Source organism: Vanellus vanellus (genome assembly GCF_965231255.1).
Source record: "Vanellus vanellus genome assembly, chromosome: 5".
Lineage (NCBI taxonomy): Eukaryota > Metazoa > Chordata > Aves > Charadriiformes > Charadriidae > Vanellus > Vanellus vanellus.
In genome coordinates, this window is record NC_138910.1 from 49,559,633 (window position 1) to 49,662,301 (window position 102,669).

General features: G+C 44.1%; 1 protein-coding gene across 1 annotated transcript; it reads right to left on the reverse strand.

The window, feature by feature from the left end:
• Window positions 1-4,624: 4,624 nt before the first annotated feature.
• Window positions 4,625-77,241, reverse strand: LAMC1 (laminin subunit gamma 1; the record flags this gene model as incomplete). The annotated part of the gene is made up of 28 exons (XM_082483620.1): window positions 4,625-7,677; window positions 10,055-10,154; window positions 10,677-10,835; window positions 11,068-11,267; window positions 11,623-11,737; window positions 12,157-12,306; window positions 12,877-13,021; window positions 13,216-13,353; window positions 13,763-13,842; window positions 14,265-14,470; window positions 18,169-18,325; window positions 18,486-18,664; window positions 19,394-19,536; window positions 19,991-20,144; window positions 20,474-20,719; window positions 22,111-22,299; window positions 22,391-22,612; window positions 24,253-24,365; window positions 24,635-24,824; window positions 24,915-25,037; window positions 25,885-26,021; window positions 26,126-26,224; window positions 26,325-26,442; window positions 28,566-28,754; window positions 29,891-30,057; window positions 31,215-31,345; window positions 33,264-33,568; window positions 76,836-77,241. 28 exons carry the CDS (start codon window positions 77,239-77,241, stop codon window positions 7,421-7,423), a joined length of 4,818 nt encoding a protein of 1,605 aa, XP_082339746.1. The 3' UTR covers window positions 4,625-7,420.
• Window positions 77,242-102,669: the final 25,428 nt, after the last annotated feature.

A 102,669-nucleotide genomic window follows, 5' to 3' on the forward strand; every position in this document is an offset into this window, starting at 1 on the left:
CACCAACAACCTTTAGATGAAATTAAGACGTCCATCAAATTTGCCCCCAGTCCCAGATGCAGTTGCCTTTCAGGTCAAGTTCAGCATTAGGGACCAAAACTCAACCCAACATACAATGGTGCTGACATGCTGCTCGTTTCAGAGCTAACAGACACAGGGTGATTAACATTTAGGTGCCCATCTGAACCTCTTAAGCTGCCCGACAGCCTCCAGACGCTCCTGCACCTGGAGCTGACTCAGAGGGCTTTCCTCCATGGCTTCTGGTGAGCTCATGGGCGCAAACAGTCTGAATTCACCGTATCTTTGCACCTCCCTTTGCCAAGCTTACCTGCTTCTGCTTGATTGAGTCAATCTTCTATAAATAGGCTGTTTCCTTTTAATTTCACAGGCTAGATCTTAATACAGTTCATGATAAGGAACCCAGCTTCATGAACGCACTGGTGGCATGTTGAGATTTGGCACTCAAGGTTGTCTTTTCTGATTTATTTTGTTTTTTAATTATTAGTATCTTTTTTAAGAAGCAAGACAAAACCACTTACGGTGTTCCCACCTGTTTGGCAGTTCTTAGGGTCTGCTTATTGCTCTAACAAATCACATTTAATCCTTTCTGCTTTGAAGTACATCACTTGCCCCAGACACCTCTGCTGCGTCCTTCCTACCCACTGACATCCCTCTGCTCAGGAAACTTGTCTCCTCCAGCAGTGTTGTCAGTACAGCGGTTTCCTTGGACCTTGTCCAGCCCATGTCCTTGGCTGACTTCTCTCTTGGAAGACCAGCTCTCACCATCTGGAAGCCATCCCTTATCTGCTTCTTCCATGTTATCCCTTCTCTCTCACCATTATCACCCCACCTCTTACTTCACTTCTGCAAACAAAGCACTGACACAGCTCGCTTTCCAGTCATTTCTGCATATTTACTTAGGTTACTCTTACCTCGTCATCCTCCACCAACCTTCAAGATCACCTCTGAAAACTATGTGAATGCACGCACGGCGCTGCCCAAAAATATTTTTTCTGGGGCCCTGATTTTCTAAACACAGCAGATCTGGAACAAACTGATGGCCACCACTCTCACTGATGGCCACCACCCTCCAGGAAACAAATGTTACCCATCACAACCCATTGCTATAGCAACACCATTTAGAAGAGGTCATATAAACCTGGTTAACAGAAACGTTACCTTTCAGAGTGAGCGAAAGTGTAAGCAATGGGAGGCATGAAGAATAGTGGCACTCATCAGATGTTGCAATGAAACAGCACTTCTTTACTGGACAACCTGGGTCTGCCCATCCCTTTAAATCTGCAACATAATAGGTGTCCTTCTGAAGATGTCCTATGCTCATTCTTCATAACGGGGTTAAGGCTGCTACAGCAAGGAGACCGCTCCAGCGGCTGGCAAGTTTGAGGACATGGCCATGGCAGAATCAACCATTTCAAAGATAGTCTGGATCCACATAATGAACTGAATGTTGCTGATGGCAAGTGATGGATGTGTGAAAGCCCCAAAGCAGTAGTTTTATTGATGTAACCAAGAAATAAAACTCATTTTGGCAGCTTATAGCAGATAAGTGACACCAGGATGTTGTACATGTCCTTGCAGCCCAGCTCATCCCTGGCACCCCCAAGTCTCCCACCACAAGGGACCTTCTGAGCTGCAACGTCTTCCTGCAACTCCAGTCCTGGGCTGCTTCTGCGGGCAGTCACACTTCTCCTTTGGGGTTTGTTGAGAAGTAGCTTATCTCGAGCTATTTTCTGTCTGCTCACCCGCTATCCTTCCCGCTGCCGCCACACACACACACACCCACTCTGAGTCAGCCTCTTGGAGCTGGAGTTTCTCCTCAAGTCTGGCAGTAGACCTTTATCCTGCCTCCTGGGACTCCCTCAGTGCGGAAAATCAGGGCTCCTGCCGCACCGGCATCATCAAAGGCAGCAGCAATGAAGACTGGACTTCGGTCTCTCCTTTCAACCAGATGGGTGCGTGCCTTGGGCTTCTCAAGGCAGGCTTAGGGCCAGCACGCTGAGCCGCCTTCCCTGTGCCAGGGCAGAGGTGTTTCCCCAGATATGGCACTATTCCCAGACAGAGAATCTGTTTTATAACTCAGGATTTAAAGCACGGGATTATTGGTTGATCCTTTAAAAAAAAAAAAAAATTATATATATATATATATATATATATGTACACATGCACACCCTCCTTGCTCAGGAACTCATGGGCTTCCTTCAGGAGATGTTGCCTTCTGGCACGTTTTGGTTTTACGGCTGTTTTTGGTGGGTCTAGAGGCACAGTTAGACAGCTGGGGTCAGCCCTTGCTGAGGGGTGGCAAAATTCCTTGTGTCAGCCAGGGCCACCAGGAGGAGAGGACATCATTCAGGCAGGGGCTCTTGCCGGGATGAGTAGAGGAGGCAGGGGAGCAGGCAAGCAGTGGGACATCGGGGACCAGGGGGGAGCACAGCCCTGCCCGGGTCACAGCGGTGGCGGTGAGCAAGCAGGGCAGGGCAGGGCCAGGCAGCAGCGGCGGCACAGCAAGGAAGTGCCATCATGTCTGGCCTTGCCTCGCCTGTGCCCTGCCCATACCAGCAAGGGGGTGAGACAGACAGACAGACGGAGATGACGGAAGAAGGCAGTGCCATCCCACCACCTTCCCCTCTCTGCTTCTGGGCTTTGCTGGGGACCTCGGTGGGATTTTATTTATTTATTTATTTATTACACAGCATTCCTGATTTTTCTCAGATGGGGGCACATGGAAGGTATTGGTCCAGCAGCTAACTAGAAAGACTAACTAACCATAATGTGGTCCAAGATGTCAAAGTTGCAGATTGGGAGCACAAGACACCGCCAGCTCAGCATGACAGATATATGTCCTCTTCTCCTTCCTCAGATCCACACAGACATGCTAGAGCTGCCTCCTCCAAGCAGCTGCTCACAGTTCTTATTAACTCCTCACAATACCTCGTCCTCCCCAGACGTGAGCCAGAACCTGGCTCAGCAGCCCCATGAAGTCAGGTCCTCTGAACTTCAGCCTTCCCAGAGCAGCCCATGAAGACCCCAAGCCACCCTCCTCAAACATCTCTCCCACTTTGCTGGGAAAAGCACCCCGACTATTTTTACCCAGCTGCAAAGACCCCCAACTGATAACCACTCTGTCTAAGTCCTTCCCATTGCCAGCTGCTCCTCAGGCCTCCCTTGCCTGCTGCCAACCTCCTGCGTCTCCAGAGAGCACATGAGAGATGGTGGAGCTTGAACTTGGACAGTGAGAAATGCCACTGGAAACCAGAGGAGAAAAAAAGCGCCCGGGGCATGGCTTGGTCACTCCTCAGCAAGGTCTCTCCTCGTCCACCTTGAGGTCCAGCTCAGCCCACGCTGAGCAGAAACACCCCCCTGATATGTTCTGACTAGACTTCAAAACATCAATAAAAACACTTCAGCAAGCTGGAAGCAGTTCTTTTGCTCCCTTGGGTCTGCTCCTCCCTGCAGCAGATTGTGGCACATGTTACCCTCAAACAACTCTGGTTTCAGACTGGTGTGACACAAGAATTTCAGAGACTCAGCATAGATCTACAGAAGCCTACAGCTTCACCTTTATTTGGTATTTCACCCAGGCTTCACAGGACAAGCACTGATGCTGTGTGACCCAAAGGTAAAATAAAGGGTGCATATTCGCTTCCTAAGCCAAATGTTTTAGCCCGAAAATGAGAAGAGGCTCCATGTCAAGCTCTAGCCCATGTAAGGTCAGCACCTTCCCACCACCCAATTCTCTGCTCTCTGCTACCTACAGTCCAGCTGCAACATCAGACAGATTTTACCAGCCAGGATTTGCTCAACAGTAGTGTTGGCCATAAAAAAAAAAAAAGGGTATTTTAGAAAACAGATGCATTAGTGGCAATTATAGTTGAAGAACAAAAAGCTGAAGCTAGACAAACTGAAATAAAAAAAATAATGAACTTACCAATTGAGAAGGGATTAGCTCTGATGCAAGTTAATGAGACGTGCATTTCTCTGCTGAGAAAAAATAAAAGAAATCCAGTCTGCAGCTGTAAGACAGGTGTGATTGCAGAAATGCCTAGTCTGTTATCACAGTAATCTGTCCTGACATTAAAAATTTGCTTAATTCAGGAATAAAATTTATCCTGGGCTCTGGCAAGTACGACCCACAGAACAACACAGAGTACACAGATTCATGGCAGTTCCCAGTAATTTCAGCTTCTTTATTTAGGGTTTTTGTTTTTCTTCCCAGAAGCCCCATCCTTTTCCACGTGTTCAGCTGAAAGCAGAAAAGATTTTACCCTTATGTTGCAAAGAAACAGCCCCCCAATCCTTCAAGGCTTTCCAGGACAACACAGTTCCAACAGCATCAGCATCAACAACATAATCTTACTTTTTAAGGCCTGGAAAACCAACAGCATGAAGCTCATTGTAGCCATGGCAATGGAGCAGTAGACATGAGGAAAAACCAAAATCACAATGGCCATCTGCAGCCCACCACGTGAATTTCCAAACCTTCCCTTTCTACCACCTCAATCCAGCTCATCTGATTAATTAAGCAAGAGGTGAATCTTACACTGAGACACATCCCCATGAACACTCCCCCTCGCCCCAAAGCAATATGCAAAAGAAAGCCAAGGTATAAGGGGTTACAAATATTCAGACTTTATTATAAATAAGAAATACTGTTTTATACATAAAAACTGCAAGTGTTGCATTTTGTTCACTGCCCCAGACAGCAAGACCACAGATTAAGGCAAAAAGCTGGAGTGAAGGCACGTACTGAGGGGGCCACAGTCAGGAATAAGGTGATGAAGGGACTGTCACGCATTACCCGTGACATCCAGCACTCCACCAGCACCTGGTGCATCATCACATTACGTAAAGGAAATAACTGGACTTATACAATGAATAATGGCTGTAATGCAGTAGTGATTAAGAGATCGCTTATAAAGATTTTTTTTTTATTTAAAAATAAAATTCTGTTAAAAACAGCTTAAGAAAAAAAAAAAAGAGCGAGAAGAAAGCAGGAAACCTTAGGCCTGAGGTCAGCCAGGGCATGCGTGCATCTTCGCATCTGCTCTTCTCACAGCCTTGGCAGAGAGGTGACGCGGTTACAGCCAGCCATCTGACCAGAGCAGCCGGCCAAGACACTGACCTCAAAGTCCCACACACGTGGGTGAGCACAGGTAAGCTCTCCTCCAGGTACTAGGTAAGTTTGCAGGCATTGGGAAATCCCAAGCTGGTAAATTGTAAGGATCTCTAAGAGAAGGGGAACAAGAGCTATGCGGGGTTTGCTGGGAACACCCCCTGCCCAGCAGCACTGCTCCCATGGGTGCACCAAGCCTCCCGCCTCACACAGTGGTATCAAGATGTCCCCAAATCCAGCTCTCTGACCACCTCAACGCTGGGTCCGGCCTCCCGACAGCGCTACAGCTCCACACAGCCCAGCTGCAAAGCCACAGACCCTTCCCTCCTCCTGGCACAACGTCCCCAGGGACAAGGGCCACAAAACGGGGTACCGTCAACACCACGCATTGGGGCTGGCTTTGGAGGGAGGGATAGAAAGCATCCACCCAACGGGCAAAGTGGTTATTGCTGATGCCCATACAGGTGCCGAGGATACAGGAGAGGGAAGAAAGCAGGAGCTCAGGTAGGACATCTACCAATCTCTAAGGGGATAATATGGAGAGAAGTGATATATGGTGCAAGCACCCTGATGGCTATAGGGGAAAGCACATAGAGGAGGCCAGGCTGTGCCACTCTGGAAATATGGCTGAGTATATTTACACACACATACGCACACACAAGAGACTTCCTCACACTATAATCATGATAAAAAAAAAACGGAAAAAAAATCACATTCACACAAAAAATATAAATTTGAAATAATTAATAGCACCAGTGTGTGTCAGATAATAATTTCTTCCCCGCTACGCAAACGTACGAAGTTGCATAGTGTTTAAGGATAGATATATACTGGATCTCCAGGAGAGGGCGGGGGGGATGCCAGGCTGGAGGCAAGGAGGAAGCCACAGAGGATGCTCTCATCTCAGAGGAGGGCCGGAGGAGGAGCGAGGGGCTCCCTGCCACTCCCACCCAGCACCAGCAAGCAGCTGGGAGGCACTACCAGGGAAGGGAGCCTGCCGGGGAGGTGGCAGTCACGGTGTGAAAGGCAGAACTGCCACCTGAGCCTGGCCTGAAGTCCCTGTGCGGTGGTGACTTTACTATGACTAGGAGATTGGTAGGGAAAAAAAAAAAAAATAAAAAAGGAGGGCACCAGTAAACTCCAGCTCTTTCTGCCAGCTTAAAAACAGGCAAAAGGCGAGAGCAATGCCAGGAGATATAAAAATGCCACTGTCCTTAAGGAAAAAGACCGGGAGAAAGACCTTTACATTTCCACTTGCATTTCCCCTTCCTTCCCCATCCAAAGACACTGAGCATGAAGGCCAGTGCAGGTGTCAGAGCTCTTTGGATGGCAGCTCTTCCCTTCAGCAAGACTTCTGCTGCTTGAACAAACTAATCTGCCAATCAGACATTCATAGCCTAAAAAAAAAAAAAAAAATATTCTCTGGCAATTCGATAGCAACACCTACAGATGGGAACACAGCTCATGGCTTCAACACTCCCCAGCCTGGACTACCCAAGCAGGTAGTCTGCTTACAGACCGGACCCAAAACTTCTCCACAGACCAGGAGCGGGGCTGGCAAGACCTACCACTCCACCAGTATCCCATCTTCCCACAGAGCTCCTCTCAGAGGCTGCGTTTTTCTCAGAGCAATGCATCATCACAGAAAGCATTTCAGAAAGAGGCTTCAGCTATTTTGTCAAAGGCTACCAATGCTGTCGATTGGCCACTAGTTAATGATAAAAAAAAAAAAAAAAAAAAATTCACAGGGTTAGAATTGGGAAGAGGGATCTGAATGAGTGCAGCTATACTGGCCATTACAGTAATACTTTGGTAGCCATCCCCTTCCTTCATAGGGACAGAGAGCTCTGGGGCCAAGGATTTTACAGTTGAGGGGAGAAAAGATGAGAAAGGTAGGGTTAGTTTTGCCTTGCTGTATACAGCTCACATGGTTATTTCTGAACCACAGTATAAAGAGTCCAGAGCATCTCTCATCCTTGCACTAATCAAAGGGAAACTGTGTCTGAGAGAGGGGCAAAGGCGGAGTGCTCAGGAAGACAGTTTATATAAAAAAAACCCTTTGATGCCCAAAGACGGATATTTAATTTGCTTCTTTAAAAAAAAACAAAACAAAACAAAAAACCAACAACCAAAAAAACCTTTCATCTTATCCTGATTTGAAAAGAAAACAGTGGCTGTGAGCAGCAAAGAGTTGGGGATTTGAAGAAGGTAATGTGTGTTAAGGCACTCCATAGCCAAACCACCGCTCCACGGCTCACCAGGGGAATACTCCCCACCCCCAGCGCACCCTTAGGGTTTCTCAATGGACGGGGTGTTAAAACAGCCAGACGGCAAGGTCTTCTTGATGTCTTCCAGGTTGCTAATGTCCTTCAGGATCTCTTCAATGTCCCTGTTGTAGGCCTGTATCGCATCATCTTGCTTCCTGGCTTCTCTCTCAAGGAAAGAAACTTTCTGGTCCAGGTTGCTATCTTTCATCTGTTTTTTGGTACTGTTCAGGGTACCCTCAATCTCATTCAGTTTGTTCAAGTCCACTGTCTCCAGTTGCCCTGAAAAGCCAAAAGTAAACAGCAAAGCCCATTAAAAAAAAAATACTCTGACACACTGTTTTTGGGTGCTTACGCAGCTGAGCCCATATGCAGACAGAGATCTCTATTAGGCCATCTCTGCATTAGACGCAGCATTTAAAACAGGACCAACCAAACGAGTTATACCTTCACTGCCTCAACAACAGTCCTCAGCTCACAGAAAAGTGCACAACAAGCTTTGAAGCCACCCCAGGGGAAAAAAAAAAAACCAAAAACAAAACCAAAACCCCAAAAAACAAGACCCTTGCTGAAAACACGCAAACCTCATTTCTAGAAGCAAATGGACCCATTTGATTCGTGGCACAGCACCATCAGGGTAGCCAGCACACCAAGCCAGCTGCCAGCACTGCAACGTCAGGCAGCAGGAAACACAGAATCACAGAATGGTCAGGGCTGGAAGGGACCTCTGGAGATCATCTAGTCCAACCCCCCTGCCAGAGCAGGGTCACCTACAGCAGGTTGTACAGGACAGCATCCGGGCCATGTTTTGAGTGTCTCCAGAGTAGGAGACCCCACAACCTCTCTGGGCAGCCTGTTCCAGTGCTCTGCCACCCTCAAAGAAGTTCCTCCTCATGTTCAGATGGAACTTCCTACATTCAAGTTTGTGCCTGTTACCTCTTGTCCTATCACTGGGCACCACTGAAAAAACACTATTCCCATCCCCCTGGCACCCTCCCTTTAAGTATTTGTAAGCATTAATAAGATCCCCCCTCAGTCTTCTTTGCTCTAGACTAAAAAGACCCAAGTCCCTCAGTCTTTCCTCATAAGAGAGATGTTCCAATCCCCTAATCATTTTTGTAGCCCTTTGCTGGACTGTCTCCGGCAGATCCCTGTCCTTCTTGAACCAAGGAGCCCAGAACTGGACACAGTACTCCAGATGCGGCCTCACCGGTGCAGAGTAGAAGGGAAGGATGACCTCCCTCAACCTGCTGGCCACACTCTTCTTGATGCACCCCAGGATGCCATTGGCCTTCTTGGCCACAAGGGCACATTGCTGGCTCATGGTCATCTTGTTGTCCACCAGGACTCCCAGGTCCCTTTCCACAGAGCTGCTCTCCAGCAGGTCAGTCCCCAACCTGTACTGATGCATGGGGTTATTCCTCCCCAGATGCAGTGCCCTACACTTGCCCTTGTTGAATTTCATAAGGTTTCTCTCTGCCCAACTCTCCAGCCTGTCCAGGTCACGCTGTATGGTGGCACAGCCTTCCGGCATGTCAGCCACCCCTCCCAGTTTTGCGTCATCAGCAAGTTTGCTGATGGTACACTCTATCCCTTCATCCAGGTCACTGATGAATATATTGAACAGGACTGGACCCAGTACTGACCCCTGAGGGACACCACTCGTTACTGACCTCCAATTAGACTCTGCACCACTAACCACAACTCTCTGAGCTCTATCTGCCAGCCACTGTTCAAGCCACCCCACTGTCCATTCATCTAACCTACACTTCCTAAGCTTGCCTCTAAGGATGATGTGGGAGACAGTGTTGAAAGCCTTGCTGAAGTCAAGGTAGACAACATCCATTGCCCTCCCCTCATCCACCCATCCAGTCACCCCATCATAGAAGGCTATCAGATTAGTCAGACATGACTTCTCCTTGGTGAATCCATGTTGACTACCTCTGATAACCTTCTTTTCTTCCAGATGCTTTAAGATGACACCCAGAACAAGCTGTTCCATCATCCTTCCAGGGATGGAGGTGAGGCTGACTGGCCTGTTGTTTCCCAGGTCATCCTTTTTGAAGACTGGAGTGACACTGGCTTTCCTCCAGTCCTCAGGGACCTCACTTGTTCTTCAGGACCTTTCAAAGATGGAGAGCACCCCAGCAATGAATTCCCCCAGCTCCCTCAGCACTCACGGGTGCATCCCATCAGGCCCCATGGACTTGTGGATATCCAGTTTACCTAACTGATCTCTAACTTGCTCCTCATCAACCAAGGGAAAGTCTTGCTTCCTCCAGACTTTCTCTGTTACCCGCAAAGCCTGGAACTCCCGAGGACTGGCCCGAGCAGTGAAGACAGAAGCAAAGACGACATTCAGCCTGTCACCATGGTACCTGTCTCATTCAACAGCGGGCCCACACTTCCCTAGTTTTCCTTTTGTCTCCTGTATACTTAAAGAAGCCCTTCCTATTGGCCTTGACATCCCTCACCAGGTTCAATTCCAAGGCTGCCTTGGCTTTCCTTGTTTCATCCTTGCACACCCTGACAGCACTCTTATACTCGTCCCAAATGGTCAGCCCCTTCTTCCACCTATTGTAAACTCCCTTCTTCCACCTGAGCTTTTTCAGGGAGCTGAAACACTCAAAGGCATAAGGCACATTAAAGACAGTCTTACCTAATTGATCCAGCAGGTTGTTAATGACGGCAAGCAAGCTGTTCACAGAGTTCTTCACTTTTCTTGCATTGTCTTCTGCCTCCTGGGCAGCCTGCGAGGCCTGCATGGTATAAAAAAAATGAGAGCTCAACAAAGCTATAGGGATTACGAAACTGCCTCCTCTCCTTTTCACATCTGCCCCAGCAGTTAGTCACACTCATCCCTAGCACCTCTCTCCAGGATAACACCCCCGAAGATCTTTATCACAGCACTGGCAAAGACTGACAGTCTTCAAATAATCAGTTTTCTGATTATTTCAGGATGGAGATCCCCAATAGCCAAGCACGATTTTGCATGAAAAGTCAGTACAGAGTCAATAGGGTTGCAGCCAGGTTTCAGTTAAAATAAAAGGGAAGTGTTGCATTAAGAAAACCGGCTCTCAAATTCCAGCGGGGAACCTATGCTAATGCCTCCTTTGGGAGTCTCATGTTTTCAGTCCCACTTAAAACTTGGAAGAGATTGAATACTGGCTGGACCCAGTGCTGTCTTTGCAGGAGGACAGCAGAGAAAAAAGCTTGCACTGCCAGGACAGCAGGGAGAAGGCACCTTCTTGCCACTGCTGCCACCTGCCAGTATTTCTTACCATGCCTGCCATCATCATATCCTGTTCAGCATCATCCTGCTTCCGTTTCAGTTCTTTTTCTGCATCCTGTAGTTGCTTCATCATGTCATCCACTTCTCTGGCCAGCCCCGTCACATCAGCAAAAGTCTTGTCAGCTTCAGCTTTGGTAGCAGCTGCGCTCTACAGCCAACAAGAGGAATAGTATGGAAAAAAGGTGGTGAAGGTGCAGAACTTCCTTCAATCCTTTTCATCAAAATGTACCGATTTCCTATCATGCCACGTTTTGCATTCCCTGGTGGGGAATACAGCAGGAAGCATGTGGGGTTCACCATGAAATACTGGAACAGAGGAGTTTACACAGTTACACACCAATATCTCAGGGAGGGTGGCTTCAGAACCGCAAAGGACTCACCTTCTGAACAGAACCAGCGATTTTCTCAGCATCATCTGCTTTAGTCTTGGCTTCACGTGCATCAGCAGCAGCATTGCCAAGTGCCAGCTCCGCCTGGCGTGTCTTATTGTTGGCTTCAGCAATAGTCTGGGTAATGGCAGGAATCTTTTTCAGCGCCTCCTCTGCTGCTGTCTTGTTATCATTCACTCGCTTATCAAAATCTAAGAAAGGGAAAAACAGATTCTTATGTCTTGCTGCAGAAGAGCCTTGGGATGCTTCTTTGACCAAGCTACCCAGGCTTTGCCACCTTGACATTCTGGGGCGTGGGCAGTATATGCTTGCAGCTCTCCCTATTACAAATCTTCTGACACTAAATAAGGAACTTATACAAATGTTTTCAGTGACTAGAAATCTCCTTTTGTTTTTTTTCTTTGAAGAAAAAAATAGCCAAAAGAACCCACCCAACACTTAGGTACCGGCAATAACATGACCAGTTTAACCAAGATACCCTACAGCCAAGTGACTTGTCACACAGGAATTGAAGGATTCACCGCAAGCGTGGTTTTTTTTTTTTACCTTTCAGGTTGCTGAGAATGGTATTAGCCTCCTGTAGTGTCCCATTGCCCTTCCGAGCAGCTTCTTCAGCCAGGGCTTTCGCTGCATCTGCTCGAGCCAAGAGCTGGTCTGCAGTCTAAAGAGACATGACATGCATCCACATATTCTTACCTTTCGAAGGATAACCATCTAGGTGTATCAAAAAGCATTGGTCAGCCTGAAACACCAACACTATACAGAACAGCGTTCATCCCTGAGTGGCAATGCTTCCTCCAAAACCAGGTGAATTTTGGTACTTTTGGAATACTGTTCTGAATACAAAGATGACACCACACCTGGCAAACATCCCCTATTCTCCCATGTAGCCTCAGTGCCATTGCTTTTACCAGCTTTTTGCATATCCTTTCCAGGACCATTCTTCAGTATTCTTGCAAGTAACAAACAGCGCTAAGATAAGACTGAATAAGACCAAATCTATCATATGTGGCCAGCTACTTGTTTTCCTTTGTTTTTTTTTTTTCCAGGGAACAAAAGCCTGCACAAAACAGAACTGACCTGCTGCTCTGTCTTCCCTTTCTCCAAGAGATTCTTTACTTCTAGCTCCTTTCCTTTCATGTCTTCTCTCAAGTCCTCATAATCTTTTAGCTTCCTGGCAATTAGCTGATCTAACTCCTCCGCTTCCTTCTTGATCTTATTTGCTTCATTCTGCAGATGGAAATCAGAAACAAATGCAGATTCCTGAATGTTAAAGAATTTCTGAACAGGTGGCAAAACACAGTGTAGTTTTTAACAGTCAAACAGGCAGAAGCTATGATGGGTTCCCACCTCTTACAACTACAGTTGTAACACTGCCTTCAAAGCTCTGAATACCATGAGGGTCAGTATAATGAAGGACGAGGTTGCAAACAGTTCCACGTGCAAGAAAATCTACTGCACTACAGTGAGCACAGGAGAGGGAGCAGCTCTGCAGGCTTCAGAGTGAACTGAAATTTCTGCACTTCTCTGTTCAAGGCAAGATGTTTGGCAGATATTTCACTGTTTTTTGGTCCTTCAAAGATTGGAGGAGGTGGGGGTTTACATATTTAGTTTCCTGCATAAAAGCTGAAATGTGCAAGTCTGGATTATGCCTAAGATGGACAAAAATTCCACAGACTGTTCTTATGCAGAGAAACCTTAGCAGAGCACATACAAGGTATGTCAGCAACCTATCACACTGCTATAATGCTTATCCTCATTGACCTTTAGAAAACTGCGCATGATGCTTCTGGCACATACCTCTAGCCCCGTGGAATCCACGATAGGCAGACTGGTGAGATTAGCATAGATCTGTAGGGCTTTGTTTCCAGCTTCCTCTGCCTCTGCAAGCACCTTGTTGGCTTGTTTCTCTAGGTCTCGAGAAATGTTCCTTGCTTGATTATACCTGAAAATCCCCAAGGATCCAGTTACGCTACGGGTTTTTTTTGTAGAACTGAACTTATTAAGAGAGTAGAGAGGTTAAGAAATTGAAAGACAACTCCCATAAAACCCAAAGCATACAATGCTACACAACGTGACTTAGTTTTAAGCACTGCTCTAAAGCCAGGAAATAAAAACAATTTTCTGTTACTGACTCACTTCTGGTTGAGCTCATCAATGTCATTTGCAGTTTGGTTTTCTCCAGCTAGGGTCTTCAGCAGCAGTTGATATGCTTCTGTGGAAGTATCATTTGCTGCCTTGGCTATGCGAACAATCTCATCAGCTTCTTTTTTGTGTCTGGACAAGATTACAGAAGAAAAATAACACCATTAGAATTGTTAGCCAGTGGTTTCTATTCTCAGTTCCAGACTTTATTCTCTTACTTTTTCCTTCCTTCACCCAGATTTTGCATATGGAAGATGCTGAAACATTGGCAATGGAAGATACTGTTTGAGACCATCTCTACAGCCAAAGCGTCACTCCAGCAGTGCCCATGAGATCAGCTGCGACAGTTGTACATGTCCCTTACTTACATATCTAGTGTTTGCCCTCAGTGATACATAGGCATGCACACCCACAGTGCCAGTCTCTTGCTCAGCAAAGGGCGTACGTTTTATATCAAGCAAATTACATTTTGCTTCTCCCTTGTAGGGAAGAGCAGGTCCCTAATGCGGGCCCATGAAGAGCGTGTCTTGCCACAGCATACCTTTCAGCCAGCTTACGGGCCTCTTCTGCCAATAGAGTCATGTTGTTCGGGTCCCCACTTGACTCTGGAGGTGTAATGGACTGGAATAAAAGAAAGAAAGAAAAAAATCTTAAAGGTCTTTTTTCATCTTTTATTCATCTTTGCTTTAAATATTTATTGTCATGATCTAAATGCTTAGAGACGTGTCTAACCTACTTCTGACTTTGCTATATTTTTTTCTTAAGCCCATGCAGTTTCCACCACTGGTTATCCCTTAAAAACAAAGGTTCTGATATTTATTTAGGGATTCTTACATTGGTTTCTTTGAGCAAGGGCTAAGACACAATCTATGACAGATACTAGTGATCTTCCTTCATTTATTTCCCATGATCTTGGGTAGGGTAGAAGGCATTTCCATAGCAAATTTGCCATATGAAAGAGAGAACAAGCAGAGAAACACACCAGAGGGCACAGAAAGGAAAGGCCGTCTCCTAACCATATGGGATCTTGGCAGCACACTCACCACATTGTCAGCTGCCATCTTTGCCTTCTCAAGCATATCAGAAGCTAAGCTGATCAGGTCCTCGGTGTCCTCCACCCGCACCCGGGCTTGCTCCGCCAGGTTCTCTGTCTCCCGCACTGTGCCCTGGATGTTCCTCAACCTGTTGAGCTGACTCGCTAGTGTGCTGTTTATGTCTTTGAGACGATCCATGAGTCCCTGATCTACATCTGAAACACATGATATGAGAGGAAGCAAAATTAATTACAGCAGGAAGAGAAGCTGGAGCAGCAGCTTACCACTGCAGGGAACAAGTTGGTAGGATAATCCCCTATTGAAAGGGGACCAGCAAAGCCATTTCATAAGTCAGCTTGAGATCAAAGTCATCATCAGAATGTGCACCAAATATGAGAAATGAGAAGTCATTAACTACTAATATGACAATCCTGCTGGGTGTTGGAACTGATTCGGATGGGGGATTTTGTGTTCAGAATCATGTTTCACCTCTAACTTTAAAAAACACAGCAGAGCTGCTCCTCTGAAACATCTGCTTTCTGAATTCTCTTTAGCTTAACTCCTAGAAGGTAAGCAGAGATGAAGGAACAGTGTGGCTGTATTTTTGCCTCAGTCTTCACTGGCAAGGACTGCAGCCACACTGCCCATGACGCAGAACGCAAAGACGAGGAGAACCGCCCACTGGAGGTGAAGATCAAGTGCGAGACCACCTGAGGAATCTGAAGGTGCACAAGTCCATGGGACCTGATGAGATACATCCACGGGTCCTGAGAGAACTGGCAGATCAAGTTGCTAAGCCAGTAGCCATCACATCTGAGAAGTCCTGGCAGTCTGGCAAGGTTCCTGCTGACTGGAAAAGGGGAAACACAACCTCTATTTTCAAAAAAGAAAATAAAGAAGACCCAGGGAACTACAGGCCAGCCAGTCTCACCTCTGTGCCTGGCAAGATCATGGAGCAGATCCTCCTGGAAACTATGCTGAGGCACACAGAAAACAAGGAGGTGATTGGTGACAGCCATCATGGCTTCACCAAGGGCAAGTCATGCCTGACAAATTTGGTGGCCTTCTGCGAAGGGGCTGCAGCAGCAGTGGACAAGGGAAGATCAACTGATGTCATCTACCTGGACTTGTGCAAAGTGTTTGACGCTGTCCCACATGATATCCTGGTCTCTAAATTGAAGAGAAATGGATTCGACAAATGGACCACTCAGTGGATAAAGAACTGGCTGGACGGTCGCACTCAAAGAGCTGCGGTCAACAGCTCGATGTCCAAGTGGAGAGCAGTGACAAGTGGCGTTCCTCAGGGGTTGGTACTGGGACCTGTACTGTTCAACGTCTTTGTTGGCAACACAGACAGTGGGGTCAAGTGCACCCTCAGCAAGTTTGCCAATGACACCAAGCTGTTTGGCGAGGTAGACACAGTGGAGGGGAAGGATGCCATGCTGGACAGGCTGGAGAGGTGGGCCCAAGCCAACCTCATGCAGTTCAACAAGGCCAAGTGCAAGGTCTTACATCTGGGTTAGGGCAATCCCAAGCACAAATACAGGCTCGGCATGGAATGGCTGGAGAGCAGAGAAGGACCTGGGGGTGCTGATTGACGAGAAGCTCAACATGAGCCAGCAATGTGCGATTGCAGCCCAGAAGGCCAACTGTATCCTGGGCTGCATCTAAAGAAGTGTGGCCAGCAGGTCAAAGGAGGTGATTCTGCCCCTCTACTCCACTCTCGTGAGACCCCAGCTGGGGTACTGCATCCTGCTCTGGAGTCTCCAACATAAGAAGGACATGGACCTGCTGGAGCATGTCCAGAGGAGATCCACGAGGATGATCTGAGGGCTAGAGCACCTCTCCTATGAGGAGAGGCTGAAAGAGTCGGGGCTGTTCAGCCTGGAGAAGAGAAGGCTCTGGGGAGATCTTATTGCAGCCTTTCAGTACCTAAAGGGGGCCTACAGGAGAGGTGGGACAACTTTTTACTAGGGCACGTAGCGATAGGATGAGGGGGAATGGCTTTAAACTGGAAGAGGGCAGGTTTAGATTAAACATTAGGAAGAAGTTTTTCACTTTGAGGGTGTAAGGCACTGGAACAGGTTGCCCAGAGGTTGTTGAGGCCCCATCCCTGGAGGTGTTGAAGGCCAGGCCGGACGTGGCCTTGGGCAACCTGGTCTAGTGGGAGGTGTCCCTGCCTATGGCAGGGGGGTTGGAACTCTGTGATCTTCAAGGTCCTTTCCAACCTAAACCATTCTATGATTCTCTGATTCTGTATGTTATTGCCCACTTTGGGCAATGGTGGCTACTCCCAAGCCAGACAGTCTCCATATGCAACAGCTAGAAAGTGTGCAGAATAGTAAATCTACCCCAAACTCCTCCCCAAACCAAAGGGATGACAAAAGCTAGCAGGATAGAGCCTTGGTTCTCCAATCTGTAGGACCTATGAGCCCCCTTAAACTTCCCCAAATCTCTAGACCACCAGGTAACTCTTGCAGCACATCTTAAGCATTGAACATGAACATTTGACACATTTAAAAAACATACTACAAACTACTACAAGTAGAAAACCACAAATGGTACAGGTGTGTACAGATGTTGCAAGGGTAGTTTTTGTTGCATTTAACTTGCCTCTTAGTCAGGGAAGAGCGACAAAGCTGGTGAAGGGTCTAAAGCACAAATCTTATGAGGAGCAGCTGAAGGAACTGGAGTTGTTTAGTCTAGAGAAAAGGAGGCTGAGGGGAGACCTTATCACTCTCTACAACTACCTGAAAGGAGGTTGTAGAGAAGTAAGGGTCAGTCACTTCTCCCTAGTAGCAAGTGATAGGATGAGAGGAAACAGCCTCAAGTTGCACCAGGGAAAGTTTAGATTAGATATTAGGAAAAGTTTCTTCACCAAAAGGGTTACCAAGCTGGAACAGCCTGCCCAGGGAAGTGGAGGAGTCACCATCCCTGGAGGTATTTAAAAAGATGTGTAGATGTGGTGCTTAGGGACATGGTTTAGTGGTGCACTTGGCAATGTTCGGTTGACTTGATGATCTTAAGGGTCTTTTCCAACTTAAATGATTCCATGGTTCTAAGAGGTGGAAAGAAAGACGAAAAATACCACCACAAAACTCAAGCCATTCCCTCACCTTTCTCAAATCCTCACCCTCCTACCCCTCCACATGGGACTATTATCTCAGCACAGATGCCAAGCAGGCAGCATAAAGCTACCTCAGCAAAAACTGAGAAGAGCTTCAGTGATCATTCCCACTGGCCGGAATCCTCCTAAGCAAGTGCATTAGATGTGCGTCAGCTTTTTCAAAAAAAAAAAAAAAAAAAAAAAAAAAAAAAGTGAGTGTCACATTGCTTAACTTCCCGCTCACAGATATTCAATGGTAGAGGTGACAGTACAAGAATCATTTTGAAGCAGAGTTTAACAGGAAAAATAGCTACAGACCACCACAACAGCACATTTCAGAACATCATACACTTTATGGCGGGATAATTAAGCTTGCCAGGGGGATTTTGAAGCCTTCGTTCTGATCGCTGATAATATCCAAGCAAGAACTGCTTTATCCAGATGTCTGAGCAAATTTATAAGCATAATAAATACATATATTGGAAAGTCTTCTGCTTGTTTAACAAATAAGTAGAAACCTCATTTGCATCCGGAGAAGAGGGTAACATAAAACACATATCTGTACATAGCTGGAGGCAGATCTTTACTTTGCATGTACAACAGAGACCACTGGGAGAACAACAGGGATAAAAGCACAGCTACCATTGTTTTGCTAATAATGTACACTGCCTCAGTGCTATCTGAAATAGCTGTCTGTCCTGATGCACAGCACAGGCTTCAAATAAAACATGCTGTGTTCAAAGGGAACAGGAACATCAAGCAAAGAGCTCATTTCACATTGGTCCATGCCTGATCAGGTCAACTCACCTTTGCTGTTTTGCGCTTCCTGGAGCAACTCCATAACGTCTCTTTCTGCCTGCTTCAACCTCTCTTCAAAGGCTTGATCAGTAACAGTTTCTTCTCCTGTACCCAGATTTGCTATAAGATTTTCCAGCTCCTGCAACCTCTCTCGTTGCTCCGCTACCTATACGAGAGGGACAGAGCACAGCTACAACACAGAGCAAAGCACCTTGTACCTCTCTTCTTTCAGCAAGCACCAGCCAACCACGGGCATAAAAGCCGCTCCACAAGTGGGCACGTGCCACCGTCTCCAGTGGTACCAACAGTGGCGTTTGTGGCCTTACCTTATCTTTCACTAATCTGTAACAGGCCGGACACTCTTGGCAGCCTGGCCACGAGCGGTTGTAGAAATAGTTCTCTTCACACTGGTCGCAGCGGCTCCCCACGAAGCCTTCCTTGCACTCGCAGCGACCATTCTCCCGGCACTGCAAGGAGCGCGAACCCTCAGGATCACAGTCGCAGGCTGCGGTAAAGTTAAACCTCAGTCAGACTGGAGAAGAGGCAGAAACACCCTAAGACCCACAGGGCGAGAGCATACCCTCTATACCCTAAAACATCTGCAAGAGCAGAAGGACACAAACCCACAGCTGGAGCCCTGCTCCTGATCAGGGAGCTTCTACACAGAGCAGGGCACTCTGTCTAGCTGGACGCAACATTCATTGCATGTGTTCACAGTGTTGCTATTGCCTCTCCTACAAAGCATTATAATTTTCTACCCCATTTCATTGTAACCAACTGCAGTTAGTTTTTCTGCTCTTTACAGGCAGGGATATTGAGGAGGAAAGTTTGGATCATCCTGGTTTTCAATCATGTTTACAAGATCTGTTGCTCCTCAAGACAGAATCTGCATATTCAGGCCATCTGCAGAGTGGCCGTGCAGAGATTTGACATTAGGAAACAGGACTGTTGCAGGACAAGACTCAGAGAATGTATTTACACCAGAGATAAGTGGGTAGCTAACAAGCTGGAGTTCTTACTACCCCCAATTAAAAAAATAATAAAAGAAAAAGGGCATAAGCTATTGTACAGAGATCAAATTTCACCATACTAGATGGAGACATAAAAGTGCCAACTTCTGCTGTGATGAAAAGCAAAGTGAGAAAGTACCTTCCCAGAGACAGGAGGAAAGCAAAGGCAAGGCTGGCTGTGCAACATCTTTCCCATCTGCCTCGCTCCAGCCTCTCAGACTTACGTTTACAACCTTCAGAGCCAAAGCCAAAGTGGTTGACCTCACATCTATCACAACGTTGGCCAGCGACGCCAGGCTGGCACTCGCACTGCCCGTTTTGGATGTCACACTGGCCGTTGGTGGAGCCCAGCGCGTGGCAGTTACACCTGGGGGAGGCAGACACATGTCAGGCAGTGACAGAGAGTGGAGGCACGGGTGAAGTGCCTCTCTGAAGGAGCCCTAGCAAGCACAGCTCAATGTTTCCAATGTTTCGCTTTTCTTGCTGTGCAGATGCAAGAGGCAAGGCACTGAGCCTTTAACCCGTGCAAGGTCACTTGGTGCCTGCACTAAAAAAAGGAACCCACAAGCCCCTGCCACCAAAGAACACGCAGTCATGTGGCACTTTTCTATTTAAAACCCTGATTTAAAGCTATTTATGAAGCTATTTATAAGTCAGGCTTTTTGTACAGCCTTTGTAGCTGCTCCTTGACTGCCGCTCTTCCCCACCCACAGCAGCATTGAGACACACCAGTTACTTGCAACAAGCAGAACATTCCTGCACAAGGTAAGCACAAAACACCCAAAACTAGGCTCTTTGCCCCGAGCCAAGGTGAACGTCACCTTTCACAGCCACGTCCACTCTGGAGGTTGAAGAACCCAGGCTCACAGGCACTGCAGTCCCTTCCAGTGACATGAGACAGGCACTCACACTGCCCGGTCACTTGATTGCAACTTGTCTGCTGATTCACAGTGCCATAGGGATTGCAGTGACAAGCTGCAAAAACGAAAGGGATGGGAAAATACGCAGAAAGTTAGAAGTCCCATGTGGTGTTGGTACTCTGCTAGCCAGTCCCCTAAACGGGCCTGGATCCAAAACACACAGCAGCCCAGCCCCTGCATCGCACAATGCTTTTGCTTTGATGGCAGTAAGCACCCACAAACACAAGCATTTTAGCAAGCTGAAACCACCAAACCAGGATAAAGCCACGCATCGCTGCTGACTGGCACGAACAACAGCCTGATGTTGTGTCCTAACAACACATCAGGAAACAGAAGCTCTTGGGGACAAAACCATTTTTAAATGCAAGAGGAACCAGTTCTCACCTCTGCACTTGTCGGCAGGATCGGGGGCCAGGGGGTTCCCGAAGAAGCCATCTTTGCACCGATCGCAGTAGAAACCAGCAGTGTTGTAGATGCACTTGAGGCACTCGCCCGTCTGGCGGTCGCAGTTCCCCACGGCATTGGGATCGATGTTGTCATTGCACTGGCAGAGGCGGCAAGGCCTCACAGCACCATTTTCACCCAGTGGGTCTCCAAAATAGGCATCGTCACACAGCTCGCACCTCTTACCTGGGACATGACAGAAACATATGTGTTGCAGCAGAAATCCCTTGGCTGCCACCTCACCCTTTGCAGCCCCTTCTGAAAAGTAAACTCTCCAGCCTCCTCCCCTTTCATCCTTCTGTTGAGGCAAGAAGCCACACGAGTCCTTGCCCATCTCTAAATTTAAGCCGCTTTTCCACTGGAACTTTGTATTATGAATTATTTCAGCTCCTCTTTTACCTCTTATCCCTTAAGCCAAACGTATTTGTTGTAATCTGTTGTTAATTTAAGAGTCCAAGCAGGTAGAGCTCTGTGGGGTATCACTGCTCCAGGAAGTACTACTGCCAATGAGATCTGCCAAACCTCCAGGGGCAGCCACTGAAGCATCCAACTCAGCAGCTCCCTACACTTACTGCAGATCTGACCTCCCCAGCCAGCTATAAGCTCCATTTCTTCAGCAGTTCTTGCCCATGCAAACCCTCTTGTCCATCACCTTTCCCCTCACATCCCAAGAAGGCAGAGGGAGACAGGAGGAATTCCTGTGTGACCACATAGCTACAAGTAAAGATGAGCGTGTACTGAAATCTGAGCTGCAGGGAAGCTGGAGCCCTGGACTCCACTTTGGTTCACGAAGGAATGGCACCCATGGGAACCATGCCGAGCTGCCTCGATGCTTGGTCAGGAGCTTTTCTAAACATTTCAAGCCTTTACAGATATTCTGTACTTTGGACTCTGCCATGCCAAGCACAAAATCAGAAGCACGGAGGGTGCCAACCATCCTAAGGCTTCCTTGCTGTTTGCAGGCAGAACAAAAGGCTCTGCCTAAGGACTCAGGTACATGCTTGGACTTCACGGTTTACCACCAAGAAGAAAAGATATGTACCTGTTTACATATTTCTCTTTAAAACTGCTGAGCATAAATTTGGCCTTGCATTTTTTGGGCAGTTTGTGAGTCACTGCAGTCTTCCTGCTTCTCCTAAGGAGGGCACTGCCCCTCCCCTGCAAGTATCCCGCAGTGCCTCTCTGGCTGGCAAACTGCATCTTCTAATTTTATTTCAGTCTGACCTGCCTTCCTGGATCTTTTAAATCTACCCTATTTTCTGCCCAACACTGTACAATTAACAGAACTCTATTAGAAGCTAGCACGGCTCACCTATGTAGCATAGAAACATTCAGACTTTGTACAGATTAAGCCTTTGTTTCTCTTTTGTTCTCAAGAGACAGGCACAAAGAATATGGGTAACCCTGAGCCTCATACAGGACAGAAAAAAGGGCTAAGGAAAGGAGAAGCATTTGAACCAGAAGACACCGCAGCTTTCAGCACTGCTCAGTGCAGGTCAGAGCCCCAGAACTGGCAGGAGACACATTTCCACAGGCACATGGGCTGTACAAAGAAGACTTTTCATGTAGGAACACACCTGTAGTTCCAGCCTGGCAGCTGGTACACACAACCTCCTTGGTGCGGGGCACGATGGCACAGCTCGAGCTGCCTGGGCATGGGCAGGGCTGGCAGTCTGAGGCTGTGCCTGCTGTCGCATCTCCGTAATACCCATCGCTGCACTTCTCACAGTGAGACCCCGCTGTGTTATCCCTGCAATTACACACGCCTGGAATAGAGAGGGACATGTTTTTTCCTTCATCATCCAATGCAGAAAGAACCACTCTCTTGCTGCTCCCTGTATTATCAGCCTCTCTTACCTGTCTCGGGCTCGCATGTCTCACTGTGCCCATTACAAGCGCAAGGCACACAGGGGCTGTAGGGCCCAAGGCTTGGTGTCTCTCGCCGGTATCCAGAGGAGCAGCGCTCACAGAACTGCCCCTCATATCCCACAGGACAGGAGCAACTCTCCACCCAGGCCACAGGCACGCCAGGTCCAGGGCGAGCGCTTGTGATGGTAACATCATCCAGGTGGCCGGCACCTAGAAAGCACCAAGAGGGGAAACGCTTTGTAACCATACAGGCTCTCATCACCGCTTCACTAAACACACATCTGAATGGTACGAGAGACAGACAAGTGGATGCTCGCAGCTGGTAAGGTGAATCAAGAAGCAAAACCCTCCAGGAAGGTTTAGACAGACAAGAAAACATGCAATATAGCTCACAAAGGGCACGTGCAGGGCAGGAAAGTTGAGAATAACAATACATAGGAGGATGCTGAGAACAGCATGTGAGCAAGTACAGACAGTTAAAATAAGTTATATTTTGCATGCATGTGGTTTCCATTTCCAAATCAAATACCAAAATCAATTCCTGTCTTTCTAGAGAGGACAGACCATCTCTTTAATATAGTGTCTCTAACACAGCATCAGCAAACCGTCCCTCAGGGCAAACTCCTCAGCTGTCTCTCTCAGGCCATTCCTTTGTCTGGCATTTGAAAGCTCCCTCCTCTCCATCCAGACCTTCCCTGGAGCAGAACTGAGTCCAGACACAACACAGCTGGTTTTTAACTTATAGTAGTGCGTTTGTACCACCACAGCAGCTCCAGAGCACTGAGCAGAGCCTCAGTTCCTGCATATTATCTGAAGGGGGCCTACAAGAAAGCTGGAGAGGGACTTTTTACAAGGGCGCATATTGATAAGACTAAGGGTAATGGCTTCAAACTAGAAGAGGGTAGATTTAGATTAGGTATCAGGAAGAAGTTTTTCCACTATGAAGGTGGTGAGGTACTGGAACAGGTTTCCCAGAGAAGTTGTAGATGCCCCATCCCTGGAGGTATTCAAGGCCAGGCTGGGTGGGGCTTTCAGCAACTTGGTCTAGTGGGAGGTGTCCCTGCCTACAGCAGGGGGGCTGGAACTAGATGATCTTTAAGGTCCCTTCCAACCTAAACCATTCTATGATTCTACCATATTAGCAGCGGCTACAACACTCAGGGGATGGCTTGCTCCATACCTTTCCTCCCCTCCATTTCTCAACCCCACATTCCTCTTCACGAGCCGCCTCTACTGAAAACACTCACAGCTTTCCCAGCTTCCCCAAATGCAAATTCATCCTTTGCATCTTGCTGCAAAAATTCTTCTTCACATGACAATACCCAATATACACCCAATATTTTTGCTCCTAACTCGTGCCCAATTTTTATAAACCCTCATTACAGGGAACTTTCACTCAAGTTCAGCACAGGCAGTGCTTCTGAGTCCTCGTCCTTCCCATTTGTCATGCCAAGGCAAGACCAGGAAACAGGGAGGATGTAACCATTCCCAGTGTAGCAGAAACTGAAGCCAGAACTGGTAAACTCCCTTGCATCTCTCCTACCATGTCCTTCAGGACTCTGTGCTATGTATTTCTCCCAATCTGGAAGACATTGGCTGTGTAACACAGCAACCCCCCCATGTTTAGAAGCAAAGAATCAGCAGGTGATGGGTGCTCAGACTCTCAAAGGCAGCACCTTTTTCCCCCCAGCTCCTCTCCAGGAGGTCCAGGAGAAGCTGTTACACAGGAAGATCAGGTTAAAAAGCAATCAGCACAGGCTTTCCCAAATAACCTGCCACAGCTATTTATGACCAGGCCCTACAATAAAGCAACCCAAGCACTCGATGAACGGGTCTTCCCAGCGACTTACTTCTCTCACTGTACGTCCCGCGGATCTTGATGGAAGTCAAGTTGTGGAGAAGCTTCTGGAAGTCAAATGCTGTAAGAGCAGGCCTCCATGGGTAATCTGTAGCCTCGTGAAGCCTATGGAGAAAAGCCATACATCATCAGCAAAGCTTTCAGATGCTAACAGCTGTGCTGTTTTAATGCACCCTTTCCAACAGCGGTATGTTATTGCAACATACTTCGCATATACTTATGCAACGCTGCTAGACAGTGAGCTTCAAATTAACCTGATAAGACTGTTCTTCTGAGCTAAAATTAATGCTGTTTGTTTTCTCAAGAGAGTAGAGGCCAGGGGCACTGTAGGCTAGGTCCCAGCTGCTCCCACCATGCCTGGACAGTCCTCTCACCTGAAGGTGTAGGTCAGTGCGTTCTCGTTGGGGTAGGGGTTGCCCTGAGCAATGAGTGGCACTGACACTCTCATCCCAGACCCTTCCAGCACGAGGTCCTCTGCGGAGAGGCGTGTGTCCCGTCTGTCCACACGGAAGGAGAAGGTCAGGTTTTGCCCGTAACTCAAAACCTGGTTGCCCAAGAACTTGCCTGAAAGGAGAGAACAACATCCTTACAGTTAGGGGACAGAACAGAAAGGGCAAAAGCAGCACAGAAAGCCTTGCTTCTCAAATGACCTACGTGGTGCAACAAAATACATGGGGAAGTAGCTGTCTGAGATAACAGAGATATCCTGGGTCTCTGCACTCCACTGGAGTAATACTTCTGAGCCATCACGCTGCTCAGCACGCCACTCGTCCTCTCCTGAAAAATCAAACATGCAAGAATTAACACCCTTTGAAGACATAGCTTTGCACACAGTTCTCATGTCATACTGCACACTGTGCATATGTAACTAATCTATAGCCTGTACACTGGCACTAACAGACTTTAGAAAGTAGCTGTGCAGAAGAACACAGACAGCAATATCATCTTTCCAGTTTAAGCCCCTAACTTGAGTGCTGACTTGAACCCTATGACAACTACTTGTTCAAAATCTTCTTTTCTAAATAGCTTAAGCAGGGATGGGAAAATCTGCAGTCCTTTACAATTTGATGTGAGTTTCAGCCTCTGTACAAACTGTTCTCCAGTGGAATTTTTATTAAAAAGATGTTCTTTTCAGACTATGCAACATGAAAACATGCATACGCAGGAAACTGACTGTACAAAAAAACATTTCTCCAGAGCTTACAGACACATCAGAAACACAACCGTGTTTTATTCGGAGCCATGTAAACCCCAAATCTGAAGTGATTATAATCTTTTCAGTCAGAAACTCCCCATTTGGTTCTAAAATTAAGAAAATGCCCCCTTTGCCAGCACCTCTCTCAAGCTACAAAAAGTTTACATTTACAATTCCTGCTTGCACCTGCATAGTGTAAGTTAGCACTAGGTGCCCAAGGCCAGAGCTGTGAATTCATTCCTCCCTAGCTAAAAACTGAGAAACTCCCAGTAACTTCAGCAGTAACTCAACACTTCTAAAGAAGGGATCCTGGACCTGCCTGCCCAAGGTTTGAGATCTTGCATAGGGAAGAAGGAGCAGGGGTTTTTTAATCACTGCTGACTTGAGGCTACAGCCCAACCTGAGATACAAAGGAAGGATCAATTTTACCAAACTCAAAGCTGGAGGTGATGCTGTAGACACTGTAGCCGACGGCACTGGTGCAGACTGAAGAGTGTCCAAAACAGAAGCAGGGGGTACAGCCCCTTGTATTGGAGGAATCCAGATGGAAAAATCCAGGTTTGCATCTGAAGATGTGAAGGAAAGAGAATTAATTTCCCAGCTGCTTACCTCAGGCCACCACTCAGATGTTTCTCATTCTTGAAACAAAGCCACGGGAAGAGAAACTCACCTCTCACAGTGGAAGCCTTCAACATTGTCCTTGCATGTACATCGTCCTGTCTCAACGTTGCATTCCCCTGTGCTGCCAGCCAGATTGCAAGAACATGGCCTAAAAGAGCCAGGGGAGAGGATAACTCATTAAGAGCCACACAGAGAAAGCTTTAAAAAGGCACCTAGTTTTTCTTCTAGAGAGCAGCAGTCCCCCTTACCTGCACCCAGCTTCAGAGAGGGAGTGGAAACCTGGCTGGCACCGGTCACACTTCTCACCCATCACACCGGGTTTGCAGCTGCACTGGCCGTAGCTGTCACACTGTGTGCTAAGGGAGCCTGCGGGAAGAGCAGGAACAGGCACCTCAGCAGACCGACCCAGCTCTATTAGCCTGCAATTTTTTCGACTTTGCAAAACAGGCAAGAGATATGGGAAAAGAAAGCGCAAAGCATAGCTTCAAGCAGATGAGTAACAGCTTACCTAAAGACTGCCTCTAGTTCACCGGGATTTTTCCCCTAGCAGCTCTAGAGAGATGAATCATTATCTACCCTTCCAAACTATATTCAGCTTTAAGTATTCCTACCAACCAGCGTTTTTATATACAAATATAATTTTAACTTCAAATTGGATTCTTGTCCTTATTCCCATTTTGTCCTCAATGTTACTTTTGCATGCCTCTAATTCCATGCCTGTTTTATCCTGCAATGCACCGTTTCCAAGATTTTATTCCCTGAATCCCTTGTGTTCTCCCTAATAACCATGTCCCCTTTGCCAGGGGATATCCTGACCTCTCCTTTTCATGCTCCAATTTCCTCACTTGATTCCCAAGGTGGATTTAAAGACTAAACCGCCTCCTCGGAGCAAAGCTGCATGTGCCACTATTAACCCTAACAAACTCTTCAGCAATGCTCTCGTTTATGGAAGGACATCTTCCTCAGTACTGCTCTGTTCAAGCAGACTTGCATAAAAAGTAGCAGCAGGTTTCTTTATGCCACAGCAGACAAAATGCTTTCTCCCAAGCACCAGTGTAGCTTACAGCCTAAGAGTTGTCAGTGCAGTAAGAGTTAACTTCCAGGAGAAAAGTATTTTAATATACAGAAATAGTTGCTTCTTTCCACTTCAATCCACACCAGAAGATTATAGCAAAATGAAGAGTTATAAGTGATTAGGCTGGACAGGACAGAAGAACTCACAAAACCTTTACCATATACAGCCAAAGTTTAAATCCCCTTCGCAGTCCCACTTATGATTATTTAGGAAAAAAACAGTACTTGGGATAAAAAATAGCAATCTAAACCCCTCCAGGGGCTTCAGATATGCCCAGTGTGCCACAAGATAAAAGTTGATGGTCAAGTCATAGAGCCCTTTGAAATTTGTCCTTAAAGACCTGAGAAGTCACCTCCCTGCTTCTTCTTGACCGTCTAAGCTGACATCAACCCTCAACCCTCTTAAAATAAGGTCTGACACAAGGACCCAGCTGACACCAACCCTCACCCCTCTCAAAATAAGGTCCGGCACGAGGACCTGGAAGAACAGATGGAGGAAGAAAGAGGCCTTTCTTGGTCAAAAATTTCACAACTGCACAACTCTCTGACCAAATTAGATAGGAGATGTACCCTGGCAGACCTCTCGCAGGCTGCTTTTAGGGCATGCTGCAAGCAATTACTTATTCCAGCTACTCTATTTTGGAACCTCACATCATATCTTACTATCTGTTACCCTTTTGTCTCCTTCCCTCTTATTTGCTGTGAGCTGGTGTAGTTATGGGATCACTCCATACAGGTCAAGTGGCTCCCTTGACAACAAAAGATTTTTTCTCCTGCCAGATTTTTTTCCTTTTTTTGGGGTGGGGTGGGGGAAGTGTGTGTTTTGTGGTTTTGGGGTTTTTTGTGTGTGTGGTTTTTTTTTTTTTGAGTATAACTACATTTTTAAAGTTTACTTTGTTTTTTCTCACCCTCACCCCCTTTTGTGTTAAAGGTTTCACTGGTTTGTATTTATAGTGCTTGGATACTCAGTAGGAGAAACTGATGCAGCTAAAGTTCACTATAATTCTTCAGTATGAACAACTTCCAGAAATATCCGCTCACATCATCTTGTTTATTAAGAATTTAAATGAGTTCTTTAGTGCTGGGAGTGTCCAGGGTAACACATACGCATTGGGAAAAAAAAAGATAATAAAAAACTAAAATAAAATCTATTTCAGGTCACATTTGAAGGAGTAAATGCTGCAGAGGTGAAACATCTGCTCCTGCCACCCCAACCCCAAATTGGATCCAAGAATAATTTAAACTGAAATACAGCCCAATAAACATTTCCTATATGGGGAAAAAATACAAAGAAAAGAAAAACGAAACCAACCCACCTCTCTTTACCCTGTAGTTTGTAATTAGCTGCATAACTGAAAGATCTAGCTTTTGTGCATGGAAGTTTGCAAGCAGAAACGTTTGCTGCCACTACTTACCAACAGGGTTGCAGCTGCAGGGCAGGCATCCCTCCTCGCTCTCCAGGCGATAGAAGCTGTCCCTGCACCTTTCACAGTGAGCACCATCGGTGTTATCCGAGCAGCCCATGCAGTGGCCCCCGTGGCCTGTCGAGCGGTACAGCTCAGGGTCGAAGTAGCACTCCTGCGACCTCCCATTGCAGTCACAAGCTGCAAAGAGAAGGGTACCACCAGTGAACAGCATGTGCAGCCATCTGACCTGACGGTCACAAAACCTCCTAAGCAAAGATCCACATTAAGTTGTAGGGGAGCTGGAGTAGGAGCCTTTAACCATGCCAAGACCCACCCACAGACCCACTAAGGCATTTGTGCATCAATGAGAAGAAAAAGGAGGACAGATGTTTTTGTAGTGGTTGAACGTGGGGAGGGGGAAGCAAGGCTGTAATGAAGAAACAGGCTCCTCAGGACCATTCTCATCTATATCCAGAAGAAAACCAGCCTTTTCTACCCCACTCCCTTCCACACTGGGGCTGCCATTTGCAGCTGAAATGCCACCCTCCCACACAGCAACTCCAATCTTGGCCATACAAACAAGCATGAGAAGATAACAGCACCAGCTGACTCCCTGCTGTAAGGAGAGTTTCTCCCCGGGTACAGACAGATTACAAATCCCCTGTGTCTAGGGAGCAGCAGACCTGAGTTTCACCAGCCTCTCAAGCCACAGGTCTTGACCAAACAGCTGGGACCGATCAACACACAGGTCAGACAGGAAGAAAGCTTTTCTGTCTAAAATGCTTCCCCATAAAGTAAACCACCAGGAGCTGTGGTCTGCGATACAAAACCAAGAAAAATAGACTGGTGTTCAGTCACACAGATCCATATTTGTGGCCCAGAACTGTTGCAACAGCCTCGAAATTGGATGAAATAGTCAACAAGTAACTGTAAAAACCAATAACCCAAATAAAAGAGGAAGTCAGCTGATGCTAAATGAGGAGCTTTTCAAAGAGCAATTATACTCCAGCATACTTAATACAGATTTTTTTCTATGGGTCCCATAAAGTTCAAGCCTGTACATTTTTGCAGCACACCTCTTTCCTAAAGGTCACTCCCATCGTTCTCCAGAAAGGAGATGCCCCTTTCTAGTGATCTACCAGGAAGCTCCCACAGGATAGGAGTGGAATGACCAGGAGTCCCATGAAATGCCTGCTGAAAAACACCATAACTGTGCTTAACACTGGCTAACTGCAACTGAGACAACTTAAAACCACACAGGACCAGTTTCTCGATGCCAGAGGGAGGGGACCCAACCCACAAGAGGTTTTCCCATCAAGTGTGGCCACACATACGCAAGCATTCGTTGGCACTCTCTGCTGTTGCTCTCCTCCACGGACGGTCATTGAAGAAAGGAAGACACTTTTCACAGTCGACCCCAAAGGTGTTGTGTTTGCAGTTGCAGACCAGCTTCCCAAGCTCATTCTTCACACACTCACTTGCATGCCCGTTACATTTGCATCTGGTTAACGAGAGACAAGGAACAACTATTCAAACTCCAGGGATCCAGGTGACTCACAGAGCAATCCCGAAAACAAAGCCCAGATCTGAAAATCTGAGATAAGACAAATTCAAAGACAGATGGTCACAACAAAATTGAAAACACAACTGCTGTTGTTCAGCCTGGAGAAGAGGAGGCTCCAGGGAGACCTTACTGAGGACTTTCAATATCTAAAGTGGGTTTACAAGAAAGACGGAGAGAGAATTTTTACCAAGGCCTGTAGTGACAGGACAAGGGGGAATGATTTTAAACTGAAAGAGGGTAGGTTTAGATTGGACATAAGGAAGGAACGTTTCAAAATAAGAGTGGTGAGTCACTGGCACAGGTTGCCCAGAGAAACTATGGATGCCCCATCACTGGAAGCATTCAAGGTCAGGCTGAATGCGTGCTACTGCTATGTCACTAAGAAATTACATACCACAGAGGTGACTAATACAGAAGCTCAGGGACCACAACAGACTGGTGGTACAGCAAATACAAATCGTGATGCTGTCAAACACCAGTCTCAGGACTGCTTTCTGCGAAGAGTCCAAAACACTACACTGGTCTCAGCTCTGTTTACAAAAACATTTTATCGCCAACAATTTAAGATTTAAGCATTCTGTAATACACTTTGGCAAAAAGAATGGACAACCATGGTATTGTACAATGCTTCAGCTCTTCATAGGAAATAGCTGCCAAAATATATGCGAAGCAGAGATACTGAGATTTTCTATTTACTGTTATTCTAGGCTACAGATATAGTCAGAGAACAATTAATAACACGTTAAAAAACACACAAAGTCAGCATAGGAAAAATAATGTGGGTTTTTTTTCCCCTAGTTTTACATTTTTGTCACTCTTTTCACGCTCCACCCTCCCAAATCACTTACCATTTGACCTAATCAAGGAAAAAAAAAAAAAATTCCGTCTCTGTCTGCCCTGAAATTATAGCCACAAGAGATTATACACAGTATTTGCAAGCTTCATAAAATTCATTCTACTGCATTTTTGGTTTAGGACAGTCAATAATGACCGGAGCCTAATGGTACCATGTGAGTATAATCAAAATCTTTAAAGCACTCCAGTAATCCTGACCAAAAGCTTTAAATAAGTACAGAGGTTTATTGTCTACTTACCTACCACCCACAGCAAAATCAGAAATCGCATAATAATAAGACTTGAGAACTTTTGGATCATTGAAAACTTCATCTCCAAATGTGTTCAGACGATTGAGGGTCACTCTAATATCTGTAGCTGTCACCCATTCCTAGAGCAGACAAAAATCTCATCAGATTAAACATCAAACATCCCCCTTGACAGCATACAAGTGCTGCGTCATTAGCAGTTGTATTTACAGAGTCATTCATCAATCACCAAGTTCCTTCCTCATCCTTTTCTCCTCTACACCTCTGAAGCTCACACATCCCTGCCCAAGAGGCCTTACAGCACATCCTCTTGATTCGAATGTGTTTTCTGGACCCTGCTCCTCGCTGGCTATCCTTTCCCATGCCTCTTCGCATCTTGACTGCTCTCAGCTGGGAAGCAGTGGGTAACCTCTCCAGCAAAAAGTGCAGTGCAGTTATGCGAGCTTGCTAATTGTGCTTATCTATCTGACTGCAGTTTTCCTGCAAAGCTATACAGCACCATGAAAAGCTTTAGGGTACACTTGTCTGCAGACATATCCCACCAGATGAAAAGACACAGACAGACAAATGAATGAGGCTAGGGGGAGGCAGAGGAAGAAAAACAGACAGGCAGATCTGACTTACAACACAAGAGCTTTTCATAATATTTACACAGCATCTTCAACACACTACCCTACCCTTCTCCAGCAACAGCCAGCAAGCGTAGCCTGTCCCCAAATTTCACATCACCTTCAGCCAGTGACTGTCGTTAGTACCTCCTTGTTTTTATCACAGCTTTCGCAATACCCTTTTCCTTTCAACACCATAAAAACAGGAAAAACATCCTTGTATGTACAACTGCACTGCAGCAGCGTTGCTGCTTAGCCAGTACAATAAGAAGATTTGCTGAATTACAAACACTGGCATAAACACATGGAAATGCTGAGCACAAAATACACATTTACTGCAGTTGCGAAAAGCAACACCAGAGGTTTGTACCTATTTTAGGAAACAGGCAGTCAGGTCTCTATTCCTTACATAGAGAAGTTTATCAGAAAATTATACACCATATCACCCACTTGAAATCTTTCTGTTTACCTTAACGATTAGACCCTGTTCTCTGCAAGGGCTAGCTACAGCAACAAGGTGGCAAAACTGGTTCTCTTCCATTTCAGGAGTTTACTCCCTTTCCCAATAGTCTTTATTTTCATTTGCAGAAGGAAGCCCCACCAGATTCTGCTTTCCTGCCCGCTGGCTGGGGATTATTTCTCAGTCTGCTCTTGCTACTCTAAGAGGAACAGGAAGAAGTGGCTATTATAGCTCCGAAAGGAAGGAGATGAGCCCTGACAGAGCAAATCCCATAGCTCCTTGTTGCAATATAAGCTGGAGAAGTTATCAAGCAGCATACAGAAAGTGACAAGTAAACTGGATAAACTGGTGCTCCCAGTACATCCCTAACCACTGCTTAACTGGTGTTGTGATTGGTAACAAAAAACAAACCCAACCAAACCCAGTCCCCAAGCCACTTGTAAAAGCAACCAAATACTGTGGATAAAATCAAGCTCTCTCACCCAACACACATGTAAAAGAACAGGTTAGGGTTTCCAATAACCCTTCATTTGTTTAAAAGAATCTCACATTTCTTAAATTTTTCTCCTCAAAATATAAATACAGGTGCCTTAAATGTTCATTTGACTTAGGCTTTACCTTCCTCTGCCCTTATAACTGAAACAACAGCAAAATATCCACCACTGCTTTGTAAGCAAGCAGAGATTTGCATCCATCCTCTAAAGATTTCCATGATGCCTAATAACCAATCATCCCTCATGCCATGGATTTTGCTTTTTGCGCCATAAACTTCCTAACAATAGAGTCGAGAGTTGAACTCTTCCTTCAAAAGTGTTTCTTTGGATTGTCTGTCCCAACTTACCTATGCAAGGGCCTTTCAGTATGAACAAGGGCTGTTGTGCAGCCCGCAGTCAGTACAAAGTCACCATCCACAACAACTAAACAGAAAGACTCAACTTAGACCACCCGATTGACTTAGTCCTGCTCACATACCTGTAGCACAGGGCTGTTGTCAAAGTTATAGGCACTGGGACGCCCCTCCAGTGTTGAGAATGCCACATTGCCCCCAGTGAGAGGGGAGATGTCACTGAACTCATCCGTGCAGAGCGCCTGCTGCTCATCCTCCCCAGTCCGAATAAAGCCTCGATTTACTTTGTGATATGTGCTCTCACAGGAGCCACTGTAATACTGGTAGGGCACCCATGGGCCATCTTCTCTCGTGCGTTTGTAGATTGCAAAGCTCTCCGGCCGACTGGTGTGAAACTTCAGACGCACGTACGTGATATCAAAGGCCTTTCCTGCAGATGAGAGAAGACAGACATGAGAAGATTCAAACAACTTAAACCAGAAAGAATGGCAAGAGCTGTACTGCAGTTCTCCCATTAGAAGAAACATCTCTTCTAGTACCATCCAGTAGGATGAACAGTGTCCAGTAACACCAGAAATATCTCCTCCAGTCCTCTGTACTGTATCTCCTAGCAACAAGGTGAAGGAACTAAAAGCAGAATTCAAGGCGTAAACTGAGTAGATAAATAAACAGACCTACAGACTTCTGTGCAACCAAACACACATCTCACAAGCTGCAATTCTCTTCTGCAGACATCACCAACAGTGCCCTTACCTCAGATAATGTATTACAAAGCCACAAACAATTTGCGTGCCTCTAAGGCCAGGTCCAAATTAGCCATGCCACTTGGTAATATTTCTTCCAAATATATGTATGGAAGAAATATCATTAAGCAGAGAGGAAAGAGTCACACTGTAGAGCCTGTTTCGTACTTCTGCCTCCTCCCTAAACAGACAATATCCCAAACTCTTGAACTACTGAATACACCCTCTCCTACTCATTCCCTGGGAAAGACAAAACAAGGCTTAAGTATCCCAGGCCATATGATTAAAGTCACCAAGACACCTTCCAGCTCAAAGTGCAATGATTTACAAGCTAGCCATGTTCTCCCTCTCCTAGGAGGATAAATGTAAACCCACCTCCCTGCCCTCTATTCATCTCTTAACAGGTATGTGGCAATCAGATCATTTGCTCTCATGCATTTTTCTCCAGTGACTTGAGCATCTACCCCCGTGCACGTAAACCAACCACCCAGGGATTCACCCCCCTGAGAAAACTCATTAGGGGAAAAGGACTGTAGCATACTTCAGCCACCTTCCTCCACCATCCCCACTGGCCAAGAGGCACATTCCCAGGAGGACACGTACAGCTGCGCACCAGCTGTTCTTCCTCCACCTCAGTGAGCAGTCTGTGTATGATCAGGACACCCTGGTGCACGTAGGGAACTTGCTAAAACAACGTGAGGTTTGTCTGGAACAAAATCTCATGCATTCAGTCTCTGCCACGCTCTTTTACACTCCCACCACCTCCAAGATAAACACTACTTTAAGCAGAGGTTGCAGCCATCACTGGTCCCCTCGTTGACAAAAAAAAAAAAAAAAAAAAAAAAAAAAAAAAAACACACCACTCTAGTAGAAGAGTTTCAACTGATTGAGAAACAGGTTTTCTCTGCCTGCAGAAGTCACATGGATTTAACCTCAACTTGTAAAATGAATTAACTCCCCCGTGTTAAATTTTAACGCAAGGCCTTGCACCTGCTGAAGAGTGGCTCACTTCATAAGTTAAAGCAGACCAGAGAGCACCAGGCAACAAGAACAGCATGCCTCTCAAAGCACACACACAAAACCTGATTGCAATGAATCAGGTTCAAGTCACAAACCATGGTTCTTGCTCGCAGGCCACCCACCAGTTTGATTAGGACCACCCTGCATTAGACACGTCACACCCAGAGCCCAGCCAATGCCAGGGGGGAACCTTTGTCCTTTCTGGCTGCTGGAAACACTGAAGTAGCAGGAGAAGCATGACAAAGGGTCCAGAAATCAACATATCAGGAAAAAAAAAAAAAAGTAAAAATCAAGACATACAGCACCTGAAAAACTTACATCTGCATGTCCCAAGGATAAAAGACGACCAATCTTGTCTTTAAAGCCAAAGAAATCTGCTGATACCCCAACCTACCAAAAAAGTACTATCTGTACGTGACATGCAAGACAGCTGGGGCACTGTACAGATACAAACCCCCCAAGACTTCCCACAAAATACCCTTTACCATTACATCATGTGTGAGGTTACACATGACCTGAACACAAGACTGGAAGCCAGACATTCACAATCTGCTGCTCTTACTCAATACTAGCTCACTTTTGGTTTGGGGTCAAGTTAGTTAACAAGATCTTCTTACATATAGAAGACAAGCGACAAGCAATCACATTATTAATACCAAACTGCTTCCACAAGGGCTAGAAACTCCAAAGGATCAGCACTTGACATTGTAACACAGCTTAGGCTTACCCTCCCCTTGCTGCCAAATACAAGAAGTGATTAATCCTGTTACCGTTTATTTGTAAGAATTTTTCATATGAATCTCAATGCAAGGCAAGAAGCAGACATCAGGAATACAAATCAGTCCCTCCCAGGTTTCTCATTTCTCCTGCTACATGGTCTCTTCTCAAGAAGAGAGCTCTTCACTGAAGGCAAAGTATGCTTCAGAGGTGACAAGCACACAGAAACTCAAGGTGAGCGCATCAGATGCAAACCAATAGACCAGACGTGCACAAATATCTTTTTCAGGCCCACAGTAAACAAACCCAAGATACATTCCCCATCTTTTCCAGATAAAGGCCAGGAGCCCCAGAAGAAAACGCCTCTTCGTTCTTCTGCAGGAATACCCTAGTATATGTGTTGACCTGCAACTTGCCAGCCTGAGAACTTCACCAACACCTTGGATGGGCAGCAACTAAAACCAGACCTACTATCATGGTTTTATCTCTAATAAAACTGTCACTATAAGCTTCATGAGAAAGTTTTCTTTGAGCTCCCACACTGAATGAAACAAAACATGAGGCTGAAAGTCACTGCCCTGGTGATGAAAATTGCCCAAAGAAATCTCACCAGCGAAAATAGTGAAGACATCAGGCAAGAGGAGCCATTCCACGATTCAAGGGGGGGGGAGGGGGGAGTCAGAGACAACAGCATGAAGATCATTCAATTAAATTGTGTCAACTGAATTGTCAAGAATGCCCTCCTACTTTGACTTGGGGTGGTTAGTTTTCTTCTACTAGTACTGCCTACCTCTAGCATGAAGCAAAACTCATGCATTCAGGCTTTATCAAGATGATTTTGGGGAGGAAATGCTTTGAAAGAATCCTGGGAATGAAGAGGGGGCCGGGTGTGTGCTCTCACTCCACAAACACATGACTTTCTGCTCTAGCAGAAGGGCCAGGTCACAGCCTGCACGTCCTGAAAAAGAACTCTTTTTTTTTTTTTTTCCCTCTCCACTATAACTGGATTATGGTCCCCGCTTCCTGACAAGGTCTCCTACAGCTCCTTGCAGAAATTCCAGCTCAGCTAATGGCACAACACATGCACACTGCACTCTGGGCAGTGCAAAAACATTTTCCATAGAAATCCCATGTGCTAAATGGAAAGGAGCCTCCCTTTTTCATCTTCAGTTTTACACCGTGGGCCAAAGGAAAAACAGTCAACCCCCCCCCCGACCGAGCAACCCAGATGAAAAAGGCATTTATATCAGCTGGCAGTGTAACTACTTGAGAAGTTCTGTTAATGGCATTAAACAGGAATGCAGTTAATGCACACAGAGCGGCTGTGCGCTAGCACCGTATCAGCTTGCCGTGGGTAAATACTACTGGAACAATAGTTCACCCAAGACCAGCTGACAGAGTGTTGAAATGCATTTCCCCCCTGTTCATAATGAACGCAAAAGCTGTGCTTAGCTGCCTGGCAGCTAGCACAGCTCTTCAAGGTTGCAGAGCCTTTTTCTAGCAAAGATAAGCTGCCTAGGTTGCTTTAAAGTCTTTCAGGGCTAAATAAATATATACTGCTATTACGCTGAGAAATGGCGATAGCAATAACTAGGTGAAAGACAGTTTTAAGTGTTTAATATGGAAGACAAAAAGTCATTGTTCTCCTGTTCCTAGAAGCTGGTAATTATTTTGATCTCCATTTGGCTCAGAAGTGTCTGATACTATCAAGTATTGGATAATATTTCCCTCTGTGTACTGAGAAGTGGCAGATCTATTTTGCAGGAAAAACTCCAGATGTTTGTTATAAGAGTTTGTTAGTAGGAAGACAACATGCAGTAATTCGTGACCATGTGCTCAGCACTTCAGGAGTGCAACCTGACATCTCTTTAAAGCATCCAGAGCTCAAAATCATGAGCTCCACATTTCTGAGGCATGAAGCTGTTCACCAGCAAGGTGAGAAAATAACCAACTCCTTTTGATAATTCAAGGTGATGTAGAAAACCATTTAATATCATTCTCTAAAGAAAGTAAGCACACATATAAGCCTGCAAGACAATATTGCAATTACAGTTTAAACCAAGCAGGCAAGTCTGGGTGCCTGCAGAGGCGGCAGCAGTGGCACTGGAAATGTTCAGCGTTGTTTGATGCAGGGGATGCTCTTCCCTCAACAACCTGCTCACGTTGTTGTGCTGACCACTGCTGCCAGATGCCATCAGCAATTAAAGCCCTTCCTCAGCAGGGTTATCACCCAATTCTGTATCCTAAAGGTCCACCAGGAAACACACCATGCTAAAAACCATAAAGATAGACTGGAAAAATGTAATCAAATGCTATTTAGATCTTTAGAAACTCCTCCCTTTCCCCCCCAAGTTAGGAATTTGTCCCTACACACAAAAGGCCTCCTTGTATTCGGACCCCTCAGAATGGATGGATAATTTACATCAGGAAAACGACCCGCCAGCTGGCACGCCAACTACAAGCGCCGAATTGTGAGCAGATGCCTGGATGAGATAAACCCAGATGACACTTGCCTCCTTCATTATTGATTTTCTCACATCCCCTGCATGCGGGAAGAAACCACACTACCTCTTCTGCACTCTGCAATCCCTGAGTGCATCCTCCCAGCACTGAGCTTTAAAATATGGCTGCTGAGTTTTGCTGCCCAGGAAAAAAAATCCACCTGAGAAGATTGCACTGGGCAAAGAACCAAGCTTTTGCAGCTTTGTTTTCAGCAAAATTCACTGAGCAGTAATGAAACAGTTAAAACTTTTTCTGTTTCTCTTTTGGTTGGCTCCTGTTCAAGGCAGCTTTTTTTTTTCCACACAGGTACCTGCTGACAACCTATTTCTAAGTAAAGGTTGAAAGAATTGAAAACAAATACCAGCATACTTATTACTTTTTGATTGGATTTCATTTCCATTCTGCAGTGACAGGACACAGAGCAAACAACTACCACTGGCATTTCATTTTGCTCTCATCTGACCTGTTTCTCCATCATGCCCAGGAAGAAAGGCCAGCTTTCCCAGTTCACTGGACTAGAATGTGGCCCATACCATTCACCCATCTTGTCCTTACTCCTACCTAAACTCCACCGTTCTTGAACCATCAACTCTCCCCACTGCCCAGCGCAATGCTGGACCAGCTATAAGCAGACAGACTTACTCCACTGCTTCAAGACACAAATGCTCATCTGCTCCTCTCTGACAAATGCCAGCCATAGCAGGAGGCAGCATCTTCCACTTCCACACTACCACCATGTGCAAAGGGTAGCACAGATACTGGAACCTCCCACAAGCAGCAAATTGCAAGGAAGAGAAACACTGATGTCAGTAGACAGAGGCCAGCAAGTTCGCAAGATCTTGTCAAATGTTGATCACGGCTTCCCTCCTGGAGCACAGGGGCTGCAGATGAGAGGGGAATATTTAAGAACAGCAAGTTCTCCCATTCCATGGAACGCAACTGGATTTTCCAGCATGCAGACAGGCAACAAGGGCAGGACAGTGCGTATAAGGAGGGGAGGAGCGTGAAAAATATCCTGAGCAACTCGCTTTTTTGGAATAAAAAAGTTTTATTAAACAACAGTCCAACACCTGCAAGACACATAAGCAGTAAGTTATGTTGCTTGCACCACATGCGCATGAAAAAGCCAAACTTACGACAGAAAGGAAGAAATTATTGTTGTTCTAGAGCAAATGTTCTTTATAACTACACCCTAGCTTTTCTGGGAAAATTTGTGGAGGAGGAGGAGGAGAGCACTGGTATTACAAAAGCAAATGGAATATCCAGGATTTCCATTTTCTAATAATCTTCACTGGGAAAATAACTCCACACAGGAGCATGGATGACAGCTCTCAAATGCTGAGTGGTGGCCCTTATGGGAACACAAAGTAGTAATAATAATCCTTAGGTTTATTTTCTTGTCCTCACCTAAAGAGCCTGGAGATTTAGGCGTGTATGTCATGAACAAGAAGTGTCTGAAGGATTTTAACACGGTCTCATCACAAACCACGCTCCACCATACCAAAGATTTTGCCATGCAGAGTTCCACCACAGACAGACACAAGGGTTTTAAGAAAGCGCGACAGATACAAACACAGATTGCTTTTTCTGGGGGACAGCAGCAAGACAGGGATGGAGAAAGGAAACAGGTTTGGGACACTGGGGGAATGAGCACAGCCTTGAGCGTGCTGGAACGAAGGCAAACTCCCACCACCCCATTAGATCATGCATTCTTCCAGCCCTCCCGAACAAAGGCACCATTGACTTGTGAGTGTGGGCGGCTCCGGACAGCGAAAGGCTGCCCAGTAAATTATTGCATGATAATCCAACATTGATAAGTCATCGAGGCTGCTTGTTCTAGTCATGTTTCCAAAGGGGGGAGGAAGAGATACTTATTTCCCCCTGCATGGGCTGAAGGCAGCCTCTTAAGAAGGGCATTTTTTCATTTGATTGCTCCTAAATCAGTGTAAAAGTCAGAAAACATTGTCTAATAATTCAGTACAGCTTTCTGCCTTATTTGTACAGCTTTGATGCAAAGATGTTAAATCCGTTTCCCAAAACAGCCAGCTGTGTTTATTCACTAGGGACTGGAAAGATCCCATGTACAACACAAAAGTCCTATCTGCACAGGAAGCCTCAAAGTCCTTTTTCAGCACAAACGATAAAAGCTCATTTTAAAAAGGCACTTTACACTTGGCAAGCACAGTCAGATCGCAGATGATCAAGGATGCCATGGGCCATTTTGGGGAGGGCTCCGTTTCATTCTTATATCCAGACTGCAAAGCTACCTCCTGCTACCAGTGTTGGCACCAAGATGAGCAGGATCTGGGTTACGGTGGCTTGGGATGCTTGGAATGTTCATCTGTTTGTATCAAGCATCCAGAAACTGCTCCATGGCCTGTACACAATGAGTATGGGTGAAACCAAGTCACTCCCCCAACTGGAGAGGCACAAAAAAAGTGTGGGTTTGCTCTCTCAAAATGGGGATTTTACCCAAGAACAGAAGAAAAAAAAATACTGGTCTAAAGAGTTTACTTATCCAGAAAAGACAAAAAAGCTGTCTTTTGCCCTTTATTCTCAGAAGTGTGCACAGCAATTACCCAGAAATCATCATTTCATCACAGAGATAGTCCATAATGACATCACCAACAGTGACTTCAGTAATGACAGCCCTTTAAAAGTGGCAATTTCCACTCATTCCAAATCACTGTGAGACCTTGGTTCCCCAGCAACATTACATTTTCCCAAGAGTTTCCCTCACACTGGAGATACAGCTATCATCCAGTAAAAACCAAAGCAAGCAACCACCACAGCCCCCAGAAGATCAGAGCTGGTGGCAACAGCAGGCCAGGAGATTCACCAAAAAGCTTTCAACTGAATTGTACAATGTGGTATTTCTCATCCTTGGCAACATGGCAAGACATGTCTTATGACTGTTTCTTGTGCAAGACCACATCTCCAAAGGAATCACAACAAAGCAACAAGTCTTAACCTCCTTCAAGTCATTCTCATAGCATTCAACTTAAAGTGACAGAACAAAGCGCAAATCACACTACATTTTAATTTCCCCTCAGATATTTTAATTTGACAGTAGGAGGTGTAGGAAGGAATATTCCTGATGTTCAGCTTCAACTGTCCAACTGTATCTTTTCAGAAGTGATGATGTGGGGATGGAAGAATGACTGGGGGGGGGGGGGGGGGAAGACTAAAAATTACTTTCAAACTCCAAAGCCAAAGTTTAAATACTCAAACAAAAATGAAGTTGCAGCTTCTTTAAATACGGTGTTGGGCCAACGGGCAAACACATCACTTCTAGTAATAAGAAAATAAATTTATTGGATTGTAGTGCAGTATCTTGCAAACAAATTTAAATATCAGAAAATCTGGTGAGAAGTACAAAGCCATTTATTTAAAGGACAACTAGATTTTACTAACTTGTGACCAAAAAAAAGAAAAAAATTCATATACAAAGCACTTTGCAAATGGCATAGTTAGTGCAGGAATGTTAACAGACTTTCCTGAGGTCTGTTTTCCTTCTGCGTGCCCTCCCAGGAGCCTCACCCTCCAGCAGCTCAATGCCCTTCGCTTGCACGCTTGCAACCAGCACACCTAAAGTCAAAGCATATCCAATGCTTCAGTTTAAGTTCAGCAAACCCAAATGACCAGAGTCAAAAACATCCTGGCCAAAGGCAGCATGAAAGTTATTTTGGATGTCTGCATGTGTGGGTGAGACGCCAGACACCCCTTGCTCCAGCCCCAACACTCCTTGAAGGGAGGTACACCAGTTCCCACTGGAGTGCTACCTCTCAACCCAGTTAACGGCTCCATTGCTCATGTTAATCAGCCGCTAGTTTTTATTAAATAATATTTTGAAGCCTTTTCCCCTGCCTGTTGAAAGGCAGTGCTTTTCCCACTTGCCCCCCTTCTCCTCATATGTGCTCATAGCCTGCAACAGCTCTAACACCTGGCTTCGCTCCTATCTGAACTAGATATCAAAACCACACAGCTCGCATTGTTGAGCCTAATTAAGAACAAATTAAGTGACAGAACTATATATGAGCGTTCTGAGCAGCAGCAAGTTCAGCAGCTCTGGGAGCAAGACAACCTTCCAGTTTAGCTCCCACACTGTTGGCTGTACAGCCATGGGGAGGCCAGAAATGTTCCTTACACAAAACACTGAATTCTCTGGAATTTTGATGGTTTAATCTCCCTCCCGCCCCTGCCCTTCCACCTCCCACTCACCAGCCATAGATTTTTTTTCAGACACAGGCCATAATTAACACCACAGCTATTTGGAAATAATACTGTTGCTATTAGCATCCATCACCTGGCCCCGATGTAGACAAGACAGCTTTCTTTTCTTGAGTATTTAAGGAGTTTAGCATTCTTCAATAAACATTTAAGAAAAATAACTTTTAGCACATTTGAATTGCACTGCTTAATGTTGCACAGAGTTTACACATCTCCTGCCTCCCCACGTCCCACTGAGAAATATCCCCCTCCTCCCAACAGACCCCTGCTATGGATTTTAAACAGCAGTTTACATGCCTTCATGCTATCTTTTAATGCATTTTCAGTCAATTACAGGCTTATGCACAAGCTACCGTTATTTATGAAACACAAATTACAGCAATATCCATACGGACCATTTTCAACCACCCACCCACACAACAGTTTTACTTTCTCAGCCTATTAAGCCAGGGAAGGAATTGGGATAAACAGACTCGACAAAACCATCGCTGGAGTGAGGCCATTTCCAAAACAAAGCTTGCCACTGAGTTATGTTTCAAATATGTTTTGGAAAGTCAGAAGCAAAGCTCTTCCAAATTTCTCCTGAAGCAGAGAGGGAATTGCACTCCAGTTCTCAACTCACAAGTAACAGCCAGCATGTGCCTTCAACTATGCCTCTGGAGAATAAACTGTACAAACTGCAAACACTCATGGAAGTTGCAAAGGTGTATTAAACACACAATCGCGCAAGTTCATGTTCATCCACATGTTCTGTCAGGACACACATGAAGGACAAGGAAATACTAAATGCAGTGACTATTTCTAAGGAAAGAGAGCTTAGCAGAAAACCACACGTACTTGAGAAGGTAGCATGGCTTAGTGTGACCGGTCTCACACAGAAGTGACTCTGTAAGATTATTTTGGAACACCACGAACAAAGAAAATGAAACTGGATGCTCTCTGCTGACCCTTCAAAGATAATGCTAACTCCAGGCTTCTCAATAGTTCCAGCTGCAAAACGTGAAGCCCTTGGTTTAATTCACAGACTAGAACAGAGCCAAATCTGCTTTATATCAGGCTCTAAAACATCTCAATGTATCCATACCAAACCTAGATTGGAGAGTTATCTGTAGATCAAAACTCCTTCCACCCAGGCATGGAGAAAACGCGGGAAAAGAAAAAAAAAAAACAAAAAACATGCACAGTCTTTCCTCACCATTTTGTATAAGAGGTAGATTTCCACACTGAGATAGCATTACTTTGCTGCTCCTTAGTAAAGGAAAGATTTAAAAGAAGGTACCAACATAGTTGCTGAAGTGGGACCAAACGCCAACTGGGACACTGCTGAGATAGTGTAACATCAAATGAGCTTCCTACAAAGCATGTTTTCCTACAACAGCCCCAGTGGAAACAAAAAAATTAAATGCTAACATGCTTAAAAGACCTTCCACAGGGACTTCTAATTTGTTGATCTTATCTACCAGTCTTGAAACACAAGCCATACAGTATGGTATAAGGCTACATGTTAGCGCCTAGTTCCCAGTAGCAGGAATGCAGCTGAACCCTAATAATTCTGGGTGTGCAATTAATTCACCTTGTCAGCAGTAGAGACACAAAGCAGTTGTGCTGTGAAGAACAGACTGAGTCTGACGGAAAAGAAAAAAAAAATTACGCAAAGAAATACATTTTATTCCCAGATGGTCAGAGTTCATGGTGCTCAAGAACTCAGACCTGCATTTAAGTTAAAAAAAAGCGTGGATTAGGAACAGCTGCAGAAACACTTACAGAGCAAAGCCCAGACAAGGCAACATAAAACCCACGCACTCCACAAAAAGTAGGATCATCAGTCTGTTGCAGAGGACATTTCCAGTGAGGTCACTGTGGAATAGGACCCCTGCAAGCAGCCTTTTAGCAAGCGTCTAAGAAACATCTTGCACATCAGAAGACAAACCTCCTGTCCCCAAGCTCCACGTTGAGAGGCACATGCTATGACTTCTCAGATCACACCACATCCTTCCCAGTCGCACACAGGTTCTTTGGCAGCATCAGAATAGCTCAAGATTACCTTAACTAACAGCACTGCCTAAAAGAGGGTGATTGCACAGAAAATTAGTTTAACCATTTGCACTGAATGCCAAATGAGATTTTCTTCAGGCACGCTACACTGCTGTGAAGCCTAAATGAACTCTACCGGAAGGTATTTTTCTCAGGAGAGATGATTAAAAATCCATTTTCCAATTAGTACTGCTAAGGCAGACACATTCCTTTAAAAATGTTGAATACGTAGTTGGTGAAAAAGCCTTTTCTGAAGTTAGAAGATAACTCTCATACCTCAATTAGTACCATAAACTAACACACATTAAAACTTCCAAGTAATTTGTTGACCATGAAGTAGGAGTCAAGCTACCTCTCCCTCCCTCTATTTTCAGGGTCTTTAGTATGTATACTGACTCTTTTGACAGTATTTTTTGGGGGGAACAGAGAAGTAACAGCCACTTAAACCCATCTGTAAAGCTGCTGCCTTTGTGAAGTCTCAAACAATACAGCACTCTCAAGCCTTTGCTTTCAAAAATCCTTATGTTTAGTTACTATGTTACGAGTTACTAAAATGTCAAGGTGCCTGTAAAAGACCAAAATTTGAACAAAGTGTGGACAGCTCAAGGAAAACCAAAGCTGCTTCAGATGGAAAATAGAATCATTTGAGAACAGAATCATTTGAGAAACCCAAATAGCTAAGATTGGTATGGTGGATATTGCAGAAGGTGGGTATGCAGCCCACCTTCATCAAAACACTATAAAGCCATTGAACTCTGCTCTCCTGAACTCATCCAGGAGAATATGCTTCTCTCCTCAGCCCTCTTAAAAACTGTCATCACTCCTTCCTGAACAAGGATCCAGCTAAAGCAATCCATACATTTATCATATCAGGAAAGATTTGTATAACCCAGTGCAAAAGAAATGGGAGAAAAACCCAAAAGATATCAAATGCTTTCTTGATGGCCCAGTCAGATAATTATTTTTAAATTACCATTTCCCAGCAAACTTCTGATATCAAATGAACGCATTAGTCCTTATCTTTCAAGCAATTAACAAGTCCAGTCATAAGTAAGAAACAATTCTAAACCCTCAATAGCAGCACACATCAGCCATAGTAGACAGCAGCTATCTTCTGGCACAAGGTCTTCATGACAGGTCTCTGCTTCAAAGACATAAAAGTTAGAGACAAACCATTTTACCAAAGGAGATTCAGCAGTCACATGAGCCTCTGAAAGGAGAAAATAAGTCAAAGCCAGGATCTGTCCATATTAAGGAAATGCTGCAAATGTATTGGAGCAGTGGGGGAAGGCTCTTCACTCAACACAAACGGAATCAGAGTTTCAGAGTTGGAAGGGACCTCTAGAGATCTAGTCCAACATATAAAACCACAACACTGCCTTCTACATTCAAACCCACTCGAACTTTTCCTCATAGAACTTCATGCTAAATTAAAAGCGGAAAGCCTTCGTCTATAGTTTTAGTTTGAAAGTAAGAGTTGCTAGAGATTAAAAGCTTACCAAGGACTTAATCACTGGTCTTAAATGCAAGGTGTTTTTTTACCATAAAGCAGCACACAAACACAAGAGAAGCAGAACGACAAGTAACAGCTGTCAAGATCTGCTCTGGTAAAGTGAGAAATTTGAAGTCACTTCACCTACAATTACATGCAATTCCTGATATTGCTAAAATAGGAGGGGTGGGACAGAAGGAGCAGTCTGAGCAGAGGAATTAATAACATATGGCTTCCTATATATGAGCCTCGTCGTTGAGTTTCAGAAGGGAAGTCTTGCATCTTCTCAATTCCACAACAGGGATATCTTCAGAGTCACATCTGACCGTGGAAGCCAAAAACTGTGAGAGACAAAGATATGTGTTTGAATCCTGGTTCTCTTTGGTTGACCTTTTCCATAACACTAACAAGAACTGTCATTATTGTGGAGAGCTTCTTCCTTCTACCCATCCAAGCAGAAGAGCAAAGGGTTCAGAAACTATGTGGGACATGACGGGGCACAGACCAAATTCTTAGATGCGTTTTACTTCCACGGGGCAATGCATTCCAGCAAGAGAAATATAATTGACTTTTGTTTGCAAAGAGGAAATGAACAGCCAGGCCTTCCTGAGTCATTGCAAAAAACTCCATGAGCCTCTCATGACACTGTCAGAAAAAAGCTTTAACAACAGACCAATATCAGATATAACAGTCTCCCTCTGGATGAGCAAGTGGACAGTGACAACCTTCTTGTATGTGTCACTCCTCCAAAGACTTGGAGAGTGGTTTTAGCAAGTGATTTCATTATCGATTTCTACTCCCAAAAAAGAACACTTGAAGTACTTCGAACACATGGACAACTTGCGCACACTCAGGTATCCTTTCACCAAGGTCTGATGACCCTATATTTTGCTGTAGACTATTTGCATTATTATAAAAATCTTATTTTATCTGAAAAAGCCCTTTTATGAAGTATATATTCTATTTCCTTTAGTCAGGAAAAAGTAATTTTTAAACTTACTCAACATTTCCACTACCAGCACGCTAACTCAGATACTTGCTGAATTTTCTTAACACAAGAAAAAAAATGCTCAAGTACACACAGTATACTTTAATTTCAGGTGTCCATATACAAGTCGATACAAAGAAAAGCACTGCTATATAAAAAAAAAAAGCTATCAGCCCATGATTAGATACACTAGATTTCACACAGATGACAAGAACAGAGCCTTAAATTAATACCAACAATAATGTAATCACTTCCAGATGACACTGGTATACTTCTGCAAGCAGTTATTTGAACTTTTTATCTCAATTACTCTTTGCAAAGTTAAGGATAGCAGTAAAGTTAGTTTTCAGTTGATTAAAAAACAAAGTACATTTCTTTTAACAGGTGTATTAAGAAATCCAGATCTGTGCTGCTGATTTCTGAAACACAGTGACGACAGTAGAGAAGTAGTACAATCCTGGACAAGAAGTTGATAGTGCTGACAACTTGGGCAGGGGGATTTTCCTGGAATAGCTGATTTTGCTGAGAATCATGGAGCAGCTTTTCCTGTACTCTGAAGTCCAGTATTACTCTGGTAAAATGCTGCTAGAGTAAGCAGAGCTTACTTTGGATAAGACCTGGGAAAAGACCTTCAGGATGTTTTAGGATGCATTCATGCTTAGCATCTACTTCTCACTTCAGCTGCAAGAGTGCTATTTCCTTCCTCCTCCCAATCTTCCTTTATCTAGACCCCTTAAGTACTTTACTTATCTAAGAAGGTAAGTAAATGTGAGCAGGGAAAAAAAAAACCAAAAAAAACCCACACACACCAAAAAAAAAACAAATCACCCCACAAAACACCGAAGTTGGAGAGAGTGCAGCTAAATCTTGTACACATCAAAGTATTTTTTTATTCATGCAAAGGTCACTGCTGAAGAAACAATCACTACACAGATCAGATACTGCTTCATCTTCTCAAGTGTTACCGAGTTGATTACTTAACCAGGTCTGGTTACTTTTTATTTTAATTTATGTTGTAGAAAGAGAGGGCAGCTGGACAGACCGACCTTTTAAGGGCGTTTCAATCTCCCTGGAACATTAAGAACACAAATTATTCAGCGCTTCGTTAACCAAGTGACCAGATAGTAATGGCCTTCAAATTTAAACCACATTGCCTAACATGAGCATATCCTCCCTCAGAATTGCGGGTTAAAGAGTAATCTATTTTCCCCCAGCTCATGGGAAAACAAAGCCAGGCTGTTCCCAGCCTTTTCATGGACATACCAATAAGCTTTGAAAATAAGATGAACTACAGTGGGTAAAGCTGAGAGCACAAAGATGCAGAAGAAAATCATTGTGCTGTCTAGCTGTAGTCATATACTAAATCACAATTCAGAAAAATATCTTTTTTGTAATCAGTTCTTCTCAAGATTCAGTTGCTTCCCTCCAAATACAAAGCACTTAAATATTCCAGGGTCCCTCTGACAAACTTTTTTACGCCTTAAGAAGGTGGATTTACTCACGTATTTACTAAGCAAAGTTTCCCTAAATATTTCTATCTCTATAGCAAACAAGCAGGAAGCTGTGCCAAGTCTATTTGTACAGGATTGTCTCCACATAGTGTTTAAGTGAGCACTGAAAAAAAAAAAAACCAAAAACTAACCCCAAAAAAAAACAACAAACCCCAAAACATTAAGTCCTGGTTATGAGATCTTCAATCTCCACTCCAGGCCTGGGTGGATGCTCAGTGCCAACACACAAAGCTTACAGCTCTCCCATTTCCCGCACTGCTTTTAAACCACTTAAAAAGCAGCTAATTCACCCAGCTCCCACTTCCAAATCTAACAATGAAGTACCACAACAGCTTCTGGGATAATCTCTCAAATCCTGATACCCACCATTAACTGCAAATCTTAAAAGTGTATTCAAACAAAACATCATTCAGAAAAAAGGAACAACAACAACAAAAAAACAACCAAAACCCAAAACTTTAAAACCTATGTAAAAGAAGATAAGATAGCAAAAGCTTGGTAACAAACCTGTAGGCAAAGAGCTGGTTTAATCCTTGGTGTAATCTATTTCTTTGTCTAAATGGGGGGGAGGGGGGGGAAATTAAACACTTCCCAGCTGAAGTCAAGGTATTAAGAGATTTTTCAAGAAATCCATCTTTCTGTAGTGATTCTGTACGTGTGTCATCTTCAACAGCATGGATGCTACTTCATGTTTCAATTCCAACTTAAAATTAAACTCCAAGTTTCTTCTACAAAACAAGACACCAGCACACCCTTTATGTGTTGACTCCCCAAGCTGCATAACTATGAACATCATCAGCATTATTTCCACTAACTGCCCAAATGCTGAAAAAAAGAGAGAAAAGCATTAATACTCACACTGCAACTCAAGTCCTCTGGCACTACCGCAGACCAGAGGACAGGTGATCATCTCACACAAGTACCTGCACAGCTTTGAGGATGCTAGGTTAGGGTTTTTTTGTTACATGCAAGTGTTTATTCTTATGAAAACTGCTCAGATAAGGCAACACCATTGCTCAAGACAGTCACCATTCTCCCTCTCCTCAAGGGAAAGCATTAATACAGGAAGACTACATTAACAAAATCCAGTGTGGCGTAAAGGGGGAAGCATGTGTCCTGCATCCAGCTGAGCACACAAGCCTGGAGAAGCACTGTGCTCTACTACAAGGATTGCCAGATCCACACAAACCAGATACGCCACATCTGCTCCCTTTCGATTGCTCAGAGTCTGGACAGCCCATCTGAGCACAAACTGTACTAACATTTTTGGTTTTCCTCCTGTTTATCGCTTAAAACTTGCAGCTGCAGCGGGAAGCCTCTCCTCATTGCAGAAGCCCCACCGGGCCACAAGCTGCAGAACAGCACACAGAGTAAGTCCAGCTCCTCCACCCTGCAACGCTTTGGACATCTATCTACATGTCAGAGCTCCAAACTGATGGCTGACCCCACTTCACTGAGCCATGAGGTCCAAAGGTTCCCACACAAGGGTCCAGAACCCATCCTAGCAGCAGGGGAACCACGTTTCACTGGCCAACTATCAAGTGCAATCAGCAACAGATAAATCACCTGTGCTTCAAAAGAGCCTGTTCAAGGATTAAACGAAACAGATGTCAGCACAAAGGACATGCCGCATCCCTCTCCTGCCCACAAGAAGCACCTGCTGCTTCTCTTTTCCTCTTGCTCCAGCTTGCGGGTCCTCACCAAACATGCAGAGCTCTGCAGCCATTTCAGGCTGAGGAGCAAGGGAAAGAAGATGGCCAGCATGGTAGACAAAGTACGGTCCAGGCTTGCACGTTGCTGAGATCGGTGCCAGGATGGCAGAGAAATTTCTGTCCTTGCCCTTGATGATTAATGGCCAAGTCCTTTGATCAATAAGAGGTTGTATAGGATGGAAAAGTTGACCTTCACCCCCCCCCCCCCCCCCCCCAAAAAAAAACCATAAATGGAAATTATTTTTTTTATTCATTTGAGCACTTAATATTTAAAAATTTATTAGGGCATTATCCAGCAGTAAATTAAAGTATTGTGTTGCTGGCTTAATAGAGTTCTTCAGTGTTCTAAAATATTTGGCTCCTTTTAGTAAGTATTGAGGTTACCACTCAACCCATCCCAATTTCAGAAAAGGGCAGGAAGGGGTTTTGAGACTGCATAGACATAGTACCTAAAAAAAAAAAAAAAAAAAACCAAAAACAAAACAAAAAAAAAAAACAATCCAGAGAGCTTTAACTGTTATTCAGCATAAGTCAGCAGAGCTTAAATGATCTACAGCAGTGGCTCATGCTGAATGAGATTATTTTGCACCAGGTGCTCCTGCTAAGTGCTACTAGAGCCCAGTAACCTCAGCAGTGGGGATGCAGTGATACCCAACTTCACTACGGTATTCCCAAAACCAATCTGCAGCAGCACTGTCTACAGTGAAGGATGCCATTTCCTACACCAACTCTTCCATCTCAAGTCTTTCAATATCTAAAATTTTTCTTCCCCTTCTGCAACTTCCTGAAGTTTAATCCATGCTGTCAGCCCCCTCATTTCTCCAGTAACTTCTTAAATTCAATCGCCAATTCCAACCAGCAGACATGTCTCAGGAGTCACTGAGTTCACACAAGGTTTGCAGAGCAGTCACAGTGATAACAATGTAATAGCCATTGGACATCCCCATTCCCACTTGCTTCTATCTTCCATTACTAAAACAAGAGCTGAGATGCAATTAATCCCACCTGCCAGTGGAAACACACCCAATAACACATGGCTAAGTGTTTTTCCCCGTTAATTCAGATTGCATCAATATAAGTGAATAGCTCAAACATTTCCCCTTCATCATGCAATACTAAATGCATCCATGGGGGTTTCATCTGCTGTGGTGCTACTGAATAACCTGATCTTGCTGCAGTCTTTTGAAATTCCTCTGAAACCACCTAACCAACTTCATGAGCACTAACTTCAGTAGCTGTGTCATCTGAAAATATTACCTCTTCACTTTTTAAACAGATGAAAAACCACAGATGCCAACAGAGCTTCTTGAGAAATCCTATTTCTAACCTCTGATGAAAAGTGACTGCACTTGTTTTTCCCCTCCTCACCGCAAGCAAATCCTGCGGAGTAAAAGCTTTCCACTGCTCCCCAACATGCAAACCAGAGCAGATCAAGCATTATGTTTATATGTATTTACACATTCTTTTTACAGAAGTCACTGGAATTAATGAGATAAGTTATTTCATCTGTCCGCAGAGGGTGAGGGCAGGGGAGAAAACACTGTAAATTTGGAAATAAGCACCATCTGTTCCTCCTGACTGTCCCTGTCCACCCTTCCAGCTCGGATAAGCTCTTTGAACCAGGCTTCAGCAATGCAGAGTGGAGAGTTGCCTTCAGCATCACCCTCACCTTCACACACACGCAAAATAATGGCTTGTTTGGCCAATAATCCACACGCGACGCACTGGGAATGAAAGCGCCATACACATCCCATCTGCAGAGGTCACTGAACAAAATGGGCACACACAGCAGCTGTCTGATTTCCAGCCCCAAATACACCATGTTTATGAGCCCAAGATGCTGCAATCTCTGTGCAGTTCTCGCACATCCCAATGACTGTTCCTTGTCACACAGCTGGTGGGATTTCAGCTTTTTTGATTGCTTGACCTGATGCAGAACTGCAAGTACTCCGTGGGAAACACTCACTCATACTCAAAAATCAGCCACAGAAACCTCAGCTGCATGTTAGTTCTATTCTTGGTTTTCAATATGTTGACATCCTGAACTGTGGAAGATTAAAACAAATAAATCCACCAGTCTTCAGATTTTGAATATAACCAGAAACTGTACCTATTAGATCAGTAGGGAAGAAGATAAAAAAGGATATGTCAATTTATGTAAGAATCCACAGGCACCTGGCACACACATGTAACCTCTCCAGCCTACTCTTCTTGAGATATTTCTACTACAGCTTCTGCTTTACAAAACAGAAGACCCCCAATTCAGAGATCAGCTTGCCACTGACAGTAGTGAAAACCAACCCAGGGAAGACTTGGTGGGGAGAGGGCTTCATGATTGTCTGCAGGGGAAATTTCTTTTGAGATTTTTTTCCTACCTACCTCATTTTACTATCAACCATGTTAAAGCTTCAAAGCTCTAAAGAAAGACTTGTAAGTAAAGCTTTTTAGGCACCACAGAGCAGCTCAGGACCTTTCTGAGCTCCTGTAGCAGGATGCAATAGCTGTTCCATCACACTAACCCACAAAAGAGGTCAACTCCACATATTCTTAAACTCATCTTGCACGTTAGTCTCTACATGTCAGAAGCAGTCCCTTGCTCTAGGGTCCAACCACCACTGGCATCTTTCAGATTTCAGTTTTAACAACCCATTGAGGAGAACAGGCCAGTTCACACCTTTGTTATCGCTACTGCAACTGAGGCTTCCAGAGCACCCAAAGAGAGGGACACTTCGTTTCTTAACATGGCTTTGTAATCTTGTCAGTTAAGTGTTTGCTCCTTGAAAGAAAGAATAAAGTTCTGCAGAAAATAAATTAACAAAAATGTCTACAGGCAGAGAAGCATCAAGTGCACAGACCTTCAATGCAAGTACATCTCACCAAGAGGAACAGCAGGGGCAACAGGACATCCCTTGATCCTACACAGCATGCTCTTTGCCCAACCACTGAGATGTTCCCAAGTTGCCAGCTACAGAAAATGAGTGCACTACCAAGCCGATTCTTCTTTCCAGTCACTTAGTGTTTTTTCTTAAGTCAATATATCCACATTAAATGGATGCAAGCACCCAAAACAGTGTATTGTGAGAAGTCACCTTGTAACTGATGCATAAGAACAAAGGAGTCAGCAGTCTGCTTTGACATCACTACCTGGAAAAATCAAGATTGTTATGAGCAAGAAACTGTACAAATCCTGAGGAACACAACCACACAAGGAGAAGTCCTCAACATAAACACAAATGCAGTGCATTACTGTATCACTGCATGAAGAAACGTCATGACAAGGACTTGGAAGTTTTCAAAACCAGACTGGAAAAAGCCCTGAGTAACCTGGTCTGAATTCAGCATTGATCCTGCTCCAAGCAAGAGCCTGGACTAGAGGACCTCCTGAGGTCCCTTCCAACCTCACTTCTATGAACAGAAGCAGAATGAGATTAAGGTCCAAGCTGTAGACAAATAAACTCAGACACCTAAATATACATGACTGACCTGCCATGATAGTCTATAGCACCCAAGTCAAAGCAGTCACGAGACTTTGGAGAGCAATTACACTAACACAGACACCAAGACAGTCAGGTGACGAGCTCTCAAGATTCACTGTCCAAAAGCTACACCTAAGCTCCACATGGACACCCACCATTGGGAGGGGGTCCAGCCCAAGCAAAATAGCCAGAGCATATTATAGCTGGAGACCCACATGCTTTGTGGCCACAGCCTTTGATACAGAAGACCGACTTCTTGGTACACACAGGTGTCCAAAAGGCTTACAAGCACACAGAGAGGTTTCCTCAGTTGGACTGTTTTCCTTCATAGCATAGACTTGTCCAAGTCTGATTTTTACACAAATTATTCCAAATGAACAGGACTCCTGCTGAGCACCACAGGTGTAAACAGATGATGCAGTCCTCTGCGTTGGCTCCATGTCCCTCAACTAAGCTCTGCTGTACAAAACTAGATGCACAGAAAGACTGTGTATGGCAGAGGCGAAGGCACCATCAGCTAACCTTGGCCCCTGGAGGGAATGAACACAGCAGCATCTCTGGTACATGATCCTCTCTGCAAACAGCATGAAGTTTTCTGTAGGGAAGTTACTAAGAAATCAGAAACCCTTGAAACTATGAAAGCCGGGGGGAGGGAGGGAAGTGTTGTGTGCATGATATCTGTATTTTCTAAAATAAGTATACTTTCAAAAAATTTTGAAGGACTTAAAAATTTCAATAATATTCCTCCACCCACACAAACAGAAGCAGAAAGCAAGCCTGCTCTGTACCAATACCACAGGACAAGAAGCATGCAGCACCCTAATTCTGCCCGAAACAGTTCAATGAATCCACAGCCAAGGAAACATTTGGTTACAAGAGAAGAGACATACCTACCAGACATACACGCCACCATACCCCACAAGCAGTAGCAAGAGAACTCAGGAAGGAGTGCATTTAAAGGCTTTATTAATAGAGCCAAGGGGAAGACAGTTCTGTTTCATAGCAACATCCAAGGTTTTGCAGTCTGTTTCTGTTCTTTTTTTGGGACAGAAACAAAACGTCCCTGACATTTTTCAGGAAAAAAAATTGTAATGAGTTGTCAGAGTTGGAGATCACCACCTTGCCATAGGGGACTGGCTAGCACCCTTCCAGGGGCATCACCCCATGAGTAGGCTGGGTAGAAATGCAAAACATTTCACGCTTGAGAAAAACAATTTGGCATTTTCCCTACCAGTTCATTTTGGATCAAGAACTTGGAACCCTGTTTCTGCAACCCAGGCCTGTGCTTTAAAAAAAATAAAGAAAAACGTTATCTGGCTACAGTGTCCAGATCAGCTTCTCTTCATAAAGCCTTAAAGCCAGAAGTGTTCCTGGTGATATACTGTTTTAAGCTAGAATGCTTATTTTGGCAAAATTTCATTTAGCTGAGAGTACTCTGCTCTTCTCAAGAGGTTAGGAAGGAAGCATCTAGCTGAGTGCCCCCAGCTATCTCTGCTCTCTGGAAAAAAAAAAAAAAAAAAGTTTCAGAGCAAACAGTGCTACAAATGAAGCTGCATGCACCATCTTCAAAGGAATAAAGAAATATTCACTCAAAGCCCACACCATGGCAGCAGCCATGAGTGTCAAAAGTCTCCTGAGGCAGCTCCTCCTGGCACAAGCCAGCGCAGCAGGAGCGCATTGCTCTGCAGCAGCTTCAGGGTGGCATCCCCCAACAGAAGGATGTGGGCTTTTCTTTCCTAACACAGAGCTGCCTGCCACTCCCAGCTCCACCAAGACATCACTAACTTCTCCTCGCCAACGCTGACCAAGCATATCAGGTCAAAGACCATTCCGATGTCGAGTTAATAGACAGTCCTAAAGGCATCCCTCCATCCAGCTTCTGCTAGGAGCTAAAACCCAAACCCAGAGCAACCTGTAGTGATGGAAAGATTTTTTTTCCAAACATTCACATGCACACAAGAACATCTCCAGGTTTCAGGTAGATCCAGGGAGGGCAGAAAGGAAAAGGGCACTGCAGAGCTGCGATGCTCCGTGGAATGACCAGCCAGGAATTGCCACCACCTTGGTGTTCCCCAAACCCCAGTGGGATTCCTGGTTCCTCAGGCCACAGGAAAAAACCACTGTATTCACAAAGGGACCAGCACAGCTGCACCTGCTGGGCACAGTCCCCAGACAGGGTCCCCTGTCTGTGCTTCCAGAACTAAACATACGAGCCCCATTTCTTTGCAAGGCAGATAAAACCAGGTGACAACAGTGCAGCCAACACATCTGTCGATTTAATCTTCTACTTCTCTGTCCAGCCATTAAATTTCTTCAGAGCAGGGACAGGCAATGAATTTGTAGGTCAATCCTAATGCATACATATAAAAGACCTATTTTTATAGTTACCTTCAAAAAGGCGTCTATAGACTACTGCTTATTATATTCTGTTCCCTGTCACGCAACCTTTGGTTGTGCCACATTAAACCAGCAGGCAGGACAGTCTCAATTATCCTTATAACTTTATTAATATCACAGTTTTCTAATCCACCACAGAGTTTTGAAACATTTTAATTCATCTCAAAGGCAGCAAGTCCCCATCAGAAAGGCTGCTGACAACCAGCACCTAGCAATTTTTAACTCTGCAAACCCTCATTTCAAGGGGCTGTGCTGTATTTTGGATATAAAATGTCAGGGGAAAAAAAATAGGCACAGGAACTAATACCATTTTTGGTTGGTTTTCAGATGGTGTTTTGTCTTTTTTTTTTTTTTTATGGGCTGTTGCTCAAAGACAGAGGAGGAGAGGTTTTCCTCCAATACTTCCAAACTGATGTATTTTCAAAAAAAAAAAAAAGAGACAAATCAAATGCTCCACAGAGAAGGACAGGCAAGAACCCTGCAGATGACTGCAAAAGTGCTTTACACGTAAGGAGCAGGACAAATATTTGAAAGCAAGGCTGAGTAAACAGGAAAGCCGTAGTCCCCAGAAACAATAGGATCAGCCAGGTTCCTTTTCTGGGTTTTACCACCAATTGTTTCCTTGTGCTTTTGGATAGAAGTTTAATGTCTATGTACTTAAAAAAATCCTCTTGAGAAGCATAGTAGCTCCAACAGTGCGATGGAGTATCACAGATGAACTGGGCTGGAGAGCAGACCCTTGGAGCACTTACCCTGCAAGCCTCTGACCACTGTAACCCACCAGGCAACATAAGACAGACAGACAGCAAGACAAACAGAGCTATTCCATAGAGAGGAACTCGTGAAGAGGTATTCCAGCTAACACAGGCCAGCACTTCTTATGTCATTATAAATAAAGTGAACCTAATTTGGGGGGTTTGGGTGTTTTTTGTTCAGGTGTGTATCACACTGCTGGCAGCAGCCAAAAGATGACACCTTGGGAAAGCCCAGGAACAGGCAAAGTGTAGAAGAAACTTCTTGCAATGCACTTGTACTTCCAATATCATGCAACTTGGGCACCATACACTCATAGCACAGACCTGCCTTGAGGTTTCAGGCTGGTCTGGTACCATTTCCATCCTTTTTGCATGCATGACAAATCCATGTGAATATCTTTGAAAAGATCTCATGCTCGAGCATCCCAGGGTGCTCAAGTCTGGACCACGTGCTACCTCTGACATGCACCAGCTGGAAGCACTAACCCAGCCATCCTCCAGCCATTGGGTGCACTGCACAGCCTCCGCAGTGGTCAGAACTCGCCATAATCTATAGACCTAGTGGGTTACATACTTTGTTGCAGGGAGCACTCCCTCTAGTCAGCACCATTTGATATGGGGGAAAAACACCAATAAACAAGAGAAAGGCATGAAGAGCAGCTTGGCTTTTCCTACTGCTTTTGCAAGAGAAGCCACACGATTTGACATGGTGGTGAAGGTCCAGGCACAAGCAGCCAGATGAAGATCACCAATCTCTGGATCTGCCTCTGTCTTTTTTCTTTTTTTAAATTAAAAGGTTGACTAGCTATAATACCATAGGAAAAAACATTTTTTAAAAGTGTGATTATTTTTTTAAATGCAAAATAATTACATGCAAAATGCTCGGGGGATAGGGGGGTGGAACAGAAAAACCCCTGGCTATCTTTGACAGATTTTCATTACTTTCTACAATTTCACACCCCACACAGTTGTGCCTCTATTGCACACGACAAGCAAAGAACAACTGTGTGGAGATTCCCAAGCTGGTACAAAGCCACAAGCAGGAAGCAGCTCTGAAATACAGGGGTTTGGAAGAAAACAATGAGAAACCACAAAGAGGAAAGGGAGCCTCACACACGAGAGGCAAGACAAACGTGACACTGAAAAACAAGTAGCTGCGACAGCTCAACCACTTCAAGTCTTGATTTCTTCCATGACAGTGGAAAAGGCAGTGAAGGATTCAGGTGAGGTGTCTAAAGAACAAGTCTTATGAGGACCGGCTGAGGGAACTGGGGTTGTTTAGTCTGAAGAAAAGGAGGCTGAAGGGAGACCTTATCGCTCTCTACAACTAGCTGAAAGGAGGTTGTAGAGAGGTGGGTGGGGTTCAACCTCTTCTCCCAAGTAGCAAGTGATAGGACAAGAGGAAACGGCCTCAGGTTACGCCAGGGGAAGGTTTAGATTAGATGCTGGGAAAAATTTCTTCAGAAAGTGTTATCAAACATTGGAACAGCCTGCCCAGGGAAGTAGTGGAGCCACCATCCCTGGAGGTATTTAGAAGACCTGTAGATGTGATGCTTAGGGACATGGTTTAGTGGTGGTTTTGGCAGGGTTAGGTTGATGGTTGGACTCGATCTTAAAGGTCCCTTCCAAGCTAGACAATTCTATGATTCTATGATACAAAAGCAATGGAAGCAAAAAAGAAGACAAAATTTAAAAAGAAAAAAGAATAAAACTAAGAACCTCTTTTCTCCCAGCAGATAAGTAGCTAAAGCTTTCTGTACTAACCTGACAAGAAAGTTCCCAGGGAAAAAGCAAGCTGCCAGCTATATTCCCAAATTTAGCATAGAAATATTGTGACCTATGACAGTGAATATTTCATAACTTACAACCACAAGGATAAATAGAAACTTTTTAAAAAAGGCTTATAGAAGCATGCTACTCATGTGAACTCCAAAAAAAGCCTTAGAGCACAACAGCGTTTTCTCACACACAAAAAAAAATAATTCTATAGTCTCCATTATTTTTTTTAAAGGAAGTTGAAAACTACTACTGTTCTTCAACTAAAAGCCTCCAGAAATATTAAAATAATTTGCCAACATATACAATTCATTTCTGAAGATGGAAAGTAAATGCATGCACTCATTCTGAACACAATTTAGCTATGCATCATATTAAGTCAGGGAGGGGTGCTCCCCACCATGCTCCAGCCCCAGCACTGCCACATACCTACCATGTCCAAGAAAACAACAAATTTTTGCACATTTGGAGTAAAGGCACAACCAGTAAGTGACATGAAGTAAACCAGCTATTTTTACAATTATTTTTTTTTATATATATACACTTTTCAGGATCTCTTTATATTACTACAGCCATCTGTTGCACAAGTCACAAAGCTGCATGGAGACATCCCAATGACGTATGATCTGATTTGGGGATTGTTCCAAGTCTGGATGAGGAAGCACCATTAATTATTCCTTATCAAAATACACATTCCCCTGTTGGGCTGGGTCTTGAAGAATAGATGATCCTACTGAATCAGAGGGAATCCTAATCACGTGAGGAGGAGAAGAAGGAAAAAAAAAATAAAACTGTGCAGCGCAAAGGAAAGGAAAAGGGAGTAACCCCTACATTGCGAAAACCTGAACTTCAGCAAAACCCTCCCTTATTCCTACTATTTTAGGAATGCTAAAAGAGAAAAAAAAAATTATACCCCCACAGGTTTTTACCTTTCCCTTACATTTGTCTTACGTCCCAGTTTCCCACAGAACTGCAATTCCACACAAGTTACAGATGACTTTCACAGCTGCACAAGAGACAGTTGGATACAGAATAATACCTGACAAGCGTTGCGCAGGCTTGAGATAAACCTGTGTATCTGCTAACACAAACAGCAGCAGAGCAATAAAATCTGTGTGGTCACTGTTAGATTTCCATGATGACAAAACACAGATACCAACAGCTGACTGCTACTATAAAGAAACCAACTTGAGATGGGAGACTCGGGGAAATCGCTCTCCATCATTTCATGCACTATTTACATTTGGAAGCTCGTCCCTGCAACCATGCTGGCCAGAGATGCTCATGGTTTAGGTTTGTATTTGGGGACACAGCTCCATAGTTACAGAACCCCACCAAATAAAGGTCCTGTGTGCCTTTGCCTTCTCTTCCGAAAAGCCTGCCTTTGGTTTGGGGCAAGGTTGGCAAAGTTAGGGGTCCTAAAAAAAATCATTCCAGTTTTACAGTGGTTAAAATTACTGGGGAGGGAAACTGCAGAAACTTATTTGCTGCATTGGTACAGATCAGTACAGTGTCACTATTTCCTCTGTATCACCACTTGTGCTTTATTCCCTTACATACCTGGGCTTGCCTGCGCAGCAACAGGACAAGGAAAAAAAGATCTTTAGTACAAGAAAAGAGTTGTACCAAAAAGCAAATGGTCTATTAGATATTATTTCAGGTTCTTTCACCGACTAGCTTTGCACTTGGCGCCTCTTAACTACAGAAGCCAACAATTCTTCAGAAATCCCAAGCTTAGTCTATTATTTGCAATAATTGCACTACCTAGTAGATGGCAGCACGCTAAAAAACTTATTTATCCAAAAGGCAGTCTCTTCTTCGCTCAGAGAATCAGCTCCTCAGTGCAGGGTCAAGAGGACATCAGAGAGCAACCCCTTCCAAAACCTGGTGCTTCTTAAAATACAAGGCATGCTTTGGCTTCCAGCAAACCTGTCAACACCAACACAATAGCCCTGCCCTAAGCACTTCTATTTTTAACATTTTCCATCCACGCAAACAACAACTATTTAATAAATCTAAAGGAAGCATAACTAAAAGAGTTGAACTAAAAGAGCTTTTTCATGACCAGCCTGACTAATATGAGCACAAGCTATAACCTTAGGCAGCCCAAATGCATTGCAGGGATTACTGAATTACCAACGTATACCTGCCTCAGAGACAGGAGAGATGCCAAAAGCTGATGCCCGATCACCTGGGAGCACGAAAGCACATGAGAGTTGAATCTGATGCAAAGATGAAATCACGATACACTGTGATGGAGTACACGTCATCTGGCATGGCTGCCGTGGAGAATAAGTGCTATGAAGGACAAAAGTGACCTTAAATAGCTCATTATTCATTAGATGTATCTGATCCCTTTAATTTTCTTCAGGGTGCCTAGGATTGTGCTGTAAATCTGAGCACTCACAGAGGGCCTTAAAAAACCCCTGGACTATGTACACGTGTGCACACTATCTTTAGCGAACAAGCCTTTGCTTGCCTTGCTGGCAGGATTCAGCTTGTGTTCAAGCTGAAGACACCCTGCTCCAAAACAGTCACAAACTTGCTGCACTGGAAGGAAACTATGCATTTAGCATCAAAAATAAAATTACCTGGAGGTTTTTCAGCCTCTCTCCCAGCAGGATGGAAGGGCTGAGCACTCCAAAAGCCCCAGCAGGACTCTGCAGCTTATGTACCCCAGTGACTTCAAGCTACTTTTGAAACCAAGCCCATTTTGGACAGCTTTCAAGCATTACCTGGGCAGGAGGGAGTTGACTATTTACTGCCTTTCCCCCAAATGGGAGAGAGAAGGGAGAAAAAAGGGGGGAAAAAAAAAAAAAAAAAAAAAAAAAAAGGATGAAATTGCACTACAAAACCATGCCTGCACTTGCAAAGGAGCTTTCAGTGATCTGACAGAAGAGCATCCGTCCCTCGTGGTCTGCTTTAAGGCATCACTACCCTATACATACCTTGCAGGTATTACCTGTATAATTACCTCCGTGCATGCTTCGCCCAAGCACCCCCAAAACTTGAACACCCTGCTAATGACCACCATACCTCTTCCCAGCACATCAGAGGCAGCTCCAGGCCAGCAGATGGGCTGGATCCTTCCAGCAAGAGCAGCCTGGGCAGGAACTGCTGCATACCCATGCAAAAATGCATCGCTCTAGGGCTTTTCTTGCTCATCTTTATCTCTGTGTAGGCAGGACACATACTGTAGGGAGACCTCTGTAAGAAAAGCCCTCAGGTACGCTAAACTCGTTTTCCATTCCTCCAGGCACCCACAGATTAAGTAAGTAGGTGAAAGTTGCATTAAAAAAAAAAAAAAAAAAAACCACACACGCAACAAAACTCTCCTTAGGACTAACGAATACAGTTCATTTGCAGGACCAAAGAGCGCTTTTTTTTGTCCCCACAACCAGAAGGCATAACCATTTTTATATCTATATTCTACAAAGATTTATCACCATTCATTGGTTGACTGTGCTGGAAGAGCAGCTCTCCAGCTCTATACAGGTGGCAGATGACTTGCAGGAAAACTTCCTCCTAGGAGACGCGTATGCCAACTTTTCATCTCTTAGGAGGCTTTTTAACAAAAGAAATGCTGATGCAACATCAGCCTGGCCAACCTGACATGTAGAGAACAGTAATTCTGCAGGAGCTGCTCTAGTAATTAACCCAAATAACTGAGACACTTCAGCCTCTTTCTCTGCTTCAGCCGTATGTTTAACTCTTAGATATGCAATAAATATCAGTGGCACAAGAGTCCTTTATAGGCCCTATCTCATCCATCACTATGGGAACTCCAAGCCCATAAAGAGAAAAGCAAGTCATTATGGTGTTATTAATTCTAAAATGAGTAAGCCTATAAATTTAATTGCATTGGGGTGCACCATCTCAGTCTTCAGCATGATTTATGAAAATTAGATTTAATTTTACATTGATTTTTTAAATAATTCTTTGTGATGAAAAGTTTTAAAAAAAAAAGACAAAAAAGTGGGACTGTTTATCAAGTGATTTTCCACTGCAGATCAATCTGTTGCCCTTGAATCTGCTTCCAGGATAGTCAAGCAGCTGCTTAAATATCAGTTTGCCCACTTATTTTAATGGGTAATTAATTTTTAAAAAATACCAAACAAGTCTCATTATTCCTGTTTATGCAAAGTCAGCTAAAACAAGCTAGGACAGCTGAAATCTCCAAATAAAGGTGTTTTGTATAAAGTGAAAATCTACAATAATTCAGTATTTTAACTGAAACACATACATGAATGTCTTCTCTGTGAAAATCCTTCCCCAGAAATGCTCTCTAATCTCTCGATCTTTTTCTCAGGTTTCTTACTTCAACTAATGAGCTGCAACCATGTGCAAGGCACTAAAGTGGAAAATTCAGATAGCTCATTTCCTTCCTTTTACAAAAATCTAAGCTTTCAAAGCTTGCAGTAGCTTCCCATAATCTGAAGTTCTCACTTCGAGTTTACCTTATCACAAAGGTCCTTCTAAAAAAAGTTTTAGGTTATTTTCAAAATTGGCAGCAACTGGTGTAAGTCTGTCCTCCATCCCTGGGCTGTGCATCCCTGGTGCCTCCTTTCCACCAACCAGCACTTACACAGCCCCAGGCACACCCCACTATCACCAAGGCCACCAAAAGGTTATCTTTCCATCAAACTAGCTGCTGGGACTTAATCAAGCAAGCTGATACAACCAGCTGAGGGCTGCATGATTCCTTGCCCCCAGCTGTGGTGAAGTGAGCAGGGCTGAGAGAAGCCCATGTGCTTTGAGAGACCATGAAGCCACACCTTCATTCCTTGCCTCCTAAATTTTAAGCACCCCACTGAGCGGCAAAACAGCTATTCTGCAAGGACACTGTGCAATTCACAGACACAAAACGCTTCTGCCGTGTAATCTGTTGTCACAGCAACTGAACACAAAACACAAGACTGTCAGCATGAAAGCCTTGGGGCTGGGTGAAGAGGAAAGAGGGGAAGCAGCAGATGCACAAGATAAAAACGATACAGAGATACACAGCGAGTATTTGAGCACCTCCTGACTACTTTCTGTTAGTCAAGCCCAGTACGGAAAGCCCAAGCTTCCTACAGCTCATCTTTCTGGCTTATACTTTGTTTTATTGAATCATAGAACAGTTTGGGTTGGAAGGCCTTTAAAGGTCATCTAGTCCAAACCCTCTGCAATGAGCAGGGACATCTCCAACTAAATCAGGTTGCTCAGAGCCCCGTCCAACCTGACCTTGAATGTTTCCAGGGATGGGGCATCTACCACCTCTCTGGGAAACCTGTTCCAGTGTTTCACCACCCTCATCATAACGAATTTCTTCCTTATATCTAGTCTAAGTCTTCCGTGCTTCAGTTTAAAACCATTACCCCTTGTCCTATCACTACAGGCCCAATTAAAAAGTCTGTCTTTCTTATAAGCCCCCTTTAAGTAGAGAGGAAGAGGTTCGATGATGATTTGGTTGTTTTACCTTGGTAACATTCTTCAAAGAAACAAAGTGGCATGTGTCCTTTCAGCACCTTAGATGGAAGATGCTCCAGGAGTGCCTTAGCAATTATTTATTAATCACTTTTTAATTGCTGATTCAGAATGACCAATAATGTTTTCCAACAGGATAAGAATCCCCCACTTCAAAAAAACTTTAAACATGCCTTTCTCAAGAATGCAAAGGAAAAAAAAAAAAGCACACAGAGCCAGGAGTTACACGCTCTTTTAACTAAAAATGAATGTTTATACTTTAAAGCAAGCCTCTGCTATTAGAACTTTATTAATTAACCATTAACTCTACAATATGCACTCCACAATATGCAAAACCATCATCATTAGTCCTGGATGCTCTTGTCTTTCCCATCTCATCTCAGAAAGCAGATGCAAGAATAAAGAAGTAGTCTTAGCATCTACCTCAAGAAGCAGGACAGTCAAAAAAACACCACGGATTTTTTTTTTTTTTTTTTTTTTTTTTTAATTAAAGTACAGTCAGGCTGTCCTTATTTTAGCCCTGGCAAGACACTTTGTAGTACCACCTGAAGCAACTGCCATTTCTTTACCAAGAGTAGCCAAGTATCACGTAACTTGATGAGTAACTGCTACATATAAAACACCTTTCACAGCCTCCACCCCTACCTTCCAACCAAAACCTTTTGTAGTCCATTAACTTTCCACTGAGTTACCTGTGCTGAAAACTGGCTTTAAAATGTCAGCAGGAGGAAAGCAAAAGCTGATAGATTTCAACTGTATGTTTGAAGATAAGCTTCCCTTAAGCAGCCAGCACAGCTACCTGAACAAAGCAAGTATTTCTGCAGACCACATACTGCTATGGGAGCACACGCTCCATTTGCATTTTGGACCAATACCAGCAAATTTCTTAAGCAAGTCTGGACACGCATCACTCCTCAGAGGGGGGTGATAAAGTTTTCCTGCGTTACACTAATTACGCACAGAGAGCAGAGACACAAACCAAACACTCCACACTTTCACATCCTCCACGGGTCCAATGGCAACACCAACTCATTTTCTTGATTTTCCTTCCAGCCAGTCTCTTGTGGTTTCCCCAAAGCCATGAGTGGCTTTCTGCGGCGGGACCAGAGGAAGCAGCGGGGATGCTGAGCACATGGGGATGCCAGGACCAAGCAGCTGCGTGCCCACAGGAAGGACAAAAGCCAGCAGAGCTGCTAGCACTGTTGTGAATTTCAAAGGCTCGTGCAATTTAGCTAGGCACAGTTTAAAAACTTTCTGGTATACAGTGCTAATGATGCAGATTAACAACTCCAAACTCTATTCCTTTTGCTAAACTACCTCTCTTCCCACAATGCCTCTCTATACCCTGGTATAAGCACTCAATACCACTCCCACCGATGGGATTACCCTTTCAAAACACGTTTCATTCCCTCCCACTGTTTTCAAGTTAATGTCAACTTTTTAGGCGTGGGAGCAATAAAATAAGTTTTTAAAAAAGCAGCATTTGGGGGACAGAAAGGCTGGCAGACAGGGTCCCTCCCATCTGCCAGAGCAGCATGTTAATTTTCTACCATGCAGTTCACAAAAGAAAATGCCACAGCCCTGGAGTAGCAAAACAGACCAAACAGATGACATGAAAAAAGGTGATTAATTCACAGACAAATTAATGAGGAGACATATTTGGTACGAGCTTTTGCAACAGGAAGAAATGAGATTCCTATAAACATTTGTAGCCTCTTCTGTGTAATAGCTAGTGACACTGTCCAGGCAAAGATCAATGTCAGCAGCCCAGACGATAGCACTATTGTAACTGTGCATCCAAATCCTTGCTTAATTAATCATTAATTTGGTGAGTAAGGAAGTACTAAGAGACCAGAGCCGACTACTTCAAGTGCACCAGAAAACCAGTCCAGTTCCTTTCCTGACACAAATAGGAGTTTTACAAGGGCTGTAACCAAAGCTCTCAACCTCTGCTGATGACAGCAGTACTCATGAGCAGCCATGTACAGCTGCATCACAACTGCTCCAGGCGATTTCCAGACACCATAGGTAGGTGCTATGAATTAGGAGTAAAACACGATTTGTCACCAAAAAAAAATCCAGGATTGTTACTGCCATGTTTTGCTTAAAATTGTAGAGAATCAAAGCACAGAAAGGCAACAAACTCAACTTTGAGAATGTTCTGATGTCCTTCCTCAGTGCTACCCATGTACTTTCAGTCACAAACGCATTTTCCTAGAGATTTCTAAATACATTGGTAGGTACCAAATTAAAGGTCTTTTAAGAGTGCCTCTTGGATTATTTTTCATTAAATTGTGTGCTCAGTACTCAACTGAAGACCAGCAGCAGTTTGCCAGGGAACAGAGAGAACCAGCCTGGGGTCCAAGGGGTGCCCCAAGTTCAGGATTTACAGCCTTTACAGCATCTTCCAAGCAGTTATGGGCTATCTTGTGAAGGAGACCCTACATCTTACAAAGAAAGGAAGTAGTGAAAAATAAGGCTACAAGGAAATCTGGGGCAGAGAAAATACACCTTAAGTTGACCAAAACCCATAACTGCTATTCCTGCCTGCTCAACAGGGACAGGCAAGCAATACGGTCTCATCCTGTAGACTTGCAGCCAGATGCTCACTTATCATCTACGTTAGTGACTTCTAGCCACTTTTTTTTTTTTTTTTTTTTTCTCCACCCAATAGCCTTGACTCTCTGATTTAAAGAAGTTTAATTCTGGAAAAGTCAAAAGGCATTGGTTATTCCGGCCTTCTTGGGATACTGACAGACAAGAATAACTAAGGTCACTTGCAAGACAACTGTGGTTTCAGAGCCACAGTGCTGTCAGTCAATTGTTTCCTGGAGGTATTTACCATTATTTGAAATGTCAGTTCTTTACGAAAGCCACAAGCTCCCTTCCTAACCAGAAGTCAGGGACTCTGGCACTGCAACCACCTACTTGCAGTGTTTTCAGACAAATTGTCAAAAAGAAACAGAGAGCACTAAATACACTTTCCCATAACAGTTACGATACAAGTCAAAAAGGCCCTTATTTCCTAAGAGTGCTATGAAGCTCTTGGAGGAGCTCATCTCTATCGTTACTTCTGAAATAATCCATGCTTTGTTCCACAAGAACTTAGGTTTAGCCACCCAGACGGTGGATGGCTCCACTCACTCCCTGCAACTGGGGACCGCCAGTGGGAGGGAGGAAAGCCACCGGCTGTGAGAAAGAGGTAGCGCTCACATACAGATGTATGCAGAGTCACTCTGCTTAGAAAGCAGAAGAGCGCTGACTCGTGTAATGCCAGTAATTTAATCAGTTAACTCATGCCTGCAGAGCATGGATGGAGGGGACCGAAGAGCCATCCCAGTCCTGAGCACCCCTCCCAGCTCTGCTGGCAATCCCAGCGGAGGGGAGGGAGCGTGCTGGGAGGCAAAGTAGGGAGAAAACTAGATTTCATTAAATAGACACCACACGACAATGGGAAGCAAGTTCACGTTTCACCCTGGCAGCAGCACCAGCCCTTGCAGCAGCCACTGCATCGCTGCAGCCCCAAACCTCTTTACTCCATGCTTTGTACACTTTCTTCATAACCCTGCTGGGAATCAGCAGAAAAAAACATTAGTTTTTAATGACAAAATAATGGCCTCAACTCAGGAAAACTTGTAACTGTCCTTCAATAGCAGGCTTCCTCCCATCCCAAATCCTAATGTGCACAAGAGGGGAAACTACAGAATAATACTAAGCATTTAACAATTTTGAATTTGCATTGTACCTCTCATCTGAGTATCGCTGCAGTCTGACCAAAATTAAGACCACCAGTGTCTTATCTGAAGACATGTATAAAGCAGCCAGCATAGGAGGGCAGCAGCAACGCTAGCCACACGGGCCAAGAGGCTATTGCTGGGACCAGAAGCACAGGGAGATCTCAGCTGAACAACCCCATCCCAGGGAGGGGGAAACCTTCCCAAATTGCACAGCCCAGGAACATCTCAGTACCAGGGAAATGGGAGTAGAAGGTAGGTGAAGCCCACACAGGCTGCAAGGAGATTCAGAACAGAGAAGAAAGGGAGAGGGGCCAGAAAACACAAGTAAAGCAAGTAGGTCTGCAAGCTTAGAGCAATCACGGCCTTAAGCATCAGCTTCTTAACTAGTTCATCGAGCAGCTGATGAAAAACTACTTGTCCAACATTACTCCAGCCAGGATACGAGACCCACGAGACCTGTGAAGGCAGCTAGCGAAAGCAGAGAAAGTGACGGCTGGAAGGAAGGCACCAGCTGCTGTAACAAAACAAAGGTAGATTGCTGGGCCAACCCCTGCACCCCAACCACCACAGCCAGGAGGCAGGGCAGAGGGATACACACCAGATCCCCACAAATAAACCACATTTTTTCAGAAGCTGGGAGGCAAGGGCAGCAGGCAAGGCAGCCTCTCCACAGCTGCTCCCCAGGGACCAGCTCCGCAAGCTGCCGGGAAGAAAATCCCACTGCAAAATCCCACCGGATGGGAGCATGTAAAGACCTGCAGATGAAAGGACTATAAATAATCATCATAATCAGAAGCGGACCACAAAAGTCCTAGGATGAGAACATCATCTTTTGACTTGGTCAAAGAATCCCACTTAACACTGTGATACCAAGAAGCATCTGATGGGAGTTTTTCCAGAAGGGACTGATTTTTCGTTCCACTAATCACAGCAAGAGAAACTCACAATGAAAACTGCACCTTTCAGAGCACATAGCTTATACTCCACAACCTTTTAAGTACAGCATAAGAAAGTACAACAAAAACTGCTGGCTTATCCCTCTTGAAGTGGTTCAATGCAACCATTTGCTTAAGGATTCTATGAGATGCATTCAAAGAAGGTTAGAAAGATTCATTTTCCTGAAACAAAATATGCAGGGAAGAATTTTTTTTTTTAATCTGTTCAGGATCCTTGCTATTCCCCCCCCCCCACAAAAAAAACCAAACCAGCCCAAGCACAACGTGCTGTATGAACACCAGCTAACCCAGGCAGGAATGAGGTCTTTTTTGATGCCAAGTAGGTTGAACTATAAAGCAGACCTTGAAAAGTAACTTGCAAAATGAAAGCAGCATGCTCAGAACTGGGCTGGTGCCAACCTCAAACTCCCCAGTGCTTCCTCAGCCATGGAGCACCCGAGGGAAAAAGTGTCTTGGGCAACCCACTGGCAAGTCAAGCACTACTACATGCAGTCAGCCACTGCCTGCTTGAACATATGCGTGCTGGGGAAGAACCCCTGTTATCAAGCAGGTTTTGATGTTTGGTAGGTTTCAGGGGGTTTTGGTGGTTGTTTTTTGGTTTAAGAGACTCCTCAGACATAGCTGATCTTTTGGTTACAAAGGGTTAAGAGCAACGCAGGGGCCAAATTTTACTCCTTTCTACTGCAGCCCATTGGTAGGTCCCAGCTGCCACACCATAAGCCATTTAGCAACTCTGCACCCCCATCTTCCCAGGTCAGCATCTCAAGCGCCCCGGGATGAATTAGAGGATTACCCCACTGCCATGGGGCTAGTAACCTGTAAAACATGGACCCACTACAAAGGCAAGTCAGATAAGCAAGTCTCTCTCCCTCTCTCAAAGTCTGCAACAGAGACGAGATCGTTACAGCAAGCTGACCCGAGAACACACAAACTCTGGGTCTTTGCAAGATCTCAACACACCACCTCTACAAAAGCCTTAAAAATCTTCTCCTTCCCCCACAAAACCAAGAAACCCCCAAAAATGACTGTGCAAATAAGCCCTCAAGCTATTTGGAAGTCTACCTCCCATGTACAAGATGGTACTAGCTTACCTACCAGGGGAAAAAAATCCAATAATAGTTTTTGGATACTATTTCTAAAAGAGGAAATTTTGAAATTCTCCAGTACTGAACACAGCTGTGTTGTGTCAGAACTGTAGGCATGATTACCACTGGAAACAGCTCTTTGATGACTATCACACTGGAATATCTAAAACAAGTAGAAGCATGGAAACAAGAAGTGCTTTGCCACCCAGTTTCAAAACAAAATGCTGAAGATCACTGAATAATATATAAGGGATTGGTCAGGGTGGGGGGAGTTTATGGTGAGTGATCTCTCAAATAGGGCTGGACTGGTAGAAAAGAGATTGAAGACTGAGGCTGATTTTTTTTTAATTTAAAAAAAAAAAAAAAACCACCTTGCCACTCCTGTTCCTTTTTACAGTTGATGGTTTTCACTGTTTTTGATGCTTCTACATCAGAAGAACTGAGAAATCATTACATTTTACCTCAAAAGTACCTAACAGACCCCACAAAGGCAAACAGCAGCTTGCACCTCCAGCCTGGCAGGCTACAAAAGGCAGCCTCTCAGCTCAATATTCCTGGTTCCATTTGACAACTGTACATGTCTACTAGTAGCAGCTCTCTAATCTCATGGCACAGTTGCTTTGTTAGCAGCTGACCTGAAGCTCTCGTCCATGCTGACATTGCCAACATCACCATCCTACCAGCACACTGCTAAAAACCCTACGTTACTCAAGGGATGCTACAGACCACGAGAGCAATACCAAGCACACCCTTTGCAAATGGCTTGGCATTAAGAGCTTGTCCTAATATTACAGAGTTTTAAACACAGTTAGTGATGCCAGAGGTCCTCAACACAAGCATCCACATTTATCCCTCACTTAAGACCTGTAAAGCTTGATTACACACACACAGGGCTACTCTGTACTAGGGGAGGGGAGGAACCCAATATACTTGTGTTTGTGCCACAGGACAACAGACCCAGCAAGGTTTCTGCAATTTATTGGTAAACTATGAAACTCATCTTATTTTTCTGATCAAAACACACTGTGGTAGCCACCAATAAGCAAGATTTCATGGTAAAGAGATCTGTGAAAGCAGGCTGAAGCAGTTCTTCTCGGGCAGGAGCTTATGAGGGGCCGCAGCCCCAGGCTGAGCTTTTGAAGGTTATTACGAACCAGAGACAGTGATGTTGGATGCAACTAGTTCAGTTTAAAATGCCAGACCTCATATCCCAGCTAATCCACAGGTAGAAAACAGAGCCAGACAGTGAGCACAAAATCACTCAGCACGGCGTCACCAGTGGTAGTAAGTGATGAATTAGGGCTCCGAGGACACAAGCAGGAGGTCTCAGTCTGACAAGGGTTGTATGATTAAGGGTAACGCTCACAAAATTATGGCAAACAACAGAACCAAGTTTCCCATCCCATCCATCTGTGCTGGAAATTATTTTCTCTACGTGTTGTTTGCAGAGCAATCCCATTTTTCATTTCCGTGGGAAGCAGCAGCCTGGGATTTTCACTTGCAGACTCAAGAGAGGCCAGGAGAGGCTCACGAAGCCTTGGGCTACAAGAGAAACGCTACTTGATGATACCGAGTAAGCCAGAAATTTTTCAGCAAGCTAACGATTCTGAGCAGCAAACAACAGTTTCCAAGTATTAAACCTACAATAGCAGCTATTTGACTGTGTCAAAACCTGCGATTAATCCTTCTAGCAACTCAGGGCAAGCACCACAAATAGCAGCTGTTTTTGCAGCAGAATACCACACAATCCCAGCTCTCTCCATCCCCCAAAATAAGTGCTCTGCCATGTATAGTATTCCCAAAGGCGTCACGCAGCAGCGTTGGTGTCTCAAGAAACACACATGATGGCGGAATTGGAGAAAACCTGGGAATTTAAAGGGTATGCGGGAAGCGATAAAGAGCTTTAAAGCAACTTTATATAACTGCACTGAACAACTGCTGGCCATTAAAAGCCCTGATCTCTTAACTACTCATGTTGAAACCTGCAAAGTGTAAATCAAGCCTTTGCAAGACCAACTAAAATAGAGTCCCCCCAGGGCTCCACAAATACCACGGCAAAGCCACTGCGGCGTGGGGCCGGCTCTTCCCAGCCCCAGCTCAACACGTCTGCAAGGGCTTCCCGACACACCCTGTAACACCAGCCTAAGTGCCGGAAACACTCTCTCCCAACACATTAATTACCATTTCTCCGTTTTTAAATTGCAGCTACACTATGCAAAACTTCACGTGCGCACGTCCTGCTTGTTCGCTGTTGGTTTCACAGTGGTTCCCTAGGAAGGCAATGAACCGCAGCCTCGTAAAGTTTTAATAGGATAACCAGCAAACTAACAGCATCACTCTGCTGCACTAAATTAAACAAAGCAACTGATTGCATCCCAGCGGCATAAACTACGTACTTAATTTAAGGCACATTTTATAGCCCTCCCTTTAAAAAAAACAAGCTGCTTTTTTGTACTAAAGGAAAAAAAAAAAAAAAAAAACAAAAAAACCCCACCTCTTCTGCTACAAAAAAACGGCAAATCAAGCCAAAGCTGAACATAAGAACTGGCATCTTGCCTGGGTTTCCTTGTAAATGCCTTCAAATGGCAGTCATAACCCAAACTACGCTTCGCGGACAAAGTATATATAACCAAGCATGATCGTTCTCCTCAAAGCCAAATAAAGGACTGAGCGGTTAGAAAAGGGGGAGGTGAAGGAGACGGGCAATCCATGTCTAACAACCAGCAGCTTTTACAAGTTTTTCTTTATTTTATACATACAAGATACCATCCAGCTTGGTGACACAGGTTTCTAAGCTGGTCAACAGTAAGGATTTCAGAAGAATTCAAGAGCGGGATCGCTCAGTTCTAACCACAGTCCATGCCCACAAACACAGCTGACATTTTTAATGAAGGCAACCAGCAATTTAATTTTTCTTCTTGGAAGGCAGACTAGCAGAGAGCTGCTTTCCAGCACTGAATGCCAGCTCCCCTTCTCAGGCAATGACAGAAGAGGCGGGAATCAGTCTTTCCTGTCTACCAGATAGTCCTGAACTCAGAGCTGAAGCCACCAGCGTCATCGGTCAAGCGCATCTCCTGGGCACCATCCCTGCTGAGATGCAGCAGACAGGGAAAGCCAGACCAGACTGCTCCTAGTTCACAGGCTTGTTGATAAAAGCGTGGCTGCTCTCAGCAGAGACCGGGCCACTACAGAGCCACGAAACAGCCACCAGCGTGCTGAGGACGCTGCCTCTTTGTCCGAGGAACAAAACACCGGGATCACGATAGCTGAAATCAAGCAGATCCAGGCAGAGAATAAAAGTGGTGGGGGAATAATGAGACGTGACTGTAGCAGGGACGGTTGGGAAGGGAACAGGGAGGCACACGTGAAAATGTATAAAAAAAACAGGTGTAGAAACAACAGAAAGCACACAGAAATTAGAGCTGCAGAAGGAAGAAGTGAGAATCTGCTCTGAAAAAAGATACACCTGAAAAAATACAAGCCTTTGCCTAGCAACACTGCCCAGCACCAACAACACTCCGTGCACCTCCACGCTATTTCTTTTCCCCTTCTTCTAGTGTTCAAAGGAGCATCTTTAATACACAGCTTTGTTTTGGCACATCAGGGGTCTAAATAGCAAAGCCACGCTAAAACGTATGCATACAAAGTGCTGGGGAGACGCCAGAACTATCCCAATGCTCCCAGCAGAAGCAAACAGCACAGACTGTAAAAATAACGTGACGCTCTGGCTTCAAAAAAAGCAGACAACTAACTACATACCATAATGCCTCAGCTTCCATCTTCTATTTAAAAGTTGGCACTGCTGCCACGAAGTCCCTTATTACTGGAATATACGGGAACATGGGGGGAGGGCAGCGTTGGGAGAAAAAAGATTGGTTGAGTCAAGTCTAAATTAGAAATAATTCAACCCGAGGAACTGGAAAATGGGGGAAGCAAAGGGATACTTCTAAGAAAAGTGGAAGAAAGGACACAGTGGTGCTCCCCTTTCCTCTCATGCACCAACTTAATTACACAAACACCACCCTGTGAATGTGTTCAACTCCCCCTTCTGATTTACAGCTGCAAACTCTGGTCTCCGAGCCTCTTGGGGGGAGGTCTCTTACTTAGGGAGTCTTAATACCCTCTCATACAAAGAGAAACAACTTTTATAACTCCTGATGCTCCTTGTGCAGGGATTGGTAATTACCCCAATTCTCCTCTCCCCAGGGAGCACCCTAGCTTCTGGGCACAGACTTCCTTTCCAAACACTCCTGGAATCTGAGCCTTTAACTTAGTAATAGTGAGCCATGCTGTATTTTCCTGTATCAAGCCCTTCGATAGCATCTCGTTTCAAAACTAAAGATTTTTAAACATGTTCGGAACTGTAACTTGTAAGAAGATTCAAAGGAATCCCTGCAGTCCACTCTCACATGTTGGCAACAGACCTGCAGTTCTTATTGACCTTTTGCAGGCTCCTCCAAAACATTACACTGATCTACATGGACTGAACGTTGCTGGATGTTAATCAAGACATCCCAAACTGCCAAAATCTCAATGCAGGGCAGCATTTGCACGCTGGAAGCCTGGAGCCGACGCTGTCAGTCCTGAGCGGGTGCAAAGCAGCGCTAACCATTCAGGATACCCATGCTTTTACAAATAAAGGCAACTGCAGCATCAAACAAGGATACGGGTTTGAGCACACAGCCTAAGCCTCGAAAATCATCAGAACTAACTGCATAAAAGGGCTCTGTGTCCCAGAATGCATTTGTGTCCTACAGAGTACACAAATACTTGTCAAGCTCTTTGCCTCTTCTCTCTTACTGATGTCAATAATTAAGTGTCCCACAGACCGTGGTGTGCTCTGGGGAACAGCCTGGGGGCACACAGAATCCAAATGTGGCACCCAACCGCTCACACAAACAAAGACGGCTTGAAGTATTCACAAGAGCACAGCAATGCAGCGCTGCAGAGAAGCTTGGAGCATTTGAGAATAAAATGGCGCCTTCTAGTAGGGGACAGTTCTTCAATGTGCAAGGAACTCAGGAATGTGTACAAAGGCATAAAGGAATATTTACTGCTTGCACAGAACATACACAGATAGCTTAACGCTTTGCTATTATTCTTCTTAAAACTAAGTCCCACCACCACCATGCCCATAACAAGCTTCCTATTCTTAAAAGGCTTTACATTACAAATACCCCACCAAAAAACCTAACTGGAAAAAAAGAAACAAAAACCACACTCAAATATCTGAAAGTCAGTCACTCAGCTTCTTCTTAAAAAGTTGTACTCTAGTCTAAAAATATGCCAGAGCAAACTCACAAACCTACAAGTGCCTGCAAACAAACCTGAAACCCAAGTGATTGATGTTGTAACGCTACACTATTTTTAAAGATGCAGTTGTTTTCAAAGAAACATGCACATTTCTTCTAAGCCCAGGACACAGCATACTGTTTGATCCAGTATGTCAGAAAAACTTTTTTTTTTTCCCAAAATCACCCATACACATACAGGTGCACAGACTGAAGGGCAGCAATAATACAGACACGCCTCAACTAAGTTTTACCTTGAGAATGAAGAACTAGGATGTTCTATTAAAGAATAAGTTGAGATCAAATATTAGCTTACTTTTTTTTCCAGGTGTCCTGAATAAAAATCCCCAATGTACCAAAAAAAAAAAAAAAAAAAAAAAAAAAAAAGGAAGAAGATAAAGAGGCCTTAGTAACTACCTCCCCTTATCCGAACAATTATGTATGGTTATGTGGTATATTTATTTCAAAGCTCCTATCACAAAGGAACACTTTTTTAGGGTGGTGAGACACTCCTGGCTGCTGGGGCAGGTGGACGCAGCCAGCAGGTGACCCCTGGTACAGGACTCAGCACCATCATCTTCATCTCACGAACGCAGCCAGGAGCTTTCATACAACCCAGCCTCAGGTTGTGAAACCCAAGATCCGGCTCCCCCGCCCTTAATGCAACTTTTTTTTTTTTCCCCTCTGAAATACACCAAACGCACAATGCATTATTGATGCTAAAACTTAAGGTTCAACAGTAGCTCTTGAACAGAAACTGAATGGTTATGCTGAGGCCTTTTTTATTTTTTACTTTATTTATTGATACAAAGATATAAGCTGTGGTTTTAACTTTCTGTGGGCTGGCTTGTCTTCCAAACCAATTACCCTTTCTCCATGTCGAGACAGCTTAAATAACTGAATGAACAGAGGAAAAGAAAATCTTGCCTACAAACCAAAACGACAGCTAAAATACTTTATCCCAAGGGAACCTCTAGGAATACCAATTAACCAGAAAATTCTCCTTCTTTTTTTTTTTTTGATTTGACGTTACAGGTTCTGCAGTAATGCCGACTGCTCTCTGACAAACCTAACCCGCACCGTATTTAGTATTTAAAAGGCAACGCTGCCCCGGTATAAGAGAATACAGAGCAGATGTGCCCACGCGCGCACACCTTTTCCCGCAGCGCTTGCCACTTTTCAAACCAGCCTCTCCCACCTGAATCCCAGGCCTGTTGCTGCCTGGAAGACTCCAGGATCTGAACTTCCTGGTGCACGGGGGCGAAACACGCTCACCGCACTGCACCCCGGAGCAAACTCTGCCTCTGGCAGCCCGGCCTTGCTCGTCTCGCAAATGGACAGCACAACCAACGCAGACTGTGGCGAAGCAACCCTTTGCCGTGCTCATGTTCGCTCTGCCTCTGTGCAGAAGGCTGAAATCCAAGTCCATAAAGCCCTGGTTTGCAGCTACGATTAGCCCTAAAGAAAACACCAGCAGGCGAGGAGTGAAGAGCCCATCCCCTGTCCTGCAGGACCAAACGCGCGGCTGAGAAGACCCCAGTCACAACCGCGACTTGGCGTTTACGTGAGAGGAACAGCATCCATCCGGCGTCCACCCACCAAAAAACCCGCTTCGACCACTAACTACCCCCGGGGCCTAGTTACGGCCGCCTATTAATTAAGCCGAGCCCCAGCAAGGACTCCACGAGCCTCGCGGCGGGTCGCTCCCTCAGCCCGCCCCTCCCGGGCCTTCCCGCTGCCGCTGGCTTTGGCGCCCTTTTCCCTCAGGGCGGCGAGGGCGGAGGGGGGGGGGTGGTGTTGGCCCCTTACCCAGGTGGAGGGTGAGGTTGACGGCGGCGGGGTGTTGCACGCCGGCCAGCATGGTGCGGCTCTGCCACCAGGTGGCGTCGGCCGGGCTGTTGTAGTCGGTGAGGAAGGCGGCGCCGTGGCTCAGGTGGGGCTGGGCAGCGTCGCAGAGGTGGCAGGACTGGGTGACGCCGGTGACGCCGGTCTGCACGCAGTACTCCTCGGCCGGCGTCCCGCACGTGTGGGTGGCCAGCACCGTGGCGTTGAAAGCGGCGTTGACGAACTCCGGCATGCAGCGCTGCGGGCGGCCGCTCCGCTCCTCCGTGCACTCGTCCATGGCGCCGCCGCACCGCCCGGGCAACCGCAACCACAACCACACCACCACCGCCAGCCACAGCGCCCGCGCCCGGCGCTCGCCGCCGCCCCCCATGGCGCTCGGCCGGCGGCGGAGGGGCTGGCCGAGCGGCGCGGAGCCGGCGGAGGGGCTGGCTGGCTAACTCGCTCGCTCGCTGGCTGCCGCCGCTCCGCGCCTGGCCGTAGGCTGGGATGGGATGGGCCCGGCCCGGGCGAGGCGGGGCGGGGCTGCGGGCGCGGGGCAGGCCGGGAGCGGAGTCCCGCCGGCGGAGCGGGCCCGGCAGCCTCCTCCTCCTCCCGGAATGTGGCAGCTTAAAGGGGCGATGGCTGCGGTGGGGCCCTCCCCGAGGGGTAATGCTGGTTTCCCGCCCCGCGCCTGTCTGCGCTGCCGCCTCTCGCACCGCAGCGGGCGCCTGGGCTGGCGGTGGTCCCACGGCGGGGGCGACACCCCTGCGACAAAGGGGGATGGGGGGGGAATGACCCTCGCAGCACCCACCGGCGGCGTTGCCTGTGGCGGCCGAAGTGCCCCCCCCCGCCCGGCCCTCAATCGCCACCTCCGCCCGCCCCTCAATCGCCACCTCCGCCCTGTCAGAACCCAACAGGAGCCAGCCGTTTCTTTCCTTTAAAGACTTTTCATAGGGAAAAAAAAAAAAGAAAAAATCAAATTTCTCAAGAAAAGCGAGAAAATTGATTGTGCTTCGCCGAGGGGGCCGTGCTGAAGCCAGTTGGTCTTGTGCTGTTGAAGGGCGCAGGCCTGAAAGTGGGTCTGAGGGGGACCCGTGTTTCCACCTCTGCTTCTTTAATTTTTAATGAACTTGTAGCTATTTTCGTATCTAAATCTAGATCTCTGTGCTGCTTACAGGCACTGGCTCTGTCAGACGTGGCCAAAGACCGGGTTATGAATTTGAGCTATCACCAGAAGATATCTCTGTACCTTTTCAGGCTGAGGAGCTCTGTAAAGATTAAAATCCAGGAATCACGTAAAGCCAAAACTGCTTTTATAGGAGAAAGTGCCTCCAGAAGCCTGCTCAGGAAACAGGAAACTACTCGTCATGATAGAAATTGATAGGAGAGTCAAGAGAAGGCTTTGTAAACTCGGTTGTATTCTGAGAAAGCCTGAGTGCAGCGTGTGGCCATAACAGCAGAAAAAAAGTATAGTCTGTTCTGGGAAAAAGATGCACTTTCTTGTTTTGAAATAAACACACGTATCCGATAGAAGCTGACCCTTTGCTTCTTGCATTAAGAGCCTGTGTCATGCAAGGTGCGCACAACACTTACTCGTAAACAAGCCTAGAAATTATCCTGCTGATGGTAGATGTTATTAATCTTGGTACTACACATTGGTGCAGTGATTAATCTTTTTGCCTCCCCAACAGAGTATGCACCTGGCCGCGATGAGATAGCCTCTGTGCCAAGAGTCCCCTGGACACCCCAGCGCCAGCAGAGGGGACGTGGGTGCATTACAGAGTCATCACTGCTTCCCTATTGTTCGGGCTTCGATTACACATCTCCAGCAGAAAGTTTGATTTCAGTTGCTTCCTCCCCTTTTCCTCAGTTTCTGAAAGTGACAGCCGCTGTGAAAGCAATGCTGAGCTGGTGCCATCAAAGCAGAAGGTCTGGAAACAGCACGCTGATGGAGCTTCTCAAGTTCTGTAGCAGCCTGGCTATTGCCTGCAGTTGAGAGTGGACACAGCAGAGTAGGCAACAACAAGGAACAAGGGAGCAGGAAGCCACATGGAGCAGATCGATGTGAGCAAGAGAAGGATTAGGGTAGAGGTGAGAAGGGAACAAGAACTCTGAGCAGGATCAGAGGGTATTGTCACAAATCCCACTCAGTGGAGCAGCAGGATCGTCTGTGCACATGTGGGAGGATCCCATGGATAATGGAAAAAAATTCAGCTTAATGCAAAATTCTTGGGTTTAAAGATACTCAGTTTTAGTGCCTAAAAACAATAATTTGCTTGAGTTTTTTAACTAATCATTTTCCAACGTTTTACAGGATGTATGTAGAACTGTCCTCAACAGTTTATGTGAAGCCCTTCTGTCATTTCCAGGTTACTGACTCTAGTAAAGAAATCCCGAGAAGGAAATAGCTGCTGATATTTGCCATCAAAATCCACTTCATACTTGTAATGGCAATTTCATCTTTGACATACATGTTTAAAGTACTAGGACAGATTGAGTGATGCAGCATATTTCATTTGGTAAACCTGCAGTCATCTAACTAAACCCAGAATTAAGTCTTATATCCCTATAAATACATGACCGGTGCTTTCCTTTTAATGTCTTACCTGCTGAAATACTCTGTGAAAGTATTGCAGCGTATTCCCCATAAACCCATTTCCTTTCTAACACAGGAAAAAGCACCCTCATGTTAAATAACCGTGTCTTAAAAGCACAGAACCCGGATAAATTCTCAAACTTTGCTTACAGGGGTGAATAATAGTAAAAAACTCTCGGTCGATAAACTCTTACAACTGGAAACTCCCACAAAGCAGAGTGAGTCATCCTGCACGGCAGGAGTGGCCTGAAAGGAAGGAAGGACTGTGTGATAGATAGGATGGGCACAACAACGAAACTTTCAGTTAACCATCTGTAGAATAAGAATAATATTTGTGGATAAGCTTTGTGACTGTGCTGGGCTTAGACAGCACGGGCATAATGAAACAACATCAGAAAAATGACATGGCTGCTGCTTCAAAAGCAGGTGCAAGTCCTCAAGCACTTACGGCCCCTAATTGCGCTAATCATAGTGATATCAAGTCTCAAGAAAATTTGCTTTCTATTTAATAAAGACATGGTCAGGGAAGAACTTAAATATATAAAGTTAACTGTAGAAATCAGCATGTTATTACTTCAATTCTTTTTTGAAGTACGCAGGTCAGGTTAAATGGATGAGAACAAGTAGGGAGAGAGTAAGAATAAAGAAAAGAAATGCAAAAAAGGAAAAGCAACATAAAAACCTGTGAGGAAACAGCCTTTATAAAAGCAACTCTTAACAGGAAATTCTGTCAGCTTTCGGAAGGCCAGAACTCGTGAGATTGGCCGTCTCGCTCTTCCAATAGACCTCTTTTTGAAAAAAAAAAAAAAAAAACCCCAGAAAAAAAAAGCAGCATTTTCTTTCCCTTTGATAAAAAAAAAGTAATTGCAACAATGTGCTGTACACCCACAAGCAATTTGAAATAACAAGTTAAGAGCACAGTTAGTCTCTGTCCACCTACAGCAGCTCAAACCAAGTGCTAACACAGCTATACACTAAGACATTTGACCCATTTGGGACTTATGAGGTCCAGAATGTTTTTCGTAAGCATCACGGGGCAGCAAGCACTTTAATTTTCAGTCTTCCCATATTGATTTAGCATCAGCATTTGTTCACAGACATAGGAATACCACTCAGAAGTTTCAGACTGTGATAATGGAGCTTGGTTGCTCTGTGGGTGCCAATTATTAAAACAGGTTGGTAAAAGTAACCCACACAGAGAAAAAAACCCCTACATTTGCCAATAAAAGTAAGTAGATTGCTTGAGGATCCCCAAATGAAAACTGCTGTCCATCTAAGCATTTCATTACCAGTACATATGTGTCAGTTTACACTAAAAAATGAAGGACAGAAAAGCCCTGTGCTCACCATCAGCCTCACAGAGTTATCAGCCACTGGAGGAGCCACCCAAGCAACCTTATGAAATGGCACTTGTTACAATCTGGCTGGTTCGGCCAACGTAAAAAGAAGTTTGCAGCAGTTTTCTGCCCTGCCCGCCATCGCACAATGGCTTCCTGCAGGCCTCACTGCTTTTCTCAGTGGATGCAATCAAAACAACAGTAATCGCAGCAGACATCCCCTCCCCAGCCGTCAAGTAATCAAAACTACTTAAAAGAAAGTAGGCGAGTCAGCAGATTCACCAAAGAGTTGGTGCAAAAGAGTCAAAATTCAGAAAGGCTGGGTGACAAGATTCAGATGCTTTTATAGTTGGATGTGAAAAGAAACCACGCTGCAGTCTCCAGTAGTGCATTGGGGAACACAGAAAATAAACTGCTCTAAACAATTTCTTTTTATGAAGATAAAAGCCCAGCTTTACGCTTTCTTGTTTTCTTATCTTAGTTGAAAATTTTATTTTATGGAGTTGGATCAAATATTTTGACTCAGTCCCAGCTGGAATAATCTCTATGATTCCACTGAAGCATAGAAATGACTGCAAATGTAATCGACTGATCCATCGCATCGTTCTGGTGTCCAAAGTGAAACGATCAAAGTGCATCCATGCTATGCAGGGTGGGATTTCTATTCCGTTCTTACCAGCTGGGCACTGCGTCGGTCTCAGCGTCAACAACAACGATGAAAAAGCTTGATTTCTCCAGGCAATGGCCTCCGGGCATGTCTCAAATGGGAGAGAAAAGCTGTAGCAGAGTTGTGTCTCACGTTTTATTTCCAAGGAACGGCAGAAACTGTAGACTGGGGAACCAGATTAAGGATCGAAAAGTCTCTTCCCACATGCAGTGCAACAAATGCAGTTTAGGACTAATGTACAAATGCATAAGAAATGCACTTCTGTATTAAACTTAAAGTATGGTTTAAAGCCATCCTGTTTGGAGAAGACCTTCTGCAATCAAGGATAGCTCTGAAGAGAATGTGAATTAGTTTGGCAAATGTCTGAGGTTTCAGCGCAATCTTTGTCCACTATCACTACCAGTAAAAGTGGAGAACGAATCAGATAACCGTACTAGTTACTGTGTGTTCATACCTATCACAAATTTATGGAAGCAGGATGTTACTGTAATCTTATAAATAAAACCAAAAAAAGAGAGCTCCTAGCCATGAAAGCAGAAGGTGTTTCATATAATGGTTTATTTAAGTTTGACTTTCTTAGTTGCTCTTTTGCAGATTATCCTAAATAATCCTATATAGCAACTACTGGTAAGTGAATAAAAAAGTATCTCTGAACCTGTTCTTGAGAGGTAATCTGCTTCTTACAAGTTTCTGCAAACCCAGGAAAAATGAAAGACATAAGCTGATTATTTTATCTCTTTTCTGAAGTGGGTCTGGGATGTATATCCTCATTTTCTCTCCTTAAGACTGTAATGTTGGGAAGAAATATGCTAAACCAAAAATAAAACATGAAAGGACTGTGCAGCTTCTCATCTTTCTATTGTGGATTCAAACACAGCCCATCCTTTTAACCAAAAACCATTTTGGTTAATGGATGGTGGTGTATACAAAATTAATTCGTAATCTTTGATTCCTAGCATGTAAGATTTTTATCTTTTATCTTTACTCCCTCTTTTTATTCTGTGGTGTAGTCCTGTGCTGAATTTAAGCAACCATATCTTGCAGCCTACGTTAGACTGTGGCAGTAACTTCAGGAGGACCCGAGCCAGTCCTAACTATACTTCCCCTCTCCAAGACCTCCACTCTCCCGTCCAATACCACCATAAACATCTGCTATTGTAAAGCCTGCCGATGAGGGCATTGGGAAGGCGACATGCATGGATGGGCACATTCAGCCTTGAAACAGCCAGTGGGCTTCTTGGAGATGAGACTTTCCTCAGTGCTTCTCTTCTTCCCTTCTAGCGCTCCCATTCTCAATCATTACACCGGCAGTGCACTGCACGGATGAAAGTTGACTGGAGGAATTGATTAAGTTTATTTCTGTATGGTTTTACGTTTATAGTATAGAGACATTAAATTCACCAAGAATAGTCTCGGGCTCAGTGCCACCTTCATCCTTGCGCTACAGGGCCCACTGACGGATGCTCTGCCACCAAAAACTCCAGCAGTATTTAGATTTCTGATGCACTGATGAAGTTGTGTCTGTAAAGAGCAGGACTTGTTTATGCAGATCCATGTGGATAATGTCCGAGTCCTGTTCTTCACCGACTTGCATAGCTATGCAAATCCTTCACATGCATGAGCTGGGGCTGTTTACACTAACTGTAAAACATTCCCAGTAGAACTATCCTCCAAGCCTGATAAAATGCTATCCCAGAAAATAGTGCATGTGTTGGGGGTGGTCATGGGTATCTCACCATGAAGGGTGTTGACCTGTGTGACCACAATGAAGTTGTTTAGCAAACATCCTTCCTGAACTTCCAGCAGAATTCCCAAGATTGTTTTCAACAGAAAGTTGGATAACTTCTTTTGCCTGGTGCCAGCAGGGCTGAAATTTTCTTCTCAGTTAATTCTTAACTATCTTTTATGGTCACAACCTGTTTTTTTATAGCACGGTCTGCCAATCAGTCTTGCCATGATCATTATTTTCTTAATAGCAAATCATCTTGCTGATTTATCATTTGTAAAATCCTTCTTTTCCTCATACAAGATGGCCGTTGAGAGCCATAAATAGTCTGTCTTGACTAGCAAGCTGCAGTTTGTTTTGTTGTTATTCCAGAAGAGTCACACCTGGATGCCCAGCTGGAGGATGGCAACTCTGGCATGTCATTTTGGGATCTGGAGATGCACTGATCTCCCCCGACTGCTTGTTCATCTCCCTAAAGCTCCTCAGCAACTTGTCTCTGCTCCCACATGGAACTGAGCTGAGGCAGAGCTGCTTCCCCATTGCATGATTTGGACCGTACAGTGAATGGTGGAGAGCTACATGGAGTTTGACCTACAGAGCTGCCTTTGGGATGCATACCCACACCTGTTCTTGGCCGTCTGCAGAGTGTCCCATATCTAGTCTTGGTACCCTCCAGCTCACTACGTTCTCCCCTGCATTGCCTGTGTGTCTGTTGATGGTCAGACGATGACCGTTAAGAGGACAGAAGAGACATTCTCTGTACTCAAACCCACCAACAACTAAATAGACAAAAGCAGCAATTCAGGCAAAATCTGTTCAGCCCTTGTAGAAAAAGAAAACAAAAACAAAACCAAAAACAAACCCAAACTTGGAATGAACAGAATCTTCTGCAAATATAGCTATTAAGCTCTAAAAGTCTCTGCAAAGCTACAAAGCACACATGAACTAAAATTTTTAGAGGTTTGTAACTCAGCCATCTTTAGGTAGATGTTTGCAAGAACACTAAAAGCTTCTTTTTGACATCAAGACCATTCCCTTATCAAACATCAATCCCATGATCCACTGTTGAGAAAGAACAGTGTCACAGTGAAAACTACATACCGTGGCTTTGATATAAGCTGCACACTGTAGTATTCCCTAATGTTTTTGTTTGATGCAAATCCCTCTGAAAATGAACATAAAAGCTCAACAAACACAATAATAATGAGACACATACCATATGCAGTTTCAGTGGGAAAAAAAAAGTCAGATTTGCAAAATTACAAACAGTGGAAAAGTCAAGGTTGAAAATGCTACATGTATGACAATGTTACCAGCATTGTTTACAGTAAAATAAGGAACGCTGATTTTTATTTAGCAGAAAAGAGGGCACGGTCTAGCGGTTTGACCTTCCTACCAGCATCACCACTGTAATGCTGACTTTTTTCCTGTTCCTTGGCAGAGCACTCAAACACTGTATCCTCATTCCTTCCTGGCCATAAAAGCATCTAATACCTATTCATTCACACATCGCTATGCCTGCTCAGTGCTCTTGGGCAAATCAAATCAAACTTGTTGTCCTCCATGGTCTGTCACATCCATTGACACTGAACTTTTCCAGGATGTCTTTACCTCCATTTGAGTAGTAGGCAGCCAGAAGATGGACCATCTCAGTGGGATAACACAGTACCATTACTGACTTAATATTACTTTATGTTTCTTCTTTTCCTTTCTCTGATCATCAGGACTCCTCCCTCTTGTATAATTGCTAAGCCTTCTGTTGGTAGTAAATAAATAAATAGTGGGTAGATAGTGGGTCTAGTCAGCTTCTGAAGAGCGTGTGCAACTCCTGCTGCAAAGAGCTGAGAGAAATGCCAGAGCTCTGATATCCTATCCTTCCTTCCCTTTTCTGTGAGTCAACAAAAGATTCTCCAAAGACCCAGAAGCTTGGGTCTTGTGGGAAAGAGGATGCAGTCTGCAGAGGCTAGAGGTTGTGGCCAGGGCTCTGTCTACTCTAACAAGTCCTCAGCTAGAGCAGAGGGCAAGTCACAGTTTCTTAGGAGCATTAAGTCTTAAGACCTTGCAATCATAAGAGGAACTGGGAAGAATATAAATGTCCAAGAGCATTCCCTGGTTGTTCTGTCACCCATAGGTATCACAGGACTGGAAGATACCCTAATTTTGCGGTGACTAGGAATTAATCCTTGTCCATAAGGCAGAGTGTTGGAACTTCGTTCTCTGGGAGCAACTGATTTCCCCTTTCCTTCTGTGTCCATCATTTTTTGAATGATAAAAGAATTCATCCTTCTAGTTTGAAGCATGCAAAATGCTGTGTTAAGCACTCACTCTGCTACTTATGGATTATCAAAGCAAAGACAAAAAATAAGATTGTTAGGGAAGGAAATGACATTTTTAAACTCATCAGTGGGTGCCATAAACAATGGAAAAATGTCTAAAATGCCTTATAAATAGACTGTTTCCTGCTAAATGTCTCCTTTTTTTCTTTTTGAAGTAACAGGAGCAAGCTACCTCAGGAGGACATTTGAAAATGTATTAAAATAAGAAGTCATTAGGCAAGAAAAGCCAAAGTTCTCATAGCTGTAAGCTGCATTTTGCTTGCTGGGAACCTCAACGTACGACCCACGTTTACATCCCTGATACTCAGTTCATGGAAATACCAGAAAGACAAAGTCAAGAAAAATGCAGTGATTGCAAAGGAATGGGAAATTCTAAGCCCTGCATCCTCTTCTTTTACTTGTCAGATCTTTAAAGAATAGGAGATCTGCAGTCTCTTCAACTGTTATTCATTTCTTCCCTTTTGAAGCTCAGGAAAATTATTACATCAGAGAATTTAATTACATTAAAAGCATTTATCTGAGTAGATCAGCTGCAACATTTATCTGAAAATTCCTTTTTGGTATATTAATCTACCTCCAGCTATAAGCATGTTATTTTAAAATCATATGAAGAAGTTAATATCAAGATTTAGCATGTTGATTTATTAAACAATGAATTATAATTGTTTGTGAAAGGGTTAACTTACAATAAGCATCAGGAGAAGATACAGAAGATAGGCTACATCTTTATGGGATGGTAATGTCAATCCTTCCTGCTCCTGTTTTCTCGCAAAGATTCAGATGCCTATCAGTGAAAGGTATTCTAATTAGCATTGAATTGGCATTAGAGATTTAGATACCAAAACATGCTTCTCAAAAGTTGTTTCTTATATGATTTTAAATCACCGAATGCTCTTTAAAATAGCACCTCATTGTGACTGCTCAGTGTTTTTTTAACCTAGAATGTAGTTTTTGTTGGTCCACTTTTTGGCTCGAGTCATTCTCAAAACATATTTCACACCTCCCCATCAGCCACTGGCTTGTGGCAACTGAGTTTTTGCCACCCGAACTGTTTAACTTCAAAGGTTAAGAAAACAAAAAGGCTCCAGAATATAAACATCTTTATATAGTAATACATACCTAGCATACCATTTCCATCAACGCTTCAGGGCAGTTCCCAAAGCTCTAAAATAGTATCTGAAATTTTATGTGGGTTTGTCACTCCTGCATTTTCCTATATTTAAAACTAAGAAGTGTCCCTGGAGATGTACATTAGTAGAGAAGGCTGCCTTATTGAATGTTACTGTTTTATCAGACACCACTGGATACCATTTTTATGAATTTTATACTCTTGTTTGAGGCCTCTACAAACCCACAGACATATTCAGCTTCTCTTTCATTTTGCCAAACCACCTGTGTTACTTCTTACAATTAAGTTGGTTGCATAATGGCTGAATTGGATTTCATGAGTTTTGCCAGATGGGTATCCCTCCTGGGTAACTCCCTTCCAATTCATTTATGCAAATATAAATGTAATTCCCCACACAGTACCTGAAAGCATGGTAATCTTCCAGATAATCACCAGGGGTTCTTTTCAGCTTGCCCTAATTTGGGAAAATGTTTAAAGTTGTTTGTTGGGCTTTTTTTTTCCCCACCTTGTGTTTATGTCTTCCAGCCATTCCTTTCCCTGCCTGGATCTGAGGCTGTATGTCCCAAAGCAGCCAAGCTGCAGGAGACTTTCCTGGTTTGTTAACCTGTAGAAGAAGTCAGGCTTGAAAGATTTTTCTTGTGTTCAACGCATCTCCAGCTCAACTGTGGACAAGTACAGGTGCCCACAGTTTTAAGAAATTCCATTTCTCAGGACAAGAGGCAATAACAACTATTTAGTCACTGGAAGCCACATGGCCAGGTCTCAGTTTAGCAACATCTGGCTTTCCAAACAGAGAAGAAAGAACAACACAGCACAAACAGATGACACATAACTTCATTAGTCCCCTGAAGTGTACAACATTTTTCTCATACTGAACCCAAGTACTCGCGGTCAAGTTTCCTTCCAGGTCGCAGTTGGGACAGCAGATGTTCTCCCAGTGTGTTATTCTCCTTGCATCCTGCGGTTGGGATTGCCAATTTATTCAAGTTCCAGAGTATAAACAGGAGTTAGCTCAATGAAGCAATTGTTCATCCCACTACAAATTACGTGAGATAATTTTTCAGGCTTCTCTTGGATTCGTGCTTCAGGGAAGCTAAAATGTGAAGGGTGAGGAGCAGACCTGGTGGCACAAAACAAGAGGTAGCCTGCAGTTGCTGTCAGCAAGGATGCCTCCTCCTGTCCTGCATGGCTGGAAGGGCGCTGGAAAAAACATTTTATACTCATTGCTAGGTCATTAACATACCATTAATTTTTTTTTGCTATACGTTTGGGGTATTCAGGGACTCATCAATGGTAGTTCTCTGTAAACTGATTTGTGTTATCAACAACAACAGCCGAATTCAGTGTTGTTTGGTAGATAAGACACGTGCAGGTTTATCCTGAGACATTAAAAAACAATTTTAATGGGTTGTAATAGGAAGAAAAATCTTGATGAAATGTACTGATAACAGCTGATATTGTTCAGCTAAATATCATAAGTAATGAAAACTCGGTATGTGCTGTACAATATAGCAATTTAGAAAAGAAAAAAAAAAAGATGAGCTGATAGATAGGCTCTGTCAAAGACAGCGTCATGCTTACTACCTTCGTGCTGTTTGAAACTGGACAGAAAGATTTCCAGTCTTCACAACAAGGACAGATAGCCAATTGTCTATTTTGTTGTTGTTGTCCCAGCCTGAACCATAATGCTCTGTAGTGCCATCAAGACTCTTCCAAGCATGTTACGGTTTCTGTAGCTGTACACCATAACTTCCAGCATTTTTCACATTTCCTGGAGTTTGTGGAGGTGGAAATCTCCAGTTAATGGCAGGTTTGAAGAAAGAGGACCAGGAATGGCATGAAACAAGCGTGTTTGTTAGGTGCATGCAGTCCTGGAGCCACCAAGAGGCAGAACCTGCCTTTGTATCAGACCTGAAATAGTGAGATACCACCTGGTTAATACAACAGCAGAGCAGCAGAAGACAGGTAGTGTACAGGTAGAGGGTGCCAGCAATGCAATAGATAATACCATTTGGAAAAACTGAAGATGAAAGAAACCAACTGGCTTGGGATCTGCAAGACTAAATCAGAGTGTTTCATCACCAGTTCAGAAGATTTAACTACACCTTCTGTTGGAACACTTGTTGAGATAACTTCTCTGGCGATCTATCTTGTGTATGCATGATGCTATCCATGATGATATGTATCCTGACGATGCATGAAAACTCATGTTAAAATCAGTAGGCTAATGACTTACATAGTGTATTTAATATAACAGAACTTCACCAAGGGTCTCTCTCGGTGAAGGAAGTAATCCTTCCATGGGATAAAATGAACATTACTAAGCAAAGTGTGTTGTGATTAGAGATATTTTTTTTCTTAGAAAGACAACTAATGTTCTCTTTTAAGACTTCTGTTATGTAAACATTTTCAGCTCAAGATTAAGTTCCCAGCCTTCTCTTGGATAAGCTAACTATGCTGAAGTCTTTTCGTTAGACCTATTTTTGGCCTTGGATATTTTGTGATCACTTTGAACTCTCTCCAAGTTTTTAACACTGTAAAAATGCTGTATGTGAGAATTGGGCACATTCTAGAGGTAATCTTTCCATTATAAATATATATAAATATTTTTATACACACATGTCTTTGCAGACACCATGTGTTCACATCTTTCTGTTCACTTATTTATTTACAGTGATTTTTAAGTCCTCTTCAGAGATAGCTTTCTAGGTAGTCAGCTGTGCAGCTCTGGGTTTACTAAACTTGCTTTCTTGACAAAAATCATTTACTTGGAACAAAATAAACCAGACCTGAGTCCATATTTAAGTTTACAGTAACTCCTCCTCCACTGGTCTCTTTTGGAGAGTCTCCATTCAGAGTTTGAAGGTCACCTTTACTGCAGCTGTACCTGGAAAGTTTCAGTCTGAAAATGAAGGGTCCATTGAAGCTGGAAGCAACTCAAAATAAGTTGTATAGTGTGGGAAAGCTAAGTAAGCTACTGGCATTGCTTAGACAACTTTGAACATATGAGTCACAGGCAATGCGGAAAGGAACCATCCTTTAAAATGTAAATTCAGAAACCACCACTTGGGACAGCTTAAATACGCTTTTGTTGCTCTCTTGTAGATGTTGGTTACTATAGCTACCTGATGTAGTCATTATTTTTAATGTATATTGCACATAGACTCAAAAATATTCTGCCTGGAAAGAATTACAGGAGGATAAAATAAGGACAAAATAAGGAGGTGATCGGTGACAGCCAGCATGGCTTCACTAAGGGCAAATCGTGCCTGACAAATTTGGTGGCCTTCTATGACAGGGTTACAGCATTGGTGGATAAGAGAAGTGCAACTGACATCACCTACCAGAACTTGCGCAAAGCATCTGACACTGTCCTGCATGTCATCCTTGTCTCCAAATTGGAGAGGCATGGATTTGACAGATGGACCACTCGGTGGATAAGAAATTGGCTGGATGGCCGAATTCGAAGAGTTGTGGTCAATGGATTGATGTCCAAGTGGTGACCAGTGGTGAGTGGTGTTCCTCAGGGGTTGGTACTGGGACTGGTTCTGTTTAACATTTTTGTTGGCAACACAGACAGTGGGATTGACTGCACCCTCAGCAAGTTTGCTGACAACACCAAGCTGTGTGGAGCAGTTGACACACTGGACAGAAGGGATGCCATCCAGAGGGACCTGGACAGGCTTGAGAGGTCGGCCCATGCCAACCTCATGAAGTTCACCAAGGCCAAGTGCAAGGTCCTGCACGTGGGTTGGGGCAATCCCAAGCACAAATACAGGCTAGGCAGAGAATGGATTGAGAGTAGCCCTGAGGAGAAGGACTTGAGGGTGTTGGTGGATAAGAAGGTCAAAATAAGCTGGCAATGTGCTCTCACAGCCTGGAAGGCCAACTGCATCCTGACATCCTGGGCTGCATCAAAAGAAATGTGGCCAGCAGGCTGAGGGAGGTGATTCTGCCCCCTACTCTGCTCTCATGAGACCTCACCTGGAATATTGCATCCAGCTCTGGCGCCCCCAACATAAGAATATGGACTTGTTGAAGTGGGTTCACAGGAGGGCCACGAAGAGGATCAGAGGGTGGGAGCACCTCTCCTACGAAGACAGGCTGAGAAAGTTGGGGTTGTTCAGCCTAGAGAAGAGAAGGCTCCAGGGAGACCTTATAGCAGCCTTCTAGTAGCTAAAGGGGGCCTACAGGAAAGATGGGGAGGGACTCTTTATCAGGGAGCATAGTGATAGGACGAGGGGTAAAGATTTTAAACTGGAAGAGGGTAGATTTAGATTAGCTATTAGGAAGAAATTATTTACAGTGAGGGTGGTGAGACACTGGAACAGGTTGCCCAGGGAAGTTGTGGTTGCCCCATCCCTGTAAGTGTTCAAGTCCAGGTTGGATGGGGCTTTGAGCAACCTGGTCTAGTGGGAGGTGTCCCTGCCCATGGCAGGGGACTTGGAACTAGATGATCTTTAAGGTCCCTTCCAATTCTAACCGTTCTATGATTGTATGATAAGATGCTGTTCTCACAAGTAGTGGTTTTTGGTTTAATATTATAGACCATTTATTTAGGTAGCTTTGTGAGTTGAATCAAAAGATCATACAGCTACATCTGTCTCTAGTTCTTTGTGTGTATGATGATGCTAATGTAAAGAGGTACTGACGTATGTAGCCTTTTGTCTAAATTAGTTTACTTACAAACCACCTCAGAGTTCATTGTGTCAGCTCAAAGCCTCCGTATCTTTTGCTGAAACATTTTCCTCTCATTTTAAAAACATAGCAAGAGAACTGGTCAATAATGTTCTGGAGGAATTGGAACTCTGCGTAACGTTGCTGGAAGCCTGGCCTGGAGAGGCACCGGGTGGTGCTGGATTTGAACTGCCCAGGCTTTGGAAATTGCGAGGCATTTAGCTTTTTGCGCTATTTTGCCATTCACAGATGATACAACATTAACTGAGGAGCCGTATCCACATCAGAAATATTTTAAAGTGTACTTTGTTTTGGTAATGGTATAAGAGGAATCACATAGAAAGCTCGAATCTAAAATGCAGTAAGTCTGAACATGTGTTTTGAGTAAATCCATGTCATGTTGCTAGGAAGCTTGTCTGGCTGACTTGACCTCGCGTAGAAGTGTTTGTCAGCTTCCAGTTGCCCCATCCTTGGCTCTACAGAAATCTCTGGCACTTGGTCTCCTGACTCAAGCTGTGTGTCCTCCTCCCACCTTATTCTTGTTACTTCCAGAGGTATTGTTCCTTCTTGCTTTACTGTTCTCCGTGCATGGCATTTTTAAGTCTATAGCAATTTATCTCGAGAGCTGAGAGGACACTTAAAGACATCGTTTTGGTCAGAGATATCAAGTAGGCAGCATTGGTATGGATCCTGATGACTCTTGTGACAGCGAACCACTCGGGGAGATAAGGTTGTTGCAACATTGTCTTTGTCCCCAGCGATAAATTTAAAGTGACACTTCTAAAGCAATCAGTTTGAATCCCAGACATTTTTCTTTGGAAAAAATTTAAGACTAAATTGTTTTAAAACTTTGTCGAGTAAATGCAATTTGGAACACTAAAAGACAAAACTCTTTCTGAGTTTTGAAAAATTCAGTTTTGGACTTTGTCCTGTGTGAGGGAAGAAAAAGAAATCTTAATCTGAAGCTCTCAAGAGCCTGCAAATATGAAAATGCATTCACATTTAGCTGTTGATTTGTTTTGCTTCGGTTTTGGTGCCTCACCCTAAAAATAAAGATTAACAAATGGCAGTTTGTAATTTGTAAGCAGGCTTTTCTCCTAATGGTTTGACTCTGTTTTTCTCACTTTATAGCCTACTCCAAAAATTGCAAAGACTCTTAACAGCAGAATAGGCAAGGGTCATATGAGCATGCAATTAGAGGAACCTAGTGAAGGTGTGATGCCCAGCAGGGAACGGCAACATACATATGCACAGTGGGTTTCGGATCTGTTGAAGTCGTCCTTGTTAATAGTATTAAAACTATCCTGTGTGTAAATTGTTTTCAGGGTGTTAAGAGATTATCATGTTTTTGCCAAGAGTGAGCACGCAGGATCTGTTTCCAGAAAAATGCAATAACTGCTTGCTTTTAATTCAACACAAGATTGCCTCTTTCAGCTTTATTAATACATTTAATGTTAGTGAGATGCTTGTTGCTGTTTTGGGGGCTGTTTACTATGAATTTTGGTAACAAACTGATAATAAAGCTAGAGTCTAGCTCTGATTCTCCCACTGTCTGAGGATGATGGTGATCCTTTTCTTAGCAGTCATTAGCATATGTGGAGGAACATCTTTCTGCATGATTTGTCCTAATTTATGTAAAACCAAGATCAACGCGTGTTGCTCCTTCAACTTCTACCCAACATCCATGTCCTCCCATAGGTAGCAGATGCTTTGCGAACCGTTACCACTGTGATCACGTGAACACAGGAGCCCCTATGAAAAACAAGAGAAGCAAACTTCTGTGATAACTGCCGCATCAGAGATGCTGCCAAGGCTGACAGCCTCTCCAGTGCCTCTCCTGGGCTGAAAAAGTTTGAAGTTCCTTAGTGAGCTCTTTGACAAGCGCTTTTTCTCTCTGCTGTGGGAAGGAGTGGTGCAGGATGAAGATGCTGGTCATCACTGCCAGACACTGGTGTCTATTTTAGGTCTGTTCTTTTTGGTCAGCATGGCTTAACCCATCTGTTATTTCATGACCCTTGCTTGTTGTCTTCTTTACCAGCATAGCAGAGCTGCCCGGGGTCTGTTGGGCTAATACAAGTGCATCTCTCCTACCTGAGCGCACCAGAAGAACTGGCCTCTACAAAGGTGTGGTACTTTTTTAACCCCTCTTTCTCTTCCTTTTTTGGCAGACTCCTGCCTTGCCCAAAGGATAAGCGAGGCCAAACTCTGTTCCAGAAGCATTGCTGAGCCTCTGGCTAGTCCTGTGAGCAGCCTGCCAGCTCCACTCGCCAAAGCAAATGTCTGCATTAGCCCTAAGGGAGGAGGATGAACCATTTTATGGCAGCTGTAAAAGGTCACACAGTAAACACCAGTGCTACTGCTCATCTGTTGTCCCAACTGATCCAAGTATTTTGGATGTGTGTGTGGCGTGCGTGTCAGCAAGCGGTTTGAAGCTCTCTCCTGGCTCTTTGAGATTCAGGTTACAAACTAGAGAATTAGCAAAACTTAGTTGAATAATTTGGGTTTGTTTTATCTAGTTTGAGACTGGTGGTTCAAATGAGACGGGTCTCAAGACCTACAGCACTTGAAAACCTTTGTCTTAAAATACACATTCTGCCTTTTCTGCGTAAATCTGTGCAAGGTCCAGGGCTTTTGGGCTTTGTCTGTTTGTTTATAAGCATGGGGGCATTCCAAGAGATTATAAATATTTAAAAGTCTAACTTTGTTTCACAGTCAGGGATGTGCTAGAAATCCTCTAATTTGGCTTCTCCTAAGAAGACAACCAAGCTGTTTCCATGGTTGTGATTAGTTTTCGTATTATGAGTTTAGTAGCCCTTTCCTTCTGCTTCCACAGTTGTTTTTTGCTATGTGTTTACATGTTCTTGTTTCCTTCAGCCTTGTCTTTCTGCAGCAATGTGTTCAGGAGATGGCTTGAAACTTCCAATAATGCTACTAATCTCAAATTCTCGTCTTTAAGAAAGTTTTGCTTTTTTTATATGCTACCAATTATATTCTGCAGAAGAACAGATAAATTTTATTGTCCTGGAGTGTTTCCTACTCTTCCCATTCCCCCCATAAATGATAGTTATACCGGATATTTTTCTCACTAATTTTATTATTTGCAGTCTTTCCATATCAAGAAAATTATCTGCAAATGTTTGTAAGGTTAAGAAAAGAAAAAAAAAGACATTTTTTCCCTGCTCTCTATCCATTTATATACTGTAACATGAAGATGTCCTTTACATTCTTCTATCCTTTGGAGGGACTGGGATGAAGATGAAAGTTGTGAGAAATAGTCAGCTCTGGTTGAGGAACTATTCATGCTGCAGTGGGTCACCACTTTAAAGACATACAGAGAAGTATAAAATCTTGCATTTGGAATTGATTTATTACCAAAGTAGCATTAAAGAAGAACTGACAGCTGGAAAAGCTGATGAACACTGGAAACATACTGTGCTGTGTGAAATGCTGAAGAAATGGGACACCTACATCTCCGGTAACCCTTCTAGATCATTAACTATTTGAAAATTTAGGGGAAAAAATAAAAAGAAAATAAGGAAGTACTTTGAAACTGCAGCTTTCGTTGCCTGCATAACCACAGGCTAACATGCAGATACATTGCACATTATGCACAGAATATAAAGAATGTACAATTAATGTGAAATTGGATTAAATCTTCTGTCTGGAATTACGTGGGAAATCTGGCAGTATCAGGGAGAAAAATCTCTTTTCTCATGTAAATGAGCATATAAATTCCTTAATTATGACTTGAATGATTATGTACCAGAAGTAATCACGACCAGAAATATGTTATATTTTAAGAGGGGTAGTGGGGCAGAAGTATATTGGGAAAAATGCTCTGTTTGTTATCTGGCACAATATAATAAAGATATTTTTGCTTTTTACCATAATGTATCCTTGTATTAGCTAATGTACTGTGTTTTAATCCTAACTTTTATATCCATGGTCTTTGGTTGTCCTGAGACTTTTGAGATCTGATCAGCGCCTGGTATTTATGGATTCTTTCTTCCATCTTGGTTCCTTAAATTCATCTTCAGTTGGATTAAGAGAACTCCTAACATCAAAGTTTACCCTTTCCCCCACTACAGATGCTCATATCATACCAGCACAGCTCGTGCTTTGCACAGTGCCAGATTGCTGAGTCACTCGAAAATTTTTTTTAAAAAGTTAAAGTTTATAATGGTGCCTTGGAAAATATTACATCACTGGGAGTTTCTCACAGAAGTTTTCTGCACTGAGAGCATCCGGCGGGCCATGCTTATGCAGTTCCCACCGTGGAGAGTTTGGATCATCCTAAATCCTCAAATTCTTTCTTGCCACCAAATCCCAGAATTGATCAGGCCTGCAGAGCGAAGGGGTGAAAAGTGGAGGACAAGTAGAAAACAGATGTAGAAAACATCTTCAGGAATGTCACTTATCAGTGCATGGAATGAAGCAGAGTTCCTATGTAAGAAAGCATAGAATTAAAACTGCAATACACCCACCATGAAATGGTGATCTAGGTTATACGATACTTAAACTCCATCAAAGCAGTTTTGGCCTTAGCTGTATTAGTTTGTCAAACAAACATTATAAAAGCGGCTACGCTGGAAGAGCAGTATTTAGACTTCAGCACTTGTTTTCAAAATGTGTCAAAGCCCACAGCCTTGACATTTCACAAAGCTAAAGCTTATTTTGAGGATTTGGATGTGGCAAGCAGGTGGTCTGAGCAGCTGAGCACAAAAGGAGCAACCAACTGAAGCGGTTATTGTGCTGGAATTATCCATAGAGCAGCATGAAAATGGGCAATCAGTTGAAGGAGGAATTATCTTTTAACATGCTTTACAATAAGTAACATCATCAAAAAAAACACCCAACACATGAAATATCTTTTCTTCTTTCTTGAAAGCCTTCCTCAACTCCTAGGTACCACCTACTACTTATCTTTTCAGGACTGGAACTTCAACTTTTTTTTCTCCATCCATCGGTGACGATGTTGGGCCATCATCACAGCAATAGTGGCAGATGGCACAGGGCTACATGACTAAATACATTATTATTCTTTCTGCTCACCATAGTTGAGAATTTTCTTTTTCTTGCACTTTCTTTCCTTGGAAAGAGTGCTGATGCAGTTGAGATAGCTCTTACTTCCCTTCCCTTCCCCTCACCCCAAAAACAGGTGGCTACATTAAACAACTAATTCTTTTAGTAGAAGGTAAGAGGAACAGTGGGGAATTACACACCAGACACTGACTATAGGTCAGGAGCTTAGATGTGTACAAAGACAGGAGCTAGGAAGAAAAAGCAGTTCTTCATGTATTTTCCAGTAGTCTTTCTCAATGTCTCTTTGCAGACGGCAGCATGGGAGGAAAGCTTGGAATTCCAAAATACAGTCCTGGTATCTAAAAAGCTCCTCTTTGTGAAAGCAACTGACTGCAGGAAACAGATCAGGGCGGAAGATTTTTAAATTGCTCTTAAATTTGAAATTTTACTTTTGCTTTTTTTTTTTTTCCCCACAGTTTGCTCAAATGTAGGAAGCAGTGCTCTCTCTTTCTTGCACATGTGAAAGATTTTTCTATAGACGCTTCATTTCAGCAACATGTTAATTTGAACCTGGCTTTAGAAAGTTGGTACAGTGCAGACCACATGGTTGTTTTTCCAGAAGAATATGAGTATCGTGTTTTTTTTCCGGGGGGGGGGGGGGGGGGGGGAGAATCAGAAGAGTAAAAGTGAGAAAACTTGTGGGTTGAGACAAAGACGGTTTAATAAGTAAAGCAAAAGCCATGCACACAAGCAAATCAAAACAAGGAATTCATTCACCGCTTCCCATGGGCAGGCAGGTGCTCAGCCATCTCCAGGACAGCAGGGCTCCATCATGTGTAACGGTTACTTAGGAAGACAAACACCGTAACTCCAAACATCCTCCCCTTCCTGCTTCTTCCCCCAGCTTTATATACTGTGCATGGTATGGAATATCCCTTTGGCCAGTTGAGGTCAGCTGTCCTGGCTGTGCAGCCTCCCAAATTGTTGTGCCCCCCCCCAGCCTGCTCGCAGGCGGGGCAGTGTGAGGAGCAGAAAAGGCCTTTACTGCTTAGCAATTACCAAAATCATCAGTGCCTCATCAGCATTATTCTCATCCTAAATCCAAAACATAGCACTATACCAGCTGCTAGTAAGAAAGTTAACTCAATCCCAGCTGAAACCATGATGAGGCTGTAAACCTATCCCTGTTAACTAAAGACATTATTATTGGACCTTATTATTGTGTTCTCTTATAAGTGACCTCTGTCTTTGTGAACCGTAGGTCAAAAGCAGTCCTGATTAATGGTTCTAAGCAAATGGTAAGGAAAAGTATGTTTATCGGAGCTTTTAATGAGATTAAAGACTTTCAGTGTGAAAATAAAGCACAACTGAGTATAATTTGTTAGGTACTACCTACAGAAAAAATACTGTGCAACTGGAATACAGTATAGCAGGTATTCAGTGAAAAATCAGTTTCATAAAACATATGTATACAGAAAATAGACACATTTTAAAAAGCAGCGTAAACTTAAGCAGTAATAGCACCTCTAAAGTAGGCAGCTCCTCTTCCCTGATAGTTCTTGAAGGGTGTGATTTGAGGAAGGGGCGGGGGGGGCGTTTATAAGAATATCAGCATCAGCACTGTATTTAACACTCCTGCAAGGTGACCAGTTTAATAACACAATAGCATCAATGAACTTTCCAGCCATGCTTCAGCAAATCAGATCTAAAGCCTGCACCATTCATCTGAATGCCTGCACTCCCTTCCACACGTCTCCTTGTTCAGGTTGATGCCCACACCACCATACAGTCTGACATCTTGCAAAACACCGAATTTGTCTTTTTCTCCACCTATTTTTTATTTTTTATGCTTTTTAGTATCCTGAAAATAAGGCAAAAGTGCTCCTTCAGCTGCCCGCCAGTTCTGGTGTGCTGTTTTAATGCGTATTACCTCCAGGGGAGAATGGTTGCTGAAATACACCCTGCTAAAGCTGGCCCTTCTGCGACATGGAAGCTTGTGCTAACTGGTAAAGCAAAGCTCCCAGCAGAAATACAGAGAAACTGAAAACGTTTCTTGCACCTCTGTCTTTTAGCCCCCCCTTTTCTGCCCAGGCACACTTAAAATGCACGTGCTTTGCCAATGCTAGGGCAGCATCTCTTTGCTTCTTTAGGTGACCTTCTCATCCTTCTAGACCCAACCTTTTAAAATCCAGTGCCTCCTGCAAAGCTACTGGTGGCGACTTTTTATTTGGCTTATTTTAAGGATGCCTTAACACAGCCTTCTGTTACTGCTGAGAACAAGGAAATACCAAACAGGTTTCAGAGCTCTTGACAGTGTCAGGAGAAAAGCACCAGGAGGCTAGGGAGCAGGCAACCAGGGAGATTTGGAATGAGGTGATAGAAATGAATCTCAGAGTGAATCTCAGAGCTCGTGTGTGCCAGTGAAGCGTGCCTTTCTGCTGCATACAGCAAGGCCACACACTCTCAACAATGTTTGAACCAAGAAAGTGCTTTTAGGCAGCCATTTCCAGGTCTTTCTCCTGTCAAAGCCCCAGGTGAGATTCTGATCAGAAGTGTTCATCTCTTCATCTTTTTTTTTTTTGCTGTGCTTAAACTCTTATTGCATTTCTTTTTCAGAGACCAGGTAAGGCATCACTATCTTGTACGCTAAGCCACCCGACTCGATAAAGTTGTATCTGTGACATTAGCTTTCCTCTGGCTAGCATTCCTCACCCCATTTTTGATCTGGAGGCAGGAAAAGAGATCAATTAGGTAATTGCAATGCTCACGTGGTCAGTTTTCTTAGGAACAAATTCAGTACAGACACACTTTTAACACATGCTCTACAGATCAAGCACAACTGTTTCTACAATACTCCATAGAAAGAATCTTCCTATAAAGAAACTGCTTAAGAGCAAAGCTTTCCTTTCAAGAGAAGGACTCGCCCTCCTTGGAGATGGTGGTCTTGAGATCAGTGGGATACCATTAATGCTGATGCCACAGCTGACCACTTAGTTATCCTTTAAACTTTCTCCTAGCAAAGATCAGAGAGTGGGTCTGTTGAATTTCTCTCCATCGATGGAAATCTCCCTACAGCTAGGGACATTTTGCAGTCCTTACCCTGGAGAATGTTATGTGACGTGCTGCCTGAGTACTACCGTGTAGAGGAGATGAATCTTCTGCATATTTACTCTAACAGAGCAACAAAAGGCAGACTCTCAGCCTTCCCCTGTGACTGACTCGAAATATCACTTCAAAGAGAAAAGTGAACGTGATGTGTTTCCCGTCTCTCTTGTGCAGATACACAATCTAAGCACTTTGTGGTTTGTGTTCTGCTCACCAGGCTTTTGAAATTGGTCAAAGATAAAAAGTGTGTTGAATGGCAACTTTGTAACTTGTTGGTAACATCGTTAATATTTATGTGAGAAGTTTTAAAACAAGCAAGATAAAAATTCAAGTAACCAACTGACATGTGTTATCCTTCATATTATGGTTTTGGCACTATTGTCAATATTACTTTTCTCCTTTTCTACTTGGAACTGGAAAACCAGAAGAAACCATGATTGTTTCTGAACCCCCTCATGAGAGCTTTGTGGTATCAAAAGCCCAAAATACAAAATGAACGCACCTTAGGTCAGTACAGCAGAGAACAGTCAATGGTGTCGTGGCTTCTGCACTGACTGGGGCTTCTCTGACCATCACGGATAGTGAGATTACTGGAGCTCAGGTACTTCTTTCTTCTTGAATTTCAGACAATTAAATTTGTTGTACAAGAGATGTGAGTGCTCTGACGAGCTGGCTTTTTGAAACAAGCACAGATCAATTTACTGACTCAGTAAACTCATCACAAGCTCAGTTTTTAGTGTGAAAACGTACATGTCATTTCAGGTTAATTTTCAGTTTTCTGTACCCAGGCTGTTTAAGCTCCTCATTAGCATGTCACTCCTTGTTTAGACTGCGCTATTCATTTCTGGCACAGGAAGTGTAGGCAAGGATTATTGCTTTCCCACTTAACTTGCCCTGATGGATTAGATATTGAAAACCAGACTGAATATTGTTAAGCAGTATTTTCATGCTTGACACTCCTTAATATGTAAAACACTAGGCACATAGATAAAACCAACTAAGCTGTAATTTGTAGATGCTAAATAGTCCATGTCACATTCCCCCTCCACAGCCTGTGGCCTGAGCAGTCCTCAGCTCTGGCTATTCTTGCAAGATCCATCCCAGCAGCAACTGCTGACGTAGGCATGTGACCTACACAGTTTCATACGCCATTACACCTGGCTGTACTCTTAAGCACCAATTAATTTTTTAATTCTTACAAGCAACATGAAATTAGATTTAATCTTTTTGTTAATGAACAGGACTCTAATGTTGAGCTGTGCCCAAGAAGCACAGAAATCTCAGAGAGTTACAAAATTCATCACTGCAATAGTACCAGAATCAGTGAGACCTCACATCACAGCCTGGGTGGCATTAATGTTAAGTTAACATTTTACATTCTTTTTCCAATAGTAGATAATAGCTTTACAGTTACAAGTTGAAATTTTTTTTGTAAATTGACCTGAGAAACCTCAACTTTACTCTAAAAAGGAAATTTATTTAGCTAGAACTTTGAACCTAAGTATCTAAGTAAGAACCTTTTGAATCTAAGTACCCCCAGTAAAATCATTTTTAGCTAGCATCATAGAATATTGTACGTATACTTGATAACCCCTGGTATTCTATTCCACCTCCTAAAACTTACCACTTTAGAAGTGGGGAAAAGCTAACAGTAATTATGTAGCTGAAATTAGACTGTGGCAAAGGGCCCCACTACACACGAAGACCTGATCAGAACAAAACCTTAACTGAAATAGCTGGACTCAGTCACAGAAACGCCAGCCAAGCTGCTCTCCAAGAGGAGGCCAGCTCACTAGAGTTCAGCCGAATTTTTCTCGGTATCTCCCATTGTGTTTCTGCACACACAAAGACTGAGGCAGTGCTGAACAGCCTATTGTGTCAGGGCACTCCCTTAGGCTCTGGTCTGTGCTTACCTTGCACCCATCTTTCCTGCCTCCTGTTTAAATGCTGATTTCTTTTGAAGACCAGTAATAGAGAGTATATAAGCTTTAACAGATATTGGATCATATTTAAGATCTGTAGGCTGGATTCTGAAATAAATCTCTTTAAAACCACTGGACATCTGCTTCATGTTTCCAGTTTTGTGTTAGTAACACAACTGAGGTAACAGCGTTTGAGGAGCAAGCCAAGGAAAGCAAGTTTTGTCTGGATGGAATAAATACAGCTGTGGAAAGGGAGGGTGGCTAACACTACAGCACAGCTTTCAATGTCCAGCCCTTCTGATTCCGTAACAGGTTGTTCCTGGCGAAGAAAATTAATCACATTTTCAGTAATGATGGCATGGAGTGACCATTCTTCAATCTACAGAAAAGTCTACATCAGCAGAAAGGATTGTGGAGTTTACTGCAACAGACGATGCAGAAGATGATACTCAAAATTAATCCCAGATTTAAGTTTGGAGACGAATACTGATACACTTGATGATATCAAAGATAGATATCCAGCTAGGAACTACAGAGCTAAGCTTCATGTGGCGTTTGGCTTTTAGCAGTCTGGATTGAAGAAACAGTGCTTCACCCTTACCTAGTTTTTAAGGACTCTTCATTAGAAATACAAAAGACATTGGACTTGCTTTAAACTTCACTCCAACACTAACATCTCCCAATTATGAGTTCCAAATAAGCATACCAGTTGGATTAGTGGGGAGGTTAATCTCGCCAGGCTCTGTAACGTAACAGGTTTCATACTGAGCTGTGCCCACAGACATCTTCCGGTGCTGCTGAGGCCCTGCAGTACGAAGGGTGTGCGAGAGGCAGTACCTGCCTGCTGCTGCCCCAGGCCGGGACAGCTGGTTTTGTGGCCATGCTGTAAGAGAAGTAAGGGAGTTTTGGCCAAAAAAAACCCTGAAACCATTCATACACACACATTTATTGTCAACTGGAGTGCTATCCTCATCTTGTTCATGCAGGTGTTCCTGCACAACACAGCCTGACTGTAGAGAACCCTTGAGAGTAACGTGTGCCTGCGGGTACCCCGTGTCATGCACCCCTGCTCCAAGTCACTTCCCAGGTGCTAGTCTGAGTGGTACAGAGGAAACCACACCTCGCTGGAAGGCTTTTTATCCCCTCTGTGTCGATGTACTGCTGCAAGCGCCAGGCAGCCAGCTGAGCTTTGAACGTTTGGAATCCACGGGCTGCAATTTCAATGAATTCTAATTAACGAATTGCTCTCTTTCACATGTATTTGGAAGAATGAAGCGTGACTATGTTGGATTAGCAATGTAA